The sequence below is a fragment of the Dendrobates tinctorius genome, unplaced genomic scaffold, assembly GCF_039654945.1.
Source record: "Dendrobates tinctorius isolate UK_male_01 unplaced genomic scaffold, ASM3965494v1 ptg000226l, whole genome shotgun sequence".
NCBI lineage: Eukaryota > Metazoa > Chordata > Amphibia > Anura > Dendrobatidae > Dendrobates > Dendrobates tinctorius.
In genome coordinates this window covers 8,104,655-8,248,833 of record NW_027361893.1, presented here as the reverse complement: position 1 = coordinate 8,248,833, position 144,179 = coordinate 8,104,655, and the positions used below count along the sequence as shown (strand labels likewise).

General features: G+C 46.1%; 1 protein-coding gene across 2 annotated transcripts; it reads right to left on the bottom strand.

Moving 5' to 3' along the window:
* Positions 1–44,404: 44,404 nt before the first annotated feature.
* On the bottom strand, positions 44,405–127,478 carry LOC141059322 (uncharacterized). Of its 2 annotated transcripts, none has more exons than XM_073555651.1 (7): positions 127,375–127,478; positions 87,260–87,409; positions 86,951–87,130; positions 86,742–86,865; positions 86,561–86,658; positions 86,272–86,362; positions 44,405–46,891 (listed from the first exon to the last, which is right to left on the bottom strand). In XM_073555651.1, the coding sequence occupies exons 2-7, from the start codon at positions 87,335–87,337 to the stop codon at positions 45,615–45,617; spliced, it is 1,848 nt and encodes a 615-aa protein (XP_073411752.1). In that variant the 5' UTR covers positions 87,338–87,409; positions 127,375–127,478; the 3' UTR covers positions 44,405–45,614. The 2 variants fall into 2 exon arrangements, with proteins under 2 accessions (XP_073411752.1, XP_073411753.1); XM_073555652.1 differs by having other exon boundaries at positions 44,405–46,888.
* Between the last annotated feature and the right edge of the window lie 16,701 nt (positions 127,479–144,179).

Here is a 144,179-nt window from a genome sequence, read left to right as displayed (position 1 = left end):
CATGCAACATACATACTACATACATACTACATATATACCACATGCATGCAACATACATACTACATACATACTACATATATACTATATGCATGCAACATACATACTACATATATACCACATGCATGCAACATACATACATACTACATATATACCACATGCATGCAACATGCATGCTACATATATACCACATGCATGCAACATGCATACCACATATATGCTACATGCATGCAACATACATATATACTACATGCAACATGCATACTACATATATACTACATGCATGCAACATACATATATACTACATGCATGCAACATGCATACTACATATATACCACATATATACTTCATGCATGCAACATACATATATACTACATGCAACATGCATACTACATGCATGCAACATACATACTACATATATACCACATGCATGCAATATGCATACTATATATATACCACATATGTATATAGTACATGCATGCAACATACATATATACTACATATATACCACATGCATGCAACATGCATACTATATATACCACATATATACTACATGCATGCAACATACATACTACATATATACCACATGCATGCAACATGCATACTATATATATACCACATATATACTACATGCATGCAACATACATATATACTACATATATACCACATGCATACAACATGCATACTATATATATACCACATATATACTACATGCATGCAACATACATATATACTACATATATACCACATATACACTACATGCATGCAACATATATATAATACATATATACTACATGCAACATACATACTACATACATACTACATATATACTACATGCATGCAACATACATACTACATATATACCACATGCATGCAACATGCATACTACATATATACTACATGCATGCAACATACATATATACTACATACAATACATTCATACAATACATACATATAGACATACAGTACATATAACATAGAGTACATACTCACCATCACTTGTCACTTTGATCCCCGAAGCCATTGTCGTCTATGGAATAAAGATTAAAATAACAAAGCACAAATATACTCACCCCTGATCCGCAGAAGTCCACGGGTGTCCCACAACGATCTTGCGTGGAGAACTGCAGCATCAGCTGATGCTACCGTTCTCTACGGGGCCCAGGAAACCAGTGTCGGGAGGTAGGTATCCTTCCGCCCTGTATTCCTCCGCCAGTGTAAAAAAAAAAAAAAAAAGTCCCTAGTCTCACTTTATGGCAAAAGCTGCATGGGAAATTTTTCGCACAGCAATGCCATGAAATGAGACTAGGGACTTTTTTTTTTCTTTACAGTGGCGGAGGAATACAGGGCGGAAGGATACCTACCTCCCGACACTGGTTTCCTGGAGCCCGTAGAGAAATGTAGCATCAGCTGATGCTGCTGTTCTTCACGCAAGATCATTGTGGGACACCCGTGGACTTCTGCGGATCAGGGGTGAGTATATTTGTGCTTTGTTATTTTAATCTTTATTCCATAGACGACAATGGCTTCGGGGATCAAAGTGACAAGTGATGGTGAGTATGTACTCTATGTTATATGTACTGTATGTCTATATGTATGTATTGTATGAATGTATTGTATGTAGTATATATGTATGTTGCATGCATGTAGTATATATGTAGTATGCAAGTTGCATGCATGTGGTATATATGTAGTATGTATGTATGTATGTATGTTGCATGCATGTAGTATATATGTAGTATATATGTAGTATGCATGTTGCATGCATGTGGTATATATGTAGTATGTATGCTGCATGTAGTATATATGTATTATATATGTTGCATGCATGTAGTATATATGTGGTATATATGTAGTATATATGTATGTTGCATGCATGTAGTATATATGTGGTATATATATAGTATGCATGTTGTATGCATGTGGTATATATGTAATATATATGTATGTTGCATGCATGTAGTATATATGTGGTATATATAGTATGCATGTTGCATGCATGTGGTATATATGTAGTATGTATGTTGCATGTAGTATATATGTATTGTATATATGTTGCATGCTTGTAGTATATATGTAGTATGCATGTTGCATGCATGTGGTATATATGTAGTATGTATGTAGTATGTATGTTGCATGTAGTATATATATGTTGCATGCATGTAGTAAATATGTGGTATATATAGTATGCATGTTGCATGCATGTGGTATATATGTAGTATATATGTATGTTGCATGCATGTAGTATATGTGGTATATATATAGTATGCATGTTGCATGCATGTGGTATATATGTAGTATGTATGTTGCATGCATGTAGTATGCATGTTGCATGTTGTATATATGTATGTTGCATGCATGAAGTATATATGTGGTATATATGTAGTATGCATGTTGCATGCATGTAGTATATATGTATGTTGCATGTATGTAGTATATATGTAGTATGCATGTTGCATGTAGTATATGTGTATGTTGCATGCATGAAGTATATATGTGGTATATATGTAGCATGCATGTTGCATATATGTAGTATGTATGTATGTTGCATGCATGTGGTATATATGTAGTATGTATGTATGTTGCATGTAGTATATATGTAGTATGTATGTTGCATGTAGTATATATGTATTATATATATGTTGCATGCATGTAGTATATATGTAGTATATATGTAGTATGCATGTTGCATGCATGTAGTATATATGTAGTATATATGTAGTATGCATGTTGCATGCATGTGGTATATATGTAGTATGTATGTTGCATGTAGTATATATGTATTATATATATGTTGCATGCATGTTGTATATATATGTGGTATATACACTCACTGGCCACTTTATTAGGTACACCATGCTAGTAAGGGGTTGGACCCCCTTTTGCCTTCAGAACTGCCTCAATTCTTCGTGGCAGAGATTCAACAAGGTGCTGGAAGCATTCCTCAGAGATTTTGGACCATATTGACATGATGGCATCACACAGTTGGCGCAGATTTGTCGGCTGCACATCCCTGATGCGAATCTCCCGTTCCACCACATCCCAAAGATGCTCTATTGGATTGAGATCTGGTGACTGAGGAGGCCATTTGAGTACAGTAAACTCTTTGTCATGTTCAAGAAACCAATCTGAGATGATTCGAGCTTTATGACATGGCGCATTATCCTGCTGAAAGTAGCCATCAGATGTTGGGTACATTGTGGTCATAAAGGGATGGACATGGTCAGCAACAATACTCAGGTAGGCTGTGGCGTTGCAACGATGCTCAATTTGTACCAAGGGGCCCAAAGAGTGCCCAGAAAAAATTCCCCACACCATGACACCACCACCACCAGCCTGAACCGTTGATACAAGGCAGGATGGATCCATGCTTTCATGTTGTTTACGCCAAATTCTGACCCTACCATCCGAATGTCGCAGCAGAAATCGAGACTCATCAGACCAGGCAACGTTTTTCCAATCTTCTACTGTCCAATTTCGATGAGCTTGTGCAAATTGTAGCCTCAGTTTCCTGTTCTTAGCTGAGAGGAGTGGTACCCAGTGTGGTCTTCTGCTGCTGTAGCCCATCTGCCTCAAAGTTCGACGCACTGTGCGTTCAGAGATGCTCTTCTGCCTACCTTGGTTGTAACGGGTGGCAATTTGAGTCACTGTTGCCTTTCTATCAGCTCGAACCAGTCTGCCCATTCTCCTCTGACCTCTGGCATCAACAAGGCATTTCCGGCCACAGAACTGCCGCTCACTGGATTTTTTTTCTTTTTCGGACCATTCTCTGTAAACCCTAGAGATGGTTGTGCGTGAAAATCCCAGTAGATCAGCAGTTTCTGAAATTCTCAGACCAGCCCTTCTGGCACCAACAATCATGCCACGTTCAAAGGCACTCAAATCACCTTTCTTCCCCATACTGATGCTCGGTTTGAACTGCAGGAGATTGTCTTGACCATGTCTACATGCCTAAATGCACTGAGTTGCCGCCATGTGATTGGCTGATTAGAAATTAAGTCTTAACACACAGTTGGACAGGTGTACCTAATAAAGTGGCCAGTGAGTGTATATAGTATGCATGTTGCATGCATGTGGTATATATGTAGTATGTATGTTGCATGCATGTAGTATATATGTGGTATATATGTAGTATGCATGTTGCATGCATGTAGTATATATGTTGTATGTATGTATGTTGCATGCATGTAGTATATATGTAGTATATATGTATGTTGCATGCATGTAGTATGCATGTTGCATGTAGTATGTATGTATGTTGCATGTATGTAGTATGTATTTTTATTTTTTTTTACATTCAACACATAGGCCGGATGATGGGACTACTACTGTCCCATCATTGGCTAATGTGTCAATCACCGTCATTGTAGCAGGCATCGCCCGATGGGACTTGTAGTCCCATCGGACGATCCTGCACAGACCCCCGCAGCCTGCTCAGACCCCCGGACAGTCGGTATAGACCACCGGCAGGCCAGCACAGCCCCCCGGCAGGCCGGTACAGACCCCCGGCAGGCCAGTACAGACCCCCGGCAGGCCGCTCAGACCCCCAGACAGTCAGTACAGACCACCGGCAGGCCAGCACAGCCCCCCGGCATTGCCGGTACAGACCCACGGCAGTCCGCAAAGACCCCCGGGCAGTCGGCACAGACCCCCGGCAGGCCGGCACAGCCCCCCGGAAGGCCGGTACAGACCCCCGGGCAGTCGGCACAGCCCCCCGGCAGGCCAGCACAGCCCCCCGGCAGGCCGGTACAGACTCACGGCAGTCCGCACAGACCCCCGGGCAGTCGGCACAGACCACCGGCAGGCCGGCACAGCCCCCCGGAAGGCCGGTACAGACCCCCGGGCAGTCGGCACAGCCCCCCGGCAGGCCGGTACAGACCCACGGCAGGCCGGTACAGACCCACGGCAGTCCGCACAGACCCCCGGGCAGTCGGCACAAACCCCCGGGCAGTCGGCACAGACCACCGGCAGGCCGGCACAGCCCCCCCGGCAGGCCGGTACAGACCCCCGCAGGCTGCACAGACCCCCGGACAGTCGGTACAGACCACCGGCAGGCCGGCACAGCCCCCCGGCAGGCCGGTACAGACCCCCGGGCAGTCGGCACAGACCCCCGGTATATGTGGTATATATGTAGTATGCATGTTGCATGCATGTGGTATATATGCAGTATGTATGTATGTTGCATGCATGTAGTATATATGTTGTATGTAGCATGTAGTATGTATGTAGTATGTATGTAGCATGTAGTATGTATGTATTTTTTTTTTTTTACATTCAACACATAGGCCGGATGATGGGACTACTAATGTCCCATCATTGGCTAATGTGTCAATCACCGTCATGGTAGCAGGCATCGCCCGATGGGACGTTGCCTGCACAGACCCCCGCAACCTGCACAGCCCCCCCGGCAGGCCGGTACAGACCACCAGCGGGCCGGTACAGACCCCCGGCAGGCCGCTCAGGCCCACGGACAGTCGGTACAGACCACCGGCAGGCCGGTACAGACCCACGGCAGTCCGCACAGACCCCCGGGCAGTCGGCACAACCCCCCGGGCAGTCGGCACAGACCACCGGCAGGCCAGCACAGCCCCCCGGAAGGCCGGTACAGACACCCGGCAGTCGGCTCAGACCCCCGGACAGTCGGTACAGACCACCGGCAGGCCGGCACAGCCCCCCGGCAGGCCGGTACAGACCCCCGCAGCCTGCACAGACCCACGGACAGTCGGCACAGCCCCCCGACAGGCCAGTACAGACCCACGGCAGTCCGCACAAACCCCCGGGCAGTCGGCACAGACCACCGGCAGGCCGGCACAGCCCCCCGGCAGGCCGGTACAGACCCCCGGCAGTCCGCTCAGACCCCCGGACAGTCGGTACAGACCACCGGCAGGCCGGCACAGCCCCCCGGCAGGCCGGTACAGACCCCCGCAGCCTGCACAGACCCCCGGACAGTCTGTACAGACCACCGGCAGGCCGGCACAGCCCCCCGGCAGGCCGGTACAGACCCTCAGACAGTCGGCACAGACCCCCGGTATATATGTAGTATGCATGTTGCATGCATGTAGTATATATGTGGTATGCATGTTGCATGCATGTGGTATATATGCAGTATGTATGTATTTTGCATGCATGTGGTATATATGCAGTATGTATGTATGTTGCATGTATGTAGCATGTATGTAGCATGTAGTATGTATGTAGTATATATGTTGCATGTATGTAGCTTGTATGTAGCATGTATGTAGCATGTATGTAGCATGTAGTATGTATGTAGCATGTGTGTTGTAGGGATTTTTTATTTTTTTTGTACATTCAACACATTAGCCGGATGATGGGACTACTACTGTCCCATCATTGGCTAATGTGTCAATCACCGTCATGGTAGCAGGCATCGCCCGATGGGACTTGTAGTCCCATCGGACGATCCTGCACAGACCCCCGCAGCCTGCTCAGACCCCCGGACAGTCGGCACAGCCCCCCGGCAGGCCGGTACAGACCCACGGCAGTCCGCACAAACTCCCGGGCAGTCGGCACAGCCCCCCGGCAGGCCGGTACAGACCCCTGCAGCCTGCACAGACCCCCGGACAGTCGGTACAGACCACCGGCAGGCCGGCACAGCCCCCCGGCAGGCCGATACAGACCCTCGGACAGTCGGCACAGACCCCCGGTATATATGTAGTATGCATGTTGCATGCATGTAGTATATATGTGGTATGCATGTTGCATGCATGTGGTATATATGCAGTATGTATGTATGTTGCATGCATGTGGTATATATGCAGTATGTATGTATGTTGCATGTATGTAGCATGTAGTATGTATGTAGTATATATGTTGCATGTATGTAGCTTGTATGTAGTATGTATGTAGCATGTAGTATGTATGTAGCATGTATGTATGTAGCATGTAGTATGTATGTAGCATGTAGTATGTATGTAGCATGTAGTATGTATGTAGCATGTGTGTTGTAGGGATTTTTTTTTTTTTTTGTACATTCAACACATTAGCCGGATGATGGGACTACTACTGTCCCATCATTGGCTAATGTGTCAATCACCGTCATGGTAGCAGGCATCGCCCGATGGGACTTGTAGTCCCATCGGACGATCCTGCACAGACCCCCGCAGCCTGCTCAGACCCCCAGACAGTCGGCACAGCCCCCCGGCAGGCCGGTACAGACCCACGGCAGTCCGCACAAACCCCCGGGCAGTCGGCACAGACCACCGGCAGGCCGGTACAGCCCCCCGGCAGGCCGGTACAGACCCCCGCAGCCTGCACAGACCCCCGGACAGTCGGTACAGACCACCGGCAGGCCGGTACAGACCCTCGGACAGTCGGCACAGACCCCCGGTATATATGTAGTATGCATGTTGCATGCATGTAGTATATATGTGGTATGCATGTTGCATGCATGTGGTATATATGCAGTATGTATGTATGTAGCATGTATGTAGCATGTAGTATGTATGTAGTATATATGTTGCATGTATGTAGCTTGTATGTAGTATGTATGTAGCATGTAGTATGTATGTAGCATGTATGTAGTAGGGATTTTTTTTTTTTTTGTACATTCAACACATTAGCCGGATGATGGGACTACTACTGTCCCATCATTGGCTAATGTGTCAATCACCGTCATGGTAGCAGGCATCGCCCGATGGGACTTGTAGTCCCATCGGACGATCCTGCTCAGACCCCCGCAGCCTGCTCAGACCCCCGGACAGTCGGCACAGCCCCCCGGCAGGCCAGCACAGCCCCCTGGTAGGCCGGTACAGACCCCAGGCAGTCCGAACAGACCACCGGGCAGTCGGCACAGACCCCCGGACAGTCGGCACAGCCCCGCGGCAGGCCGGTACAGTCCCCCGGCAGTCCGCTCAGACCCCCGGACAGTCGGTACAGACCACCGGCAGGCCGGCACAGCCCCCCTGCAGGCCGGTACAGACCCCCGGCAGTCCGCTCAGACCCCCGGACAGTCGGTACAGACCACCGGCAGGCCGGCACAGCCCCCCTGCAGGCCGGTACAGACCCCCGGCAGTCCGCTCAGACCCCCGGACAGTCGGTACAGACCACCGGCAGGCCGGCACAGCCCCCCGGCAGGCCGGTACAGACCCCCGCAGCCTGCACAGACCCCCGGACAGTCGGTACAGACCACCGGCAGGCCGGCACAGCCCCCCGGCAGGCCGGTACAGACCCTCGGACAGTCGGCACAGACCCCCGGTATATATGTAGTATGCATGTTGCATGCATGTAGTATATATGTGGTATATATATGTAGTATGCATGTTGCATGCATGTGGTATATATGCAGTATGTATGTATGTTGCATGTATGTAGCATGTAGTATGTATGTAGTATATATGTTGCATGTATGTAGCTTGTATGTAGTATGTCTGTAGCATGTATGTAGCATGTAGTATGTATGTAGCATGTATGTAGTAGGGTTTGTTTTTTTTGTACATTCAACACATTAGCCGGATGATGGGACTACTACTACTGTCCCATCATTGGCTAATGTGTCAATCACCGTGATGGTAGCAGGCATCGCCCGATGGGACTTGTAGTCCCATCGGACGATCCTGCACAGACCCCCGCAGTCTGCTCAGACCCCCGGACAGTCGGTACAGACCACCGGCAGGCCGGCACAGCCCCCCAGCAGTCCGCACAGACACCAGGGCAGTCGGAACAGACCACCCGCAGGCCGGCACAGCCCCCCGGCAGTCGGTACAGACCACCCGCAGGCCGGCACAGCCCCCCGCAGCCTGCACAGACACCCGGGCAGTCGGTACAGAGCCCCGGCAGTCCGCACAGACCCCCGGGTAGTCGGCACAGACCTCCGGAAGGTCCGTACACCCCCCCGAGAGGCTGTACAAGGAGAGAAAAGGGTTTTTCTTATTCCGATACCGGAAGTCCCATAGACTTGAATGGGACTTCCGGTATCGGAATCGGCGATACCCGTTACTTTTTTCGTATCGGGCCGATACCATCTGATCCGATATTTTAGGGTATCGGATGGTATCGCTCAACACTACTCACTAAGCCAATTATGAATCCACCTAACAGTTGCCTTGTCCATTCCATACTTAGCCATTTTTTCAATAAGGATTGTGAGATACTTTGTCAAATGCTTTGCTGAAGTCAAGATATACTACATCTACAGCATTTCCCTGATCCACCCAATCAGTGATTCTGTCATAGAAGGAAATTAAGTTAGTCTGACATGACTTATTAGTTACAAACCCATGCTGACTCTGTTTAATCACTTCATTCTTATCCAGGTACTGACATACATGTTGTTTAATAATTTGTTCAAAGATCTTTCCTGGTATAGAAGTCAGACTCACCGACCTATAGTTGCCTGGGTCCACCTTCTTCCGCTTTTTGAAGATAGGAACAACATTTGCTCTTCTCCAGTCTTCTGGGACTTCTCCTGTTCTCCAAGAATTTTCAAAGATTATGGAGAGAGGTTCAACAATTTCTTCTGCTATCTCCTGCCATGCTCGCCATGTCTGTTTTGCCTCATGAACCCTGGAGCGGTGTGCACGCGCATCTCACGTCTGCTATCCTGCATGCTCCCTAGAGCAGTGCACACACTCACCTCATGACTGTTGGGCTGCAAGATGCCTGCGTTTCTGCTCTGCCTTCTGTGATCATCTCTGTGTTCCAAGATCCCCTGATCATGTGTCCTTTCTATGTTCCAGCTCTGTCTGGTTCTGCAATCATCTCTGCATGTCTGGAACCCCTGATCGTGTGACCTTTCCTAGGTTCCAGCATTGTCTGTTTCGGCAATCATCTCTGCATGTCTGGAATCCCTGATCATGTGACTGCTCTCTGTGATCCTGGAGGAACTGAACTGGAAGTTCTCCCCTGGTCCTGACCCGGAAGTGGAGGTGCTAATGCCCTATATCAGGCCGCCCCTCGCTATGGTCAGGGCCTGAGTATTGTGTTGCTTCCCTGCATGGCTGCTTGGTCTGCTGGGTCGCTCCCTCTATTCTGTGCCCTTGCACTCTGCCCTGTCGTGCGTCTCTGCACACGCTCCGTGCTCGTACTCTGTCTTTTGTCCCGTGCCTTGTCTAGTGTTTGTCCTTCATGCCATGTTTTGTCTCTGCTCTGCTTTGCCTTGTAGTCCTTCCTTGCTCTGGTTCCATTCTGTGCTTCTTCCTAGCTTCCGTTCTTTGTTCCGTACCTTGCCTTGCTCTGCCTTGTGTTCCTCCCTATGGTCTCTGTCTTTGCTTGCTCTGCCTCGCTCTCTCTTATGGTGCTCTGTAGTGCTACCTGGCACACGCACCATTCCTCCCCTCTTACTTTTGATGCTCTTTTCCATGTCTAGTCGCAAGGCTCTGCCTTGGCCCGGCTCTGGGCTTCGGCCTATGCTCCGCTGCTAGACTCTGTCCTATTGTGCTCACTTGCATGTTTCTAGGCTAGTCCCAAGGCTCTGCCTTGGCCCTGCTCTGGGCTTCGGTCTACGCTCCGCTGCTAGCTCTGTTCTTGCTCTGTCCTGACTCCGTGTTTCTGCCTATGCTTCAGTTCCTGGTTCCGTACTCTGCCTAAGCTCTGCATGGTTTCTTGTCTTGCCCTGCTTTGTTGCTTCGTGTGCCCTTTGCATGCGCCTGGCCTTCCTAGCCTTCTGTTTGTGCCTCAGCCGTGCCGCCCTTAGCCGTGCCCGCCTGCTTGTGCCTCAGCCGTGCTCGTCGGTCAGTGGCAGCTGTGTTGCCTGCCATGCCTCAGTCGGGTTCACTGGAGTCTTGCCCGTCTGTCAGTGCCGCAGCCCGATCAGCTAGCCAGTGCCCCAGCCGTGCCTCCTTGCACTTCACACTGTTTCTGCACTGTGCTCTACGTGCTCTCTAAAGCACGTGCAGGCCCTCGCCTGCTTCTTTGCTTACCTCCCCGTGCTTCTATAAAAGTACGCGCAGGTTTTGTCATGTAACCTGTCGTGCCCTCTTGCATGCACAGGCCCTATCCTTCTCCCTGGCGTGTCCCCTACATGCGCAGGTCTCCTCCCCTGTACCTCACCCTGGCGTGTCCTCTGCATGTGCAGGCCTCCGTCCCTGTACCTCACCCTGGCGTGTCCTCTGCACGCGCAGGCATCCGTCCTAGTACCTGTCCCATCTCTCTACACGCGCAGGCCTCCGTCCCTGTACCTGCCCCTGGCTTGTCCTCTGCACACGCTGCTCTCCGTTCTTGTACCTGACCCTGGCATGCCTCTCTGCATGCGCAGGACGCTGCCTTGAACCTGACCCTGGCGTGTTCCTTAACACGCATTGTGTCTTTAACTTCTCGTCTCCTTGCATGGAACCCTGGTTTGCATGCCGGATGCCCGGACAATGCCGATTGCCATCAGAGCTACAGAACCTGATGTCCCGGTTGATCGTTGCTTGCTGTCCGGAGTCCATCATTGGAACCCTTGTTTGCTTACCGGATGCCCAGACCCTGCCGATTGCCATCAGAGCTACAGAACCTGATGTCCCGGTTGGTCGTAGCTTGCTGTCCGGAGTTCCAACTTCATCGTGCCTCTGCCTACCATCTTGCATGTACCATGCCTTGGGCCTTGGCGTGCCCTGCACGCACCTTGATATTTGTTCCCTGTGTTTGTTTTGCACCTGTTGTTACCCTGAACTGTTTCGTAATTAAGTTATCTTGAACTTACATCTTGTCTCGCCTTGTCTTGCTTCTGTGAGCCAGCCGTCTGGTCCCAGCTGTCGTGGTGGCTTACCCCCTTGGTCTTGCCCCTGACACTCCCTGTATAGGGGGTGACTTCTCAAAAGGTCAGCTCGCCCTAGGTGGGTGGGTTCCACGGCCCAGAGGGTCCACTCTCTAAAGAAAAATGACTCAGCGTAAGCTGATGCTCGTCACATCTCCTTCAGTACTTTGGGGTGTAATTCATCTGGACCTGGAGACTTGAATTCATTTAGGTTAGCTAAGTGTTTCCTCACTATTTTTCTGCTTGTAGATATCCTGGATTCTTCTATTCCCTTAATAGGACAGTGAAGAACAGTTGATGGTACATTTCCTTTCTGAGAGAAAACAGATGCAAAATAGGAATTTAAAAGTTCGGCCTTCTCAACATCCTGTCTTACCATTTCATCATTTTCATCCTGTAAAAATCCTATAGCATCTTTGACTTTTCTTTTACTTTTGACATATCCCCAAAATCCTTTATTATTGCTTTTGACTTCTCTTGCAAGCCTCAATTCATTGTCAGCTTTAGATAATCTGATTTGTGCCCTGCAATTTCTGCCAACAGCATTATATTCTTCTTTAGATATGCCTCCCTCTTTCCATTTGATAAACATTTCTTTCTTCCTTTTTAGCATGTGCTTAAGTTCTGTGTTCATCCATCCTGGTTTCCTTAAATGCTTCCTATTCTTCCCTCTTTTCGGAATTTATAACAATTGTGCTTTGAGATTTTCATTTTTCAAGATTTCCCATCCTTCCTTGACATTTTTGCCCTTAAGGATATCCAGCCATTGGTTCCCTTCAATTCTCTTTCTGAATCCCTTAAAATCTGCCTTTCTGAAATCTAACCTTGACGTCTGAGTCTTCACAGGTCTTCCTCCTCTAGTTATCCAAAATTCTAAAATAGCAAGATCGCTACCTCCTAGGGTCCCAGCCATTTTTACCTCCTCAACCATTTCCTCCCTGTTGATAAGGATTAGATCCAAGGTAGCAGATGCCCTTGTTTTCTCCCCTACCTTTTGGAAGATAAAGTTGTCAGCAAGGATAAGAATTTCCTTGACCTGTTAGTTTTGCCTGAGAGATTCCCAACAAATGTCTGGATAGCTGAAATCTCCCATGACAACTATGTCATGGGAGATTTCAACTATCCACACATTTGCTAGGGCAGTGAGAATCTGGAATTCCTTGCCTGAGGAGGTGGTGATGGCGAACTCAGTTGAGTGGTTCAAGAGAGGCCTGGATGCCTTTCTGGGGCGTAACAATACTGTATCTTACAGTGATTAGGTTCTTTAGAAGGATGTAGATCTGGGGATTTATTCTGATGGAATATAGGCTGAACTGGATGGACAAATGTCTTTTTTTGGCCCTGCTAACTATGTTACTATGTTACCTTTTGCTCTGTGTCCTCTCATTATATGAGCTATTCATTTATAAGTTCCCAGTATCTATTCACCTTATAAACTGGTATCAAGGGATATATCTACAATCTGTTTATATATCTATGTATGGATTTATCTTATACTCAATAAATACGCTGCACTTAATCTCATTTCAACCTTGATAGTGACACTCTCTTAGGATACATTTTACTCTATAATGGCCCTTTTGCACATAGCCACTAGATGGAGCTACATTTGAAATTTGCATGAATTTTTATATCTACACATGGTTTACACAAATTATATTTTCTTGTCTTAACTATATACTATTTAACATTATAAGCTATGTATTTTTGTAATTATTTGTATGTATACATGATTGATTACCACGACTGCAGAGACCTGTGTGTCGTAAGCAGTGCCTTCCCGCCTCCCACCAATCCCGTAATAACAAAACACCGACAAGTGTGGATGGGTTGAACACAGCGTCGGACTGGCCCACCGGAGAACCGGTGGATTCTCCGGTGGGCCCTGGCATCTGGTGGGCCCTGGCACCTGCAGGCATACAGGGCCAGCAGTTGCCTAGGGCCCCCGCTGCTCCAGGGGCCCCCAGCCAGTGGTGTGTCGCACACCATGCAGCTGCTATGGGGGCCCCTGCCAGTGGAGCAGCAGCGGGTGTCAGGAGGCAGGAGCCCCTGTCCCCGCTGCTAAAGAGAAATGAATATTCACTGCGGAGCAGTGAATATCATTTCAGGTCTCCACCCCCAGAGGCCCCGCCCCCAGCCCAGTAAGCCGCTCTGCATCAGGGCCGGCGCCGCCCTCAGTCCTCTCTGCTCCTGGCTCACAGCCAGTGCGCGATGACGTCACTACATCGCGCACCCGCTGTGTGTCTGGCAGAGGGGGCAGCTCCTGACACTGAAGCCGGGATCAGCGTGGGAGCGAGGAGGAGAGGTGAGTATTGTGTTTTGTTTGTTTTTTTATATCTCTCTCGCTCTCTCTATCTGTCTCTCTCTCTCTATCTATCTATCTATATCTCTCTCTCTATCTCTCTTATATCTATCTATCTATATCTATCTCTATCTATTATCTATATCTATCTATCTCTATCTATTATCTATATCTATCTATCTCTATCTATTATCTATATCTATCTATATCTATCTCTATCTATTATTTATATCTATCTATATCTATCTCTATCTATTATCTATATCTATCTATTTCTATATCTATATCTATCGCTCTATCTTTCTATCTCTACATCTATCTATCTATCTCTATATATCTCTATATCTATCTATTATGTCTATCTATCTATCTCTATATCTATCTTACTCTATCTCTATATCTATTATCTCTATATTTATTATCTATCTAGCTACCATCTATATCTATCTATCTTTATCTATATATATCTCTATCTAATATCTATATCTATCTCTATACCTATCTATCTATTTATCTATCCGTTATCTATCTCTATATCTTTTCTCTGTATCTATCTATCTATCTCTATATCTATATCTCTCGCTATCTATCGCTCTATCTCTATATCTATATCTATCTTTATATCTATATCTATATATCTATCTCTATCTATCTCTATATCTATTTCTCTCTATATCTATCTCTCTGTATATCTATCTATCGCTCTATCTCTATATCTATCTTTCTATCTCTATATCTATATATCTATCTATCTTTCTCTATCTATTTATCTCTATATCTTTTCTCTGTATCTATCTCTCTCTATATCTATATCTATCTATCTCTATATATATCTATTATCTCTATATCTATATCTATTTCTCTCTATATCTCTCTCTATATCTATCTATTTATCTCTATCTCTATCTCTCTGTATATCTATCTTTCTATCTCTATATCTATCTTTCTCTATCTATTTATCTCTATCTATTATCTATCTCTATCTATCTATCGCTCTATCTCTATATCTATCTTTCTATCTCTACATCTATCTCTATATCTATCTTTCTATCTATCTCTATATCTATCTATATCTATATCTATCTATTATGTCTATATCTAGCTATCTCTATTATCTATATCTCCCTCTCTCTATATCTTTCTATCTTACTCTATCTCTATATCTATCTGTTATCTCTATATTTATTATCTATCTTTATCTATCTCTATCTATTATCTATATATATATATCTATCTCTCTATCTATTTATCGATCTCTGTATCTATCTCTCTCTATATCTATCTCTCTATCTACCGCTCTCTCTATCTCTATCTATCTTTATATCTATATCTATCTATCTATCTCTATATCTATCTATTATCTCTATAGCTATCTACCTATCTATCTCTATATCTATCTCTATATCTCTCTCTCTATAGCTATCTATATATTATTTCTATATCTATCTATATATTATCTCTATATCTATCTATCTATCTATCTCTATATCTATCTGTTATCTCTATATCCATATCTATCTATCTCTATATCTATCTTTCTATCTAACACTATATCTCTATATCTATCTCTATATCTCATTATCTATTTCTATCTCTCTCTTTATCTATCTATCTATTGATCTATCCATCTATCTCTATATCTATCTCTAGATCTATCTATTATCTCTATTATCTATATCTATTTATCCATCTATCTATCTCTATATCTCTCTCTATATCTATCTATCTTTCTAACTCTATATCTATCTATCTCTATACATATCTCTATATCTATCTCTATATCTATCTTTCTATATCTATCTGTCTCTATATCTATCTATCTCTATATCTATTATCTCTATATCTATCTATCTCTATATATCTCTATATCTATTTTTATTTATAGCCATCTATCTATATATATTTATCTCTATATCTATCTATATATGTCTATATTATTATTATTATTATTATATCTGTATATCTCTATCTATTATCTATCTCTATCTATTATCTATCTCTATCTATATATCTATCTATCTATCTATCTCTATATCTTTCTATCTATAGCTATCTATCTCTATATCTATCTATCCATTATCTATTTTCTATCTATCTCTATATCTATCTATCTATCTATATTTCTTTCTATGTCTATCTTTATATCTATCTCTATCTATCTCTATGAATCTTTCTATCTATATCTATCCATTATCTACTTTCTATCCATTATCTACTATCTATCTCTATATCTATCTATTTCTACATCTATCTTTCTATCTATATCTATCTAACTATATCTATATATCTATATAGCATTATACCCTATGAGGGGGTGCATTATTCCCTATGAGGGGAGCAGTATTATACCCTATGAGGGGGCAGCATTATACCCTATGAGGAGGCAGCATTATACCCTATGAGGAGGCAGCATTATACCCTATGAGGAGGCAGCATTATTCCCTATGACGGGGTGCATTATTCCCTATGAGGGGGGCAGTATTATACCCTATGAGGGGGGCAGTATTATACCCTATGAGGGGGGCAGTATTATACCCTATGAGGGGGCAGCATTATTCCCTATGAGGGGGTGCATTATTCCCTATGAGGGGGGCAGTATTATACCCTATGAGGGGGTGCATTATTCCCTATGAGGGGGGCAGTATTATACCCTATGAGGGGGTGCATTATACCCTATGAGGGGGCAGCATTATTCCCTATGAGGGGGTGCATTATTCCCTATGAGGGGGGCAGTATTATACCCTATGAGGAGGGAAGTATTATACCCTATGAGGGGGGCAGTATTATACCCTATGAGGGGGGCAGTATTATACCCTATGAGGGGGTGCATTATACCCTATGAGGGGGGCAGCATTATACCCTATGAGGGGGGCAGTATTATATTCTATGAGATGGCTGCATTATATTCTATGAGGGGTCTACATTATATTCTATGAGGGGGCTGCTTTATATTCTATGAGGGGGCTACCCCAACTCCTGCTACATAATTAAGACATGTACAACCTTATATTATACCCGGATATTAGCGTGTTTTACCGCACAATTGGTGGTCTGGTATTTAACTCTATGCAGCTACATAGTGGGCCCCAAGAATGATTTTCTCTGGTGGGCCCAAGGTGTTCCAGTCCGACGCTGGTTGAACAGGTCGGTCACAGTTTAGAATCATAGAATCATAGAATCGTAGAGTTGGAAGGGACCTCCTGGGCCATCTGGTCCAACCCCCTGCTCAAAGCAGGATTCGCTAAATCATCCCAGTTAGATGTCTGTCCAGCCTCTGTTTGAAGACTTCCATTGAAGGAGAACTCACCACTTCTCGTGGCAGCCTGTTCCACTCATTGATCACTCTAACTGTCAAAAAGTTTTTTCTAATATCTAATCTGTGTCTCCTCCCATTCAGTTTCATCCCATTGCTTCTAGTCTTTCCTTGTGCAAATGAGAATAAAGTTGATCCTTCTACAATGTGACAGCCCTTTAGATATTTGTAGACAGCTATTAAGTCTCCTCTCAGTCTTCTCTTTTGCAAACTAAACATTCCCAAATCCTGCAACCTTTCCTCATAAGACAGGGTTTGCAGACCGGTCACCATTCTGGTCGCTCTTTTCTGAACTTGCTCCAGTTTGTTGATGTCTTTTTTAAAATGTGGTGCCCAAAACTGGACACAATATTCCAGATGAGGTCTGACCAAAGAGGAGTAGAGGGAAATAATGACTTCACGTGATCTAGACTGTATGCTTCTGTTAATACATCCTAGAATTGCATTTGCCTTTTTTGCTGCTGCATCACACTGTTGACTCATATTCAGTCTGTGATCTATTAGTATACCCAAGTCTTTTTCACATGTGCTGTCACTTAGCCCTATTCCTCCCATTCTATATATGCTTTTTCCATTTTTATTGCCCAGATGTAGTACTTTGCATTTCTCCCTGTTAAAAACCATTCTGTTTGTTGCTGCCCACTTCTCCAGTTTATTTAAATCTTTTTGAATCCTCTCTCTCTCTTCTCTAGTATTAGCTATCCCTCCTAGCTTTGTGTCATCAGCAAATTTAATCAGTTTACCCTCAATGCCTTCATCTATATCGTTGATAAAGATGTTGAACAATACAGGGCCCAGGACAGAGCCCTGTGGTACCCCACTTGAGACATTCTTCCAACTGGATGTGCAGCCATTTACGACCACTCTTTGGGTCCGATCACTAAGCCAGTTATGAATCCACCTAACAGTTGCCTTGTCCATTCCATACTTAATCATTTTTTCAATAAGGATTGTATGAGAGACTTTGTCAAATGCTTTGCTGAAGTCAAGATATACTATATCTACAGCATTTCCTTGATCCACCCAATCAGTGATACCGTCATAGAAAGAAATTAAGTTAGTCTGACATGACTTATTAGTTACAAACCCATGCTGACTCTGTTTAATCACTTCATTCTTATCCAGGTATTGACATACATGTTGTTTAATAATTTGTTCAAAGATCTTTCCTGGTATAGAAGTCAGACTCACCGGCCTATAGTTACCTGGGTCCACCTTCTTCCCCTTTTTGAAGATAGGAACAACATTTGCTCTTCTCCAGTCTTCTGGCACTTCTCCTGTTCTCCAAGAATTTTCAAAGATTATAGAGAGGGGTTCAAAAATTTCTTCTGCTATCTCCTTCAGTACTCTGGGGTGTAATTCATCTGGACCTGGAGACTTGAATTCATTTAGGCTAGCTAAGTGTTTCCTCACTATCTTTCTGTTTATAGATATCCTGGATTCTTCTATTCCCTTAATAGGACAGTGAATAACAGTTGATGTTACATTTCCTTTCTGAGAGAAAACAGATGCAAAATAGGAATTTAAAAGTTCAGCCTTCTCAACATCCTGTCTTACCATTGCATCATTTTCATCCTGTAAAAATCCTATAGCATCTTTGACTTTTCTTTTACTTTTGACATATCCCCAAAATCATTTATTATTGCTTTTGACATCTCTTGCAAGCCTCAATTCATTTTCAGCTTTAGCTAATCTGATTTGTGCCCTGCAGGTTCTGCAGACAGCATTATATTCTTCTTTAGATATGCCTCCCTCTTTCCATTTTATAAACATTTTTTTCTTCCTTTTTAGCATGTGCTTAAGTTCTGTGTTCATCCATCCTGGTTTCCTTAACTGCTTCCTATTCTTCCCTCTTTTCGGAATTGTTAACAACTGTGCTTTGAGAATTTCATTTTTCAAGATTTCCCATCCTTCCTGGACATTTTTGTCTTTAAGGATATCCAGCCATTTATTAACTATTAATTATCCAGTTTATTAACCCCTTACCTACAAAGGAAGTAATATTCCGTCCATGTGACCCTGGACCTAACTACCATGGGCGGAATATTACGTCCCAGTGATCAGCGGCGCCCACGTGGTGAGCGCCGCTGATCGCGGCCGGGTGTCAGCTAATTATCATAGCTGACACCCGGCACAATGTGTCAGGGGCGGTCACGGACCGCCCCGACACGTTAACCCCTTGCACACCGCGATCAAACGCGATCGCGGTGTACCGGGGGTTAAAGGGAAGCATCGGCAGGGAGGGGGCTCCCTCCGTGCTTCCCTGAGCCCCCCACGGCAGCGCAATGTGCAGCGCTGCTGCGGGGGGCTCTTTCCCTACAGGCTCCCGGATCCAAGATGGCGACAGGGGCCTGCAGGGAGCTGACTTCCTCACTGCCTGCAAAGCAAGCGATCTGTCACAGGACAGTGATGTCCCACCTGGGACAAGGTAATAAAGTAAAAAAAAAAAAAAAAAAAAAGTGTTAAAAATAATTTAAAAAAATCGCTAAATAAATTAGTAAAAAAAAAAAAATATTCCCCAATAAATCCATTTTTTCAAAATAATAAAAAAAAAAAAGTACACATATTTGGTATCGCCGCGTCCGTAATGGCCTGCCCTATAAAACTGTCCCATTAGTTAACCCCTTTAGCGAACCCCTTAAAAAATAAAAATAAAAAACGAAGCAAAAAATAATGATTTATTATCATACCACCGAACAAAAATTGCAATAACGCGCGATCAAAAAGACGCATATAAATAACCATGGTACCGCTGAAAACATCATCTTGTCCCGCAAAAAACGAGCTGCCATACAGCATCATCCGCAAAAAAATAAAAAAGTTATAGCTCGCAGAATAAAGCGATACAAAAATAATTATTTTTTATATAAAATTGTTTTCATTGCAAAAAACCGACAAAAGATAAAAAAACGACCTAAATGAGGTATCGCTGTAACCGTACTGACCCAAAGAATAAAAACGCTTTATCAATTTTACCGCACGCGGAACGGTGTAAACGCACCCCCCAAAAGAAATTCATGAAACGCTGGTTTTTGTTCATTCTGCATCCCAAAAATCGAAATAAAAAGCGATCAAAAAATGTCATGTGCCCGAAAATGGTACCAATAAAAGCGTCAACTCGTCCCGCAAAAAATAAGACCTCACATGACTCGGTGGGTCAAAATATGGAAAAATTATAGCTCTCAATATGTGGTGATGCAAAAACTATTTTTACAATAAAAAGCGTCTTTTAGCGTGCGACAGCCGCCAAACATAAAAACCGCCATAAATCGTAAATCAAACCCCCCATTATCACCCCCTTAGTTAGGGAAAAATAATAAAACTAAAAGAAAATGTATTTATTTCCATTTTCCCGCTAGGGTTAGGGTAGGGTTAGGGTTAGGGCTAGGGTTAGGGCTAGGGTTAGGGCTAGGGTTAGGGCTAGGGCTCACATTAGGGTTAGGGGTGTGTTGAGGTTAGGGTTGGAGTTATAATTGGGGGGTTTCCACTGTTTGGGCACATCAGGTGCTCTCCAAAGGCAACATGGCGTCTGATCTCAATTCCAGCCAATTCTGCGTTGAAAAAGTCAAATGGTGCTCCTTCCCTTCCAAGCTCTGCCATGCGCCCAAACAGTGTTTTACCCCCACATGTAGGGTATCAGCCTACTCAGGACAAATTACAAAACAACTTTTAGGGTCCAATTTCTCCTGTTACCCTTAGGAAAATAAAAAATTGGGGGCAAAAATATAATTTTGCGGAAAAAAATGTTTTTTTTATTTTCACGCCCAGGCGTTATAAACTTCTGTGAAGCACTTGGGGGTTCAAAGTGCTCTCCACACATCTAGATAAGCTCCGTGGGGGGTCTAGTTTCCAAAATGGGGTCACTTGTGGGGAGTTTCAATAGTTTAGGTACATCAGGGGCTCTCCAAACGCACATGACACCCGCAGACCAATCCATCAAAGTCTGCATTCCAAAACGTCACTACTTCCCTTCCGAGCCCCGACGTGTGCCCATACAGTAGTTTTCTCCCACATATGAGGTATCAGCGTACTCAGGACAAATTGGACAACAACTTTTGGGGTCCAATTTCTCCTGTTACCCTTGGGAAAATGAAAAAAAATGGGGACTAAAAGATGATGTTTGTTGAAAAAATACGATATTTTTATTTTCACGCCCGGTCGTTATAAACTTCTGTGAAGCACTGGGGGGTTCAAAGTGCTCACCACACATCTAGATAAGTTCATTAGGGGGTCTAGTTTCCAAAATGGGGTCACTTGTGGGGGGTTTCCACTGTTTAGGTACATTAGGGGCTCTCCAAAGGCAACATGACACCCACAGACCATTCCATCAAAGTCTGCATTCCAAAACGTCACTACTTCCCTTCCGAGCCCCGACGTGTCCCCATACAGTAGTTTTCTCCCACATATGGGGTGTCAGCATACTCAGGACAAATTAGACAACAACTTTTGGGGTCCAATTTCTCCTGTTACCCTTGGAAAAATAAAAAAATGGGGACTAAAAGATGTTTGTGGAAAAAATACGATTTTTTTATTTTCACGCCCGGACGTTATAAACTTCAGTGATGCACTGGGGGGTTCAAAGTGCTCACCACACATCTAGATAAGTTCCTTGGGGGGTCTAGTTTCCAAAATGGTGTCATTTGTGGGGGGTTTCTACTGTTTTGGTACATCAGGGGCTTTCCTAACGCAACATGGTGTCCGATCTCAATTCCAGCCAAAAACGTCAAATGGCGCTGCTTCCCTTCCAAGCTCTGCCATGCGCCCAAATAGTGGTTTACCCCCACATTTGGGGTATCAGCGTACTCAGGATAAATTGCACAATATCTTTTAGGGTCTTGTTACTTTTGGAAAAATAAGAATTGAGGGTGAAAAGATCATTTTTGTGGAAAAAATATTTTTTAATTGTACTGCTGTACGTTATAAACTTCTGTGAAGCCCTTGGGGGTTCAAAGTTCTCACCACACATCTAGATAAGTTCCTTGGGGGGTCTGGATTCCAAAATGGTGTCATTTGTGGGGGGTTTCCACTGTTTTGGTACATCAGGGGTTTTCCAATCGCGACATGGTGTCCGATCTCAAATCTAGCCAAAAACGTCAAATGGCGCTGCTTCCCTTCCGAGCTCTGCTATGCGCCCAAATAGTCATTTACACCCACATATGGGGTATCAGCGTACTCAGGACAAATTGCACAATAACTTTTAGGGTCCTGTTACCCTTGGAAAAATAAAAATTGGGGGTGAAAAGATCATTTTTGTGGAAAAAATATTTTTTAATTGTACCGCTGTATGTTATAAACTTCTGTGAAGGCCTTGTGGGTTCAAAGTTCTCACCACATATCTAGATAAGTTCCTTGGGGGGTCTAGTTTCCAAAATGGGGTCACTTGGGGGGTTTCCACTGTTTAGGTACATCAGGGGCTCTCCAAACGCGACATGGCGTCCGATCTGAATTCCAGCCAATTTTGCATTGAAAAAGTCAAACGGCGCTCCTTCCCTACTGAGGTCTGCCATGCGCCGAAACAGTGGTTCCCCCCCACATATCAGGTATCAGCGTACTCAGGACAAATTGCACAATAACTTTTGCAGTCCAATTTCTCCTGTTACCCTTGGTAAAATAAAGAAAATTGAACCTGAAGTATTTTTTTTGTGAAAAAAAGTTAAATGTTCATTTTTTTAATATTCAAAAAATTCCTGTGACGCACCTAAAGGGTTAATAAACTTCTTGAATGTGGTTTTAAGCATCTTAAGGGGTGCAGTTTTTAGAATGGTGTCACTTTTGGGTATTTTTTATCATATAGACCCCTCAAAGTGGCTTCAAATGTGAAGTGGTCCCTAAAAATAAAATGGTGTTGCAAAAATGAGAAATCGCTGGTCAATTTTTAACCCTTATAACTTACTAACAAAAAAAAATTTTGGTTCCAAAATTGTGCTGATGTAAAGTAAACATGTGGGAAATGTTATGTATTAAGTTTTTTGTGTGCCATATCGCTGTGATTTAAGGGCATAAAATTCAAAGTTGGAAAATTGCGAAATTTTCAAAATTTTCGCCAAATTTCCGTTTTTTTCACAAATAAACACAAGTTATTTGAATGCAATTTTACCACTAACATGAAGTACAATATGTCACGAGAAAACAATGTCAGAATCACCGGGATCCATGGAAGCGTTCCAGAGTTATGACCTCATAAAGGTACAGTGGTCAGAATTGTAAAAATTGGCCCGGGAGTTAACGTGCAAACCACCCTTGGTAGTGAAGGGGTTAATAAGCAGAGAGAGGCAAATGTAATTCGCAATGGACTCATAGCTGGAAGTCCCATCACTTTCCGCTTGGCAAGGAAGCTGATAAGCGGTTACGAACATTGCCCCCTCTACACTACCGCTGTGACATAATAACAACGTGAATAATATCTTTGCATAAAACAATTTGTTTTTTTATAAATTTAAACTTTAAAGAATAAACGCGCCCGCATATCGAAAATTCTATAAGGGAGGGAGGGTGGGACAAAAAGCTTCTAAGGGTCATCCTGCAAATTAGATTGTCGGAGAAGGGATTTCTATGTCTCCTCGGGTGTAGCTCAGGAGGAGCTTTTGCCTAGGTACCTAGGATTGGGAGAAAGAAAACGAGAGACACAGGTTGCTTGTCCATCAAGTAAATCTCCTTTATTGGGAGGGTCAGGGTAGATCTTTTATAGCTCATCAGAAGAGGAAATGAACAAATATGGACAATTCCGTAATATTGTGTAACAATTAACAAAAATGGTGGAGAGCTGACACAATAATTGGCAAGAATGATAGTTATATAACAAGATGTCAACTGTATTATAAGATAAATTTAATTGGAGGTGACGGGAGTTTTTGGCATTTCCCTTTTATTAATTTAACAATTCGTGGAACCGTATCCTTTCGGCTAGGAAATGGATTTGGCCTCAAAATATTTAGACATTTATTATGAGAGAGATTTGGAACTGACCACTGGCAGAATTATCCTATCACGTAGACAGACGATAACAATTAAATGGTGTCATGGGTTACAAGTTGTTTTTCAGTTATTTTTCTAGAGTTTTAGAGAACTAGGATTAACCATTTCTTTGACAACTCCCCTCTTTTTATTATCTGTCTACCTTTACCTTTCCTTTATCCGAGTCCTGCAAGATAACCCTACTTCGCAAAATACACGGCTTGTCCTATGTATATCATGGGATACCAGTCCTTCTGTGTATCCATTCAAATTATACCTGTGAATCAGATCTCCTTTCCCTACTTCTCTTTTACTTATTGCCCTATCTCAGAGGAATACAGATTTTATTGAGGGGAGTTTATGTCTGTTTTGTGTGTAACGTGTTAATAAGATATAGTAAATTCATAATTACTGTAATACATTATAACATATATTTTGATATATTAGTATATATATTTTTATATCTTTATTCATTAGTGTTAATCACTTAAAGTCCATAATGCATGTAATCTTCATCGTTGTAGTTTTTTGTAGAGCTTTTGTCTTTGCTCAAACCAGCGGGGTTTTCCACAATGCATACAATCAGCCAGGTCCACTGACGTTTGCTTGTTGCAGAATATACATTCACACTGAACAGTGGTTATGAAGGTAGTCATAACGCGAGTTTGCTTGATCTCTGAATCGATATCAATTTTATTACTACGTTTACCTGGAAAATATTTACAATTAGAGCCAAGAATTTTTTTTTTTTATGAGTAAAACAAATATTCTTATCATTACTGCAATAACCAATATCACAAAAACTGCTTGAATTAGAAAATGAATTATTCCCGATATCCATCCGCCTATCCTTTTAAACAGATTCAAAGGATTTAACCATGCAAGCCATTCAGGGAGGGGCAGGTCTTCCAAGGCATTAACCTTCCGTATTCCTTCCTTTATTAGCCTAGCTTGTTCCATATCATGAGTAACTCTCATCAGTCCGGATGGATCGATATAGTGACAGCATGCGGGTCCCACTACCTGACAGAACCCCCCTTGAGATGCTGTAAGATAGTCAAGCACCATAGAATGTTGTTTAATTATAACAATGAGCTGTCTCATATAAGCAGATTCTACATTGATGGCGTCAACTAAATACTCAGTTACATTATAAAAAATATCACCCAATTCTTCTATCATTTGCGCATTCCTTAGAGTTCCAAACATAACTCCCAAAGGACCAGTGAGAACCATCCCAGTTTTTTATAAGGGAAATCATTCTCATTCCATACCCAGATGGCTGGCTCTAACCTAGCCAGTGTACATGCACCTTCAGCTCCTTTAGGAATCCACCTATATGCATTACTTCCACAGACTTTATAAACTCCCTTTGGTAATTCAAACTGAAATTCATTAAGGAAAGCTATTGCTATTGAAACCAACCGGGTGGTGGCAGTGTAAAGACACCAAGAGTCCTCCAGATCTGTAGTAACTGCCCTATAATATCGTAATGACTGGCATTCTGGGTCAGTATTTATACTTATGGACATCTCAGCAGCTCCATCTCCATACTGACCTTCTCTGATTTCTTCATCTACGTTAACTGCCTCTCTCTCAATGGAGTTACAAAATATTGCATAGTTTTTGCAGCAATTGGGGCATGTGAACAAATCCAGCAATTGGATAGATTTCTGGCCTGGGCAATATAGTTATGGTACTGGATAAATTTATTAGCCCACCGTTTTGACACATCACTATCCCATGGTTCGAAGACATCATTATCTTTTTTACATTGAATAGATAATATCAGTGAAAAGCAAGAATGGATAACACTTCCCAAATTCCATTCTTTTAATTCTTGTAGAATTTCTTGCAGTGATACGTGTGAATCCAGGTGGCCTTTCCTTCCAGCTTAACAGATGTGGGCATGATCAGCTGGACTTGATAGGGTCCTTCAAAGTGAGGATCTAGACTTTTACTCAGGTGCTTTCACGTCACCACCCAGTCTCCAGGCTTAAGGTCATGCGAGCCTGATAAGGAGGATGGATCTGAAAGGGAGCTGAAAAAACTCGTATGAATTTGCTGCAATACCTGTTGCAATGCACCCACATAGGCCGTCATATTTGAATGAGAGGCCTGCATCTGCTGGGGAAAGTACAATCCTCTCTTGGGAAGGCTCCCAAACAATAACTCATATGGACTTAAACTTGTCTTTCGGTTGGGAGTTACCCTAACAGTGTACAATGCAATGGGAAGACACTCAGTCCATGGTTTACCTGTTTCTGCCATTGCTTTTTGAATTTTCAATTTCAGTCTACCATTTAACCCTTCCACCCTGACACTGCTCTGAGGATGATAAGGAGTGTGAAAAGATTGTTCCATCCCTAAGGCTCGTGTGATTCCTTGGTACACTTGTGACATGAAATGACCTCAGTCACTTTCAATTACCTCTGGCACTCCAAATCTGCAAACAACTTCTGACATGAGCTTTTTAACCACATTTCGTGCGTTTGCATGAGCACAGGGCCATGCTTCTGGCCAATTTGAGAAAAGATCCACACATACCAGCACGTATTCATAGTTGCCTACCCTTGGAAGCTGAATGAAATCAATCTGCAGTCGCTGAAAAGGGTACAATGGCCTGGGGGTGTACTTTGGTGGCACCTTCACCGTTTTTCCTACATTATGGCATGCACAGATTACACATCCATGTACGAATTTTGCAGCAGCATAATGGAACCCTGGTGTGACCCAACTTGCCTTTACCTGGCTTACCATTCCATCCTTGGATTGGCGTGTTAATCCGTGGGAGAGGGAGCATACCATAGGGAACAATGCCCTGGCCAAGCAATACCTACCGTCTGCTCTCCACAATCCATCTTCTTCCTTCGCACCTGCATGCCTTTGCCATTCTTCCTTTTCTGGTGCAGAGGCCTGTTCTTACAGGCTCTGGAGTAATTGAAGATCCACCTCCCCCGACACCTGCAGTCTATGTTCCTGCGGGAAGAGGGAACAAAGCAGCAGCCTTGGCTGCAATATCAGCTCGGTTGTTGCCTTCGGCTTCCTTAGTGCGCTCCTTTGTGTGAGCTTGCACTTTCACTATAGCAACTTTTTAGGCAGCTCCAATGCTCTGAGAAGCTGGGCCACCAATTCTGCATTTTTAATGGGCTTACCAGAGGAACCAACAAACTTTCTGCTCTTCCATATGGGACCATAATCATGGCAGATGCCAAATGCATAGCGGCTATCTGTAAAAGTATTTTTCTGTCAAATGTTCAGCGATTACACACACCTCAGCGAGTGCTTTCAATTCAGCTTCTCGAGTAGACATCCTAGAAAGCAAAGCTTTACTTTGTACCACCTTATGTTGATCAACTATTGAATAAATAACCTGTATAAGATACTTCATTTTGGTAAACCTGTGACACATCTACATAAAACTCTTGATCTACATTAGGAATTGGTGTCTCTTGCACATTGGCAAGTAGCCATGTTAAAAATACAGTATACACTTAGCATATCCCCCATTCATGACAGTGCAAATGGAAGTGGAGGTCATAATTTGGGATTCCTAGAGCCAAGGCTGAGAGAATGGCTTCCTTCAGGTTCTTGAACCCCTCTTTTGCTTCCAGGGTCAGTTGGCATGACTTATCTACAGTAGCTGGCCAGCCCCAGGAATATACTCAGTGGCAGATGGAAGTGAGCTTCATTGCTTGGCTTATGGCTTTTTCTTTTTTTTCTGCTGGTGTTGTGTGTTTCAGCTGAGGTGAAATGCAATGACCTAAGAAAACAACTTTTTCCTCTGCTATTGGCAGTTACCTCTTGACACTTTACATCCTTCATGGTACAAAAATATTAACAAGGAAGCTGTTTCCATTAAACATACAGTACCCGTTTGATCTCTCTGCTCAGGGGATATCATCTAATACGCACCGGTACAGTTCCTGGCTTCAATCTAATGAATACTGGTACTATCCTAAACCAACATCTGTCTTATCCTTTACCCATACTGCAGCTGATATCTGCTCGAGCATTTGCAGTATTCCTCATCTTGCTCAACCTGTTGTTTTTCCTGTTCTTCTAACTGCATCATGGACATCACCGTGGATAGTGCTTCTTCCGATAAAGGGCCTGAAACAGTAATTCCCTTTTTCCCAAACTTAATGATTGCATTGACAGCATTCAAAATATCGGCACCTATCATATTCAGTGAATACTTTTCTGAAACTAACAATTGGGCACATAGGTCAGTAGTCTGAGCTATTCGCACATTCATAAGTTCTGTTTCATGCAAAGGAAATTCCTCCTGCTCCTAATCCCTGTACCATTTTTCCTGTCATGAATTGTTGTGGCATATCCTTTTTCTTATATATTATAGTACGGCTCACCCCTATCAATCAGGCATTTTAATTGTTTCCCAGAAAGATGATTTAATTAGGTCATAGTGATTGGACCATCCTATGAGGGAACCGCTATTCTTGTTTCCACTTCTCTGGGTCTGTTATCCCATCTTTCCTTTTTTTCTCTCTCCACTGTTCCCCTGTGATGTGTACCTGCCACATGGACCACAGTTTTCACAGCATTATTAAATGTATCAGGAGGTATATTCACCATAACAGGAGTTGCCTTCTGCTGCTTCTTTACTTTTCCTATTGGTAATCTGGTCCTCTATCCCCTAAACATGGGAAGGGATTGTATATACATTCTGGCCGTATTCTCATTACTTCTGTTCTCAGATCTTCCTTCCATCCTGTCAGTAACATATTTTTACAAATCTGGCTTCTCTGGGGTTTTTCAAATTATAGTTATGAGGTGTAAGGGTTGTCAGCAAGTGAAATGTAAAATGTTTCCCCATTTCTCCCCTTCGTAGGAATTGGGGCTGTTCCTTATCGGAGTGGAGAAACTGTCTGTGAACCCCTGTGGCAACCCAAGGGTAATAAGTATAGAGGAGAAGCATCATATAAAAGTCAGCTAGTTTGCATCTGCGGAGACATGGGGATCAGTCCTCCCCCCGTGATGGGCACCCATGGGACCCCTGGCTGATGGTATATCACCAGGGTCTACCAAAGATGGGGTGTATAGAATTATACAGATGTTAAGGCTGCAGACAGAAATCTCCTGTCAGCACATAACTTCACTCTTTGAGCTGCTTAAGGGGGGGCTGGTCTCATCCCCTCCGCTACTACAGGGGCGGAGGGAGCTGTGGAAACACAGACTGGTCTTGTGAAGGGGGAGCAGCCTGTGTGTGGAGACGCTGCAGATTGCCTGACATACAGTACATTCTCTCATTCTAACTTCATCACACTTAGCATTAACTTCATCATTCATCATAACTTCTTAGTAATAACTTCATCATTCTTAGTATTAAAACAGACCATATCATTCAGAGGTTCTGATCCATGCTGCAACTTGCACACCATAATCACATTTTCCAAGCCATACAGCATGCTCCTTACTTAAACACTCGTTGTATCTCTCAGCATCCAAGCACCCATTCTTCGGCATTCCTGCTCGCTCTAAAATTTTTGTAGCATTTCTCACCGCTTTTTGCCCATGTTCCAAGCGTACCAGATCCCTCATTTTATATCTTGGATCCATCTTTCGTCCTGGCCTGGTAAATTTAATACCCATAGCAAAAAGCTATCTGAGTCAGAAGCTGTCAAGGTTAGCTACTCCTATCTTCAGTTCTGGCTATCTGTATCAGAAGCTGTCAAGGTTAGCTACTCCTATCTTCAGCTCTATCTGTATCGGTAGTTGTCAAGGTTAGCTACTCCTATCTTCAGCTCCGATATCTATGCTAGCAGGATCCCACTGGACGGTTATGATGCCCAGCAATCTCTGCTTCCAAAGTAACAAGCTGAACTTGTACTTTCTTTTCTGCCCTGATTCTACTACAAACCTTGTAGAACAGGTAACTATATGTGGCTACAAACAATATTATTCCAAAAGCAAGCCCTACATATTCCTCATACATCAGAACCTGAATTCTCGCTAGACTCTGAGCATGCCAAATCTATTCCTGAATCTGTTTCAGAGAAATCAAAATAATATTCATATGAAACTATATCTTGCCACCTTGGCATGTACCATCTAGTCTCTAAGATGTATGACCAACTTATCAATAATGCATGTGGGTGTGGCACTACATGACAAGAGAATACTCTATACAGCTTATTTGCTCTCCTGTACTGATGGGGAACAACTGGCGTCAAATGTATTCTTTCCAAAAAAACAATCAGACCTTAATCTTCTCACTCTTTTTTCAACTATAGTAACCGAACACAAACAATTTTCACACGGCATGTAACACATACACTTCACAGACTAGTATTCATCTCAAAGTCCATGCCAGACTGCTCGTGTTATTATGTCCGACCACACCACCACATCTGGTATAAAACAAACAAACCGCTCTATGTCCGTTGACATTATTGTGTAGTGCTCAGAACCTGTTATTTTTTTTTGCACAAATCGTTACCAACAGTGTGTAATACCAATATCAGCGGCCCTTTTACCATCTTAGCCATTTTTTTACACCTCTGGGAAGATCTTATGCCACTGGAGCCCTCTGATGCCTCTCCAGTTGACCTCTAGTTGTGGGACGTAAAAATTTTTTCCACTGGGGCGTATTCCGGCTCTTTTGCATGCCCAATAAATAAAAGAATGTCCCAATACCCATACTGTGGGCTTATGACTGCCTGTAAGAGACAAGATGTGTTAGAGCAGGTCTGGTCTTATGTATCTTGCAAAGCATGTGGATTTCCAAAGGCCCAATCTCTGTACTTCAACTTCTGCTACACCGGCCCAAGCTGCTTCAGTGGCAGCTCCGATTCTAAAAGAATGCGTTCCGTATTCTTTTGGGTTCACGCCGACAGCTTGTAGACATAGCTTAAAAATTGTGTGAAATTGATATTTAGTAAGCGGGGACCCGTCGGTGCGTGAGAGAAAGCATGTACCTTCGTGTCTTATAACCATGTAACATCTGACTATTTTAACAGGGCATATGGGGCTGTCTAAAGCCTTGACCAGGACCCAGGACCCACAACCTTCGACCGGTGGGGTCACATTTTGACTTCCGCACTCTAATGCGCAAAGCGTCACTACATATTATGAAATCCTCATTAATTAACCCGCATACTGCTGCTGTTTTTGAACACAGCACTAATTCACTAATCCGTAGCACCCCGAAGAATGCGATTGCAAACGCTGTAGATATTAGGGTTGACTCATATTTTGACCTGCATACCGTTTTAGCGATTGTGATATTATGCAACAAACTTAAAGAAACGGGGCAACGACATTCTAGACTAGGTTGGAGCCTTTTACAGCCTTTAACGGCTTGCTTGATGAAAAATATTTTGTTACCGTCCGCCCATCCCATTAGCTGGAAGAAAAAGGCTATTCCCGATAAATGCCGCTGCACTAATGTACCCGACGTGCCTCTATGCCTGAGCGGATTCAGGAGTTCTACCACCACGTCACATCTCGCCGGATCACACGTATCGACAGGCCTTCCTTTAATTAAAGAGCACCACTCTTCCCATGCCTTACCATAAACTGACTGACTCTAGAATGCCTCTTTTCCAGAGAGAAAACTGTGTGAGTAACAAATCTACTCACATAGCCGGGATCTGGTTTTCTGTTCAGGATATAGTTGGTCAATTGGTCAGCCTGAGATGAAAGTCGAAAGGGAATATTATATCCCGCTGAAGGCCTCCAAATTGTCCGAGAAGGGATTTCTATGTCTCCTCAGGTATATCTGTCTTATGGGTACCCATGAATTGAAGCATAATCAGAGAGACTGCTCGTTTTCTTTCCAAATAGTCTGTGTAGTTAATTGACAGCGTGATCTTTTATAGAACATGATCACAGGAAATTAGATTACATAACAATTGGCAAAAAAATAAAAAGGGAGGTTACAAAATAATCTGACAGAAATAAAAGTTATACAATTGGTTGTCAAACACATCCTGAGACACGAGACAGATTACACAATACATTGTCGGTGAACTTTCCAGAACTTTTCATATGTCAGTGGGACCTCGTTCAAAAGTTGAAGTTCTTAAGAGAACTTGGACTGAGTTACAGAATTTTGGAAGCAACAATATGTTCTGTATCAATTTCTTGGAATATATCCAGAACTATGCAGAACTATCAAGTCATAAAAGAATCTGCACGTAGACTGATAACTGGATAAAAAGTCATTCGTGCACAATACTATTTTCTAGTATTATTCAGAACAGAAATTAACCCCTTCTTTAACACCTGTCAGGTAGCTGGTGTCGCTGAGGCACGGATTAAGGGCATCAGTGATTGGCCACCGTGTCCCAAAGGGAGGACACAGTAGGCCCGTTGGTTCTGTGCTGGGAAGGAATACTTTGAAAGCCTGCCAATCGGAAGGCAACAACGAGTTAACCATCTTATCATCCATAGTAGACGTAACTCTGGCACGACACCAGATGTTGTGTCTAAGGCATAATAGTGCAAGGCGGCACAACAGCGCGAGAACCGGTGGCAATGAAGAGGACATACTGTTTAAGCATTTAGCAGTACCCAGTTGTTTGGTTAAAAATATGATGTTTGTATTTTTTAATTTGTCACCCCAAAGTTCGACTGATGTTACTATAGCAAAAATCTCCAACAAAACAGGGTTGTGGCCCAAGTAGCTGAGGTCCATACGTCCAGCCAACTGTTTTTGCACCATTGGTCCTTGTAGAAAAATGTTTCCAGATGGACAAATCCTCTTTCATTGAGTGATTAAGTCCGATTCTGTGGCTCGGCTGGGCGATGCCCTTTGTTGCTAATGATAATCTGCACGAAAAAGCCCTACCAACTGGCATAACTCGACAAGCAAAGTTGAGTAAACCTAGTAAGGACTGCATTTGCTGAAGGGTGACTTTATTTTCATCAAGGAAACTTTTAATCGTTTGGAGTGTTTTTTATATTTTATCCACCGGTAGACGAAAATCATTCCATTGGTGTCAATTTTGATGCCGAGGAAAGGGAGAATGCTGCATGGCCCGATTGATTTTTCTGGCGATCGTGGAACGCCGAGAAATAAACTTAAACTTTTGGAGAAGGAAAGAACATAGTACAGATTCCCTAGGTCTTACGAACAAAAAATCATCGATGTAGTGGATTGTTGAATTGCTGCCTGTTTCATGACGCACTACCCAGTCAAAGAAGGTACTGAAAAGCTCGAAACAGTGACAGGAAATGGAGCAGCCCATTGGTAGGCACACGTGGAAGTAAAATAGGTGGTCAGCCCAACAAATGGAAGCATTCAGGGTGCACAGGTAAAAGACGGAAAGCTGACTCTATGTAGTTTTTTGCCAGTAGGGCGCCGGGCCTTGCCGCAAGCACGAGTTCAATTGTTCTGTAAAATGAAGCGTAGGTTACCGACGAGTCTTCTGGGGGTATCGCGTCATTGACCGAATCGCCTTTTGGGTAAGAAAGGTGATGTATTAGCCGATATTTTCCGGGTTCTTTTTTGGGCACAATACCTAAAGGCGAGATTCTTAAAGAGCTACTTGGCAGCAGTGGGATCTGAACCTTTGGGTAAGAAAGATGATGTAATAGCCTATAATGTCAGTGTTCTTTTTTTGGGAACAAAGATTACTTTCAATTGGGGTAAAATTCACATTTGCTGCTCTATAAGCCCAAGAATTTACCTACTCAGCCATTAGCGAGATTCTGAAAGGCAATGATTTAACTATGGCGGTTACGCCCACTGAGATTATGCCCCGTAATTGCTCTGCTTTGAGGGTACACCTTGATGCAGGATGTCCTTGAATGTAAAGATGGTAGCTGCGTAATTGGTTTTGCTTTGGTAATAGATGTGTCATTAAGCATTGTATTGTTTTTTTAATAGTAGATGCCTTTCTCAGTATTTATTCATTATCGATGTATATGTGTCACAGAAAAAATGATACCTGAACTGGTGTACTCCGACTCCTGGATCCGCATTCCACTTTTTTATGTGAGATACATACTCCGCTGAGTCCACTCCAGGGACTCTTACTCAATTTAACGTTGGTAAAACCTGTAATCAAATCCATAATTTATCGGCTGAGCAGCTTGTAAGCGCTCCATTTGCTTGGCGGGTACACCATGATGCAGGGTGTCTGCATCCGCAGGATGAGCATCCATGTTTATATTTACCACGTAAATCAGCAGTATCCTTCGTTACATAGTAAGTGGGCCCCTGGTCCACGTACGACTGTTGAGTCATGGAGTAATTAGTGGTCGCGTATGAAAAAAGGGGGTGGGCTGCTTTTGAGCGATCATCAATCATAGCCAAACATCTGTTGCTTTTATTCCCCAGCCTAGATTGGGCTGTAGGGCCAAACGCTTGCAGAACTCCTCCTCATACCGCCAGCAGGTGGAAACACCATTGTTATTTTCTGAGTGATTTATAACATGTAGATCACTGGGGTGAGAACACTCACCACTATTTGACTCTGGCCGAGGTGTGACTCCAGGTGATGGAGGAACTCCGGCTTCCATTGTATCATCGTTTGAGGTCCGGTGTCAGCAGTGGCCAGAAACCCTGGGAGTGTGGGATAGATTTCCAAGGCTGACAGGCCAGTGATGGAGCACGTGATGTCTGATCCCTGTCGTGTGCCCGAGCCTGAGTGACTCACGACGGGAGAAATCTGGGGTTATCTGGTGGTAGGACTGGCTTGTACCCCTGGGTGTAGCTTCTCTCTGGCTGTCAGTCATTGATCTAGCATGAATGGCTTTTAGAGGGATAGTGGGAATGGTGACGGAGTCGTCTGAGGAGTGGGAGGTCGTGCAGCGTTTACACCTTGGACCACTGCTACAAAGGGGAGTGATGTTGCCCGTTGTGGCTATGGGCATAAATGGTAATGCTGTGCTGTTTCTCACAGGGGGGTATTATTTTTTTTTATTGAAAGGGTCATTGGGGGGTTGGCGGTGTGTACTGTGTGGTTGGAGTGCTTGTGTTACGTGCTTTTTAGACATACTGTATATGCAGCAGAGCATGTTGAACAGTCGGGTCGGACCGGAGAGCGCGTTCTGCAGCAGCCTTTTCTATTCTGACACCTGACCCCAAGTCATCCCAAGCAGGCGGTGCAGATTCGCCTGTCGGAGATGCTGCTGGCCAGGTGTGGGGTTAAGGGGGGAATTTGTGGGGGTCCCGTTGGGAGGTGCAACCTCAGCATTTGGGGGGGCACGATCCTGGACACCCGGTCCCGTGGACTGGGAGCCAGTTGGGTGTCCTGGTCTCTCGACGCTTGTGGAGCTCAGGCCTGGCCAATCTGCAGCACAGGCAGAGCTCCCCGCAGACAGGTGGGGCTATCCCTGGCTCACTGCCAGAAGGTGAGTGGGGCTATCACAGGCCTGCTGACAGGAAGTGGGCGGAGCTATCATGGGCCCGCTGACAGGAAGTGGACGGTCTGTGTGTTCCGGAGCTGCAGCGTGTTCAGGCCCGGCTCCGTATTGACCGGAAGTGGGCGGGGCCTTCCGGGCCTCAGCACGATGCTGGGAGAAGTCACAGAGGTCTGATCCTAGGCATGTGGAGCGTGATGCCGGCGAAGGAGGAATAATATGCACAGGGCACATGCTCCCGGGCCCGTGCACGGCAACGGCAGCGCCCGACGCGACCGGGCTGGTGGATGGAGTGGTGGCGATGACCAGCAGCCGACGTGGATCTGCACCGGATGGTGGGAGGACCGCGCAGAGCCAGAGTAGTGTGAGGGGGGCTGAGCTGGGAGAAGCCACAGGTAAGCAGGATGAATGGCCCGCAGGAGGTAGGTACGGGGTGGACAGCACAGGGGAGAGCAAGAAATACCGTCGGCGGGGAGGATGGGGGATGCCAAGGAAGCCAGCGACCTCGGGAGATATACAGGAGGACTGCGACCTAAGAAGAGATGGAGCCCCGGGGATGTTAATATAAGTGGAGGCCTGCGGCAAAGTTAGGGGGTCATGAGAGGGCATAGGGAGGTGAGCACTCAGGCACCCGACACAAGGGATTGAAACGATTGCTCACCTTCCTGTGATGCTCTCTGCCGCATGGCCTCGATCATGGCTTCGGACCTGGCTGAAGGGGAGACAAAAGCTTCTAAGGGTCAGCAGAGGAGAGAGGAAGACCCCCAGCACCTGAATTTAATCCCCGAGGGTGTGGCCAGATGCCCCTTACTCTCTCTTTCCGTTGGTCAGTTAGGCGTTCTAATTATGGCATCACCTGGGGGAGTAGTGGTAGGGGGAGGCACTACACAGAATACCTTTCTAAGTTATTTACAAGGGGGCTCTGCAGTCAGATGCACGTTCCTTATGCAGTACCATGCTTGCCATTCTGTCTGTGTAAAATCAATCCCCTTTAACCCGTTTGCGACATCTGGAGTAAATATACGCCGATGTCGCACTCCCTCCCTCTGGTGTGGGCTCCGGCGCTGAGCCCATATCTTTTATGGCACATGATGGGCCAGAAATCCCAGCCCATCGGTGACCCTGTCACGTGATCACATGTCACCGTTGGGTTGGCATAACAACCAGAGGTCGGCGCTCATAGCAAGTGAGCAACTCTGCTACATACAGGCAATCTAATCATCGCCTGTATGTAGCAGAGACGATCGGGTTATGGCAGCTACTAGTCTCCCATGTAGACTATTGAAGAATGCATGTGGATACATGGGGGGGTCAGTGGGCATCCCGATCCGCTAGCCGAAACCGCATAGACCAGGGATCATCCTGCCGAACTCCTGTTCTCCTTTTAACGTGGGCAAAACACTACTCAGACAACACAGGGTAAGGGTAAAACAGTGTGGCAATGCTTTATTAACGACAAGCATAGGAAGATCACAGTCCATTCAGTCCATACAAGGTACAAGGCCAGTTGATCCGAGGATCACAACCTGGCTTTATATTTCAGGGTCGACTACTCCACCTGTGGCATGCACACAGAGAGGAGGTAACAACATGTGTAGGAAGAAGACAGTCCATTGAGTCCATACAAGATACAAAGCCAGTTAATCTGAGGATCACAACCTGACTTCTCCAAACATATCCATGATTCAGCGATGCTTAGTGGAGTAGATCTCTATTCTTCCAATTGAGGCTGAAAACCCCCAGGTTGTTTCCTATAGAATGATAGATCCGTGTCCCTCGTGATGGAGCCATGATGTAAAATTACTGCTGTCCTGTCTCTGTTCCTTTTGGATGTATGGATGTCTTGGCAGAATCTCTCTGGCTGTTTCTCTCTCTCAGTCTTTATACAAAGGCATGTAACCTATTTTTAGACTTAGCAAGTATCCCTCATTCAGTAATTACATAAAGGTTAAGAATGGAGACGAGATCAAGTAGCATTACTTGATTATTTAAACTATTTGCATAGTTTTTCCCTCTCTGCTTTAGAAGTCAACAAACTGGCTCAATAACAGAATGCACAATCAGCATATCAGCAAACATCACAAGTGATCAAGGATAAGTGCACAATCAGTGTCATTATTACCGGCTAACACAAACAAAAGTCGGTTTTCTTGATTAACCAGAAATCAACACTTAAATTTGAAAGCCAACATACAGATAACATTCTATTATTTGCTTGCTAAAAATAGTCATCTGGTTAATTAAGATACAATTCTGTATGTCTTCACAATGCCAAAAGTAAAAAAAACATGGATTTTTGTGAGTACTCACCGTAAAATCCTTTTCTCCGAGACGCTCATTGGGGGACACAGAGACTGTGGGTGTGTGCTTCTGCCGTCTGGAGGCTGACACTAAGTATACAAAAAAAGAGTTAGCTCCTCCTCCGCCGCATACACCCTCGCCCCCAGACCGGGCGTAACTCAGTTTAGTGCATAAGCAGTAGGAGAACGCGCCTTAAATTCAGGCAAGAAATTATACGTCTGGAAAAGGGACCACCCTGATCCTTACATAAGGATTTGTATAACTCAAAATAAGCAAAAGCCAACTGGCTAGTAGGGTGGGTGCTGTGTCCCCCAATGAGCGTCTCGGAGAAAAGGATTTTACGGTGAGTACTCACAAAAATCCATGTTTCTCCTTCGTCTCATTGGGGGACACAGAGACTGTGGGACGTTCTAAAGCAGTCCCTGGGCGGGATCTTAGCTCACCCAATCCATGCTATTTTGCGCCCCTGATTAGAGGTGCGCAACTGCTGCCTGGAGAATCTTTGTTCCCAGGCATGCATCCGAGGATGCCTGGGTATGTACGTTATAATGTTTGACAAACGTATGCAAGCTGGACCAGGTAGCTGCTTTGCACACCTGTTCCGCTGAAGCTTGGTGTCGCAGTGCCCATGAGGCACCCACTGCTCGAGCCGAGTGTGCCTTGATCCCTGCCGGAACCGGCGTGCCACTAATTTCATAAGATTCTTGGATCGTCAGGCGAACCCATCTGGCCAAAGTCGCTTTGGACGCAGCGAGCCCCTTCCGCCGCCCTTCTGGGATCACGAATAGAGAGTCTGTCCGGCGGAAAGGAGCTGTCCTTGTCACATACCTCCTAAGAGCTCTTACCAGATCCAAGGTGTGCAATGCCTTTTCTACCCTGTGCACCGATGCCGGGCAAAACGAGGGTAAGACAATGTCTTCGTTGATATGGAATGCAGAGACAACCTTCGGCAAGAAGGGAGGAGCTGGCCTTAAAACTACCTTATCCTTATAAAAGGTCAGGAACGGCGGTTTACAAGATAAAGCCGCCAATTCCGAAACCCGTCTAATAGACGTAATAGCTACCAGAAAAACGACCTTCCTGGACAGGTAAGGTAAGGAAACCTCTTGTAACGGTTCGAAAGGAGCCTCTTGAAGGGCCCTGAGCACCAAGTTCAGGTCCCATGATTCCGTCGGCGCCTTATAGGGGGGTACTAAATGTGCGACCCCCTGCATAAACGTCCTAACCTGCCAGACCGAAGCGACCTTTCGTTGGAAAAGCACCGACAGAGCCGAGATCTGCGTTCTGAGCGAACTCGGAGCCAATCCTGCGTCCAGCCCTGCCTGCAGAAAAGCCAGTACGTTGGGGATCGAAAAAACCAGAGGAGCCACTCCGCGATCCCTACACCAACGGAAAAAAACTTCCCAAGTCCGATGATATACTCTCGCCGAGGAAGGCTTTCGGGCACTCACCATCGTGGCTACCACATCGCGCCTGAATCCTGCCTGTGTTAACAGCCAAGATTCAATGGCCACGCCGTCAAACACAGGGCCCCTAAGTTCGGATGGTAGATCGGCCCTTGGGACAGCAAGTCCGGGCGATCTGGGAGACGCCAGGGTACGTCCACCACTAGCTGAACCAGATCTGCATACCAGGCCCGCCGAGGCCAGTCTGGGGCCAGCAGAATTGCTGGAACCTTCTCTCTCCTTAACTTCCTGATGACTCTTGGAAGGAGAGGTAGCGGGGGGAACAAGTACGGGAGACGAAACTGGCTCCACGGAAGCACCAGAGCGTCTGCTGCGATTGCCTGTGGGTCGAGGGATCGAGCGACGAACCTTTGTACTTTGGCGTTCTCTCTGGATGCCATAAGGTCCACGTCCGGTGTCCCCCACCGTTGGCAGATCTGTTGAAAAACCTCGGGGTGCAGGGACCATTCCCCTGCCGCGACCCTCTGTCGGCTGAGGAAATCTGCCGCCCAGTTTTCGACTCCCGGAATGTGCACCGCTGAAATTACCACGCGGTTCTTCTCTGCCCAACGCAGTACCAGCCCGACCTCGCGCATGGCTGCCTGGCTGCGCGTGCCCCCTTGATGGTTGACATATGCTACTGCTGTAGCATTGTCCGACTGAATGCGCACCGGCCGGTGTCTCAGAAAACACTGGAAATGTTGCAGGGCCAATCGTATTGCCCGTATCTCCAGAATGTTGATCGGGAGAATTATCTCCTGACTGGACCACCGCCCCTGGGCTGTGTGACTCTGGAAAACTGCTCCCCAACCATGCAGGCTTGCATCGGTCGTCACCACTAACCACTGCTCCGGGGGAAAAGGTTTCCCCTGGACCAGGGATGAGTCGCGAGTCCACCACCGGAGTGAATGTCGGACCAGCGGAGACAACTTGCACCGATGACTGAGAGAAAGCAGCCTCCGGTCCCATGCAGACAAGAGCGCATGCTGAAGCGGACGGAGATGGAACTGGGCAAACGGGATTGCCTCCATCGCCGCCACCATTATGCCCAACACACTCATGCCGTACCGGATGGGTCTGGTGCCCGGCTGCAGAAGGTTGCGTACTCCTTGCTTGATTTTTTGCGCCTTGTCCTGAGGGAGGATCACCAGCCCCCGGGAGGTATCGAAAATCATGACTAGGAACACGATTCTTTGGGCTGGAACCAAGGACGACTTGCTCCGATTGATTAACCAGCCTAGACGGGCCAGGGTATCCAGCGTGATACTGACATTCTCCTGGCACGCCTGAAACGACGGCCCCTTTACCAACAGGTCATCCAGGTAAGGTAGTACCGTTATGCCCCGAGCATGCAGGATGGCCATAACCACCGCCATTATCTTCGTAAAGACTCTGGGAGCAGTGGCCAGACCGAAAGGCAGAGCAACAAATTGAAAATGTCGCCCTCCGATCGCAAAACGCAGGAACCTCTGGTGTGGAGGAAAAATCGGAATGTGCAGATATGCATCCTGCACATCGATCGAGGCCAGGAACTCCCCTGGATCCATGGCTGCAATGACCGAACGGAGGGATTCCATCCGGAACCGCCTGACTCTGATGAATTTGTTCAGGATTTTTAGATCTAGTACTGGCCTTACTGTCCCGTCTCTTTTGGGGACCGAAAACAGGTTGGAGTAAAAACCTTGTGCCTCTTCGCTTTTCGGCACTGGGACAATGACCCCGTTGCGCTGTAGCGTCATTATGGCCTGTAACAAACCCTCTGCCTGCGATCCTGTTCCGGAAAACCGGGAATGAAAGAATCGCCGTGGCGGGAGTCCGACAAACTCTATCTTGTACCCGGACGATATCAGTTCTGCCACCCAGGCGTCGCGTGCCACTGCGACCCAAACGTGGCTGAACTTTAGTAGGCGTCCGCCCACCCTGTCGTCCGTAGGTACGAAGCGCCTCGAGTCATTTTGCTGGAGGCTTTTGGGATCTGGCCCCCCTCGTTCTGGGCAAACGGCCTCGGCCTCTGCCCAGCGGATTGGCTCTGTAAGAGATTTGCCTTTCCCTAATCTGACCATCATTTGCGGAGGTGGATGCTCTGGCCGAAGTCCCCCTCCAGGGGTTACGAAAGGGCCGAAAACGCCTCTGTGTCTGCCTGAATGCTGGCCAAGTCCTCTGCTGCGGGAGGAAACTACTCCTCCCCCCCGTGGCTTCTGAGATAAGCTTATCAAGCTTCTCACCGAACAACCGATTGCCCTAAAAGGCAATGAGGTCAAGGATTTTTTGGAGATAGAATCCGCTTTCCATAATCTCAGCCATAATGCTCGCCTAACGGCGATTGCATTTGCTGCTGCCACAGCAGAACACTCGGCCGCGTCCAGAGAGGCGCTGACGAGAAAATCACTTGCCCCTGATATCTGATTTGTAACCTCCAAGACCTCCGCAGGCAGATCTCTGTCCTGGAGGGCATTATGCAGAGCGTCTGCCCATGAAACCATGGCCTTAGCCACCCAAGTAGCCGCAAAGGAGGGGGCCAGGGCCGACCCCGCTGCCTCATACACTGAGCGGGCAAGCCCCTCTATAAGGCGATCAGTTGGGTCCTTGATAGAAGAACCGCTGGGTATCGACAATAGTGATCTTGACGCTAAACGTGATACCGGTGGGTCCACTACTGGCGACTCCACCCATCCTTTATGGAGTTCAGGAGGAAACGGATACTTCGCTTGCAGCGCTTTTTGCATTGCAAAACGCTTATCCGGGTGTTCCCTATGTTTCTGGACTAGCTCCTCGAACTCCGGATGTGTGGCAAACCTTCTATGCGGTCGCCTGGTCTTCTTGAAGGAGACCTTGTGACCTGAGGCCGTGGACACATCGTCCTCGATCTCTAAAGTCTGGTTGACTGCCTCAATGAGGCTGTCCACCGAGTCTTGGTATCCCAGGCTTTCTGGATTCCAGGCCTCCTCTCCCTCCTCCTCGCCCTCATCCTGCTCGCTTCCCGAGCTCGGCGACGGGGAACGAGATGCCCTAATACCCGCCGCCGAAACCCCAGAGGGTCCGGCCGACGGGGAACGAGCTCTTTTGCTAATAGCTTGTCTGGTGCTGGAGCGGCCTCTAACGGTCGGAGGGTCCTGAGACGTGGACGAGCTGTCTTCCGCTGGCAGACCACCATCCTTGTCCCTGCCCGGGCCTCGAAGAGACTCAATTGCCCTTGTAAGGGACATCATAGAGTGTGATAAAGACACCACCCATTCTGGGGGGTCCTGACTTCTGGGCTCTGCAACAATGGGGGGCTCCTGGGCTCGCTCCGACTCGCAGGCTTCACAAAATTTATCTGGCTGCGCCTTAGGCAGCCTGACCCCACAGGAAACGCAAACAGCATATAGGAAAGAATGAGCTTTCCCTTTGCCAGACATATTGCAGGGTAGGAAAGGAGGAGGAGGATAACCCCTTCCTTGACCACTAGTGCGGCACTCGAAACGGGGTTGCACTCACCCACCGGTAATGTCCACCTTGCGTCTCTTCCACGGGGCGTGCGGCGTTACTCGCCGGGGCACTTGCGGCGCACTCCGGGAGATAGGCGGCGGCTTCCGGCCGCACTTTGCGAGGAAATGAGGAGAGGGAGGGGGGCGGAGCTCCCCGGTGTCTGTGCGCGCCCGCCGCTCTCCGCCCCCGGAAGTTAGTGGGCGGGACTTCCGGCTACCCCCGGAAGTCGGCGGGCGGGCGCGCGGAACTCCGGACCTCCCCATACAGCGGGGACCGCGGCCGCCGCTGGCCGCACTACACGTGCGGCGTTCGAGGGAGGAGGGCGGGAGCTCCCCGGTAACTGAGCGCGCCTGCCGCTCTCCGCCCCCGGAAATTAGTGGGCGGGGCTTCCGGCTACCCCCGGAAGTCGGCCGGCGGGCGGCTCGGGCCTCACCACACAGCGCGGCCGTCGACGGGGCTCTGGCTACACTCCACGCCCATCAACAAGAGAGGTGAGCCGGGCCTCCCCCCTGTGGCTTCTGCGCCGTGGGCTTGTGGTGCTCTCAACCCCATCCCTGCCAGCCCGACCTGACCGGGAGGCGGAGGCTACTGCACCAGTCTTCGACGCTTCGCTCCCTTGGCTCACCTGCGCCTCCAGGACCACCCCTGGTGTCCTACCTAGGGGTGGTCGGGGCATTAATGCATTCCCACGTTGCAGGAGAGTAACAACGTGGAGGATCACTCACACGTGCTCGCCCGCTGGGGTTCATGGGGAACCGAATCCTTTTATCAGGATGCGTTGCCACCTCTTTAGAAAAATAACAAAGAAAAATGGTTGTCTGGGGAAAAGTCCCAGATGTGTCCCTCGGTGCGGGAGAGAAAACACGTGGAGGGCTACTCACACGTGGTCGCCCGTTGATGATTTGGGGAGATCGGACCCTCTCTATAGGATCCGTCGCCCCTATCTTATCTTCATAGAAAGAGACCAAAAACAAAACAAAAAAAAAAAAATCTAGTCTGGAGCTCCAGACTGCGTGTGCCTCCATCAGACACTAAGCAAAAAACTGAGTTACGCCTGGTCTGGGGGCGAGGGTGTATGCGGCGGAGGAGGAGCTAACTCTTTTTTTGTATACTTAGTGTCAGCCTCCAGACGGCAGAAGCACACACCCACAGTCTCTGTGTCCCCCAATGAGACGAAGGAGAAAAAGTTATTAAAAATATTATATGTTCCAATTACCCCCCTTTTGCCCCATTCAAAATAAAACAAAAAAATAAAAATAAAAAAAAATACACATTTGGCATCGCCGCATTCAGAATCGCCCGATCTATCAATATAAAAAAGGAATTAAGCCGATAGCTAAACGGCAAAATGAGAAAAATGTCAAAACGCCAGAATTACATTTATTTGGTCGCCGCAACATTGCAATAAAATGCAATAACGGGCGATCTAAAGATTGTATCTGCACCAAAATGGTATTCATTAAAAACGCCAGCTCAGCGCACAAAAAATAAGGCGTCACCCAACTCGAGATCATGAAAAATGGAGCCGCGACAGGTATTGGAAAATGGCGCAATTCTTTTATACTTTACCTAATAAAGAGGAGTTATTTTTACTGATGTTTGTTTTGGGTAGTTTATTTGGTTTTTCCTATAAAACTCCCATATAATATTCCATCCTTGAACGCACGCATCACGTTTTTGTGAAATTTGTCAATAATATATGTAGGTTCTCCCCGTCTGAGTTATTTTTCGTGGTCAACAAAATAAGATTTTCCTGTAATTCATTTCTCACTCTAGGTATGATAACGACTTCTCTCTATGTGGGATTTTTGATGTTTAAAAAGGTTGTCCACAATTTGGACAATCCCTTCTCATTCCTTATGTTTGGTCGTATTAAAATAAAAACACTTATACAAACCTCCCATCCTGGCACCATTTTGGCACTTGCGTCCTTGGGTCTCTTGAGTTTTTTATGTTATGTGAGCCTTGTGACCAGTCAGCATTGGCGTCACTGTCCCCACTTTTGGACATATCGAGCATCAAGAGGCAGTCAGAGAGCAGCCGCAGCCTTGGCTTCCTGTTGATGTTCAATACCGTCCAAAGGTGGAAACAGTGAAGCTGCCGCTGATTGGGTGCAGGGCTCATGTGATGTAACACAGAATCCCATGGACACCGAGTGTCAGCAACACTGAAATGGAGCCGGCACACCAGCGGAGTATGAGTGTTTTAATTTTAATGAGGCCAAACATGAAGAATAAGTTCACTGAGAAAATTTTTTATTTATATACAGTATATATATATATTTATATTATATTATACACACACACAATTCACCCCCTGAAGGTTAGTCAGAAGGTGACTAATAGAAAAAAATATATACCCCACGTCTCATTATATAGGATGAGGTGACGTATACACACTCGCTCTCCAAACCTCTCATTTCTATGGGTTTCATCATCCTCACCAAAGGCGACTCATCAAGATACTATTTAATAATATGGACCTATATTTAAGCGAGACTAGACGAAGAAAACCCTAATATCATGTTATCCGAAACAGTCAGAAAACTAGCCACATATTGGCAGATCCCAGACTTCAAACTATATACTTTGTAAGTTTATAAGATACTCCAGTGTCAGGAATAGATAGTATGTGAAAATACAGTATATACCACTCACCTTCTGACTAACCTTCAGGGGGTGAATTATGGGTATAGTTTTACATTTGTAATTAATAAAGCTTAGTTTTATCTTTTTGTCAGCAAACATGAGGAATGACGAGAGACAACCCCTTTAAGAAGATCCAATTTTGGTTAAAACTATTCCAACATTATGAACATAAAAAAGGCTTCTCCCCTATGTGACATCTCTGATGTCTATTAACAGATGATTTGCAAGTAAAATATTTCCCACATTCTGAACATGAAAAAGGCTTCTCCCCTGTGTGTGTTCTCTGGTGGCTATCAAGATTCCATTTCTGGTTAAAACATTTCCCACATTCTGAACAGATAAAAGGCTTCTCCCCTGTGTGAATTCTCTGGTGCTTAACACAAGTTGATTTACTGTCAAAACATTTCCCACATTCTAAACATGAAAAAGGCTTCTCCCCTGTGTGAGCTCTCTGGTGCTTAACCAAATCTGATTTATTTTGAAAACATTTCTCACATTCTGAACATGAAAAAAGCTTCTCCCCTGTGTGAGTTCTCTGGTGGCGATCAAGATGCCCTTTCTGGTTAAAACATTTCCCACATTCTGAACAGGAAAAAGGCTTATCCCTTGTGTGAGCTCTCTGGTGCTTAACTAAAGCTGATTTTTCTGCAAAACATTTCCCACATTCTGAACATGAAAAAGGCTTCTCCCCTGTGTGTGTTCTATGGTGGCTATCAAGAACCCATTTCCAGTAAAAACATTTTCCACATTCTGAACAGGAAAAACGCTTCTCCCCTGTGTGATTTTTCTGGTGCCTAACTAAAGCTGATTTTTCTGTAAAACATAGCCCACATTCTGAACATGAAAAAGGCTTCTCCCCTGTGTGGATTCTATGGTGCTTAATACAATCTGCTTTATTGTTAAAACATTTCCCACATTCTGAACAGGAAAAAGGCTTCTCTCCTGTGTGGGTTTTCAGGTGGCTATAAAGAGAATATTTCTGGTTAAAACATTTCCCACATTCTGAACAGGAAAAACGCTTCTCCCCTGTGTGATTTCTCTGGTGCCTAACTAAAGTTGATTTTTCTGTAAAACATATCCCACATTCTGAACATGAAAAAGGCTTCTCCCCTGTGTGGATTTTCTGGTGCCTAACACAAACTGATTTATTGTTAAAACATTTCCCACATTCTGAACATGAAAATGACATATTTGCTTTAGGAGCAGTTTGTTTTTTAATGCCTCTTTTGTGACTTTGATTTTCCTTAGTAGTCAGTAATGAATCAGAAGACAGGACCTGTTTCATAGGATCAGATGACAGATCTTTGCTGTGAATGGATGATGGCATATCTGGAGTAACAGCAATGACTTCAGTTGTATCTTGTAGGATCTCAAAATCATTAGATTTAAAAATTGAAGATGTCAGCTGTCCTTCTGATCTCCTGGTACAGTCATCTGCTAAGATAAAAACAATTATTATCTTTTAATGAATGACTTAGGGCTATGGCCAGAAACGTGCAAGAATGCTACATGATTTTACAATTTGTCTGTACTACTTTTTTTTTTAAAAAGAATGAAATAAAGAATTTTTTTATTGAAATTCAGTTTGCTGATCCAATTTTCTTTTCTAATTCATCCGATGGTCAAACGTTATCTGGATCCTAACTGCAGTATCGGAGGCTATCTACCACATAACACACGGTGAGGCGCTATTCCCTTTCTTTTGTTGATTTCTAACATTTTGGATCCCTGTATTTAGCAATATTGTAGTGAGAAGAAACCACTTAATTTACTGTGGAGCACAATTAGTGCCCAATGTGTTGGGTAATAAAATGGCAAATGTGTAATTTTCACTTTCCTACATCCACTGCATGTTAATTTCCGGAAAGTGGCCGTGGAGTCAAAATATTCAATCCTCCTACACACGTGGTTAAAATTTTTGGTACCCCTCATTTAATGATGGAAAATCCCACAATGGTCACAGAAATAACTTGAATCTGACAAAAGTAATAACGGGGCATGTCTGGATGAGGAGCTGAGCGGGCACAGGAATCACTAGCTTCATTCCCCAGCAGGCCATCGCAGCTCAAGGCAGCAAGTAACAGCGGGGAAAATCCACAATATGACTCACTGCGGCCTCAGGCACCGATGGGGAGCGTCACCAGGAGCTAGGGAGCAGCGCCGGGCAGAATACCAGTCTTTGGCTTGACTCAACAAACGGCCTGGAGCGGTGTGGAGCGGTCTGGGGGGTCTGGACATCTCACATCAGGTCAGACCTCACCGGAGAGGACCCTCAGCACAGCGGAGCAGGCACAGGAGGACTACCCCCCGAGGAAGTGGAAAAGCGAAATGTGCGTCAGGGCCTTGGCGTGACTTACAGGCACCAAAATATGGGTAAGAGGGTGTGTTTTTACCTTGCATTTTTTTGACTGTCCTTTACAATGTGGTCAGTTAACCTATAGTGCTCCTGGCAGGACAGTTATTATCTGGCGTTACTGAGTATTTTACTACTATTAAGCATTTTTTCTATTGTTTTATGCCAGATGTATACCCTTTGTCCTGCATGGAATATCCTCTGTGTCATCTCTTTGCCCACTTGTGGGTAACCGGGTCATTAGTTGTGTGTTACACATCAGCACACCATTGCCCAATTTACTTACCTTTTCTAGCCTGTATTGTCGCACCATGGTTGCATCATTGTCCACTGGTTTTTATTACTGTTCTCTTTCACTATATGTGTGGTGTAATTTACTTGTACATATATGAGCCCGGATATTTGCAATATTTAAATAATGTCTTTGTTACATTTTGGCATAAATAGGGCTTTGGTCTTCTCTGTTGATTTATTTCACACATAAGCATTTGGTGTATATTCTAGGGATGTAAGCTCCCATATATTCTCTATTGCTTCTCATATTTCTAGTGCAATATCTAGTGCAACCTTTCATTTAATGGTACAATCTCTGCTCCTGCTACAATCCCTGTTTGCTGTCATCTAGTGCAACCTTTCATTTAATGGTACAATCTCTGCTCCTGCTACAATCCCTGTTTGCTGTCATCTAGTGCAACCTTTCACTTAATGGTATATAACAGTGCCTACTGAATGTTTGCTAAATTCATTTGTTGCATTGAACTCAATACTTACTGCTGTATAACCATCGTGGGGCCGGTAGAGATGTTATCAGGTGTAAGGTGTTACTAGCATATGGATGTAGCCAGGCTCTGTGCCTTTGATTGTCTAACATCCCCTGGTGTGCTAGGCAATTGGTAATTTATCCCAAATCAGTTCCCACAATCCCTCTCACCTGATCCTCTACTCAGTCCTATATATTCAGATGCCTTCTAGGGGGGCACGTGTGCAGGTCAGGCACGTGTGTCTCCCTGCAGTATAAGTATAGCGAAAATGCAGTTATTACTACGGCAGTTAGTCTCGGCAGGAGTCAGTACCCCACACTATCTACCTGTCTCTTTTGGGTACCGTATATACTCGAATATAAGCCGAGATTTTCAGCCCATTTTTTGGGGTTGAAAGTCCCCCTCTCGGCTTATATTAGAGTCATATACACTGGGGGGTCGGAGGGGGAGCGGGGGTGTCAGATCATACTTACCCGCCCTGACGCTGTCTCTTGAGCCCCCAGCTTCTCCGCGCTCTCTCTTCCTGCCTTCAGCGGTCACATGGTACCGCTCATTAAAACTCATGAATATGTGCATCATGAGTTTTAATGAGCGGTATCACACGACCGCTGAACGCAGGAAGAGAGCGCGGAGAAGCTGGGGGCTCAAGAGACAGCGTCAGGACGGGTAAGTATACTGTGCGCCGCGCCCCCTGCAGTCTGAACGTCACTGACCGATGACGTGGCAGATAGCGGTGAGCAGCCATGGACGCAGGACAGGTGAGTATGTCAATTTTTTTTATTTTTACATGCAGCAGCACATGGGGGAACAATCTAAGGAGCTTCTTATGGGGTCAGCATATGGGGGAACAATCTATGGAGCTTCTTATGGGGGCAGCATATGGGGGAATAATCTATGGAGCTTCTTATGGGGGCAGCATATGGGGGAATAATTTATGGAGTTTCTTCTGGGGACACCATATGGGGAAATAATCTATGGAGCATTTCCCACCCTAGGCTTAAACTCAAGTTAATAAGTTTTCCCAGTTTTTTTGGGCAAAATTGGGGGGGGGGGGGGGGTCGGCTTATACTCGAGTATATACGGTATGTCTGCTGAGTAAGCCATTCTTATTACTTGGACCTAGCTTTTCTTAACCTATCTTATTTTTTCACCATGTTTACATATGCCCTCACAGTGCTTGCTCCTTTAGTCCTCACTCTCCTTTGCTATCCCCAAACCCCAGCAGCCTCTAACCAAATAATCATCTCCCCTTCCCTCTTTCCTCCCCACCTGACCTCATCTGCTAAACTGCTCCTCAATCTCAAATCTGTCCAAATGAAACATAAAACAAGCTGCCCATTCTCCTTCTCCCATCTGCTCTCCCTTTCTCTGCTTCTCCTCACTGCTGGCGACATATCTCCCAATCCTGGACCCCCACAGCTCTCACCCCCACTACATCCCCTACTTACCACTCACTATCTAATAAGAACTACCACCATTGACACCCAACCCCCTGCTCCCTCTCTCGGGTGCACTTTGGAATGCCCGCTCCATATGCAATAAGCTCCATGTGATTCATGACCTCTTTCTCTCTAACAATCTTGCCTTCCTCTGCCTCACAGAAACATGGTTGACACCCTCTGACATAGCCTCCCCTGCTGCACTGTGTTATGGCAGCCTCCATTTTACCCACACTCCTCTCCCTAGCAACAGACACTGTGGAGGAGTGGGTCTTCTCCTTTCTTCCAACTGCATCTTCAACCCAATCCCACCTCTTCCCTCCCTAATCCTCCCCTCTTTTGAAGTCCAATCTGTCCGCATCTACTCTCCCTCCAACCTCCAAGTGGCCATCATATACCGACCTGCATGTCCGACCACTGCCTTCATTGACCAATTCTCTACCTAGCTTCTTCATTTTCTTTCAACTGACACCCCCACTAACATCATGGGTGACTTCAACATTCCCACTAATACCCTTCAGTCAGCAGCCTCCAAACTCCTGTCCCTTCAATCTTTGGACTTACTCAGTGGTCCTCCTCAGCCACCCACACAGATGGACACACATTAGACCTGGTCTTCACCCGTCTCTGCTCTCTTTCTAACTTCACCAACTCCCCTCTCCCTCTATCTGACCATCATCTACTCACTTTCTCATTCCTGTCCTCCTCACCTGGCACCCATGTCCAGCAACACGCACACCCCCACAGAAACCTTGCACACCTAGACACCCACGCGCTCTCTGACTCTATTCTACCACTGGCATCCATATCCTCACTCCATGACACAGACAGTGCCACTGCTTTCTACAATGCCACTCTCGCATAAGCTATTGACATGGTTGCCCCTCTCGTTCATGGCAGAATGCGACGTATCAACAGACAACCCTGGCACAATAACACCACTAAAAAGCTCTGGCAAGTGTCCAGGACTGCAGAGCGGCACTGGAAGAAAACAAATTCGCAAGATGACTTCACCACATTCAAACAGGCAACACTCGACTTCAAATCTGCCCTCACCTCTGCTAAACAGGCCTACTTCACAACCCTCGTATCTTCCCTATCTTACAACCCAAAACAGTTATTGAAAACTTTTAACTCCCTCCTCCGCCCACCACTGCCTCCTCCAACCTCCCTCATCTCTGCCGAGGACTTTGCCGCACACTTCAAAAACAAAATTGACCAAACAAGGCAAGTCTTCATCAACCACCACAACCCCTTTGTATACCAGACCAATGCCCAAACCCCATAACCTTACTCTCCAACATCACTGAAGGGGAGCTTAATCGCCTCTTTTCCAAATCGCACCTCACAACCTGTGCACTTGACCCCATCCCATCCCACCTCCTCCCCAACCTCACCACCACACTTATCCCAACCCTAACCCACCTCTTCAACCTATCACTAATGCCCGCTACCTTCCCTTCTGCTTTCAAGCATGCCACAATCACGCCTATCCTTAAAAAGCCAACCCTCGACCCAACCGTTATGTCCAGCTATCGCCCAATATCATTGCTTCCATTCGCTTCCAAACTCGTGGAAAAGCATGTCCACGCTGAACTTTCCTCCCACCTATCACCTAACTTACTCTTTGACAATCTACAATCTGGTTTCCGCCCCCATCACTCCACTGAGACAGCCCTGACCAAAATTACTAACGACCTACTTACAGCCAAATCAAATAGACAATACTCTATACTCCTGCTTCTAGACCTGTCCGCTGCATTTGACACAGTTGACCACTGCCTCCTACTACAGATCCTCTCCTCCTTCGGCATCAAAGGCCTTGCCCTATCCTGGATCTCCTCATACCTTTCCAACCGCACATTCAGCGTCTCCCACTCCCACACCACCTCCTCATCCCACCCTCTCTCTGTTGGAGTCCCTCAAAGCTCTGTTTTAGGATCCCTACTCTTCTCAATCTATACACTTGGTCTGGGGCAACTCAAAGTCCCAAGGATTCCACTACCACCTTTATGCTGATGACACTCAGATCTACCTCTCTGGCCCAGACGTCACCTCTCTGCTGTCCAGAATCCCAGGGTGTCTATCAGCCATATCCTCCTCCTTCTCCTCTCGCTTCCTCAAACTCAATGTAGACAAATCTGAACTCATCATTTTTCCTCCATCTCACAGATGATCTTTACCCGACCTAGCTATAACAATTAATGACATCACACTTTCCCCAGTACCAGAAGTCCGCTGCCTCGGATTAACCTTTGACTCTGCCCTGTCCTTCAAACCGCACACCCAAGCTCTTTCTACCTCCTGTCGCCTCCAGCTCAAAAATATTTCCAGAATCCGTCTTTTCCTCAACCCTCAATCTACTAAAATGCTTGTGCATGCCCTCATCATCTCCCGCCTTGACTACTGCAACATCCTTTTCTGTGGTCTCCCTGCTAACACCCTCGCACCTCTCCAGTCCATCCTTAACTCTGCCGCCTGACTAATTCATCTCTCTCCTCACTACTCCTCCGCTTCTCCCCACTGCAAATCTCTTCACTGGCTCCCATTCCCTCAGCGTATCCAGTTCAAATTACTAATACTGACCTACAAGGCCAACTATAACCTGTCTCCCCCATATGTCTCTGAACTAATCTCCCAATACCTTCCCTCACGTAATCTCCGGTCCTCCCAGGACCTCCTTCTCTCCTCCACACTTATTTGCTCCTCACCCAACCGCCTCCAAGACTTCTCCCGAATAGCCCCTATTCTCTGGAATTCTTTGCCCCAACAAGTCCGACTATCAACCACATTTGGATCCTTCAGACGGAACCTGAAAACCTACCTCTTCAAGAAAGCCTACAGCCTGCAATGACCCCGCTACCTCCTTCTCTCTCACCACTACCGGTGATATCACCTCAACCAACACCGGAACTGATGCAACCCACCAACCTACTGTCTCCTTCCCCACCATCCTGTAGCATGTAAGCCCGAAAGGGCAGGGTCCTCTCTCCACTCTGTATCAGTCTGTCATTGTTAGTTTACTGCAAGTGATATCTGTAATTTGTATGTAACCCCTTCTCATGTACAGCACCATGGAATCAATGGTGCTATATAAATAAATAATAATAATAATAATAATAATAATAATAATAATAATAATAATAATAATATTTCATGGAGAGTATCTCTCTTTTTATACAAATATGTTTTTTACATTTATCTTTGGTTCTTGGTATGTTCTCACAGGAGGGACCTGGCAGATACTCACCCACGGGCCTGGAAAAGCAAGGCACCAAACCGCAAGGGCACAGCTCCACCCCCATCACTGAGGCCACACTAAAGTCCCTGCTAGATCTAAAGCAGGCTATACATAGTGATATCACCTCAGCCTTCACTGCACTACAGAAAGACATTTGGCACATAGGGGACACAACAGCCCACATTGAGGAGAAGCTGGAGGAAATCATCACACCCCACAACCACTTAGTGGATTTTCACAATAAGGAAGATGAGATCGAAGGAGCTGGCCCTGTTAACGTCACAGGAGCTGGCGTGTGGCTTCGCAGCCGCCAACACCAATAGCTGCTGGTATTGCAGCGCAGCGGCAGCTAAAGCCGCAAGCATCGGCGCCGAGAACCGGGCACCGACGGACGCTAGTGTAGGCGTGGATCGCACAATGGCATGTAGCTTGGCACAACCTGGAGCTGACTAACCCAACACACAGTCACCAATCGTATTATCCAAGGGAAGGGGTTTCATAATAAGTCAGTCACCAGTCCATGCATCCATCACCATACACACACAGCATAATATGCTACACTAGCACATGGCCGAGCCGCCATGCAGGCTTTTTATAGCCATGCGCTTCCAGGACCTTCCAGTACCCTGGAAAGGACCAATCAGATCCGACGCAGGACCTGAGCATGTGACCCCTGCTCTCCAGTGAGAGGTCACCTTGCGGGCATGCCCAGTAGCACGGCATGAGGACTTAGCCTCTGGAGCGGTTCCCTGCAGAACAGGATGCGCTACCATTTCTGCACCAGAGGTGGCAGCAACATCCAGGCTGTCAGAGCAAGTCTGAGTAGCACGCCTGGCTCGCCGTGATTGCTGAGCAGCACCCGGAGCGGTCGGAGAATGAGAGACCGCTGGATGTCTGGCTCTGGATTTCCGCTGTGCAGTGTCCGGAATCCGACGCCTAACATTACCCCCCCTCCTAAGGCCCCCTTCCCTCTGCGCTTCACTGCGCTTCACTGCGCTCAAAAGCCGCGATCAGGAGCGGTGCGTGGATATTCTCCACCGGCTCACAGGTTCGAGCCTCAGGCCCATGACCCTTCCAATCCACTAAATAAAATTTTTTGCCACGGACAAACCTGCGCCCTACGATGGCATTAACCTCAAACTCGTCAGACGATAAGTCTGACGACCCGGCCGATGACTCAGAAAAGCGGACCATGTGAACTGGTTTGAGGAGGGACACATGAAACACGTCCGAAATGGCTAAATGTGGAGGAAGAGCCAGGCGGTAGACCACCGAGCTAATTCGCTCAAGGACCTTGAAAGGTCCAATATATCGCGGCGCGAACTTAGGGGACTCGACCCGTAGTTTGATGTTTCGGGTGGAGAGCCACACCATGTCGCCAGGGGAGAAGCTTGGAGCGGGTCGCCGATGTGTGTCAGCGGACGCCCTCATCCTCTCCTTAGAGGCACGGATAGCATCCTGAGTGCGATCCCAGATGTCCCGGGCCTCCACTGCCCAGTCTGAGACCCTGGAGTCAGTGGAGGACACTGGCATCTGGACAGGGACGCGTGGATGTTGGCCGTAGTTTAAGAGGAAGGGCGTCTGTCCAGTGGAATCAGCCACCGCATTGTTTAGGGCAAATTCAGCCCAAGGTAGCAAGGATGCCCAGTCATCCTGCCTGGCAGAGACAAAATGCCGTAGATAGGTGACCAAGGTCTGATTGGCTCTCTCGACCAAGCCATTTGTCTCGGGATGGTAGGCGGAGGACAGATTTAGCTCGATGCTGAGTAGGCTGCAGAGCTCCCTCCAAAACCGAGACGCAAACTGGGGACCTCGGTCACTCACGATTTTGTCCGGCATGCCATGCAAACGGAATATGTGCTTAATAAACAAAGTGGCCAGACCTCGAGCGGAAGGCAGGTGTGCGAGTGGCACCAGGTGCACCATTTTGGAAAAATGGTCGGTGACCACCCAGATGACCGTACTGCCACCAGACTTGGGCAGGCCAACTATGAAATCCATGCCAACCATCTCCCACGGTCTATCCGCCACTGGCAGGGGATACAACAGCCCCGCCGGCCTCTGTCTAGAGGGTCTGTTTCGAGCACACGAGACGCATGCTTGCACGTATTCCTTGACATCTCGAGCCATATGTGGCCACCAATATGACCTTGCCAGGAGTTTGGTGGTCCGTTTATTGCCAAAATGACCACCCACCCTGGAGGCATGTGCCCAGACGAGGACCTCCGGCCGTAGCTGAGGAGGCACCAAGGTCTTGCCTGGTGGCACTGACTCAAGAGCGACTGGAGCCACGGTCATAAAAATCTCCGGCGGGAGAATTACCCGAGGCTCCGCCTCTCCTTCCGCCGAGACCACCTAGCGTGAGAGAGCATCCGCACGGACGTTCTTCTCTCCAGAAAGGTAGTGCAAGGTGAAGCGGAAGCAGGAAAAGAAGAGCGACCACCTAGCCTGACGGGAGTTCAGGCGCTGGGCAGTCTGTAAATAGACCAGATTTTTATGGTCCGTATATACTTGGAAGGGAAACCGAGCCCCCTCCAGGAGATGTCTCCATTCTGAAATGGCCAACTTCATGGCTAGCAGCTCCCTGTCACCGATGGAGTAATTCTTCTCTGCTGGTGAGAAGGTCTTTGAGAAGAAGCAGGGATGCTTCCGACCTTGAGCGTCATTTTGGAAAAGAACTGCTCCTGCACCGACAGAGGAGGCATCTACCTCTAGTATAAATGGCTTGTTCACATCGGGACGATGTAGGATGGGAGCGCCAGCAAAATGAGACTTTATAGCCGAGAAGGCCTTGGAGACCTGTTCAGACCAAGTGTTGGGGTTAGCTCCTTTTTTGGTGAGAGCAACAAAAGGAGCTACCAGGGTGGAAAAGTGTGGTATAAACTGGCGGTAATAGTTCACGAACCCCAGAAAGCGCTGCACCGCTTTGAGTGAATGAGGTTCTTTCCAGTCCATTACCGCTTGCAGTTTGGCAGGATCCATGGCCAGCCCCTGGGCCGAGATGATATAGCCCAGGAACGGCAAGGACTCCTGCTCAAACTGGCACTTCTCCAGCTTGGCAAAGAGGGAATTCGCCCGCAGACGGTCGAAGACCCTGCCGACGTCCCTCCGGTGGGTAGTCAAATCTGGCGAAAAGATGAGTATATCATCCAGATATACCACCACCGAGGTAGAAAGCATGTCGCGGAAGACGTCGTTGACAAAATCCTGGAAGACAGCTGGCGCATTACAAAGGCATAACCAGATATTCGTAATGGCCATCCCTGGTATTAAAAGCTGTCTTCCATTCGTCTCCTTCGCGAATGCAGATCAGGTTGTATGCCCCTCGAAGATCCAACTTAGTAAAGATCTGGGCCCCTCGCAACCTGTCAAACAACTCAGAGATCAACGGTAGAGGGTATTTGTTTTTAACCGTGATCGCATTGAGACCTCTGTAGTCAATGCAGGGGCGTAATTCTCCGCTCTTCTTCTGAACGAAGAAGAACCCTGCACCAGCTGGTGACACCGATTTTCTGATAAAGCCTCTAGCCAGGTTCTCCCGGATGTATTGTGACACAGCTTCAGTCTCAGGGAGAGATAGTGGATACACACAGCCTCTAGGAGGTTCTGTGCCTGGCATGAGGTCTATCGGGCAGTCGTAAGGACGGTGCGGCGGGAGCATCTCTGCAGATTTTTTGGAAAAGACGTCCGCGTATTGGTGGTAGGGTTTAGGTAGTGCGGAGAGATCCGCAGGCACTTCAGTGGAAGCCACCTGAAGACTGCCCCTCAGACATCTCCCCTCGCAGTCCTTGCTCCAGGCCTGTATCTTCCCTGTCGCCCACTCGATATGAGGAGAGTGGCACCGAAGCCAGGGAACCCCGAGCAGCACCTGATCGATGCAGTCTGGCAGGATTAGCAGGGACAGAGTCTCATGATGAGAGGGTGAGATAGTGAGCCCTAGTGGAGCTGTCTGATGGGTCACCTGAGAGGGTAACGGTGCTCCGTTAACCACCCTGATGGTCAGAGGCTGAGGTAATAATACCAGGGGAATGGCGTGTTTCTGGGCGAAGGTAGAAGACATAAAGTTCCCCTCGGCCCCAGAGTCCACGGTAACTTCTGCCTCCCAGGTGGAGGACCCACTGTCTAAGATGCCCTGGAATACCGGTTTGGGCGAGAAGGGTTTCATATTGGACTGCCCACTCCCTACGGCCACTGGGCGTGGACGCCTTTTCGCCCGCAGAGGACACGTGCTAGCCGGGTGACCAAACTGTCGGCACTGATAGCAACGTGCAGAGCTTCGCATCGGTCGTGGCTTAGAGCCGGTGCGAGACACCTCCATAGGTTCAGAGGGTGAAAGCTCCTGTGCGGGGTATATTAGTGGTTCGGTGAATGTGGGAGCCAAGTTAACCCTACGTCTGGATTGTGCCCGTTCCAGCCCGCGCTCCGTAAACTGGAGGTCAATGCGGGTGGAAACGGCAATCAAATCCTCCAGACTTGTGGGAACCTCTCTGGTAGCTAGAGCGTCTTTAACGTGCTCAGCCAACCCTCTCCAAAACACCGGGACTAAGGCTTTGTCCGGCCACTCTAACTCGGAAGCCAATGTCCGGAACCGGACGGCATAATGGCTGACCGAGAGTGACCCGTGTTAGGGAGAGTAATTGTAAAGAGGTGTCGTGCGTGATCCGTGGTCCCAAAAAGACCTGCTTCAGGGCCGCGAGGAACTGCGCAGCACCCTGAACCACGGGATCATCACGTTCCCACAATGGCGTGGCCCACTGTAATGCTCTGCCAGACAAAAGTGACACAATAAACCCCACCTTAGCCCGCTCTGTAGGAAATCGTGCAGCCAGTAACTCAAGCTGAATTGAGCACTGACTGACGAATCCCCTACAGGTGGCGCTGTCACCCGAAAATTTGTCGGGAAGCGGGAGGCGAGAAAGTGTCGGCATGGGCAAAAGAGCGGGCGCACGTGAGACAGCCTCGGCGACTGTCTGGGCAGCAGCTAGCGTGGTATTCGCTGCTGAGTTGGCGCTCTCAATAGCTGCCAACCTGCTCTCCAGCTGCCGAATATAGCGCTGCAACTGCTGCACGTCTGCCATTGCCAGCCAGACCCTGGCGCTAGTGTAATGTTAGGGACGGCGGAACGCACCAAATATAAATAATAGGAGGTGCGTTCGCCGCCAGGGGGTCCACCGTGCGGTAGGTGACTAGACCGCTGCTGGACAATGGCAGATGCACCAGAAGGTGCCGTAGTGCGCACGGGTTAACGTCACCCGAACGCTAGGAGCGGCTCTGTTCAGACACAGAGTTGCTTGGCAAAAATATATGCAAAGGCGCTGGCCCTGTTAACGTCACAGGAGCCGGCGTGTGGCGTCGCAGCCGCGAACACCAATAGCTGCTAGTATTGCTGCGCAGCGGCACCTAAAGCCGCAAGCGTCGGCGCCGAGAACCGGGCACCGATGGACGCTAGTGTAGGCGTGTATCGCACAATGGCATGTAGCTTGCCACAACCTGGAGCTGACTAACCCAACACAGTCACCAATCGTATTATCCAAGGGAAGGGGTTTCATAATAAATGCAAAAAAACAAATACACACCGGCGCTGCAAATACACAATCAATGGATAAGCCGCTGGCACACCTGGCAGATTAAGTGTGCTATCTGCCACTGAAAAAACAACTGCAACTGAACTGGAAGTGGCCGCGCTTAAACGCTGTGTAATAAATATATCAAACAAACTGAAAATAACAGTCAAACTTTAAAAGACAAACATTACTCACTGTTGCGAAGACTGATTATGGCTGATCATATTGCTCTTAGAATCATGAATATTAGAAAGAATAATCTCTGAACTGAAGCAAAAACCAGGGAGCGTCCTCCCGTTTGCAAAAAGAAACAGCTCCCCGCAAGAGAGCGCGTCCCCCTGGGCGGCAGACAGCCACGGCCGATGGCGCCGCCGAACAGTAGCGTGGTGAGCAAGGGGCGTGACTGGCGGGGGGCGTGAATTGTGGGTGGTGACGTCACCGTGCAAGGGCCAATCCTGACGCGTTTCGGGGGAACCGTCCCCCTTCCCTGGGTTTCATAATAAGTCAGTCACCAGTCCATGCATCCATCACCATACACACACAGCATAATATGCTACACTAGCGCATGGCCGAGCCGCCATGCGGGCTTTTTATAGCCATGCGCTTCCGGGACCTTCCAGTACCCTGGAAAGGACCAATCAGATCCGACGCAGGACCTGAGCATGTGACCCCTGCTCTCCAGTGAGAAGTCACCTTGCGGGCATGCCCAGTAGCACGGCATGAGGACTTAGCCTCTGGAGCGGTTCCCTGCAGAACAGGATGCGCTACCATTGCTGCACCAGAGGTGGCAGCAACATCCAGGCTGTCAGAGCAAGTCTGAGTAGCACGCCTGGCTTGCCGTGATTGCTGAGCAGCACCCGGAGCGGTCGGAGGAGAATGGGAGACCGCTGGATGTCTGGCTCTGGATTCCCGCTGTGCAGTGTCCGGAATCCGACGCCTAACAGCAGGTGCATTTATTCGGAGACTTGATTACACACAGGTGGATTATATTTATCATCATTAGTCATTTAGGACAACTTTGGATCATTCAGAGATCCACAATGAACTTCTGGAGTGAGTTTGCTGCACTGAAAGTAAAGGGGTCGAATAATATTGCACGCCCCACTTTTCAGTTTTTGAATTTCCACAGAAATTTAAAATAACCAATAAATTTCATTCAACTTCACAATTGTGTCTCACTTGTTGTTGATTCTTCACCAAAAATTTACATTTGGTATCTTTATGTTTGATGCATGATATGTGGGAAAAGGTTGAATACTTTTGCAAGGTACTGTATATTTAACCAACCAATATCCCAAGCAGAAATACAGGAAACAATGAGAGGAATGAGAAATAAAAAGTCCCCCGGCCCTGATGGAGTAACGAACGAATATTATAAAACGTTCAAAACATACTAATCCCTCACATGACATAAATTTTCCAAAATTTTATACAGATAGGAAAAATTCCAAAAGAGATGATTCAGGCAACAATTATACCCCTCCCCAAACCAGGAAAAATCCCTGACCGAACCGTCAATTTTAGGCCGATATCATGAAAATGGATCTTAAAATCTATTCCAAAATCCTAGCTAATAGTCGGCGTCAGTCCTCATTTCTGGCATGATGTCAGATACATTTGATATCACTAATGGAACGAGGCAGGGATGCCCACTCTCTCCTCTAATATTTGCACTAACAATCGAACCCTTAGCGGAAAAAATTAGGTCACACTGTGGAATAACCGGTATTAAAATTGGTAATGTAGAGCACAAAATCGGCTATTTGAGATTTCATTATCTTATCCCTTACTAATCCCGAAGAGTCGCTCAATAGAGTAATGGAAGTGATAGACTCTTTTACCCAAGTATCATACTATAAATTAAATATCCCCAAATTCTAAATCTAACACCCTCCGCACTACACCCTGTAAATCTTAAAGCTAAGTACCCTTTTAAGAGGGAAAACGAAAACATAACATATCTTGGAATCCGCTTGGCCACCTCAGTAGATATAATTTAATGAGAGCATTCTGAAGCTCTCAGACAGAAGATCAAAGGCGACATGCTGCGCATGAGACAACACGACTAGTGTTGAGCATTCCGATACTGCAAATATCGGGTATCGGCCAATATTCGCTGTATCGGAATTCCGATACCGAGTACCGATATTTTTACAATATTGAATACCGGAATTGGAAGTTCCCATAATGCAATGAGCCAGTGTTGTGGCTGTGATTAGCTGCTGAAATGATGTCATCATGATGCGCGGTCTGTGCGCATCATGATGTGCGGTCTGTGCGCGCCTGCCGGGGCTCTGTGCGCACCAGCCGGGGGGGTCTGTGCGCGCCTGCCGGGGGGTCTGTGCAGGCATCGTCCGATGGGACTACAAGTCCCATCGGGCTATGCCTGCAACAATGACAGTGACTGACACATTAGCCAATGATGGGACAGTAGTAGTCCCATCATCCAGCTAATGTGTTGAATGTAAAAAAATACATATATATATAATAAATACCCTAAGCAACTTCCGGTTGTAACAACTTCCGTCCAGTTGTAACCGGTGACGTCACCGCACACCTCTTTCCATGTTAACCCTCAACACACACTCCTCTCACCTTTCACCATCTCCACTCTTTCACTCCACATATGACCCTTTCTCTCACTCCGTCTCTCATACTCACGCTGTCATCGCCGCTGATCCACGATCCCCGACATCTTCTTCCGCCGGCGCCATCCTGGATCCAGACGTCCTCCACGCCGGCGACATGTTCTTGCGGCGACGCCATTTTGGATCGGCGAAATCCCGAGATAGTCAAGATGGCGTCGCCGCAAGAACATGTCGCCGGCGTGTAGGACGTCGGGATCCAAAATGGCCTCGGCGAAAACTCGCGAGATTTCGTCGACGCCATTTTGGATCCCGACGGCATCCACGCCGGCGACATGTTCCTGCGGCGACGCTATTTTGGATCGGCGAAATCCCGCGATACTCAAGATGGCGTCACCGCAAGAACATGTCACCGGCGAGGACGACGTCGGGATCCAAAATGGCGTCGGCAAAAACTCGCGAGATTTCGTTGACGCCATTTTGGATCCCGACGTCGTCCACGCCGGCGACATGTTCTTCCGGCGACGCCATCTTGACTATCGCGGGATTTCACGATACTCAAGATGGCGTCGCCGCAAGAACATGTCGCCGGCGTGGACAACGTCTGGATCCAGGATGGCGCCGGCGGAAGAAGATGTCGGGGATCGTGGAGCAGCGGCGATGACGGCGTGAGTATGAGAGACGGAGTGAGAGAAGGGGTCGTATGTGGAGTGAAAGAGTGAGTGGAGATGGTGAAAGGTGAGAGGAGTGTGTGTGTTGAGGGTTAACATGGAAAGAGGTGTGATGCTATCGCATCCTCCCGATGCGATAGCATCGGGCCATAATCTAGTACTACATATATACAACATTCATACAACATACATACTTCATATATACTACATTCATACAACATACATACATACATACAACATACATACAACATACATACTGTACATACATACAACATACAACATACATACTACATATATACTACATTCATACAACATACATACTACATATATACTACATTCATACTACATATATACTACATTCATACAACATACATACTACATATATACTACATTCATACAACATACATACTACATTCATACAACATACATACTACATATATACTACATTCATACAACATACATACTACATATATACTACATTCATACAACATACATACTACATATATACTACATTCATACAACATACATACTACATATATACTACATTCATACTACATATATACTACATTCATACAACATACATACTGCATATATACTACATTCATACAACATACATACTACATATATACTACATTCATACAACATACATACTACATATATACTACATTCATACAACATACATACTACATATATACTACATTCATACAACATACATACTACATATATACTACATTCATACAACATACATACTACATATATACTACATTCATACTACATATATACTACATTCATACAACATACATACTACATATATACTACATTCATACAACATACATACTACATTCATACAACATACATACTACATATATACTACATTCATACAACATACATACTACATATATACTACATTCATACAACATACATACTACATATATACTACATTCATACAACATACATACTACATATATACTACATTCATACTACATATATACTACATTCATACAACATACATACTGCATATATACTACATTCATACAACATACATACTACATATATACTACATTCATACAACATACATACTACATATATACTACATTCATACAACATACATACTACATATATACTACATTCATACTACATACATACTACATTCATACAACATGCATACTACATACAGTGGGGCAAAAAAGTATTTAGTCAGTCAGCAATAGTGCAAGTTCCACCACTTAAAAAGATGAGAGGCGTCTGTAATTTACATCATAGGTAGACCTCAACTATGGGAGACAAACTGAGAAAAAAAAATCCAGAAAATCACATTGTCTGTTTTTTTTTCATTTTATTTGCATATTATGGTGGAAAATAAGTATTTGGTCAGAAACAAAATTTCATCTCAATACTTTGTGATATGTCCTTTGTTGGCAATGACAGAGGTCAAACGTTTTCTGTAAGTCTTCACAAGGTTGCCACACACTGTTGTTGGTATGTTGGCCCATTCCTCCATGCAGATCTTCTCTAGAGCAGTGATGTTTTTGGCTTTTCGCTTGGCAACACGGACTTTCAGCTCCCTCCAAAGGTTTTCTATAGGGTTGAGATCTGGAGACTGGCTAGGCCACTCCAGGACCTTGAAATGCTTCTTACGAAGCCACTCCTTCGTTGCCCTGGCGGTGTGCTTTGGATCATTGTCATGTTGAAAGACCCAGCCACGTTTCATCTTCAATGCCCTTGCTGATGGAGGTTTGCACTCAAAATCTCACGATACATGGCCCCATTCATTCTTTCATGTACCCGGATCAGTCGTCCTGGCCCCTTTGCAGAGAAACAGCCCCAAAGCATGATGTTTCCACCACCATGCTTTACAGTAGGTATGGTGTTTGATGGATGCAACTCAGTATTCTTTTTCCTCCAAACACGACAAGTTGTGTTTCTACCAAACAGTTCCAGTTTGGTTTCATCAGACCATAGGACATTCTCCCAAAACTCCTCTGGATCATCCAAATGCTCTCTAGCAAACTTCAGACGGGCCCGGACATGTACAGGCTTAAGCAGTGGGACACGTCTGGCACTGCAGGATCTGAGTCCATGGTGGCGTAGTGTGTTACTTATGGTAGGCCTTGTTACATTGGTCCCAGCTCTCTGCAGTTCATTCACTAGGTCCCCCCGCGTGGTTCTGGGATTTTTGCTCACCGTTCTTGTGATCATTCTGACCCCACGGGGTGGGATTTTGCGTGGAGCACCAGATCGAGGGAGATTATCAGTGGTCTTGTATGTCTTCCATTTTCTAATTATTGCTCCCACAGTTGATTTCTTCACTCCAAGCTGGTTGGCTATTGCAGATTCAGTCTTCCCAGCCTGGTGCAGGGCTACAATTTTGTTTCTGGTGTCCTTTGACAGCTCTTTGGTCTTCACCATAGTGGAGTTTGGAGTCAGACTGTTTGAGGGTGTGCACAGGTGTCTTTTTAAACTGATAACAAGTTTAAACAGGTGCCATTATTACAGGTAATGAGTGGAGGAAAGAGGAGACTCTTAAAGAAGAAGTTACAGGTTTGTGAGAGCCAGAAATCTTGATTGCTTGTTTCTGACCAAATACTTATTTTCCACCATAATATGCAAATAAAATGAAAAAAAAAACAGACAATGTGATTTTCTGGATTTTTTTTTCTCAGTTTGTCTCCCATAGTTGAGGTCTACCTATGATGTAAATTACAGACGCCTCTCATCTTTTTAAGTGGTGGAACTTGCACTATTGCTGACTGACTAAATACTTTTTTGCCCCACTGTATATACTACATTCATACAACATACATGCTACATTCATACAACATACATGCTACATTCATACAACATACATACTACATTCATACATACTACATATATACTACATTCATACAACATACATACATACATACAACATTCTACATATATAGTACATTCATACAACATACATACTTACTACATTCATACAACATACATACAATACATTCAATACATACATATAGACATACAGTACATATAACAAAGTGCATACTCACCATCACTTGTCACTTTGATACCCGAAGCCAGTGTCATCTCACTGTAAAAAAAGCCGGATTACTTACCGGTAATGCTCTTTTAATGAGTCCACGACAGCACCCACTGGAGGTATCGGATCCGCCCATTTGGAACAGGAAACCCTACAGGAAAGATAAAAGGGGCGGTCTGCCTTTCCTCCTCAGTTTTACGTTTCAGAGTACCAGAAGGACCGCCAAGGATTAGGCAATGTTCTCTTATTTTAACATCTTTCTTATCCATTATTTGGTAATACTTTAACTATTGATATCTTTAGGGGGGGAAGTGAACGGGTGCTGTCGTGGACTCATTAAAAGAGCATTACCGGTAAGTAATCCGGCTTTTTACTCTTCGCCACGACAGCACCCACTGGAGAGATTCCAGAGACCATCACCTGGGTGGGACCACCGTGCCAAGGATAGTCCTGCCAAAGCTTAAGTCAGAGGTTGATGAAAGATCAAGTCTGTAGTGGTTATAGAAGGTAGAAGGGGATGACCAAACTGCCGCCTTACATATAGTTTCAATCGGAACATCTCCCTTTTCCGCCCAAGAGGTTGCCATTGCCCTGGTGGAATGCGCCCTGATGTTCCCTGGAGGATCTTCGTTTTTTGCGGAGTAGGCTAAACGAATGGCCTCTCTGATCCACCGGGAAATGGTGCTCTTCGTGACTCCATACCCCTTCTTACAGCCCTGAAATGAAACAAATAGGGCCCTACTCTGCCTCCAACTGTTGGACCTCTCAATACATTTTAGGACAGTTCTTTTGACGTCCAGAGTATGGAACCTCTGCTCTTCCGGAGTAGAGGGATTTTTATAGAAGGTTGGGAGGAGTATCTCCTGAGATCTATGGTATTTTGTTGCCACTTTTGGCAGGTAGGCAGGGTCTGGTTTTAATACCAATCTGTCTTGGTATTCTTGAAAAAAAGGTGGATCTATTGACAAGGCCTGAATATCACCCACTCTTCTAGCTGAGGTTAGTGATACTAAGAGGGCCATTTTAAGTGCTAAGTATTTGAAGGGTATTGTGTCGATCGGCTCAAAGGGGTCTACCGTTAGGGCGTCTAAGACCAGATTTAGATCCCATGTAGGGACGGAGGGTATGTGGATTGGAGTTATTCGTTCACATGCTGTAATAAAACGAGTTATCCATTTGTTGCCTGCTATATTATGGCCATATAGTGCTCCTAATGCCGATATTTGTACTTTCAGTGTATTTACTGCTAAGCCTAAGTCTTTCCCCTTCTGCAGAAATTCCAAGATTGGGATTATCGGAACTTCTGTTGTATGAGGTACTGTATGGAATTGAAGAAATTTTTTCCATATTCTAATGTAAATCTGGGTCGTGGACTGTTTTCTACTTTGTAGTAGTGTAGCAATTAAGGACTCCGAGAATCCTCTTGTCCTCAATAACTGCCTCTCAAATTCCACGCCGTCAAGTGCAAGCTGAGCACTTGAGGGTGGAAAAAGGGGCCTTGGGAGAGTAGATTGGCAGTCGGAAGGACCCAAGGATCTGTTATCGACATAATCTGCAGCCACGAAAACCACGGTCTTTTTGGCCAGAACGGTGCTATTAAGATTATTCTTGCTTTGTCGTCTCTGATCTTCCGAATTACTTGAGGTAGGAGGATCAATGGAGGGAACGCATACGCTAGGTTGAAATTCCATGGAACTAGAAAGGCGTCCAGTATGTTTGGGTGATCTGACGGAGATAGGGAGGCAAAGGTTTTTATCTGCCTGTTCTCCCTTGTGGCAAAAAGATCCACCTCGGGTTGTCCCCATGCGGCTACTATGTCCCTGAAGACCTTCCGATTGAGGCACCACTCTCCTTGTCGTAGAGTGTGACGGCTTAGGAAGTCTGCCTTTTGATTGCTCTCGCCTCTTATATGAAGGGCCGAGAGGGACAAAAAATAGTTTTCTGCTAAGTTTAAAATTTTTGCCGCTGAAGACATCAGAGTCTCTGATCGAGTTCCTCCTTGTCTGTTTATATATGCCACTGTGGTGGTATTGTCCGACAGGATCCTTACATGCTTCTGTTGGAGCTGCGGAAGGAAGTTGTATAGAGCATAGAACACTGCAGTCAGTTCTTTTAAATTAGATGAGTAATCACATTCCTCTTTACTCCACCTTCCCTGATAAAACCCATTCTCCATGTGGGCTCCCCAGCCCTGGGGACTGGCATCGGTGGTTACAATACAGGATGGAACTATAACCCATGGGACTCCTGAACATAAATGGTCATCGTCTAACCACCACTCTAGGGAAGTCAAGACTTCTTGTGACAGGGTTATTTTGCTCTGTAAACGACCACTATGTCGCTTATCCTCCTGGAGGATCTGGTGTTGTAGTGTGCGGACATGGTACTGGGCCCACCGGACTGCCGGGGTGCAAGAATTTAGTGATCCTAATAGTGACATTGCTCCTCTTAAGGATACACGTGGTTTATCTATAGCTGCTTGTATTTTTTGTTTTGTGAGGATGATTTTTACCTGGGGTAGTAGACATCTCTGGGTCAAGGAATCTAGTTGAAATCCTAGAAATGTCTGGAGAGATTGCGGATCGAGTCTGGACTTTTGGATATTGATGATCCAGCCAAGGCTCTGAAAAGAGGAGACTGCGTCAGTCACGCGTTCAGTACATTGTTTGACTGAATTCCCAATTACTAGGAAGTCGTCTAGATATGGTACAATTAGTGTGTCCTTTTGGCGAAGGTAGGCCATCACTTCTGCCATCACCTTGGTAAATATTCTTGGTGCCGTGGAAAGCCCGAAGGGCATGGCCGCGTATTGGAAATGACGAATCCTGCCCTCGACTTCCACTGCGACTCTTAGGTATTTCTGGAATCTGTTGTGTATAGGGAGATGATAATAAGCATCTTTTAAATCAATCCCTGCCATTACGCAATTTGGGAAAAGAAGCTTTATAGTGGATCTAATCGATTCCATTTTGAACTTATAATTTTTTATAAATGAATTTAGCTTCTTTAAATTAATAATGGTTCTAAATGTACCGTCTGGTTTAGACACCAAAAACAGGGGAGAGTAAAAGCCTCTACCCTGTTGTTCCTCAGGGACGTCAACTAAAACTTTTTTAGCTAGCAGGACTCGAATCTCGTCTTCGAGAGCCTTTTGCTGAAGTGAGGAATTAAGGCGAGTTATAACAAAGAACTCATAGGGGATTCGAAGGAATTCAATCTTTATTCCTTCCTTGATTATATTCAAAATCCATGGGTTTAACGTAATTTGTTCCCATTTGGTAAAAAAAAATTTTAATCTGCCCCCAACCGGTGGGTCTAAACTTTTAATTTTTTTCTCTCCTATATGTTGGCCCTCTGAAGATGGTACCCTTCTGCTTTTCGTCTTTCGTGGCCCATCTCGTTCTGTCCGATTGTCTTCTTCTCCCGAATGGCCGTCTTTTAAAGGTTTTCCTATAAAACGGAATGGGAGAATCACTGAAGGCCTTTTTCCTTTCTTTTGCCTTGGCGAGAATTTCGTCTAAGGCTTTTCCGAAGAGGAACTCACCCTCGCATGGGGTTGCACTAATTTTGGATTTTGATTGTGCATCCCCTTTCCAGCTTTTTATCCAAAGCGCGCGTCTGGCGTTATTCACCAGGGCTGCCGACCTTGCTGCAAGTCTTAGGGTGTCCGCTGAAGCGTCTGCCATAAAGGCAGCTGCCCCTCTTATCAACGGGATGGCTGCACGCAGTTTCTCCCTTGACACTCTTTGCTCAATCTGCTGGTCTAATTGATCTAGCCATACCAGCATTGACCTAGCAGTACATGTGCTGGCTATTGCGGGTTTGAATACCCCGGTGGTGGACTCCCAGGACCTTTTGAGCGAGGATTCAGCCTTTCGGTCCAATGGGTCTGCTAACAATCCTGCGTCCTCGACCGGGATCGAGGTTTGTTTGGAAGTGGAGGATATGACAGCGTCCACCTTTGGTATTTTAGACCATTTTAATAGATCTTCATCAGTGAACGGGTACGTCCGTTTTGAAGCGGATGGGAGAAAACCCCTCTGGTCGTGTTTTTCCCATTCCCTTTTGATGAGATCTTTAATTGCCGGTATTACTGGAAATGATCTCCTCTTTTTTTCTGCCAATCCCGCAAACATAATGTCCTGCGCGGTCTGGGCTCCCCTTTCCTCTTCACACCCCATAGTATTCCTAACCGCTTTTACCAGGTTATCTACGCTGTCCAGAGGAAAACATGCGCGTCCTTCCGCCTCCGAGGATGATGATGAGGACGTGGATGCGGAGCCTGAGTTTAACCCCTGTTCTTCCTCTGACTCTGAACTGACAATAACCTGTTTTCTATGCCTGGACTCTGCGGGAGTGCTGGCGCGGTTGATGGCTTGTATTTCCTCCCTAATTATGGCTCGGATATCCTGAGAAGATATCGTCGGCCCCTGCCTGGTCTCTTTCATGCATTGTTTGCAGAGTTTTTTGGGGTAGGAGTCAGGGAGAGGCTCTGAACATAATGCACATTCTTTATGTTTTGTTTTTCCTTTTTTCTTTGACTGAAACGGGAGGTCAAAGGTAAAGAGAGGGGGGAGGGGGGGGGGGGGAGGAGAGGAGGTTAGCTTAATAGGTAGAGCATATGCTTTGCACACTCACCCAGTGAAGCTTAATACCGGTTCAGATGGCTGAGACGGTTTGGATCGGGTTTCTGCTGCCTCGCTCCTGCGGGCAGTCTCCGTCCTGGCGCTGCGGTCCCTGGTGGAGTTGCCCCCAGCTGAATCCCCTGCTGGGGTTTGCGACTCTGCGGGGGACGACATGTTCCAATGTTGCAGCGCTGCAGCGCTGTTTTATCTGTATCGTTGCCCCGGAAGTCGCCCTGTCACAGGGCGCATGCGCCGCGTCATCGCCATCTTACCCCGGAAGTTCAACCATTACTTCCGGGGTATGGGAGCGTCGGGCGCCGGCCTGCTCCCGCGCCACCGCTATTAAGACACGCGGCTCGCGCGCACATGGCCTCACCATCCACGCTATACCCCCACCGATGGGAATGGGGGGGGGGGGGGAAATCTCCCGGATGCCAGACCGGCGCGCTCCCTGGTAAGACCGGGCGGCCCTCCCCGGACCCGGCCATTACCACTATGCCACCAGACGAGGGGGGAGCCGTCAAACGGAGTCTCCCCCGACGCTGCCTCCGGACCGCAGCCCCTGCCGTTCCCGAAGAGACCGCACAGGCGGATGCATGGCCCAGGTAAGATCCTGCAGGATCCTGCTCCATTTGGAACAGGAAACCAAAACTGAGGAGGAAAGGCGGACCGCCCCTTTTATCTTTCCTGTAGGGTTTCCTGTTCCAAATGGGCGGATCCGATACCTCCAGTGGGTGCTGTCGTGGCGAAGAATAAAATATTAAATTAACAAACAACCGATATACTCCCTGATCCGCAGAAATCCACGAGTGTCCCACGACGATCTCCTGCAGTGCGTCACTGAGAGGTTACTATAGTTCATTGATCTCACTTTATGGCAAAAGCTGCGTGGGAACTTTCTCACACAGCAATGCCAAAAGTGAGACTAGGGACTATTTTTTTTTACAGTGGTGGAGGAATACAGTGCGGAAGGATACCTACCTCCCGTCATTGGATTCCTGTGGCCCCTAGAGAGCGGTCGCATCAGCTGATGCTGCTGTTCTCCACGGGAGATCGTCGTGGGACACTCGTGGATTTCTGCAGATCAGGGAGTATATCGGTTGTTTGTTATTTTAATATTTTTTAACAGATGACACTGGCTTCGGGGATCAAAGTGACAAGTGATGGTGAGTATGTACTCTGTTATATGTACTGTATGTCTATATGTATGTATTGTATGAATGTATTGTATGTAGTATGTATGCATGTTCTATGAATTTAGTATATATGATGTATGAATGTAGTATATATGTAGTATGTATGTATGTTGTATGAATGTAGTATATATGAAGTATGTATGTAGTATGTATGTTGTATGAATATAGTATATATGAAGTATGTATCTATGTTGCATGAATGTTGTATATATGAAGTATGTATGTAGTATGTATGTTGTATGAATATAGTATATATGAAGTATGTATGTATGTTGCATGAATGTTGTATATATGAAGTATGTATGTAGTATGTACTATGTATGTGTGTTGTATGAATATAGTATATATGTAGTATGTATGTATGTTGTATATATGATGTATGTATGTTGTTTGAATGTAGTGTGTATGTTGTATGAATGTAGTATATATGTAGTATGTATGTTGCATGAATGTTGTATATAAAGTATGTATGTAGTATGTATGTTGTATGAATGTAGTATGTATGTTGTATGAATGTAGTATATATGAAGTATGAATGTAGTATGTATGTATATTGTATGAATGTTGTATATATTGTGGCAGGGCTAAGGGTCGTGTAATTGATGGGAGATATGTGTCTCATAAATGGCTTATCTCCATAATGTAAGGCAGAAGTAAAGCATACCAGATATTGTTATTGTTTTTGTTTGAAGGACCTGTGGTGAGGTCACAGTCATGTGACCAGTCAGCTGCTGGGAACGTGGGTGTGGCTACAGCCTTATAATGTGACCTGCTCCTGAACCAGGGAGCTGTATGTGGGGAGGACTACACCTCCCAGCATGTGCTGAGACTCGCGGTCTGAGTTTGCAACCACGAAGGTTTATGTTTTGTTTGCCTAAGCTAGAGGCTATTTTTGGTGATACGCTGTTTTATGGTCTATGACAGAAATAAACCTCATGAACTTTGGAAGAACCGGTCTCCTGATTGTCTCCCGCTGCACCTGAGCGAGTCACATCCCCACAATATGAAGTATGTATGTAGTATGTATGTATGTTGTATATATGTAGAATGTGTTTTTTTTTTTTTTTACATTCAACACATTAGCCGGATGATGGGACTACTATTGTCCCATCATTGGCTAATGTGTCAATCACTGTCATTGTAGCAGGCATCGCCCGATGGGACTTGTAGTCCCATCGGACGATGCCTGCACACACACAAACCCCCGGCAGGCCCGCACAGACCTCCGGCAGGCCCGCACAGACCCCCGAGAGGCCCGTACAGACACGCACAGTGCCCGCCCACACTCTCCCCCCCTCCCGAACTGGATGTGCAAGTAAAGAAAGGGGTTTTTTTAATTCCGATATTTCTGTCCCATTAACTTGTATGGGGTTTCCGGTATCGGAATCGGCGATACCCGATACTTTTCGGGTATCGGTCCGATCCAATCCGATATTTCCCAATATCGGAAAGTATCACTCAACACTAAACACGACATGTCCTGGTTAGGAAGAACAGCGTTCGTAAAAATGTTCTTAATCCCCCAGGTATTGTACGTATTCCGCAAACTCCCTGTCCCCATGAAAATACTCAGAGAGTTACAAACAATCATATTAAAATACATATGGCAGGAAAAAAAGCAGAGTTAAAGCAGATATACTATATATCCCAATAAAAGAGGGGGGTCTGGGCTGCCCTCAGTGGTGAGGTATTCTAGGGCAGCCATATCTTAACAACTGAGGTTGATGTGGAATGATAAGGATAACAGACATTGGATAGAAATCGAGAAACATCATAAAATCCCCAAATGCTGCATTGGTTTTTTTTAACTTATATCATTATCGGGCCTAACCCCGGTGATAATAAAAAACTGTGTCTGCCACCAGTGGAGGAAGCGGCACTGGGAGTGTGGAGCCTTCTAATCAATAAACTGCATACTATCAATTTGGCGCTCTCTAAAGCCCCCATAGAGACTTTGGAGCTGTGTATTCCGGACCTCCAGATTCAAACCTGGAAATCCCTGGGAGTCCTACTGATTGGAGACATGCACGAGGAAGGAATATTGTTATCCTTCTCTACGATCAAAGAGAAATACCAACTACCACATAGAGGGAAAAAAAGACATAACATTCTCACAACCCTCCAAATTATATGCAATGCTCCTCGCCCCAGCACGGCAAGTAAGAGTGATGTCTAAGCTATAAACGTATGCTGGAGGAGACCTTCCCCTGTCTGCACTCGTATCTCCACAAATGGGAGACTGATCTGCAGTGCGGGATCACCCCGGGTCAATGGTGGACATCCTTCTCAATGATAGAGTGTGTCCCTAAGGGCACCAATCACCTGGAGAATGCCAGAACGCTGCTGTACAGGTGGTACTTCACACCATACAGATTGTCTAAGATCTACCACAACCCCCCAGATGTGTGCTGGAGGAGCGGAGACACCAACATGTTACATGTCTGGTAAAGTAGAGCAGCTCTGGGACGCAATCTCCCATTTAGTGTCTCAAATTAGCGCCATCCCAATAAATATTAGGAAAGAGTAGGCGCTTCTGGCCATGGACCTGGATTTAATTCCACACGAGTTCAGGACAGTGATTACACACATCCTCATAGCTAGTAGAAATAAAATTGCAGGGTATTGCAAAAACTCCAAATGTCCGTCATTGACTGAGATCATAGCATTGGTGAATGACAATTATCAGAGAAGATAATTGCTTCATCCACCGATAATACAACTTCATATCTCAGGAGATGGGACAGCTGGCGATCCTTCAGACTAAATACTGTGGTTATAGAGAGGTATTAGAGCTATTCATAGTAATACACGGGTATAATAGTCTGCTGTCATCACCCCTTCCCTTTCCCCTATAATAATTAGCCATGTTCAATTATTATTATTTTTAGCTGATGAATTTTTTGAGGAAATTTCTGTAACAATGTACAATGATTGGAGGCGAAATGGTTGTTAAATATGACTTTAAAATTAATAAAAAGTTTATGGTAAAAAACAAAACAAAAGTAATAATAAATAAAAAAATCTATGAAAATGAACAAATGAAAGTCAGACATTGCTTTTCAACCATGCTTCCTCAGAATTTAAAAAAATAAAATAAAACTCATGAAATAGGCCTGGACAGTAATGATGATTCCCTTAACTTAATATTTTGTTGCACAACCTTTTGAGGCAATCACTGCAATCAAACGAATCCCGTAACTGTCAATGACACACATGTGACATGCACAATGTGAACAAGTCTGTTGGACCATGTTCACACCACCCTGACTGACACACAAACAAAAAGCACAGAATGACAAATGTGCAAAAATACCTTGCAATAAGACATATAGCAGTAATCAGCAAGTGCTGATAAAAGGTAATAACAAACACAGGGTATTTAGTCGATGCGTTTTTTTTGCAAAAAAATGTATACCAAGCTGCTTCACCAACGTCAAAGTAACCCGTATTGAAGCAGTCCCTATCTAATGTATTTAAAACCTGAACATATGAACAGTGTTTAAATGAGCAGGATTAAGACAGGCGCTTTCTAGTATGGGCACGTGGTACAAGACAGCTCCTTATGTGCATGTCACACAAGAGAGGGGTGGGGTCTCTCAAATCATGCATAAGCATGAAAAAAACTAGTTCAATACGGGTTACCTTGGCGTTGGTGAAGCAGCTTGGTATACATTTTTTTGCAAAAAAAGTATCGCCTAAATACCCTGTGTTTGTTATTACCTTTTATCAGCACTTGCTAATTACAGCTATATGTCTTATTGCAAGGTATTTTTGCACATTTGTCATTCTGTGCTTTTTGTTTGTGTAACTGTCAATGACACATCTGCTCCTCTCGGCAGGTATTTGGTCCCACTCCTCAAGAGCAATCTGCTCCATCGTGTTTGAAGGTTGCCTTTTCCAGACGGCATGTTTCAGCACTTTCCAAAGATGCTCAGTAGGATTTCGGTCAGTGGTCATAGAAGGTTACTTCAGAATAGTCCAATGTTTTCCTCTTAGCCATTCTTGGGGTGTTTTTAGCTGTGTGTTTTGGGTGGGTTATTTTCTAAGCTTCACAATAGCCACAATATTATATAGGCATAATCAACAAGAATATTAACACTATTATATGCATTATGTAAAATAGGGGGCAGGTCATTGAAGGATCTGTGAACTGTCATAAGCCAAAACAGATGAATATGTACAGTTGTGGCCAAAAGTATTGACACCCCTGCAATTCTGTCAGATAATACTCCATTTCTTCCTGAAAATGATTGCAAACACAAATTCTTTGTTATTATTATCTTCATTTAATTTGTCTTAAACGAAAAAACACAAAAAGAATTGTCCTAAAGCCAAATTGGATATAATTCCACACCAAACATAAAAAAGAGGGTGGACAAAAGTATTGGCACTGTTCGAAAAATCATGTGATGCTTCTCTAATTTGTGTAATTAACAGCACCTGTAACTTACCTGTGGCACCTAACAGGTGTTGGCAATAACTAAATCACACTTGCAGCCAGTTGACATGGATTAAAGTTGACTCAACCTCTGTCCTGTGTCCTTGTGTGTACCACATTGAGCATGGAGAAAAGAAAGAAGACCAAAGAACTGTCTGAGGACTTGAGAAACCAATTTGTAAGGAAGCATGAGCAATCTCAAGGCTACAAGTCCATCTCCAAAGACCTAAATGTTCCTGTGTCTACCGTGCGCAGTGTCATTAAGAAGTTTAAAGCCCATGGCACTGTGGCTAACCTCCCTAGATGTGGACGGAAAAGAAAAATTGACAAGAGATTTCAACGCAAGATTGTGCGGATGTTGGATAAAGAACCTCGACTAACATCCAAACAAGTTCAAGCTGCCCTGCAGTCCGAGGGTACAACAATGTCAACCCATAATATCCGTCGGCGTCTGAATGAAAAGGGACTGTATGGTAGGAGACCCAGGAAGACCCCACTTCTTACCCCGAGACACAAAAAAGCCAGGCTGGAGTTTGCAAAACTTACCTGAAAAAGCCTAAAACGTTTTGGAAGAATGTTCTCTGGTCAGATGAGACAAAAGTAGAGCTTTTTGGGCAAAGGCATCAACATGGAGTTTACAGGAGAAGAAAAAAGGCATTCAAAGAAAAAAACATGGTCCCTACAGTCAAACATGGCGGAGGTTCCTTGATGTTTTGGGGTTGCTTTGCTGCCTCTGGCACTGGACTACTTGACTGTGAGCATGGCATTATGAAGTCTGAAGACTACCAACAAATTTTGCAGCATAATGTAGGGCCCAGTGTGAGAAAGCTGGGTCTCCCTCAGAGGCCATGGGTCTTCCAGCAGGACAATAACCCACAACACACTTCAAAAAGCACTAGAAAATGGTTAGAGAGAGATAGCACTGGAGACTTCTAAGGTGGCCAGCAATGAGTCTAGACCTGAATCCCATAGAACACCTGTGGAGAGATCTAAAAATGGCAATTTGGAGAAGGCACTCTCCTAAAATCAGGGACCTGGAGCAGTTTGCCAAAGAAGAATGGTCTAAAATTCCAGCAGAGCATTGTAAGAAACTCATTGATGGTTACCGGAAGCGTTTGGTCGCAGTTATTTTGGCTGGGGTCGGTACATTGACGACATCCTCGTCCTCTGGGCGGGGTGTGGAGAATCATTCAGATCCTTTGTTGATTCCCTTAATAATAATGAGTTGGGTCTTTTCTTTACCCATGAGGTAGGTGGAGGTTTAGGAGCAGGGGTTATCCAACAAGGGTGATTGAACCGGCCTATAAGCATGCTAAACAAGTAAACAGGGCGTCATTGTTGACTCCAAGGGTAAGGGAGGACTCCAATGCAATCACTAGATTGATAGGTACCTTTGATGACCAATCTGGTAAAGTTATGAACATCTTGGAGAAGTATTGGTCTATCCTGAAAATGGATAATGACATACGTGACTGTATCACCCAGGGTCCATCAGTTACATTTAGGAAGGGTAGGTCAATAAGGGATCGGGTGGTAGTTAGCCACCTGGAACCTCAGAAGAGAGAGGAAACGTGGTTGCGGAACAGAGCAACTGGGACCTTTAGGTGCGGACACTGTAGCTTCTGCAAATATATCTGTGTATCCCATACTTTCTGTAGTGCCTATACAAAGAGGATTTATGAAATGAAAAGCTTTGCAAACTGTAAAACCACTGGAGTTGTTTATCTGTGTACTTGTACTTGCCCCCTTGACTATGTTGGCAAAACAAAGCGTGAATTACGGGTCCGCATAGGTGAACATTTGGGGGATATTAGACACAAAAGAGATACCCCCTTAGCCCGTCATGTCAATATGGTGCATGGAGGGGATGATAAACATATTAATTTTCGTGTTATAGAGAGAGTGCAGCCCGCGGTCAGACAGGGAGATTGGGATAATAGAATCTTACAGCGGGAGACACGCTGGATTTTTTGGCTTGAATCACAGAGTCCAAAAGGCCTTAATGAACAGCTAAATTTCAGTAGTTATCTATAATCAGTGTGTTTCACATTTTCCCAGCCAGCTCTTTATAGGGTTTTTGATAATTTGGTAGGTATATTATTACTATTGGAACTTTTTATTATTTTTCATTTATTCTATGTAGGGATACAATTATTCTACTCCATGCCTTTGAGGACTATTGGTATCTATTTTCTTGAAGTTTTGGGCGTTCTGAATAGTGAGGCTGTTGAATTGATCGGCCGCATATTGTGTGCGAGATACGGTGTTTCTGTTGAGAGGGATGTATTGCCCTATTTTGTTTCAGGCACCTTTGTGTGAATCCCTGTTTCTATCCGTGCTGTTTAGTAAGGTGCGCGGCGTCTATGGCAACTGCTGCACCGCATGTCCGTCCTCAATATGATCCCTTCCGGTTTAGACCTCCATTTTGGATTTTGGTAACCGGAAGTGGGCGTTCTATATCGGCGCGGCATCTTTAAACAATGGCGGCGAACGCGCTTGGAGTAAAGCTGCACACTGTATTGCTCTCTCGGCCAGGGGTAATGAGACCCCACTTTTTGACCCCTGATGAACCCTCAGCGGATTAAGAGGGGGAAACGCGTCGGGTTTCCATATGCATCAAGTGGCTGATAAGTATAATGTTGTACATCATTTTTGGCAGATCCTGCGGTGGCACTATATATTTAGATTTAATCTACTGAGCAATTATGCTATGTGACTTTGTATGCATTGCTATTTGAATATTGGTGTACCACGCTGTATAATCAGAGATGAATATGGTAGCCTTATTATTTTTTACTATATTAGGGTGATTCTGCCCTCACCTGCAAGGTAATGGCTGCCGCAAGTGCTATATAGGCTTTTTTTCACTGCCTCTAGTGTGCAATATTTATTCAAGTTGATGTGCTTTTTCTTGTAGCCGTTTTTTAATTTTGCTATCTGGTAATTGGGTCTGCCATTTGCAGCTTATTAGCATTTTTGTGACTACGAGATAAGTCCTTCTCTAAGCTGCCGGATATTAACCCCATTATATTCTTTTGACTCCGAGATAAGTCTTTTTGGGGTTCTTATACTATTAGAAATACTACGAGATAAGTTCATAGCAATTTAGTATTATCTATGAGACTATTTTTGTCTCTTTATTCTTTCGGTACTATAAGTGTGTGTGTGTTTCTTTTTTGTGTCCCTTTTTGTATATGCAGGGAGACGTAGGGGTTAATAGGGATACCGACGTTGAGCGGGGGCGCCATATAGTCTACAACTAGGGTGCCAACCTCCGCGGTTAGGAAGGGTGAAAATAGGTATTAGACCTACCGGTAATGATGTTTCCAGGAGTCCATCCTGACAGCACTATGGAGGACGTCCTCCTCCTCCTTACAGGGACAGGAAAACATACGAGAGGTTAAAAGGCCATGTCCCACCCCCTTTCCCTCAGTGATTTGACAAGTACCACAAGGTGGATGATGCTAGTAACGGTTTAATGAAACAATCATATTACAGCATATGACATAACATAATACAACATAGTATAACATAACAGGGAGGGAACTACCCGTGCTGTCAGGATGGACTCCTGGAAACATCATTACCGGTAGGTCTAATACCTATTTTCCAGGACGTCCACCTGACAGCACTATGGAGAGTACCAAAGCACCTCCTCAGGGTGGGATTACTGCTTGGAGAACTTTTCTCCCGAATGCGGTTTGTTGGCCAGCTAACACATCTAGTTTGTAGTGTTTGCAGAATGTATTAAGACTAGCCCAGGTTGCCGCTCGACAAATTTGATCAACTGACGCCCCCGCCCGCTCGGCCCATGAGGCCGATACCGCCCTTGTAGAGTGGGCTTTTAAGGAATCAGGCGGGCTGGCGCCTTCAGCCTGGTAAGCGTCCGAGATTACTGAGGTAATCCAACGCGCTATGGACGCCTTAGAGGCCTTCTTCCCTTTATTCCTACCACCAAAGAGAACGAACAGGTTCGGGTCGATACGCCAACTATTGGTGGCCTCTAGGTATTCTATAACTGCGCGCCTCACGTCTAGCGAGTGGAGCCGCCGCTCCTTCTCATTTCGGGGATTATCGCAGAAAGAGGGTAACACTACCTCCTGGTTCAGATTTCTTGTAGAGGCTACCTTCGGGGTAAATGCCGGGTCTAACCTTAGGATTATACTATCCTCTCTTATCTGGAGGTATGGATCCTTAGTGGATAGGGCCTGGATCTCCCCTATTCTTTTGGCCGTGGTAATGGCTACTAGAAAGGCCGTTTTACGAGTGAGAGCAGGGATGGCTATCTTCTCACTAAGGGCGAAAGTGTCCGAGCAGAGGAACCGAAGTACCAGGCCCAGGTCCCATGGCGGGGTGAGCTGCCTAATCGTGGGGCGCAGGCGCTGTGTGGCTTTTATAAACCTTATCACCCAGGGATGTGCAGCTAACTGATAATCATAGAAGGCGCTCAAAGCTGAAACCTGGACTTTTAGAGTACTGGGCTTGAGGCCTTTATTAAAACCTGCCTGCAGGAACCCTAGTATGTTAGGGAGATCCGGGGTACCTGCCACGAGCCCGGACCTGCCACCCTCCAAACAGAATCTCTTCCATATCTTCCGATAAATTGCCGACGTCACCGGCTTCCTGCTGGCCTGTAGGGTGGATATGACCTGCTCCGACAATCCTTTTGCCTTCAGGATGTCCCTCTCAGGATCCAAGCCGATAGATGGAGTCTTGTTGGGTCCGGGTGGTGGATCGGGCCCTGGTGGATGATGTTCTCCCACAAGGGCAGCTCGACTGGATCTTCTACTGCCATGGCTCCCAGAAGGGAAAACCAGCTTCTCCTCGGCCAGTATGGCACTATCAATATCACTCTTGCGTGGTCCTCGCGTATCTTTCTGAGCACTGCCGGTATGAGGGCCAGTGGTGGGAACGCATAAGGCTGGTTTCACACTAGCGCATTTTCAGCGCGCGCACGGCCGGGGGTAGCTCCGCCCCCGATCCGGCTCTCTGCCCGGCGTGCCCGCCCCTTCCTTGTAGCGCCGCCTCCTAGCGGACAGCGGCGCCTGCGATCGGCGCACCCTATCTTTAGCATAGGGTGCGCCGATCGTGCGCAGGCCGTGCGCTAGTTGCGCTTTGCAACTAGCGCACGGCCTGCGCACGATCGGCGCACCCTATGCTAAAGATAGGGTGCGCCGATCGCAGGCGCCGCTGTCCGCTAGGAGGCGGCGCTACAAGGAAGGGGCGGGCACGCCGGGCAGAGAGCCGGATCGGGGGCGGAGCTACCCCCGGCCGTGCGCGTGTTGAAAATGCGCTAGTGTGAAACCGGCCTAAGAGAGGGATTCTCCCCAAGTCTGACTCAGGGCGTCTACGCCCTCTGGATGGTCCATCGGATTTAGGGAGTAGAATCTGGGAACCTTCGAGTTCTTGCGGCTTGCGAAGAGATCTATACTGGGGTTCCCCCAGCGCTGACAAAGCTGGTTGAAGATCTCTATGTTCAATTCCCACTCTGTCGGGTGGATCTGTTGTCTGCTCAGGTAGTCCGCCACTTCGTTTTGGGAACCCTCTAGATGTACCGCGGTCACGGATCGAACTGTCCGTTCTGCCCACGTGAATATCTTTTCCGCCAGTGCCTGTAGTGGTTGATGCCTGGTTCCTCCTTGGTGTTTCAGGAATGCCACTGTCGTTGTATTGTCGGATAAAATGCGAACATGACGACTCTTTAGTACCGACCGGTTTCTCCGCAACGCTTCCCAGACCGCGAAGAGTTCCTTGAAATTGGAGGATCTGGCCTTGATGCTTGCTGGCCACTTCCCCTGGAAGATCTTCCCTTCTATGTGGGCTCCCCATCCCCACGCACTTGCGTCTGTGGTGACTACCACGTATGGAGAGGTTGTCCAATGCACGCCCACCTGAAGGTTCCTGGCCTGTAACCACCAGCGAAGGGACTCCTTTACTCGTCCTGAGAGTCTTAGGGGTTTGTCTAGCGACGCCTGACTCCTGTCCCACCTCGCGAGAATTTCTCTTTGTAACAACCGCGAGTGGAATTGGGCCCAACGGACACACTGGATGCAGGCCGTCATGAGGCCCAGGACCTCCATTGCTTCCCTTATGGAGCATTGACGCTTCAACAGACCTCTGGTTCTGGCCTGAATGGACTTCTGCTTCTGCTCGGGTAGCCAGGATATTCTGTCGGCTGAGTCTAGGAGGACTCCCAGGAATACCTTTCTGGTGTTTGGTGTGAGGTCTGACTTCTCCCAGTTGATCACCCAGCCCAGGAACTCCATCACAGTAGTTGTTCGGATCCTGTCTCGGATGAGCGCTTCTTTGGATCTTGCCACCAGTAAGAAGTCGTCCAGGTACGGCACAATCACAATACCCTGATCTCTCAGGTAGGCCACCACCTCTACCACCAGCTTTGTAAAGATCCTGGGAGCTGAGGCCAGCCCGAATGGAAGACCCTGGAACTGGAAATGGCAGGTCCGGGCTAGTGAACTGATCGCGAACCTTAGTAGGCTTTGGGATGAGGGATGAATAGGAACCTGATAATATGCCTTTTTTAGGTCTAGGGTGCACATAACTGCGTCCCTGTCTATCAGAGGAATTGCGGATCGGATTGATTCCATCCGGAACCTCCTGTATCTGACCCAAGCATTTAGTGGCTTCAGGTTTATGATGGTGCGGGCCTCGCCGGATTTCTTTGTAATTGCAAACAGGGAAGAGTAGTGACCTTTTCCTCTTTCTGATGGTGAAACTGGTATTATGACCCCTGAGTCTAACATGTCCTGAAGATCCGACCACATTGCGGAGTCCTCCTGGACGACAGTGGGGGCAATATATCTGTCGGGGGGAGGAGAATAGAGCTCTATCCTGTAACCTTTGCTGATGGTTCTGAGGACCCACTGATTGTTGGTGACTCGCGACCAGTTTGCTGCAAAGTGGCGAAGTCTCCCCCCAATGCCTATGGCGTCATTGTCTCCTCGACCTAGATGTCGATGCAAATGGGGGACCTCTGTTCTTCCCACTTTGGCTGAAGGAGCCTCTGTAGGAGCTTCTATTAGACCTCGCCCGGCCCCTAAACTCTGACTGTCCTCTGAAGAAGGAGCCTCTCCGAAAGGACTGGGACCGCCTGGGCTTTTCTTCCGGAAATCCCTTATTCTTATCAGACACCAGCTCAAGGATATTATCCAGGGCTGGACCAAACACCCTCAGACCCGAGAAAGGGATGGCACATAACTTGGCCTTAGAAGGGTTATCCCCCGACCAGGATCTAAGCCAGACTGCTCTCCGGGCCGCATTAGAGAGGGAGCTGTTTCTGGCCGCAAACCTAACTGATTCCGCCGACGTATCCGACAGGAACGCCGTGGCTGATTTCAAAAGAGGAAGAGATGCTAGTATCTCTGACCTCGGGGTCTTGTTGGTTAGGTTTTCCTCCAACTGCCCCAACCACAGGAACATAGACCTGGCCACCGAGGTGGCTGCTATGTTGGCTCTAATCAGGGCCGCCGACGTCTCCCATGTTCTTTTTAACAAGACGTCCGCCTTTCTATCCATTGGGTCTCGAAGACCGGATGAGTCCTCGGCTGGGATAGCCGATTTCTTCGTAACCTTGGCAACCGGGACGTCGATCTTAGGGACTTCTTCCCACGCCCGAGTTTCCTCGGGATCGAAGGGCAGTCTATTTTTAAAGCTTCGGGAGAGTGTCAACCGACGCTCTGCTTCCTTCCACTCCTCCTGGATCATTGCTTTGATGTGCTCGCTCACAGGGAACACCACCTGTTTGCGGGACACCAGTCCTCCAAACATTAAGTCCTGTCTGGACTGTGGCTTAGGGATTTCTTCCATCTGCATGGTATTTCTGACCGCGTGTACCAGCTCGTCCGTATACTCCAGTCTGAATAGGTACTTTCTGTTCTGTTCCTGACTATCCCCCAGGATCTCGCCTTCTTCCTCCTGATCTGAGTTCCGGAAATCGGATTCCTCGCTAGGGCTCGCCTCTGATACTGGGACTGGTTCCCACCTCGGACGCTTGCGACCTGGCCCAGGGCTGGGGGATCGACGCCGGGACGTAGAGGCCTGAATCTCTTCCCTTATCAGCGACCTCATTTCGGAAAGCAGAGATGGCTGTTCCTCGCCTATGACTCTGGAGGTACAGGGACCGCATAGGGTCTTGCTATAGGTGTCTGGCAGCTTTACTCTGCACACCGGACATCTGACTGATTTGGCGGTGGCTTTCGCCGGGTCCTTCCCCGAGGGGGACTCAGCCGGGGTTCCCTTTTCCTGATAATATAAGGGGCACCTCATCAGATCTGGGCTGTGGGGACGGGTGGGGAGGGTGGTCTGCGCTATGCGCACTTACCCCTCCACCAGATGCAGTGTTGCCTTCCATTCCCTGGCGTCCGATGCAGTCACACAGCCTGGAACCACCTGTGACGACTCTGGAGAACGCTTTGGTCCAGGAGCGCGCGCGCCCTGGATTTGAAACCGGCGTCTGACGTCACCGGATGTGACGCTGGTAAGCCGCGCCTCCACTTCCTGCCGGGCATCTGCGCGCGACCGCGCTCGGCGCGTGCAGGGAGCCGTTCCTGCTATGGTGCTCCGGCCTCCACTGCCCAGCGTCGGCGACGTCCTGCGGGTACTCGGCCCGCCGCCCCACTTCTGTCGGTGCCCGCATGGCCAGCCGCCTGCGGGGAGCCGACCCGTCCTGGAGCCGAGAGCCCCCCCACCGGGAGGAACGGCTCCCTCCAGGAGCGCCGTCCTGCTCCTGGCCTTTGGAGCCGAGGGACTCCCCACCGGGAAGTTTCGGCCCCGGGACCTCTTGACAGGGGAAGGATTGGACCGGCCGCATGATCCCCTGGGTCCCTCCGGTAAGCTCTCGCGTGTCCCTCCGTGCAGGGACAGGAAAAACACTGAGGGAAAGGGGGTGGGACATGGCCTTTTAACCTCTCGTGTGCTTTCCTGTCCCTGTAAGGAGGAGGAGGACGTCCTCCATAGTGCTGTCAGGTGGACGTCCTGGAAATTAGGGCTGACTAGGGTAACTTAGCCATTGGCCCAATATTTGAATACTGAAGAGAACTAAAAACAATTTTTTCTCCCTTCATTTTTTGTCCTCTACTACTCCTTCTTTTAGTCATTTTCACTAATGTTTTTAGTCATTGAATTAAAAGCTAAATTTTAGGGGTTATTCTTTTTGTGCTTCTGGTGTTATTACAGCATAATGTAGGGCCCAGTGTGAGAAAGCTGGGTCTCCCTCAGAGGCCATGGGTCTTCCAGCAGGACAATAACCCACAACACACTTCAAAAAGCACTAGAAAATGGTTTGAGAGAAAGCACTGGAGACTTCTAAGGTGGCCAGCAATGAGTCTAGACCTGAATCCCATAGAACACCTGTGGAGAGATCTAAAAATGGCAATTTGGAGAAGGCACTCTCCTAATATCAGGGACCTGGAGCAGTTTGCCAAAGAAAAATGGTCTAAAATTCCAGCAGAGCATTGTAAGAAACTCATTGATGGTTACCGGAAGCGTTTGGTCGCAGTTATTTTGGCTAAAGGTTGTGCAACCAAGTATTAGGCTGAGGGTGCCAATACTTTTGGTCTCCCCATTTTTGGAGTTTTGTGTGAAATGATCAATGTTTTGCTTTTTGCTTCATTCTCTTTTGTGTTTTTTCATTTAAGACAAATTAAATGAAGATAATAATACCAAAGAATTTGTGATTGCAATCATTTTCAGGAAGAGACTGAATATTATCTGACAGAATTGCAGGGGTGTCAATACTTTTGGCCACAACTGTAAGCAGAGCACCACATAAAGCCCCGCCCACAGCCCCACCCCAGAGCACGAGAATCTCATTAACTGAAAACTACAAATACAGATTAAACAACAACAAGATGGATTACATCACCAGGACTATCAGGGAGCTACAGACTCACATAAGTGAGGCAGGACAATCCCACCACAATCAAAGTATCATACAGAACGAACAGGTAAAAAAGACTCTTTTTTATTCTATGTTACATCCCCAACAACAAGTTATGTATGTATGAGGGGAGAACTCCAACAGTAAACCGGAGTTGCACTCATTTATGGTGGAGCATTGGAGCTACTATGAATCCTGACCAGAAGATTAGAGAAAATATTATTGCTCCCCATTTCAGGAGAGATTGTGCAGTAAACTAAATTATTTAGGATTGAAAACATAATGTAATTTATGATGTGGAGTGAATCCATGAAACCAGGGCTCGAGCCATGCCAACACATCTCCTGCAGGGGTGAATAAATGTATATTACAGCCATCAGCCACACACAGCTTAGAGATATATCATGGCACAGGTGTAATGGTTTTCCTGTAGTTTATCACAATCCTCCTTGAAATTAGATAGTTTTAATACAAATTAAAAAGTCAGGATAAAGGGAAATTCACGCTTGGCCTCACTGCACATTTAATGTAGTTGATCATAAAAGCAAAGTTTGGCCAGAAAGACTGGACCTGGTCATGTAGGGACCATATGAGCACATTCAGCAGCACAGAAGGGAGAGAAGGGAGATTCATCCAATAAGATATCAGGATTCTAGGAAGCCAACAGCATCATTACCCTCCACTTTCTCTTACAGGCCCATCATAATATTTTTCTTCAAGTGATGTTCTAACTTGTCAGTACATTCTACGTACACTGTCATTTGGCTTTGTAGTTTACAAAACTGGGCAGGTAACGGTCAGCGTCTTCTAATCCAAGGGGGTAGGTGGATCCTCCAGGTGGTAAGTTCTATAGAAAAGGGCTTTCAATGCCCAAAGTCATTTGAACAATTTTGGGTGGAGGAGAATGTTGTGGTCTAGAGGCAAAATGGTGACCATGGTAATTCGGCCGTACTACACCACCGATAAAGCAGCCACAGCCGGTGACTGAGAAGAATCTGTGACTTCTCTGCATTTACTGCTTACTACTCACCTGGGTAGTCATATGTAGGAATCTCCTCTTTACACCACTCATCACCCTTCGCATATGTCCCTGTAGTATTAATATAGGTCAGTTCTTCACCCTGAAACAAATATTGTAAAAAAGTCAGACAGATGGAGAAGTCACATCTATGATCAGCTCTAATCCTGCCATCTCCACCGTTCTCATTACACAAGTATAAAACATATAATAATGGTGGATAAAACAAGACTGAGCACAAGACCTTCACAGCCGTCTACACATCATAGGGGAGATCTCATGACACCTTCTCTCCATCTACCTGATGATCCTGAGGAACGCTAGGATCTTCTTGCTTACAATCCTGTTGAAGAAGAGCACGGGGACATCTCTCTGGTGTTGTCCTCTTACTGGATAGATCTGGAGGAAACACATACATGGACTGAATTCATTCTTTACATACAGATAATTATAGGCCGTGTGTATTTAGACCTGTCTATTACCTGGTGATGTGAGGGGCTGGGGAATCTCCATCATGACGTCCTTGTACAGATCTCTGTGCCCTTCAAAATACTCCCACTCCTCCATGGAGAAATAGACCGAGACATCCTGACATCTTATAGGAACCTGACACATACAATGATACCATCATCCCCCCGATCCCTTCAGAGTGTTATACTGTATAATATCCCAGCATTCCCAGCAGTGTCACCTCTCCAGTCAGCAGCTCAATCATCTTGTAGGCGAGTTCTAGGATCTTCTGGTCATTGATGTCCTGATGTATCAGGGGGTGAGGTGGAGGCTCCGTGATTGGTCTCAGGGGTCTTCCCCATCCCTCTGACACAGGGTCCTGACAGCGCTCACTAGAGGTCTTCTTCACTACTGTGTAATCCTGGTTAAGGAGAGACACATTAATAAATCTCACTAAAGACATTTCCAGAGTCCTCACCTCTCCAGTTCTGTCCATCTGTTATTCCCATAGATAAGAATGATGTAATGTGACGTCATCAGAATCTCTCACCTCTCCAGTAAGCCGGAAGAGGATCTCTAGGGTGAGGTGTAATATCCTCTCCACCATCTTGTCTCTGTCCATATCCATCTTTGATGGGTAACTCAGGAAAATTCTCTTTTGTAGAAGATCGTCACTGAGAGGATCCGATATTGTAGAGACCTGAATGAGGAGAAGATGAGCCGATGTAACATCATAAAATCCGGTGTAATAATACAATTACTGGAGATAATAAGGGAAACATATGAGGAGATTTATTATTTTACAGTATTTAGTTCTCTTCTCTACATCTACTAATAAAACCTATATATTTAGGCCACAGACAACAAGCAGTTTCTTCCTCGGAGTCGGCAGCTGAATACGTTTCTCATAGACTCATCTTCCATAACGCTAATTCTCGTCTCATTTACCGACACTGGAATCGGCATTAGCAATACTGCAGGAGATATTCATTACACGGGACAGGAGAAATAACTACTTCATGATGAGGACGACATCTTCATCTTCTACTACGGCTCTAGAAACATATTTGGCCAGAGTCCGTCACTGACTCCATCCCCACCGGCCGTCTATATGAAGGTTTCCCGTCTTCCCCGCACTGTAATCTTCTATCACGTTAGATCTCAGGTCTGAGTCACACACAGAAGTTTGAGGCTTTTATAAAAGTTGTTTTTTGTCTGCAGAAACACCATGGAAATTATCTGATCCCAAAGTCTTCATGGACAGTGATTTATGAGGTTTATTTCTGGCCTTAGACTTTCCTATATTACTAGAAAATCACCAGAAAACAAAACATGTTAAAATGTTTCTAAAGAAAAATTGGTTCCAACAATTCCTGCAAAAAGAAAAAAACATGGAAAAACAGAAGACACATTGTTAGGCATTGGGTTCCTGTCGCTGCACAGCAGGAATCCCGAGCCTTGCATCCGGCAGTCTCCCACTCCTCTTCGGCCGCAGAGGTACCTGCTCAGCAGACTCTTCGATCCCGGCGCTCTGCTCAAACCAGCTCTGTGTGTTTGGTTGCTGCTGCCACCTCTGGCCCAGCTATAGCAACGCATGCTGGTCAGCAGCGAGCTACTCCAGGGACTAAGTCCTCCTTTCGGTCCACTGAGCATGCCCATGGGACGATCTCTCATTGGAGATCGGAGGTTACATGCTCAGGTCCTTCTCCAGCTTGGACTGGACCATCAGGGAGGTCCCAGAAGGACGCAGCTATAAAAGGTTTGCATGGTCACTCGGCCATGCGCTAGTATAGACTGCATTACCAGACTATGAGGAGTGAGTGTCGTATGCATGTATGAATGTCTCTGGTGAATGACTCATTAAGAAACCCCTACCCTTGGTACGCATGTGTTGTGCAGCCTAGCCTGTTAAGCGCCCAGGCTTAGGTAGGACAGAGTCTGAGACAGGCATCAGTGTCCACGGTGCACGTGCTCGACACTCCATAGTCAGCGTCTATAGTGGCATCCGCAGGTGCGACACCGCGCGCTCAGAAGGTCTAGAGGGACTCTGTGACCACTTTCCGTGCACTCCGTGGCCGGGCTCTGTGAGCTAAACAGGCACAGGAATTTATGTTCTGCGGTAGCGCGGCTCTGTGAGTTAACAGAGTTTGCTTCTGTTCACAATGGGTGACGTTAACCCATGTGTGACCTTTTGTACACCGCCAGGGCTGTGGAGTCGGTAAGCCACAGTTGCGACTCCGACTCCTGGATTTTATCAGGCTCCGACTCCGACTCCAGCTCCGACTCCGACTCCTTCATAAATGGCCAATTCATAACAACAAATTTACTGTTGTAAAATATTAAACATCGTGCTTATTCAGTTTCTCACCATCATATAAGTAATCAGACCACTTAGAGCAAAAACTACATTTATTAGAATACAATTAGAATATAGCAAATGACTTATAAACTTTTCTAAACTGTAAGTAAATATGCAATAAACACTTTTATGCAGTTAATAAGAAGAAATCTATAAATTTGTCCTCAGAAAAAGTATTGCCTCTGTCAGATCCTCCTTCATGGATGCCCTCAAATCTGATCTAATTATTTTGAGAGCAGAGAACAACCTCTCTACACTAACTTGTGTTGGTGGCAAAGCAGTAACCACTCGGGCAACAAATCTGACAATGTCAGGATACAGAGGAATCGCTTGTTGCACTGTTATTTTTGATGAACGGTCAAATTTCTCAATTTCTTTTAGTGCACATGAAAAATTCTGCTGAAATGTACTGGCTGTGTTCCTTGATGGGGATGACTCTTCTTCTATGCGGGAACACTTTGCACGGTCCTTGTGAACCAAATATTTTTCGAAATTAAATTCTTCATCAGTTGATGATGAGGGTGAAGATGTGGCAGGACAACCAAATTCTTCTTGTTCCTCCTGACTGTTCTGCAACCCTTTCATCCTTACTGCTATTTCAAACAGAGCTTCTTTTCCTTTACTTAGCTGTTGATCATCTAGAAGAATCCGATGCATTGGGTCTACATAAACAGCTGCCAAAAGAATGTTATTTTGTAATAGTAGCTCCTCTCTCCGTTTCATTGATGTAGCAATGCCACTGGCAATTAACCCTCCTCTTTGGGACAGGCGAAACATCAGGTTCTTCCACTCCTTTAAGAAAATACCTGGAGTTAAGTCCTCTGCTTGTACTTTTTTAGTCACTGTAAATGGGTGCTCTAGCCATTTTTCCAGCTCAGTCACCTGATTCCACTGACTTTCATTTAGCGTCAGTTGAGGGTTACCCATGTCTACAAGAAAGGTTTTCAGTTCAACCAAGCGCTGAATCATTAAGTAAGTACTGCCCCATCGTGTGGCTTGATCAATAATTGCCCCTTTTCCAGCACGTCTCTTCAAAATTGAGTCAACTTTAGGGGTTCTGGCAACAGTAGCCAATTTTCTCACCTTGCCAATCAGTGCAGCAGCATGTCCTTCTTGCAGACTGTCTCTTATAGCCAGCTGTAGCGTATGCACAACACAGCGCATGTGATGAATGAAAGAACATATTGACACAGTTTCAACAAGATCATCTAAACTATCATGTTGCTGTTCATCTGAAGCAACTTCAGTTTGCTCCTCAGTTACAATACTGTGTTCCTCTATTTCAAACATTTCTGTGTCTGTGGACCCAGAATGTTCTTCTAGCTGCTGGTCACCATCATTACTCTCATTCATTAGCTTAATAGTACTTATATTTGAAGCATTGTCAGTTACGACAGAAAGAACTTGCTCTTTTTTAAGTTCATAGTCTTGCAGAACCTTTTCCACCAAGACCTGGAGAAACTCACTGGTGTGATGAGCTTTGGTGTCTTTTACTGCCAATGTCTTGGTAACTATTTCATTTTTGTCACAAACAAATCGGACATTGATGGCAAAATAGTTCACTCTGTGACGTGTGCAGGCATCCATTTTAAGAAACAGAAAGCGTCCCTTGAGAGTTTTTTTTAAGTTCTTCCTTTTGTTTAAAAGCTTCTTCGATTACTAATCTTCTAATACTCTCTCTCTCCAGAGAAACACCAAGCTTGCGGGCCATTTCCCCATTCAGACACATAAAAGCTGGTCGTGAAAATAATGAAATAGGCACACTATCCTTTACAACAAGCTCTATGATCTGTTTTTTAAATGTATCTACTGTCATTGTCACAGTAACTTTGTCACTGACAAAATATCTTGCAACTGATGGCTGCAAAGTTCTCTGCTCCTTTGTTTGGCTGGAAGAGCTGGGCACTGGTTCATTGGTTTGGATGCAGTCTCTCTCATCCACTGCTTTCAGTACTTCTGGAGGAAATCGCTGTAAATGTCTCTTTAGATTAGAAGCTCTGGTAGGAGCATTTTTATCTTTGCCTGAATATGCACTCATCTTGGCTTCACAGCATTTGTTTTCGTCTGGATCATTTGTCATACACTGACAGACATAATGTTTTATATCTTGAGTGATGGTGAAATGTTCAAATACAGCTGATTTAATGTGATGCTTCTTTGACATTCTCAGGTTTTTAATTCTGCATTCACAATCCAAATGACAATTGTTTTTCCTAAAAACAATTGTACAAAATTATTGCCAGGTCATACAACTGACATAGTGGTCAGTAATACTGTTATTATTCCTCATGTACTCACAGTTAACTGATGCAAAGTTTGTTGAAAGGATAATACTTCTTACAGTCTTCCTCTTCTGAGTAGCAGGCAGCTGTGAGATGCTTGGAAGACACACACCTAGTATGATCTAGTCTAGAGGAGGAGCTTTACTACTAAGAATTTGCAACACATTTTCACTTTCAGTTTCATACATTGTAAGTAGGGGGGTTGGGGCAGCATGAGGTTAACCAAGTATAAGATTAGATAAGGGCAGTGGAGAACAGTGACACACAAGAAGTAAGAAATGTCTCTATCTCCAGCAGAACTGCTTATCACTGTTGTTCATAGTTTGATAGAACATATATATTTGAGTAACATTTATAAAATTCATATGAAAGTTCAATTATGAAATATTAATACATTTTTTTTAAAGCTGGAGTAGGAGTCGGTACATTTCTACCGACTCCGACCAAAACTAACTCCGACTCCACAGCCCTTTATACTTCCGCCATTACTAAGCAGCAGTTTACCACCCCTGCACAGTGGACCCCGGGCTGTGAACGCACCTTACTATTATTTTATTATCAGGTGTGTTCCGCTAGCCCTAACATTATACTAGCGCCAGGGTCTGGCTAGTAATGGCGGACGAACAGCGACTGCTGTAGTACATCCGGCAGCTGCAGGACAGGTTGGCGGCTCTCGAGCGTTCAGCCTCAGCTGCGGATGTTACTGCGGTTGCTGTTCAGGCAGCCACGGAGGCTGTCTCCCGTGTGACCACTGCCATCCCTGCCCCGACTTTGTCCCGCCTCCCGCTGCTCGAGAAGTTCTTAGGCGATAGTGCTTCTTGTAGGGGTTTTGTGAGCCAGTGCTCTATATAGCTGGAGCTGCTGGCAGCACGATTCCCATCCGAGCGGGCTAAGGTGGGATTTATTATTTCCCTCTTGTCGGACAGGGCTTTGGAGTGGGCCACACCGCTGTGGGAGCGTGGTGATCATGTGGTGCAGAGTGCTTTGCAGTTCTTGGGCACTGTGAAGCAGGTCTTCCAGCGACCGTGAGTCACCCATGACACCGCGCTCCGGCTGCTGGCATTGTCACAGCGCTCGTCCATGGTCAGCCACTTTGCCATTCAGTTCCGGATGCTGGCCTCAGAGTTAGAGTGGCCAGATAAGGTCCTCATCCCGGCATTCTGGAGAGGTTTGGCTGACCATGTGAAGGACGCTTTGGCCACCAGGGAGATTCCCGCTACACTGGAGGAGCTTATCACCGTCTCCACCCGTATAGACCTTCGGTTTGCCGAGCGAAGTTTTGAGCAGTCCCAGTGTAGGCAGAGGTTTAGGTTGGCACCCAGTTTTGCTAAACCTCTGGAATCTCCCAATCGGGCGCCCGAGATTCAGGGGACTTCCCGTGAGGGATCCAGGCCCCGGTCCACTCGAGTCCCTGTGATCTGTCTTGGTTGCCGGTAGTCCGGTCACCAACTGGTGCCCACAGCGGCTGGGGAAACGCTCGTATCTATTGGCTATAGGAAGTGGCTCACTAGAATCCGTGGCGTTTTCCTCCAAGTTGTCCTTTAAGGGGACACTTGAGTTTAGTTCTTCCACTTTGGCGGTGGAGGTTTGCGTGGATTCTGGAGCGGAGCGCAATTTTATGTCATCTGCCTTCGCTCAACGGCATGCAATACCACTGCTTATGATATCTAAGCCAGTCACCGTCAGAGTAGTGAACGGTGTGACTCTGCCCTCACAGATTACCCACCAAACCGCTCCACTGATACTCTTGGTGTCTCCATCTCATCAGGAGATGAAATCCCTCTTCGTCATGCCCAATGGTATCGACCAGGTCCTTCTAGGGGTCCCCTGGTTGCGGTACCACTCTCCCCATATAGAGTGGTCCTCGGGGAGAATTCTTGGTTGGAGTAAGTCATGTGAGGTTAGATGTCTGAGGGAGTGTGTCAAGGTTGCCTCCACCGAGGTCCCCGCAGATCTTTCCTCACTCCCCAAACATTATCGACAGTATGCGGACGTGTTCTCCAAAAAGGCAGCGGAGACCCTTCCACCGCATCGCCCCTATGACTATCTATTGACCTCTTGCCGGGTGTGGAGCCTCGCCGGGGTCGAGTCTACCCCTTATCTCTCCCGGAGACAGAGGCCTTGTCTCAGTGCATCAGGGAGAATCTGGCAAGAGGCTTTATTAGGAAGTCAGTGTCACCTGCAGGGTGTCACGTTGACCCGGCCTGTGTGACGCGACCAGCAGGCCGGTAACTAGAACAGGACGCGGCACGCGATACTGTCCTGTGTGACACGGCTCGCAGGCCGGTAACTAAAACAACAAGACAAAGGGAAGGGAAACTGTTACAATGGTGGACCCTGCGAAAGGGAAAGCGGACGTGGAGACCTCCTGAACCCCCTGATTCATTGTCCCTAACGCTCCTAACGTTCCCTATGCCGGTTCCGCATCGGGCGCCGATCAGGAACCTGTCGCCCTAGCACACCCTACACCTATCCCTTGCTAGGAAACTGGGTGGCGCAGGCACTGGCCCCACCACTGCACTAATACACACTAAGGAAAAACACAGACAGGGAGACAACACTTAGCTTTACTCTGTTGCACTTGCTCCTGGCAACAGAGTCCACCACCAGCATGCAGCTCTCCTCCTGAATCGTTGCCACCAAGCTCTGTCAGAGCTACGAGGAAATCCCATATGACTCCTTTCACACCAGGCTAAGACAGAGTTGCAAGGAACGCTCTCCAGCTCCTTCCTCCACCAAGGATGGTTGAAATGAACACTATCACCAACCCTGATTGCAACACCTGTGACTCTTTTATAGCAGAGCCAGACATCACACCTGCATAATAAACATGTGCACTTAACTAAAGAAACTAGAGTGCAATGACGCTCACCACCACCGGGGGCAAACTTAGAACAAACAACACCACAGTGCAATAATCCTAACGGCCACCGGGGGAAAAACCAACCCCAAGCACAGCTTAGGAAAAAAAGGTTACCTGTGCTTTTTATATGTCCTGATCCAGCATGGATCATGACACAGGGGCAGAGTTTTTCTTTGTGCAGAAGAACGGAGAATTACGTCCATGCATAGATTACAGGGGTCTTAACGCCATCACCTGTTCAGCTCATTTTCTGCTCCACCAGTTGAGAGTTCTCCTCCCTTTCTCCCTCTGGTGGTGACACGAGGTAGTGAGGTTGGTTTTATTGGTAGTGATCTGCCACCTGGTGAGGAGGATAACGATTGGATCTCTGGAGTATCAGACTGGGTATAAGACAGCCGACACCCTACCCTGGTGCTGGTGATTCAGTCTGCTTCTCAGGTCTTGGACTCAGCTTGTTCCAGTCTTCTCAAGTTAAGTTTGTTTTTGCTAATGTTCACACTTGCTCTTGTTTGTCAATTCAGTTTTCTTGGGCTGTGCTGAATTTCCAGTCTTATTTATCTGTATTTTCCAATTTGCTTTTTTTTGTCCCTTATTAGATTGGCCTCATTTTGCTCTGTCTCAGAATATTTCAGAGTGCTGATATAGTGGGAGAAGTGTAGTGACTTCAGGGTTAATTTTGCTATCAGATGTGTTGGACATCATTTTTGGTAGGGTTTTTGGCAGATCGCAGACAATGTCTTTCATTTCCTGTCCTTTCTAGTTAGTTTGGCCCCATCGTTTGCTCAGCCTATTTTCCTGCCTTTGTATGTGTTTTCATCTTGTTTCACCGTCAATACATGTGGGGGGCTGTCTTTCCTTTGGGGTCTGCTCTGGGGCGGTTAGTTTTCCTCTTTTCCTGCTTTAGGCTTATCTCTCCGGTTGTGACGAGGCGTCTAGGACCAACGTAGGAACGCTCCACGACTGCTGCTAGTTGTGTGGTTAGAATCAGGGATCTGCAGTCTGCATAGTTACCAACCTCTCTGGTTTTTTGAGACTTAGCTTGTGTTTTTTTTTTCCTCGGCGACCCATTCATAACAATCACCATTAAGAACAAGTACCCTTTGCCCCTGATATCTGAGCTTTTTGATAGGCTGCGGGGAGCGAGGGTCTTCACTAAGCTGGATCTGCGGGGTGCTTACAACCTGATTCGCATCCGTGAGGGAGACGAATGGAAGACGGCCCTTAACACCAGGGACGGGCATTATGAATAACTGGTGATGCCCTTTGGGCTCTATAATGCTCCTGCCGTCTTCCAAGACTTTGTGAACGACCTCTTCTGGGATATGCTCACCACCTCTGTTGTAGTCTCTCTGGATGATATCCTCATCTACTCTCCAGATATAGACTCCCACCGGAAGGATGTTTGCAAAGTCTTCGATCTCCAACGGGCAAACTCCCTATATGCCAAGTTGGAGAAGTGTGTGCTTGAGCAGGAGTCCTTACCTTTCCTGGGCTATATTATCTCGGCCCAGAGGTTGGCCATGGATCCTGCCAAACTACAGGCGGTGATGGATTGGCAGGAGCCTCACTCCCTCAAAGCGGTGCAGCGCTTTATGGGATTTATTAACTACTACCGCCAATTCATTCCGCACTTCTCGACTTTGGTAGCTCCCTTGGTTGCCCTCACCAAGAAGGGAGCGAATCCTAAACTGTGGTCAGAGGAGGTCTCCAAGGCCTTCCTCTCCATCTAGTCCCACTTCGCTAGCGCTCCCATTTTACATCCCCTATGTGGATAAGACATTTATTTTAGAGGTGGATGCCTCGTCCGTCGGCGCTGGAGCAGTCCTGTTCCAAAAGGATGCTCAAGGTCGGAAGTATCCTTGCTTCTTCTTTTCCAAGACCTTCTTGTAGGCGGAGAGGAACTATTCCATTGGGGACAGAGAGTTGCTAGACATGAAGTTGGCCTTTTCTGAATGGAGACACCTCCTGGAGGGGGTTCGCTATCCCTTCCAACTTTACACTGACCACAAAAACTTGGTCTATATCCAAACCACCCAGCGGTTAAATTCTCGCCAAGCACAATGGTCTCTCTTCTTCTCCCGGTTCCACTTCACCCTACATTTCCTTTCCGGTGAGAAGAATGTCTGGGCTGATGCGCTCTCTCGCTCCGTGGTGTCAGCGGAGGAGCAGCCTTGGTTAATTGTACCATCTGAGAGCCTGAGGACAGTATTGAGAATTACAGGCTACTCATTGTGATATATATTACCTTGCTTATTTTTATCTCAATGACATAGGTCTGAATTTTTATGGTAGCTAATAAGGAGTCCACCTGATTGTTCTTCAGGATATGCAATTCTTTGCGCTTTGTATTTAATGCCTTGTCATGTTACGTATTATCATTATGTCTAGTTTATGTTTTATATAGGTCTTGCTTTCTGCATATATTTGCATTTTGTCCTATGCATTACTGTATTGTGTGCTTTTGCCCAGCATATTGGAGGAAGTGAGCACTAGGTCCTTGTTTTAGAACCTTTTTCTCTGGAGTGTCAAAATATGGCCAATTTGTCTTGGCCTTTTTAATTGTTTTTTAATTTGATTCTTGTCACTTGTGTGTGTCTTTTTTGTATGCTAATAAAATCTACTATTTTTATATATTATAATAATAATAATAATAAATTTTATTTCTATAGCGCCGACATATTCCGCAGCACTTTACATTTCAGAGGGGATTTGTACAGACAATAGACATTACAGCATAACAATAATCACATACAGTAGATTATAACAAATACCAAGAGGAACGAGGGACCTGCTCGCAAGCTTACAGTCTATGAGGAAAGAGGTAGACACGAAAGGTGGGTGGTAACAGTTGCCCTGATTGTATGGACCAGCCATAATGTTAAGTGTGTAACAGTACAGACACAGAGGGCTAATGGATGCATAAAGCATGTGGGAACATGATGCGTGAAATCTGGTTGTGGTAAAACTTTTGGCTGTGCCACACAGGGATAGATTAGGTTAATGTGTTGAGGCGATAGGCCAGTCTGAATAAATGCGTTTTCAGGGCACGCTTAAAATTGTGGGGATTGGGGACTAATCGTATTGACCTGGGAAGTGCATTCCAAAGAATTGGCGCGGCACGTGTAAAGTCTTGGAGACGGGAGTGGGAGGTTCTGACTATTGAGGATATTAACCTCAGGTCATCAGCAGAACGGAGGGCGCGGGTAGGGTGGTATACTGAAACAAGGGAGGAGATGTAGGGTGGTGCTGAGCTATGGAGGGCTTTGTGGGTGAGGGTAATAAGTTTATACTGAATTCTGGAGTGGATGGGTAGCCAGTGTAATGACTGGCACAAGGTAGAGGCATCGGTGTAACGATTGGTGAGGAATATGATCCTGGCTGCAGCATTCAAGACAGATTGGAGAGGGGAGAGTTTGGTAAGAGGGAGACCGATTAGAAGAGAGTTACAATAGTCGAGACGAGAATGAATAAGAGAAACATTAAGAGTTTTTGCAGAGTCCAAAGTAAGAAAAGGTCGAATTCTAGAAATGTTTTTGAGGTGCAGATGACAAGAGCGAGCCAGTGATCGAATGTGGGGGGCAAAGGAAAGCTCAGAATCAAGTATGACCCCAAGACAGCGGGCCTGTTGCTGGGGAGTAATAGTGGAGCCACCCACAGAAATAGCAATGTCGGGTATAGGTACATTAGTAGAGGAAGGAAACACCAGGAGTTCAGTCATTGACAGGTTCAGTTTCAGATATAGTGAGGACATGATATTAGACACAGTGTTTAGACAATCGCCGGTATTAGATTACACTCTTGATTCTGGGGTTGATCGCGTCCATTATACACAATTCTTGTCTTTGATTTTTATATTGTGAATGTAGAGGGCAGTATTGTGAGAGCAAAATACTGTATGTGGTGGGATGGCGGTACTGTTGGAACATTATACTGTCTACTGAGCACGATGGCTCAGTGGTTAGCACTGCAGCCTTGCAGCGCTGGAGTCCCGGGTTTGAATCCCACCAAGGACAACATCTGCAAGGAGTATGTATGTTCTCCCCGTGTTTACGTGGATTTTCTCTGGGTACTCCAGTTTCCTCCCCATTCCAAAGACATACTGATAGGGATTCTAGATTGTGAGCCCCATCAGGGACAGTGATGATACTGTGTGCAAACAGTAAAGTGCTGCGGAATATTTTAGCGCTATATAAAAATATTAATAATTATTATTATTACGGGAATGGCGGTACTGTGGGAGCATTATACTGTGTGTGGTGGGATGGCGGTACTGTGGGAACATTATACTGTGTGTGGGGGGATACGAGAGATGCCAGTACTATGGACACATTTTACTGTGTGAGGAGCATCATATATAGTCCATAAGGGGTGTTGTAAGGCGTGTCATAAGAAGGAATTCTTCAGGCTGTGCGGCATTTGCACAAAAAGACTGCCATCTGCCATCCAGACAGAACCCTATGGAATCAATGGGAAGAGGGAAAGTTTCAGGAAGAAGGAGTCTAGATGGTAAACCAGATCAGGTGACCTTGATGGCGCGGTTTCCTGATATTATAAAGGTTAGGACCCCAAAACCAGAACAGACTTAGCACCAAGCAAAGGAACGGGGTGCCAGGGAAGAATCTGAGGTACCGGCCATGGAAACGTGCCTGAGGCAGCTGGTTGTGGCTGCAGAATCTGCTTACAGGGGCATAATGGGGGCATTACACTGTGTGGGGGTCATCATATATACTGCATAAGGGGCATAATGGGGGCATTACACTGTGTGGGGGCATCATATATACTGCATAAGGGGCATAATGGGGGCATTACACTGTGTGAGGGGCATCATATATACTGCATAAGGGGCATAATGGGGACATTACACTGTGTGGGGGCATCATACAAACTGCAGAAGGAGCATAATGGGGGCATTACACTGTGTGGGGGTCATCATATATACTGCATAAGGGGCATTACACTGTGTGGGGGTCATCATATATACTGCATAAGGGGCATAATGGGGCATTACACTGTGTGGGGTCATCATACAAACTGCAGAAGGAGCATAATGGGGGCATTACACTGTGTGGGGGTCATCATATATACTGCATAAGGGGCATTACACTGTGTGGGGGTCATCATATATACTGCATAAGGGGCATAATGGGGCATTACACTGTGTGGGGTCATCATATAAACTGCATAAGGGGCATAATGGGGGCATTACACAGTGTGGGGTCATCATATATACTGCATAAGGGGCATAATGGGGGCATTACACTGTGGGAGGCATCATATATACTGCATAAGGGGCATAATGGGGGCATTACACTGTGTGGGGGCATCACATATACTGCATAAGGGGCATAAAAGGGGCATTACACTGTGTGGGGGCATCATATATACTGCATAAGGGGCATAATGGGGGCATTACACTGTGTGGGGTCATCATATATACTGCATAAGGGGCATAATGGGGGCATTACACTGTGTGGGGGCATCATATATACTGCATAAGGGGCATAATGGGGGCATTACACTGTGTGGGGGCATCATATATACTGCATAAGGGGCATAATGGGGGCATTACACTGTGTGGGGGTCATCATATATACTGCATAAGGGGCATAATGGGGGCATTACACTGTGTGGGGGCATCATATATACTGCATAAGGGGCATAATGGGGGCATTACACTGTGGGGGCATCATATATACAGCATAAGGGGCATAATGGGGGCATTACACTGTGTGGGGTCATCATATATACTGCATAAGGGGCATAATGGGGGCATTACACTGTGTGGGGGGCATCATATAAACTGCATAAGGGGCATAATGGGGGCATTACACTGTGTGGGGGCATCATATATACTGTATAAGGGGCATAATGGGGGCACTACACTGTGTGGGGGGCATCATATAAACTGCATAAGGGGCATAATGGGGGCATTACACTGTGTGGGGGCATAATATATACTGCATAAGGGGCGTAATGGGGGCATTACACTGTGTGGGGGCATCATATATACTGCATAAGGGGCATAATGGGGGCATTACACTGTGTGGGGGTCATCATATATACTGCATAAGGGGCATAATGGGGGCATTACACTGTGTGGGGGTCATCATATATACTGCATAAGGGGAATAATGGGGGCATTACACTGTGTGGGGGGGCATCATATAAACTGCATAAGGGGCATAATGGGGGCATTACACTGTGGGGGGCATCATATATACTGTATAAGGGGCATTACACTGTGTGGGGGAATCATATATACTGTATACGGGGCATAATGGGGGCATTACACTGTGTGGGGGCATCATATATACTGCATAAGGGGCATAATGGGGGCATTACACTGTGTGGGGTCATCATATATACTGCATAAGGGGCATAATGGGGGCATTACACTGTGTGGGGGCATCATACATACTGCATAAGGGGAATAATGGGGGCATTACACTGTGTGGGGGCATCATATATACTGCATAAGGGGCATAATGGGGGCATTACACTGTGGGGTCATCATATATACTGCATAAGGGGCATAATGGGGGCATTACACTGTGTGGGGGTCATCATATATACTGCATAAGGGGCATAATGGGGGCATTACACTGTGTGGGGGTCATCATATATACTGCATAAGGGGCATAATGGGGGCATTACACTGTGTGGGGGGGCATCATATAAACTGCATAAGAGGCATAATGGGGGCATTACACTGTGTGGGGGGCATCATATATACTGTATAAGGGGCATTACACTGTGTGGGGGAATCATATATACTGTATAAGGGGCATAATGGGGGCATTACACTGTGTGGGGGCATCATACATACTGCATAAGGGGCATAATGGGGGCATTACACTGTGTGGGGGGCATCATATACACTGCATAAGGGGCATAATGAGGGCATTACACTGTGTGGGGGTCATCATATATACTGCATAAGGGGCATAATGGGGGCATTACACTGTGTGGGGTCATCATATATACTGCATAAGGGGCATAATGGGGGCATTACACTGTGTGGGGTCATCATATATACTGCATAAGGGGCATAATGGGGGCATTACACTGTGTGGGGGTCATCATATATACTGCATAAGGGGCATAATGGGGGCATTACACTGTGTGGGGTCATCATATAAACTGCATAAGGGGCATAATGGGGGCATTACACTGTGTGGGGGGGCATCATATAAACTGCATAAGGGGCATAATGGGGGCATTACACTGTGTGGGGGGCATCATATATACTGTATAAGGGGCATTACACTGTGTGGGGGAATCATATATACTGTATAAGGGGCAAAATAGGGGCATTACACTGTGTGGGGGCATCATACATACTGTATAAGGGGCATAATGGGGCATTACACTGTGTGGGGGCATCATATATACTGCATAAGGGGCATAATGGGGGCATTACACTGTGTGGGGGCATCATATATACTGCATAAGGGGCATAATGGGGGCATTACACTGTGTGGGGGGCATTATACTGCATAAGGGACATAATGGGGGCATTACACTGTGTGGGGGGCATTATACTGCATAAGGGACATAATGGGGGCATTACACTGTGTGGGGGCATCATATATACTGCATAAGGGGCATAATGGGGGCATTACAATGTGTGGGGCATCATATATACTGCATAAGGGGCATAATGTGGGCATTACACTGTGTGGGGCATCATATATACTGCATAAGGGGCATAATGGGGGCATTACACTGTGTGGGGGGCTTCATATATACTGCATAAGGGGCATTACACAGTGTGGGGGGCATCATATATACTGCATAAGGGGCATAATGGGGGCATTACACTGTGTGGGGCATCAAATATACTGCATAAGGGGCATTACACTGTGTGGGGTCATCATATATACTGCATAAGGGGCATAATGGGCGCATTACACTGTGTGGGGGGCATCATATACACAGCATAAGGGACATAATGGGGGGCATTACACTGTGTGGGGGCATCATATATACTGCATAAGGGGCATAATGGGGGCATTACACTGTGTGGGGGCATCATATATACTGCATAAGAGGCATAATGGGGGGCATTACACTGTGTGGGGACATCATATATACTGCATAAGGGGCATAATGGGGGCATTACACTGTGTGGTGGGCATCATATATACTGCATAAGGGGCATAATGGGGGCATTACACTGTGTGGGGGCATCATATCATATATACTGCATAAGGGGCATAATGGGGCATTACACTGTGTGGGGACATCATATATACTGCATAAGGGGCATAATGAGGGCATTACACTGTGTGGGGGCATCATATATACTGCATAAGGGGCATAATGGGGGCATTACACTATGTGGGGGCATCATATATACTGCATAAGGGGCATAATGGGAGCATTACACTGTGTGAGGACATCATATATACTGTATAAGGGGCATAATGGGGGCATTACACTGTGTGGGGGGCATGATATATACTGCATAATGGGCATAATGGGGCATTACACTGTGTGGGGACATCATATATACTGCATAAGGGGCATAAAGGGAGCATTACACTGTGTGGGGTCATCATATATACTGCATAAGGGGCATAATGGGGACATTACACTGTGTGGGGGCATCATATATACTGCATATGGGGCATAATGGGGGCATTACACTGTGTGGGGCCATCATATATACTGCATAAGGGGCATAATGGGAGCATTACACTGTGTGGGGGGCATCATATATACTGCATATGGGGCATAATGGGGGCATTACACTGTGTGGGGCCATCATATATACTGCATAAGGGGCATAATGGGGGCATTACACTGTGTGGGGACATCATATATACTGTATAAGGGGCATAATGGGGGCATTACACTGTGTGGGGGGCATCATATATACTGCATAAGGGGCATAATGGGGCATTACACTGTGTGGGGGGCATCATATATACTGCATAAGGGGCATAATGGGGGCATTACACTGTGTGGGGGGCATCATATATACTGCATAAGGGGCATAATGGGGGCATTACACTGTGTGGGGGGCATCATATATACTGCATAAGGGGCATAATGGGTGGCATTACACTGTGTGGGGGGCATCATATATACTGCATAAGGGGCATAATGGGGGCATTACACTGTGTGTGGACATCATATATACTGCATAAGGGGCATAATGGGAGCATTACACTGTGTGGGGGCATCATATATACTGCATAGGGGGCATAATGGGAGCATTACACTGTGTGGGGGCATAATGGGGGCATTACACTGTGTGGTGACATCATATATACTGCATAAGGGGCATAATGGGGGCATTACACTGTGTGGGGGCATCATATAAACTGCATAAGGGGAATAATGGGAGCATTACACTGTGTGGGGGCATCATATATACTGTATAAGGGGCATAATGGGGGCATTACAATGTGTGGGGGGCATCATATATACTGCATAAGGGGCATAATGCGGGCATTACACTGTGTGGGGGGCATCATATATACTGCATAAGGGGCATAATGGGGGCATTACACTGTGTGGGGGCATCATATATACTGCATAAGGGGCATAATGGGGGCATTACACTGTGTGGGGGGCATCATATATACTGCATAAGGGGCATAATGGGGGCATTACACTGTGTGGGGGGCATCATATATACTGCATAAGGGGTATAATGGGGGCATTACACTGTGTGGGGGGCATCATATATACTGCATAAGGGGCATAATGGGGGCATTACACTGTGTGGGGGGCATCATATATACTGCATAAGGGGCATAATGGGTGGCATTACACTGTGTGGGGGGCATCATATATACTGCATAAGGGGCATAATGGGGGCATTACACTGTGTGTGGACATCATATATACTGCATAAGGGGCATAATGGGGGGCATTAGACTGTGTGGGGGCATCATATATACTGCATAAGGGGCATAATGGGGGCATTACACTGTGTGGGGGGCATCATATATACTGCATAAGGGGCATAATGGGGGCATTACACTGTGTGGGGGCATCATATATACTGTATAAGGGGCATAATGGGGGCATTACACTGTGTGGGGGCATCATATATACTGTATAAGGGGCATAATGAAGGCATTACGCTGTGTGGGGGCATCATATATACTGCATAAGGGGCATAATGGGGGCATTACACTGTGTGGGGGCATCATATATACTGCATAAGGGGCATAATGAAGGCATTACACTGTGTGGGGGCATCATATACACTGCATAAGGGGCATAATGGGGGCATTACACTGTGTGGGGGCATCATATATACTGCATAAGGGACATAATGGGGGCATTACACTGTGCGGGGGCATCATATATACTGTATAAGGGGTATAATGAAGGCATTACACTGTGTGGGGGCATCATATATACTGCATAATGGATATAATGGGGGCATTACACTGTGTGGGGGGCATCATATATACAGCATAAGGGACATAATGGGGGCATTACATTGTGTGGGAGCATCATATATACTGCATAAGGGACATAATGGGGGCATTACACTGTGTGGGGGCATCATATATACTGCATAAGGGAAATAATGGGGGGCATTACACTGTGTGGGGGCATCATATATACTGCATAAGGGACATAATGGGGCATTACACTGTGTGGGGGCATCATATATACTGTATAAGGGGCATAATGGGGGCATTACACTGTGTGGGGACATCATATATACTGCATAAGGGACATAATGGGGGCATTACACTGTGTGGGTGCATCATATATACTGCATAAGGGACATAATGGGGGCATTACACTGTGTGGGGGCATCATATATACTGCATAAGGGACATAATGGGGGCATTATACTGTGTGGGGGCATCATATATACTGCATAAGGGGCATAATGGGGGCATTACACTGTGTGGGGACATCATATATACTGCATAAGGGACAATGGGGGCATTACACTGTGTGGGGGCATCATATATACTGCATAAGGGACATATTGGGGGCATTACACTGTGTGGGGGCATCATATATACTGCATAAGGGGCATTATGGGGGCATTATACTGTGTGGGGGCATCATATATACTGCAAAAGGGACATAATGGGGGCATTACACTGTGTGGGAGCATCATATATACTGCATAAGGGGCATTATGGGGGCATTATACTGTGTGGGGGACATCATATATACTGCATAAGGGGCATTATGGGGGCATTACACTGTGTGGGGGTCATCATATATACTGCATAAGGGGCATAATGGGGGCATTACACTTTGTGGGGGCATCATATATACTGCATAAGGGGCATAATGGGGGCATTACACTGTGGGGGCATCATATATACAGCATAAGGGGCATAATGGGGGCATTACACTGTGTGGGGTCATCATATATACTGCATAAGGGGCATAATGGGGGCATTACACTGTGTGGGGGGGCATCATATAAACTGCATAAGGGGCATAATGGGGGCATTACACTGTGTGGGGGGCATCATATATACTGTATAAGGGGCACTACACTGTGTGGGGGGCATCATATAAACTGCATAAGGGGCATAATGGGGGCATTACACTGTGTGGGGGCATAATATATACTGCATAAGGGGCGTAATGGGGGCATTACACTGTGTGGGGGCATCATATATACTGCATAAGGGGCATAATGGGGGCATTACACTGTGTGGGGGTCATCATATATACTGCATAAGGGGCATAATGGGGGCATTACACTGTGTGGGGGTCATCATATATACTGCATAAGGGGAATAATGGGGGCATTACACTGTGTGGGGGGACATCATATAAACTGCATAAGGGGCATAATGGGGGCATTACACTGTGGGGGGGCATCATATATACTGTATAAGGGGCATTACACTGTGTGGGGGAATCATATATACTGTATAAGGGGCATAATGGGGGCATTACACTGTGTGGGGGCATCATATATACTGCATAAGGGGCATAATGGGGGCATTACACTGTGTGGGGTCATCATATATACTGCATAAGGGGCATAATGGGGGCATTACACTGTGTGGGGGCATCATACATACTGCATAAGGGGAATAATGGGGGCATTACACTGTGTGGGGGCATCATATATACTGCATAAGGGGCATAATGGGGGCATTACACTGTGGGGTCATCATATATACTGCATAAGGGGCATAATGGGGGCATTACACTATGTGGGGGTCATCATATATATTGCATAAGGGGCATAATGGGGGCATTACACTGTGTGGGGGTCATCATATATACTGCATAAGGGGCATAATGGGGGCATTACACTGTGTGGGGGGGCATCATATAAACTGCATAAGGGGCATAATGGGGGCATTACACTGTGTGGGGTCATCATATATACTGCATTAGGGGCATAATGGGGCATTACACTGTGTGGGGTCATCATATATACTGCATAAGGGGCATAATGGGGGCATTACACTGTGTGGGGGTCATCATATATACTGCATAAGGGGCATAATGGGGGCATTACACTGTGTGGGGTTATCATATAAACTGCATAAGGGGCATAATGGGGGCATTACACTGTGTGGGGGGCATCATATAAACTGCATAAGGGGCATAATGGGGGCATTACACTGTGTGGGGGGCATCATATATACTGTATAAGGGGCATTACACTGTGTGGGGAAATCATATATACTGTATAAGGGGCATAATGGGGGCATTACACTGTGTGGGGGCATCATACATACTGTATAAGGGGCATAATGGGGCATTACACTGTGTGGGGGCATCATATATACTGCATAAGGGGCATAATGGGGGCATTACACGGTGTGGGGGCATCATATATACTGCATAAGGGGCATAATGGGGGCATTACACTGTGTGGGGGGCATCATATATACTGCATAAGGGGAATAATGGGGGCATTACACTGTGTGGGGGGCATTATACTGCATAAGGGACATAATGGGGGCATTACACTGTGTGGGGGGCATCATATACACTGCATAAGGGGCATAATGGGGGCATTACACTGTGTGGGGCATCATATATACTGCATAAGGGGCATAATGTGGGCATTACACTGTGTGGGGCATCATATATACTGCATAAGGGGCATAATGGGGGCATTACACTGTGTGGGGGGCATCATATATACTGCATAAGGGGCATTACACTGTGTGGGGGGCATCATATATACTGCATAAGGGGCATAATGGGGGCATTACACTGTGTGGGGCATCAAATATACTGCATAAGGGGCATTACACTGTGTGGGGTCATCATACATACTGCATAAGGGGCATAATGGGAGCATTACAATGTGTGCGTGGTATCATATACACAGCATAAGGGACAAAATGGGGGGCATTACACTGTGTGGGGGCATCATATATACTGCATAAGAGGCATAATGGGGGGCATTACACTGTGTGGGGACATCATATATACTGCATAAGGGGCATAATAGGGGCATTACACTGTGTGGGGGGCATCATATATACTGCATAAGGGGCATAATGGGGGCATTACACTGTGTGGGGGCATCATATCATACATACTGCATAAGGGGCATAATGGGGCATTACACTGTGTGGGGGCATCATATATACTGCATAAGGGGCATAATGGGGCATTACACTGTGTGGGGGCATCATATATACTGCATAAGGGGCATAATGGGAGCATTTCACTGTGTGGGGGCATCATATATACTGCATAAGGGGCATAATGGGAGCATTACACTGTGTGAGGGCATCATATATACTGTATAAGGGGCATAATGGGGGCATTACACTGTGTGGGGGGCATCATATATACTGCATAATGGGCACAATGGGGCATTACACTGTGTGGGGACATCATATATACTGCATAAGGGGCATAATGGGAGCATTACACTGTGTGGGGGGCATCATATATACTGCATAAGGGACATAATGGGGGCATTACACTGTGTGGGGGCATCATATATACTGCATAAGGGACATAATGGGGGCATTACACTGTGTGGGGGCATCATATATACTGCATAAGGGACATAATGGGGGCATTACACTGTGTGGGGGCATCATATATACTGCATAAGGGACATAATGGGGGCATTACACTGTGGGGGGGCATCATATATACTGCATAAGGGACATAATGGGGGCATTACACTGTGTGGGGGCATCATATATACTGCATAAGGGACATAATGGGAGCATTACACTGTGTGGGGGCATCATATATACTGCATAAGGGACATAATGGGGGCATTACACTGTGTGGGAGCATCATATATACTGCATAAGGGGCATTATGGGGGCATTATACTGTGTGGGGGACATCATATATACTGCATAAGGGGCATTATGGGGGTATTACACTGTGTGGGGGTCATCATATATACTGCATAAGGGGCATAATGGGGGCATTACACTGTGTGGGGGGGCATCATATAAACTGCATAAGGGGCATAATGGGGGCATTACACTGTGTGGGGGCATCATATATACTGCATAAGGGACATAATGGGAGCATTACACTGTGTGGGGGCATCATATATACTGCATAAGGGACATAATGGGGGCATTACACTGTGTGGGAGCATCATATATACTGCATAAGGGGCATTATGGGGGCATTATACTGTGTGGGGGACATCATATATACTGCATAAGGGGCATTATGGGGGCATTACACTGTGTGCGGGTCATCATATATACTGCATAAGGGGCATAATGGGGGCATTACACTGTGTGGGGGGGCATCATATAAACTGCATAAGGGGCATAATGGGGGCATTACACTGTGTGGGGGTCATCATATATACTGCATAAGGGGCATAATGGGGGCATTACACTGTGTGGGGGGGCATCATATAAACTGCATAAGGGGCATAATGGGGGCATTACACTGTGTGGGGTCATCATATATACTGCATTAGGGGCATAATGGGGGCATTACACTGTGTGGGGTCATCATATATACTGCATAAGGGGCGCATTACACTGTGTGGGGGTCATCATATATACTGCATAAGGGGCATAATGGGGGCATTACACTGTGTGGGGTTATCATATAAACTGCATAAGGGGCATAATGGGGGCATTACACTGTGTGGGGGGCATCATATAAACTGCATAAGGGGCATAATGGGGGCATTACACTGTGTGGGGGGCATCATATATACTGTAAAGGGGCATTACACTGTGTGGGGGAATCATATATACTGTATAAGGGGCATAATGGGGGCATTACACTGTGTGGGGGCATCATACATACTGTATAAGGGGCATAATGGGGCATTACACTGTGTGGGGGCATCATATATACTGCATAAGGGGCATAATGGGGGCATTACACTGTGTGGGGGCATCATATATACTGCATAAGGGGCATAATGGGGGCATTACACTGTGTGGGGGGCATCATATATACTGCATAAGGGGCATAATGGGGGCATTACACTGTGTGGGGGGCATTATACTGCATAAGGGAAATAATGGGGGCATTACACTGTGTGGGGGGCATCATATACACTGCATAAGGGGCATAATGGGGGCATTACACTGTGTGGGGCATCATATATACTGCATAAGGGGCATAATGTGGGCATTACACTGTGTGGGGCATCATATATACTGCATAAGGGGCATAATGGGGGCATTACACTGTGTGGGGGCATCATATATACTGCATAAGGGGCATTACACTGTGTGGGGGGCATCATATATACTGCATAAGGGGTATAATGGGGGCATTACACTGTGTGGGGCATCAAATATACTGCATAAGGGGCATTACACTGTGTGGGGTCATCATATATACTGCATAAGGGGCATAATGGGAGCATTACAATGTGTGCGTGGCATCATATACACAGCATAAGGGACAAAATGGGGGCCATTACACTGTGTGGGGGCATCATATATACTGCATAAGGGGCATAATGGGGGCATTACACTGTGTGGGGGCATCATATATACTGCATAAGAGGCATAATGGGGGGCATTACACTGTGTGGAGACATCATATATACTGCATAAGGGGCATAATAGGGGCATTACACTGTGTGGGGGGCATCATATATACTGCATAAGGGGCATAATGGGGGCATTACACTGTGTGGGGGCATCATATCATACATACTGCATAAGGGGCATAATGGGGCATTACACTGTGTGGGGGCATCATATATACTGTATAAGGGGCATAATGGGGGCATTACACTGTGTGGGGGCATCATATATACTGCATAAGGGGCATTACACTGTGTGGGGGCATCATATATACTGCATAAGGGGCATAATGGGAGCATTTCACTGTGTGGGGGCATCATATATACTGCATAAGGGGCATAATGGGAGCATTACACTGTGTGAGGGCATCATATATACTGTATAAGGGGCATAATGGGGGCATTACACTGTGTGGGGGGCATCATATATACTGCATAATGGGCATAATGGGGCATTACACTGTGTGGGGACATCATATATACTGCATAAGGGGCATAATGGGAGCATTATACTGTGTGGGGGGCATCATATATACTGCATAAGGGACATAATGGGGGCATTACACTGTGTGGGGGCATCATATATACTGCATAAGGGACATAATGGGGGCATTACACTGTGTGGGGGCATCATATATACTGCATAAGGGGCATAATGGGGGCATTACACTGTGGGGGGGCATCATATATACTGCATAAGGGGCATTATGGGGGCATTATATATACTGCATAAGGGACATAATGGGAGCATTACACTGTGTGGGGGCATCATATATACTGCATAAGGGACATAATGGGGGCATTACACTGTGTGGGGGCATCATATATACTGCATAAGGGGCATAATGGGGGCATTACACTGTGGGGGGGCATCATATATACTGCATAAGGGACATAATGGGGGCATTATATATACTGCATAAGGGACATAATGGGAGCATTACACTGTGTGGGGGCATCATATATACTGCATAAGGGACATAATGGGGGCATTACACTGTGTGGGAGCATCATATATACTGCATAAGGGGCATTATGGGGGCATTATACTGTGTGGGGGACATCATATATACTGCATAAGGGGCATTATGGGGGCATTACACTGTGTGGGGGTCATCATATATACTGCATAAGGGGCATAATGGGGGCATTACACTGTGTGGGGGCATCATATATACTGCATAAGGGACATAATGGGGGCATTACACTGTGTGGGGGCATCATATATACTGCATAAGGGACATAATGGGAGCATTACACTGTGTGGGGGCATCATATATACTGCATAAGGGACATAATGGGGGCATTACACTGTGTGGGATCATCATATATACTGCATAAGGGGCATTATGGGGGCATTATACTGTGTGGGGGACATCATATATACTGCATAAGGGGCATTATGAGGGCATTACACTGTGTGGGGGTCATCATATATACTGCATAAGGGGCATAATGGGGGCTTTACACTGTGTGGGGCCATCATATATACTGCATAAGGGACATAATGGGGGCATTACACTGTGTGGGGGCATCATATATACTGCATAAGGGGCATAATGGGGGCATTACACTGTGGTGGGGCATCATATATACTGCATAAGGGACATAATGGGGGCATTACACTGTGTGGGGGCATCATATATACTGCATAAGGGACATAATGGGAGCATTACACTGTGTGGGGGCATCATATATACTGCATAAGGGACATAATGGGGGCATTACACTGTGTGGGAGCATCATATATACTGCATAAGGGGCATTATGGGGGCATTATACTGTGTGGGGGACATCATATATACTGCATAAGGGGCATTATGGGGGCATTACACTGTGTGGGGGTCATCATATATACTGCATAAGGGGCATAATGGGGGCATTACACTGTGTGGGGGCATCATATATACTGCATAAGGGACATAATGGGGGCATTACACTGTGTGGGGGCATCATATATACTGCATAAGGGGAATTATGGGGGCATTATACTGTGTGGGGGACATCATATTTACTTCATAAGGGTCATTACACTGTGTGGGGGTCATCATATATACTGCTTAAGGGACATAATGGGGGCATTACACTGTGTGGGGGCATCATATATACTGCATAAGGGACATAATGGGGGCATTACACTGTGTGGGGGCATCATATATACTGCATAAGGGGCATTATGGGGGCATTATACTGTGTGGGGGCATCATATATACTGCATAAGGGGCATTATGGGGGCATTATATTTACTGCATAAGGGTCATTACACTGTGTGGGGGCATCATATATACTGCATAAGGGGCATAATGGGGGCATTACACTGTGTGGGGGGCATCATATATACTGCATAAGGGGCATAATGGGGGCATTACACTGTGTGGGGGCATCATATATACTGCATAAGGGACATAATGGGGGCATTACACTGTGTGGGAGCATCATATATACTGCATAAGGGGCATTATGGGGGCATTATATATACTGCATAAGGGGCATTATGGGGGCATTACACTGTGTGGGGGTCATCATATATACTGCATAAGGGGCATAATGGGGGCATTACACTGTGTGGGGGCATCATATATACTGCATAAGGGACATAATGGGGGCATTACACTGTGTGGGGTCATCATATATACTGCATAAGGGGCATAATGGGGGCATTACACTGTGTGGGGGGCATCATATATACTGCATAAGGGGCATAATGGGGGCATTACACTGTGTGGGGGGCATCATATATACTGTATAAGGAGCATAATGGGGGCATTACACTGTGTGGGGGCATCATATATACTGCATAAGGGGCATAATGGGGGCATTACACTGTGTGGGGGCATCATATATACTGCATAAGGGGCATAATGGGGGCATTACACTGTGTGGGGGCATCATATATACTGCATAAGGGGCATAATGGGGGCATTACACTGTGTGGGGGCATCATATATACTGCATAAGGGGCATAATGGGGGCATTACACTGTGTGGGGGCATCATATATACTGCATAAGGGGCATAATGGGGACATTACACTGTGTGGGGGCATCATATATACTGCATAATGGATATAATGGGGGCATTACACTGTGTGTGGGGCATCATATATACTGCATAAGGGACATAATGGGGGCATTACATTGTGTGGGGGCATCATATATACTGCATAAGGGACATAATGGGGGCATTACACTGTGTGGGGGCATCATATATACTGCATAAGGGACATAATGGGGGCATTACACTGTGTGGGGGCATCATATATACTGCATAAGGGACATAATGGGGCATTACACTGTGTGGGGGCATCATATATACTGTATAAGGGGCATAATGGGGGCAATACACTGTGTGGGATCATATATACTGCATAAGGGACATAATGGGGGCATTACACTGTGTGGGGGCATCATACATACTGCATAAGGGACATAATGGGGGCATTATACTGTGTGGTGGCATCATATATACTGCATAAGGGGCATAATGGGGGCATTACACTGTGTGGGGACATCATATATACTGCATAAGGGACATAATGGGGGCATTACACTGTGTGGGGGCATCATATATACTGCATAAGGGACATAATGGGGCCATTATACTGTGTGGGGGCATCATATATACTGCATAAGGGGCATAATGGGGGCATTACACTGTGTGGGGGGCATCATATATACTGCATAAGGGGCATAATGGGGGCATTACACGGTGTGGGGGGCATCATATATACTGCATAAGGGGCATAATGGGGGCATTACACTGTGTGGGGGCATCATATATACTGCATAAGGGGCATTATGGGGGCATTACACTGTGTGGGGGTCATCATATATACTGCATAAGGGGCATAATGGGGGCATTACACTGTGTGGGGACATCATATATACTGCATAAGGGGCATTATGGGGGCATTACACTGTGTGGGGGGCATCATATATACTGCATAAGGGGCATAATGGGGGCATTACACTGTGTGGGGGGCATCATATATACTGCATAAGGGACATAATGGGAGCATTACACTGTGTGGGGGCATCATATATACTGCATAAGGGGCATTATGGGGGCATTACACTGTGTGGGGGGCATCATATATACTGCATATGGGACATAATGGGGGCATTACACTGTGTGGGAGCATCATATATACTGCATAAGGGGCATTATGGGGGCATTATACTGTGTGGGGGACATCATATATACTGCATAAGGGGCATTATGTGGGCATTACACTGTGTGGGGGTCATCATATATACTGCATAAGGGGCATAATGGGGGCATTACACTGTGTGGGGGCATCATATATACTGCAAAAGGGGCATAATGGGGGCATTACAATGTGGGGGCATCATATATACAGCATAAGGGGCATAATGGGGGCATTACACTGTGTGGGGTCATCATATATACTGCATAAGGGGCATAATGGGGGCATTACACTGTGTGGGGGGGGGCATCATATAAACTGCATAAGGGGCATAATGGGGGCATTACACTGTGTGGGGGGCATCATATATACTGTATAAGGGGCATAATGGGGGCACTACACTGTGTTGGGGGCATCATATAAACTGCATAAGGGGCATAATGGGGGCATTACACTGTGTGGGGACATAATATATACTGCATAAGGGGCGTAATGGGGGCATTACACTGTGTGGGGGCATCATATATACTGCATAAGGGGCATAATGGGGGCATTACACTGTGTGGCGGTCATCATATATACTGCATAAGGCGCATAATGGGGGCATTACACTGTGTGGGGGTCATCATATATACTGCATAAGGGGAATAATGGGGGCATTACACTGTGTGGGGGGGCATCATATAAACTACATAAGGGGCATAATGGGGGCATTACACTGTGTGGGGGGCATCATATATACTGTATAAGGGGCATTACACTGTGTGGGGGAATCATATATACTGTATAAGGGGCATAATGGGGGCATTACACTGTGTGGGGGCATCATATATACTGCATAAGGGGCATAATGGGGGCATTACACTGTGTGGGGTCATCATATATACTGCATAAGGGGCATAATGGGGGCATTACACTGTGTGGGGGCATCATACATACTGCATAACGGGAATAATGGGGGCATTACACTGTGTGGGGGCATCATATATACTGCATAAGGGGCATAATGGGGGCATTACACTGTGGGGTCATCATATATACTGCATAAGGGGCATAATGGGGGGCATTACACTGTGTGGGGGTCATCATATATACTGCATAAGGGGCATAATGGGGGCATTACACTGTGTGGGGGTCATCATATATACTGCATAAGGGGCATAATGGGGGCATTACACTGTGTGGGGGGGCATCATATAAACTGCATAAGGGGCATAATGGGGGCATTACACTGTGTGGGGGCATCATATATACTGCATAAGGGACATAATGGGGACATTACACTGTGTGGAGGCATCATATATACTGCATAAGGGGCATAATGGGGGCATTACACTGTGTAGGGGGCATCATATATACTGCATAAGGGGCATAATGGGGGCAATACACTGTGTGGGGGGATCATATATACTGCATAAGGGGCATAATGGGGGCATTACACTGTGTAGGGGTCATCATATATACTGCATAAGGGGCATAATGGGGGCATTACACTGTGTGGGGGCATCATATATACTGCATAAGGGGCATAATGGGGGCATTACACTGTGTGGGGGCATCATATATACTGCATAAGGGGCTTAATGGGAGCATTACACTCTGTGGGGGCATCATATATACTGTATAAGGGGCATAATGGGGGCATTACACTGTGTGGGGGGCATCATATATAGAATCATAGAATCATAGAATCGTAGAGTTGGAAGGGACCTCCTGGGCCATCTGGTCCAACCCCCTGCTCAGAGCAGGATTCGCTAAATCATCCCAGTCAGATGTCTGTCCAGCCTCTGTTTGAAGACTTCCATTGAAGGAGAACTCACCACTTCTCGTGGCAGCCTGTTCCACTCATTGATCACTCTAACTGTCAAAAAGTTTTTTCTAATATCTAATCTGTGTCTCTTCCCATTCAGTTTCATCCCATTGCTTCTAGTCTTTCCTTGTGCAAATGAGAATAAAGTTGATCCTTCTACAATGTGACAGCCCTTTAGATATTTGTAGACAGCTATTAAGTCTCCTCTCAGTCTTCTCTTTTGCAAACTAAACATTCCCAAATCCTGCAACCTTTCCTCATAAGACAGGGTTTGCAGACCGGTCACCATTCTGGTCGCTCTTTTCTGAACTTGCTCCAGTTTGTTGATGTCTTTTTTAAAATGTGGTGCCCAAAACTGGACACAATATTCCAGCTGAGGTCTGACCAAAGAGGAGTAGAGGGAAATAATGACTTCACGTGATCTAGACTGTATGCTTCTGTTAATACATCCTAGAATTGCATTTGCCTTTTTTGCTGCTGCATCACACTGTTGACTCATATTCAGTCTGTGATCTATTAGTATACCCAAGTCTTTTTCACATGTGCTGTCACTTAGCCCTATTCCTCCCATTCTATATATGCTTTTTTCATTTTTATTGCCCAGATGTAGTACTTTGCATTTCTCCCTGTTAAAAACCATTCTGTTAGTTGCTGCCCACTTCTCCAGTTTATTTAAATCTTTTTGAATCATTTCTCTCTCCTCTCTAGTATTAGCTATCCCTCCTAGCTTTGTGTCATCAGCAAATTTAATCAGTTTACCCTCAATTCCTTCATCTAAATCGTTGATAAAGATGTTGAACAATACAGGGCCCAGGACAGAGCCCTGTGGTACCCCACTTGAGACATTCTTCCAAGTGGATGTGCAGCCATTTACGACCACTCTTTGGGTCCGATCACTAAGCCAGTTATGAATCCACCTAACAGTTGCCTTGTCCATTCCATACTTAGTCATTTTTTCAATAAGGATTGTATGAGAGACTTTGTCAAATGCTTTGCTGAAGTCAAGATATACTATATCTACAGCATTTCCTTGATCCACCCAATCAGTGATACCGTCATAGAAGGAAATTAAGTTAGTCTGACATGACTTATCAGTTACAAAACCATGCTGACTCTGTTTAATCACTTCATTCTTATCCAGGTATTGACATACATGTTGTTTAATAATTTGTTCAAAGATCTTTCCTGGTATAGAAGTCAGACTCACCGGCCTATAGTTGCCTGGGTCCACCTTCTTCCCCTTTTTGAAGATAGGAACAACATTTGCTCTTCTCCAGTCTTCTGGCACTTCTCCTGTTCTCCAAGAATTTTCAAAGATTATGGAGAGGGGTTCAAAAATTTCTTCTGCTATCTCCTTCAGTACTCTGGGGTGTAATTCATCTGGACCTGGAGACTTGAATTCATTTAGGTTAGCCAAGTGTTTCCTCACTATCTTTCTGTTTATAGATATCCTGGATTCTTCTATTCCCTTAATAGGACAGTGAATAACAGTTGATGTTGCATTTCCTTTCTGAGAGAAAACAGATGCAAAATAGGAATTTAAAAGTTCAGCCTTCTCAACATCCTGTCTTACCATTTCATCATTTTCATCCTGTAAAAATACTATAGCATCTTTGACTTTTCTTTTACTTTTGACATATCCCCAAAATCCTTTATTATTGCTTTTGACATCTCTTGCAAGCCTCAGTTCATTTTCAGCTTTAGATAATCTGATTTGTGCCCTGCAGGTTCTGCAGACAGCATTATATTCTTCTTTAGATATGCCTCCCTCTTTCCATTTTATAAACATTTTTTTCTTCCTTTTTAGCATGTGCTTAAGTTCTGTGTTCATCCATCCTGGTTTCCTTAAATGCTTCCTATTCTTCCCTCTTTTCGGAATTGTTAACAACTGTGCATTGAGAATTTCATTTTTCAAGATTTCCCATCCTTCCTGGACATTTTTGTCTTTAAGGATATCCAGCCATTGGATCCCTCCAATTCTCTTTCTGAATCCCTTAAAATCTGCCTTTCTGAAATCTAACCTTGACGTCTGAGTCTTCACAGGTCTTCCACCTCTAGTTATCCAAAATTCTAAAATAGCATGGTCGCTACCTCCTAGGGTCCCAGCCACTTTTACCTCCTCAACCATTTCCTCCCTGTTTATAAGGATTAGATCCAAGGTAGCAGTTCCCCTTGTTTTCTCCCTTACCTTTTGGAAGATAAAGTTGTCAGCAAGAGAGGATAAGAATTTCCTTGACCTGTTAGTTTTGCCTGAGAGAGATTCCCAACAAATGTCTGGATAGTTGAAATCTCCCATGACAACTATGTCATATTTTTTGGAGAACTTGGCCATTTGATGCATAAAGAGTTCATCTATATCTTCGGCTTGCACAGGCGGCCTGTAGTAAATGCCTACAATGGTGTCCTTTCCATTGTTCTGTCCTTGTATTCTTACCCAAACAGTTTCCACAGTACTCCCAGTCTCTGAAGCTTCAATCTCTGTGCAGATATACGCGTTTCGAACATACAATGCGACACCTCCTCCTCGTTTATCAAGTCTGTTTCTTGCAAATAAGTTGTATCCTTCTAGTCTTGTATTCCAATCATGTGTATAGTCCCACCAAGTTTCAGTGATTCCAATGACATCATATTTCTTTTCCTGTGTTAGTAGTTCCAATTCTCCTTGTTTGTTGCCCATGCTTTGTGCATTAGTATAGAAACATTTTAGTTTGTGATTGGTTTCTCTTTCTCCAATATTTTTATTAATTAGATTCTTTCGTCTTTGTTCTTCCTTTCCACATCTAATAGCAGAGTTCTCAATAGCATTTGTCAGGTGTATGGCTTTTTCTGGTCTTTTGCTTCCCTTCCCATGTTGTTCTAGTTTAAAGCTCTCCTTACAAGTGTAGCAAGGTGACTTCCAAATACATGCTTTCCAGTCTTCGTAAGGTGCACCCCATCTCTAGCAAGTAGTCCATCGTATAAGTAGTTCACTCCGTGATCCAGAAATCCAAATCGTTGCTGACGGCACCATCGACGTAGCCAGTTGTTCACCTGCAGAATCTTATTCCACCTCCTTGTTCCATGGCCATCCACTGGGAGGATGGAAGAGAAGACCACCTGCGCTCCCAGTTCTTTCACTTTCTTGCCTAAGTCTTCAAAGTCTCTGCAGATGGTTTCCAGGTCGTTTCTTGCGGTGTCATTTGTCCCCACATGTAGTAGCAGGAATGGGTAGTCATCTGTAGGTCTGAAGAGTCCTGATATCCTGTCAGACACATCTTTAATTTTTGCACCTGGAAGACAGCACATTTCTCTTGTAGTTATATCCGGTCTGCAGATAGCGGCCTCTGTTCCTCTCAACAGGGAATCCCCCATGACCACCACTCTCCGTTTCTTCTTCACAACATTTTTCTTTCTCCATCCAGGAGGACTCTGAAGGCGTACAAGATTGCTGTTTGTTGGCAGAGTCTTATCCTGATGTATTTCTTCATCGTTTTCCTGCGTGAGAGCCTGGTACTGGTTTCTGAGCAGTATGGGTGCTGACTGCCTCCTGATCCTCCTGCTTCTCTGGGTCACATGTCTCCATTCCTCTGTTTCTTCAGGTGCACTTCGAATTTCTTCTCTTTCTGTAACATGAAGAGATAATTCTGCTCTGTCTAAGAACTCTTCACCTTCCTTAATGATCTTCAACGTAGCTAACCTCTCTTCGAGATTTTGCAACTTTTCCTCCAACAGGGACACAAACTTGCATTTGTGGCATGTGAAGTTTGGCTTTTCCACTGGTAAATCTGTGAACATGTAGCAAGAAATGCAGCTCACCAAATGGCTCCTGGCCTCTTCCATCTTGAGATTTCTTAAAAACGATGAAAGATGAGCCAAATTTCCGATTTCCTCTTTTCAGCTGCAACGGCCAAAACCCAGTGATCGTTGAGCTCGCGGAGACTCTTCACTTATCCCAGAAGGCACTGGGAATATGCAAATGATCTCCTCAAGACTCTTCCCCTGGTTTTCCAATTTCCTCTTTTCAGCTGCAACGGCCAAAACCCAGTGATCGTTGAGCTCGCGGAGACTCTTCACTTATCCCAGAAGGCACTGGGAATATGCAAATGATCTCCTCAAGACTCTTCCCCTGGTTTTCCAATTTCCTCTTTTCAGCTGCAACGGCCAAAACCCAGTCATCGTTGAGCTCGCGGAGACTCTTCACTTATCCCAGAAGGCACTGGGAATATGCAAATGATCTCCTCAAGACTCTTCCCCTGGTTTTCCAATTTCCTCTTTTCAGCTGCAACGGCCAAAACCCAGTGATCGTTGAGCTCGCGGAGACTCTTCACTTATCCCAGAAGGCACTGGGAATATGCAAATGATCTCCTCAAGACTCTTCCCCTGGTTTTATACTGCATAAGGGGCATAATGGGGGCATTACACTGTGTGGGGGGCATCATATATACTGCATAAGGGGCATAATGGGGGCATTACACTGTGTGGGGGGCATCATATATACTGCATAAGGGGCATAATGGGGCATTACACTGTGTGGGGGGCATCATATATACTGCATAAGGGGCATAATGGGTGGCATTACACTGTGTGGGGGGCATCATATATACTGCATAAGGGGCATAATGGGGGCATTACACTGTGTGGGGACATCATATATACTGCATAAGGGGCATAATGGGAGCATTACACTGTGTGGGGGCATCATATATACTGCATAAGGAGCATAATGGGTGGCATTACACTGTGTGGGGGCATCATATATACTGCATAAGGGGCATAATGGGAGCATTACACTGTGTGGGGGCATAATGGGGGCATTACACTGTGTGGGGACATCATATATACTGCATAAGGGGCATAATGGGGGCATTACACTGTGTGGGGGCATCATATATACTGCATAAGGGGCATAATGGGGGCATTACACTGTGTGGGGGGCATCATATATACTGCATAAGGGGCATAATGGGGGCATTACACTGTGTGGGGGGCATCATATATACTGCATAAGGGGCATTACACTGTGTGGGGGGCATCATATATACTGCATAAGGGGCATAATGGGGGCATTACACTGTGTGGGGGGCATCATATATACTGCATAAGGGGCATAATGGGGGCATTACACTGTGTGGGGGTCATCATATATACTGCATAAGGAGCATAATGGGTGGCATTACACTGTGTGGGGCATCAAATATACTTCATAAGGGGCATAATGGGAGCATTACACTGTGTGGGGGGCATCATATACACTGCATAAGGGACATAATGGGGGGCATTACACTGTGTGGGAGGCATCATATATACTGCATAAGGGGCATAATGGGGGCATTACACTGTGTGGGGGCATCATATATACTGTATACGGGGCATAATGGGAGCATTACACTGTGTGGGGGGCATCATATACACTGCATAAGGGACATAATGGGGGGCATTACACTGTGTGGGAGGCATCATATATACTGCATAAGGGGCATAATGGGGGCATTACACAGCGTGGGGGCATCATATATACTGTATAAGGGGCATAATGGGGGCATTACACTGTGTGGGGGCATCATATATACTGCATAAGGGGCATAATGGGGGCATTACACTGTGTGGGGGGCATCATATATACTGCATAAGGGGCATAATGGGGGCATTACACTGTGTGGGGGCATCATATATACTGTATAAGGGGCATAATGGCGGCATTACACTGTGTGGGGGCATCATATATACTGTATAAGGGGCATAATGAAGGCATTACACTGTGTGGGGGCATCATATATACTGCATAAGGGACATAATGGGGCATTACACTGTGTGGGGGCATCATATATACTGTATAAGGGGCATAATGGGGGCATTACACTGTGTGGGGACATCATATATACTGCATAAGGGACATAATGGGGGCATTACACTGTGTGGGGGCATCATATATACTGCATAAGGGACATAATGGGGGCATTATACTGTGTGGGGGCATCATATATACTGCATAAGGGGCATAATGGGGGCATTACACTGTGTGGGGACATCATATATACTGCATAAGGGACATAATGGGGGCAATACACTGTGTGGGGGCATCATATATACTGCATAAGGGACATAATGGGGGCAGTACACTGTGTGGGGGCATCATATAAACTGCATAAGGGGCATAATGGGGTCATTACACTGTGGGGGGGGCATCATATATACTGCATAAGGGACATAATGGGGGCATTACACTGTGTGGGGGCATCATATATACTGCATAAGGGATATAATGGGAGCATTACACTGTGTGGGGGCATCATATATACTGCATAAGGGACATAATGGGGGCATTACACTGTGTGGGAGCATCATATATACTGCATAAGGGGCATTATGGGGGCATTATACTGTGTGGGGGACATCATATATACTGCATAAGGGACATAATGGGGGCATTACACTGTGTGGGGGCATCATATATACTGCATAAGGGGCATTATGGGGGCATTATACTGTGTGGGGGACATCATATATACTGCATAAGGGGCATTACACTGTGTGGGGGTCATCATATATACTGCATAAGGGGCATAATGGGGGCATTACACTGTGTGGGGGCATCATATATACTGCATAAGGGACATAATGGGGGCATTACACTGTGTGGGGGCATCATATATACTGCATAAGGGACATAATGGGGCATTACACTGTGTGGGGGCATCATATATACTGCATAAGGGGCATTATGGGGGCATTATACTGTGTGGGGGACATCATATATACTGCATAAGGGACATAATGGGGGCATTACACTGTGTGGGGGCATCATATATACTGCATAAGGGGCATTATGGGGGCATTATACTGTGTGGGGGACATCATATATACTGCATAAGGGGCATTATGGGGGCATTACACTGTGTGGGGGTCATCATATATACTGCATAAGGGGCATAATGGGGGCATTACACTGTGTGGGGGCATCATATGTACTGCATAAGGGACATAATGGGGGCATTACACTGTGTGGGGGCATCATATATACTGCATAAGTGACATAATGGGGGCATTACACTGTGTGGGGGCATCATATATACTGCATAAGGGGCATTATGGGGGCATTATACTGTGTGGAGGACATCATATATACTGCATAAGGGGCATTATGGGGGCATTACATTGTGTGGGGGTCATCATATATACTGCATAAGGGGCATAATGGGGGCATTTCACTGTGTGGGGGGCATCATATATACTGCATAAGGGGCATAATGGGGGCATTACACTGTGTGGGGGGCATCATATATACTGCATAAGGGGCATAATGGGGGCATTACACTGTGTGGGGGCATCATATATACTGTATAAGGAGCATAATGGGGGCATTACACTGTGTGGGGGCATCATATATACTGTATAAGGGGTATAATGAAGGCATTACACTGTGTGGGGGCATCATATATACTGCATAAGGGGCATAATGGGGGCATTACACTGTGTGGGGGCATCATATATACTGCATAAGGAGCATAATGGGGGCATTACACTGTGTGGGGGCATCATATATACTGCATAAGGGGCATAATGGAGGGCATTACACTGTGTGGGGGCATCATATATACTGCATAAGGGACATAATGGGGGCATTACACTGTGTGTGGGGCATCATATATACTGCATAAGGGACATAATGGGGGCATTACATTGTGTGGGGGCATCATATATACTGTATAAGGAGCATAATGGGGGCATTACACTGTGTGGGGGCATCATATATACTGTATAAGGGGTATAATGAAGGCATTACACTGTGTGGGGGCATCATATATACTGCATAAGGGACATAATGGGGGCATTACACTGTGTGTGGGGCATCATATATACTGCATAAGGGACATAATGGGGGCATTACACTGTGTGGGGGCATCATATATACTGCATAAGGGACATAATGGGGGCATTACACTGTGTGGGGGCATCATATATACTGCATAAGGGACATAATGGGGGCATTACACTGTGTGGGGGCATCATATATACTGCATAAGGGGCATAATGGGGGCATTACACTGTGTGGGGGCATCATATATACTGCATAAGGGGCATAATGGGGGCATCATATATACTGTATAAGGGGCATAATGGGGGCATTACACTGTGTGGGGGCATCATATATACTGTATAAGGGGCATAATGAGGGCATTATACTGTGTGGGGGCATCATATATACTGCATAAGGGACATAATGGGGGCATTACACTGTGGGGGCATCATATATACTGTATAAGGGGCATAATGGGGGCATTACACAGCGTGGGGGCATCATATATACTGTATAAGGGGCATAATGGGGGCATTACACTGTGTGGGGGCATCATATATACTGCATAAGGGGCATAATGGGGGCATTACACTGTGTGGGGGGCATCATATATACTGCATAAGGGGCATAATGGGGGCATTACACTGTGTGGGGGCATCATATATACTGTATAAGGGGCATAATGGCGGCATTACACTGTGTGGGGGCATCATATATACTGTATAAGGGGCATAATGAAGGCATTACACTGTGTGGGGGCATCATATATACTGCATAAGGGACATAATGGGGCATTACACTGTGTGGGGGCATCATATATACTGTATAAGGGGCATAATGGGGGCATTACACTGTGTGGGGACATCATATATACTGCATAAGGGACATAATGGGGGCATTACTCTGTGTGGGGGCATCATATATACTGCATAAGGGACATAATGGGGGCATTATACTGTGTGGGGGCATCATATATACTGCATAAGGGGCATAATGGGGGCATTACACTGTGTGGGGACATCATATATACTGCATAAGGGACATAATGGGGGCAATACACTGTGTGGGGGCATCATATATACTGCATAAGGGACATAATGGGGGCAGTACACTGTGTGGGGACATCATATATACTGCATAAGGGACATAATGGGGGCATTACACTGTGTGGGGGGCATCATATAAACTGCATAAGGGGCATAATGGGGTCATTACACTGTGGGGGGGGCATCATATATACTGCATAAGGGACATAATGGGGGCATTACACTGTGTGGGGGCATCATATATACTGCATAAGGGATATAATGGGAGCATTACACTGTGTGGGGGCATCATATATACTGCATAAGGGACATAATGGGGGCATTACACTGTGTGGGAGCATCATATATACTGCATAAGGGGCATTATGGGGGCATTATACTGTGTGGGGGACATCATATATACTGCATAAGGGACATAATGGGGGCATTACACTGTGTGGGGGCATCATATATACTGCATAAGGGGCATTATGGGGGCATTATACTGTGTGGGGGACATCATATATACTGCATAAGGGGCATTACACTGTGTGGGGGTCATCATATATACTGCATAAGGGGCATAATGGGGGCATTACACTGTGTGGGGGCATCATATATACTGCATAAGGGACATAATGGGGGCATTACACTGTGTGGGGGCATCATATATACTGCATAAGGGACATAATGGGGCATTACACTGTGTGGGGGCATCATATATACTGCATAAGGGGCATTATGGGGGCATTATACTGTGTGGGGGACATCATATATACTGCATAAGGGACATAATGGGGGCATTACACTGTGTGGGGGCATCATATATACTGCATAAGGGGCATTATGGGGGCATTATACTGTGTGGGGGACATCATATATACTGCATAAGGGGCATTATGGGGGCATTACACTGTGTGGGGGTCATCATATATACTGCATAAGGGGCATAATGGGGGCATTACACTGTGTGGGGGCATCATATGTACTGCATAAGGGACATAATGGGGGCATTACACTGTGTGGGGGCATCATATATACTGCATAAGTGACATAATGGGGGCATTACACTGTGTGGGGGCATCATATATACTGCATAAGGGGCATTATGGGGGCATTATACTGTGTGGAGGACATCATATATACTGCATAAGGGGCATTATGGGGGCATTACATTGTGTGGGGGTCATCATATATACTGCATAAGGGGCATAATGGGGGCATCATATATACTGCATAAGGGGCATAATGGGGGCATTACACTGTGTGGGGGGCATCATATATACTGCATAAGGGGCATAATGGGGGCATTACACTGTGTGGGGGCATCATATATACTGTATAAGGAGCATAATGGGGGCATTACACTGTGTGGGGGCATCATATATACTGTATAAGGGGTATAATGAAGGCATTACACTGTGTGGGGGCATCATATATACTGCATAAGGGGCATAATGGGGGCATTACACTGTGTGGGGGCATCATATATACTGCATAAGGAGCATAATGGGGGCATTACAATGTGTGGGGGCATCATATATACTGCATAAGGGGCATAATGGAGGGCATTACACTGTGTGGGGGCATCATATATACTGCATAAGGGACATAATGGGGGCATTACACTGTGTGTGGGGCATCATATATACTGCATAAGGGACATAATGGGGGCATTACATTGTGTGGGGGCATCATATATACTGTATAAGGAGCATAATGGGGGCATTACACTGTGTGGGGGCATCATATATACTGTATAAGGGGTATAATGAAGGCATTACACTGTGTGGGGGCATCATATATACTGCATAAGGGACATAATGGGGGCATTACACTGTGTGTGGGGCATCATATATACTGCATAAGGGACATAATGGGGGTATTACACTGTGTGGGGGCATCATATATACTGCATAAGGGACATAATGGGGGCATTACACTGTGTGGGGGCATCATATATACTGCATAAGGGACATAATGGGGGCATTACACTGTGTGGGGGCATCATATATACTGCATAAGGGGCATAATGGGGGCATTACACTGTGTGGGGGCATCATATATACTGCATAAGGGGCATAATGGGGGCATCATATATACTGTATAAGGGGCATAATGGGGGCATTACACTGTGTGGGGGCATCATATATACTGTATAAGGGGCATAATGAGGGCATTATACTGTGTGGGGGCATCATATATACTGCATAAGGGACATAATGGGGGCATTACACTGTGTGGGGCGAAGAAAGGGGCCCTGTACTATGAGAATAATCCGTTTCCTCCCTTCCTGTCTTCCATAGTTGGGTCGTATGTATCTAGTACAGGGAACAGAATAGAAACGTAATGATTCTAAAGTGGCAACAAAAAGACCAAAAGAGTCTCAGTGATGAAGGGGTTAATGTCCCCGACGCTCAGTAATGGGGAACCTCCAGAACGTACCTCTACCCGCACTCCACATATATGGCTGACAGCTCTGTGCGCACAGGACCTGCGATGAGGTCACAGAAGGGGAGGAGTCAGGGGGGGTCACATGATATCCGGTGTAGTGATGGGAAGTTCGGCTCTTTTTGGTGAATCGGCTAATTCGGCTCCGCTCACCATAAAGAGCCGGCTCTTTGGGCTCTTTATACGGCTCTTTTTTTAAATAGAAATCCGTTTTCCACAGTCATCGTTGTAGGTCTTTGCCTGTACAGTGAGGCCTCATTATACCCCTGTATAAGGATCTAGTGACGCAGTGTAGACTGTTATTCAGCATTGCTGTTTCCTCAGATTGTCAGCTCTTGTGATCAGGCCCCTGCTCCTCGCTCCAGTCTCTCCTGTACAGTGAGGCCTCATTATACCCCTGTATAAGGATCAAGTGACGCAGTGTAGACTGTTATTCAGCATTGCTGTTTCCTCAGATTGTCAGCTCTTGTGATCAGGCCCCTGCTCCTCGCTCCGGTCTCTCCTGTACAGTGAGGCCTCATTATACCCCTGTATAAGGATCTAGTGACGCAGTGTAGACTGTTATTCAGCATTGCTGTTTCCTCAGATTGTCAGCTCTTGTGATCAGGCCCCTGCTCCTCGCTCCAGTCTCTCCTGTACAGTGAGGCCTCATTATACCCCTGTATAAGGATCAAGTGACGCAGTGTAGACTGTTATTCAGCATTGCTGTTTCCTCAGATTGTCAGCTCTTGTGATCAGGCCCCGGCTCCTCGCTCTGATCTCTCCTGTACAGTGAGGCCTCATTATACCCCTGTATAAGGATCTAGTGCCGCAGTGTAGACTGTTATTCAGCATTGCTGTTTCCTCAGATTGTCAGCTCTTGTGATCAGGCCCCTGCTCCTCGCTCCAGTCTCTCCTGTACAGTGAGGCCTCATTCTCCCCCTGTATAAGGATCTAGTGACGCAGTGTAGACTGTTATTCAGCATTGCTGTTTCCTCAGATTGTCAGCTCCTGTGATCAGGCTCCTGTGATCAGGCCCCTGCTCCTTGCTCCGGTCTCTCCTGTACAGTGAGGCCTCATTCTCCCCCTGTATAAGGATCTAGTGACGCAGTGTAGACTGTTATTCAGCATTGCTGTTTCCTCAGATTGTCAGCTCCTGTGATCAGGCTCCTGTGATCAGGCCCCTGCTCCTCGCTCTGGTCTCTCCTGTACAGTGAGGCCTCATTATATCCCTGTATAAGGATCTAGTGACGCAGTGTAGACTGTTATTCAGCATTGCTGTTTCCTCAGATTGTCAGCTCCTGTGATCAGGCTCCTGTGATCAGGCCCCTGCTCCTCGCTCTGGTCTCTCCTGTACAGTGAGGCCTCATTATATCCCTGTATAAGGATCTAGTGACGCAGTGTAGACTGTTATTCAGCATTGCTGCTTCCTCAGATTGTCAGCTCTTGTGATCAGGCCCCGGCTCCTCGCTCCACTCTCTCCTGTACAGTGAGGCCTCATTATACCCCTGTATTAGGATCTAATGATGCAGTGTAGACTGTTATTCAGCATTGCTGTTTCCTCAGATTGTCAACTCTTGTGATCAGGCCCCGACTCCTTGCTCCGGTCTCTCCTGTACAGTGAGGCCTCATTATACCCCTGTATAAGGATCTAGTGACGCAGTGTAGACTGTTATTCAGCATTGCTGTTTCCTCAGATTGTCAGCTCTTGTGATCAGGCCCCTGCTCCTCGCTCCGGTCTCTCCTGTACAGTGAGGCCTCATTATACCCCTGTATAAGGATCTAGTGACGCAGTGTAGACTGTTATTCAGCATTGCTGTTTCCTCAGATTGTCAGCTCTTGTGATCAGGCCCCTGCTCCTCGCTCCAGTCTCTCCTGTACAGTGAGGCCTCATTATACCCCTGTATAAGGATCAAGTGACGCAGTGTAGACTGTTATTCAGCATTGCTGTTTCCTCAGATTGTCAGCTCTTGTGATCAGGCCCCGGCTCCTCGCTCTGATCTCTCCTGTACAGTGAGGCCTCATTATACCCCTGTATAAGGATCTAGTGACGCAGTGTAGACTGTTATTCAGCATTGCTGTCTCCTCAGATGGTCAGCTCTTGTGATCAGGCCCCTGCTCCTCGCTCCGGTCTCTCCTGTACAGTGAGGCCTCATTATACCCCTGTATAAGGATCTAGTGCCGCAGTGTACACTGTTATTCAGCATTGCTGTTTCCTCAGATTGTCAGCTCTTGTGATCAGGCCCCTGCTCCTCGCTCCAGTCTCTCCTGTACAGTGAGGCCTCATTCTCCCCCTGTATAAGGATCTAGTGACGCAGTGTAGACTGTTATTCAGCATTGCTGTTTCCTCAGATTGTCAGCTCCTGTGATCAGGCTCCTGTGATCAGGCCCCTGCTCCTTGCTCCGGTCTCTCCTGTACAGTGAGGCCTCATTCTCCCCCTGTATAAGGATCTAGTGACGCAGTGTAGACTGTTATTCAGCATTGCTGTTTCCTCAGATTGTCAGCTCCTGTGATCAGGCTCCTGTGATCAGGCCCCTGCTCCTCGCTCTGGTCTCTCCTGTACAGTGAGGCCTCATTATATCCCTGTATAAGGATCTAGTGACGCAGTGTAGACTGTTATTCAGCATTGCTGTTTCCTCAGATTGTCAGCTCCTGTGATCAGGCTCCTGTGATCAGGCCCCTGCTCCTCGCTCTGGTCTCTCCTGTACAGTGAGGCCTCATTATATCCCTGTATAAGGATCTAGTGACGCAGTGTAGACTGTTATTCAGCATTGCTGCTTCCTCAGATTGTCAGCTCTTGTGATCAGGCCCCGGCTCCTCGCTCCACTCTCTCCTGTACAGTGAGGCCTCATTATACCCCTGTATTAGGATCTAATGATGCAGTGTAGACTGTTATTCAGCATTGCTGTTTCCTCAGATTGTCAACTCTTGTGATCAGGCCCCGACTCCTTGCTCCGGTCTCTCCTGTACAGTGAGGCCTCATTATAACCCTGTATAAGGATCTAGTGACGCAGTGTAGACTGTTATTCAGCATTGCTGTTTCCTCAGATTGTCAGCTCTTGTGATCAGGCCCCAGCTCCTCGGTTGTAGTCTTACCATGTATTGTGGCATTGTTTGTTCATGTGCTTTGTGAATTAGTAAGTGCTGTGAAATGTGTCGGTGCACATGATGCATCCTGATCCTGATGCAAACGCAGGTCCGTGCGTCCCTATGTTAAGTATAGGGATGTAATCTGGATCAGGATGCATCAGGATTGCTACACATCACAACACACCGTACCACAATGCTAGTGTGAACACAGCCCCACTCGTGCAGCCCCTACCCAGGTGCCCCCATGTTATATACAGTGGGGAAAAAAAGTATTTAGTCAGTCAGCAATAGTGCAAGTTCCACCACTTAAAAAGATGAGAGGCGTCTGTAATTTACATCATAGGTAGACCTCAACTATGGGAGACAAACTGAGAAAAAAAAATCCAGAAAATCACATTGTCTGTTTTGTTTTCATTTTATTTGCATATTATGGTGGAAAATAAGTATTTTGTCAGAAACAAAATTTCATCTCAATACTTTGTGATATATCCTTTGTTGGCAATGACAGAGGTCAAACGTTTTCTGTAAGTCTTCACAAGGTTGCCACACACTGTTGTTGGTATGTTGGCCCATTCCTCCATGGAAGTCACCCAGTCATGGAAGTCATGGAAGAGGAAGTCACCCAGAGAGGAGTAGGGAAGGAGATCCCTGGAAGAGGGATGGAGGAATTAGTGCTGCAGCTGCCTCAGTGATCTGAGCCAGCTGGCACAGAAAAGGAAAGAAGGAGAAAGACGTTGAACTTAAGACTGAGCTTCCATAGGAAAGAAAGACAAGTACGGAACATAGGAGAAAAAGGGAACACAGAGGACGTGGGTTAGAGGAAGAACCCTGCCTAGAAGTTCTAAGCGCAAGGCCGGGTCCCGGTCCCCAAGGTTGTATGGACAATAACGGTTCTGCAGCAGACACCGGTGGAGTAGTGGGCTGTAAATGCACTACTCCCATCTAAGACTTGGGGGCACAACAGCAACACGGATAGAGAGCCGGGACTCAGGATTAAGGAGTCCCCGAAGTAGGCTACAGCTGTCTGCCGTACATGTAGAGTTCTTGGGAACATCTGTTAGGAGGAACTCCAGTGTAACTCAGTACCAGGAGATCTTCACACTAAATTCCCACACAGCAATGGCATAAAGTGAGACTAGGGACTTTTTTTTTTTTTAAGTGGCGGAGGAATACAGTGCGGAAGGATACCTACCTTCCGTCATTGGATTCCTGCAGCCCGTAGAGAACGGCGGCATCAGCTGATGCTGCAGTTCTCTACCCAAGATCGTCGTGGGACACACTCGTGGACTGCTTCAGATCGTGGGTGAGTATTTTTGTGGTTTGTTATGTTAATATTTATTCCTTTAAAAGACAATGGCTTCGGGGAACAATGTGACAAGTATTGGTAAGTATGTTACTCTATGTTATATGTACTGTATGTCTATGTATGTATTGTATGAATGTATTGTATGTAGTATGTATGTAGTATATATGTGGTATGTATGTAGCATGTAGTATGTATGTAGTATGTATGTAGCATGCATGTAGCATGCAGTATGTATGTAGCATGCATGTAGTATATATGTAGTATGTATGTGGTATGTATGTAGCATGTAGTATGTATGTAGCGTGCATGTAGTATATATGTAGTATGTATGTAGCATGTAGTATGTATGTAGCATGCATGTAGTATGTATGTAGTATGTATGTAGCATGCATGTAGTATGTATGTAGCATGTAGTATATATGTAGCATGTAGTATGTATGTAGCATGCATGTAGTATGTATGTAGTATGTATGTAGTATGTATGTAGCATGCACGTAGTATGTATGTAGTATGTATGTAGCATGTAGTATGTATGTAGCATGCATGTAGTATATATGTAGTATGTAGCATGTAGTATGTATGTAGCATGCATGTAGTATGTATGTAGTATGTATGTGGTATGTATGTAGCATGTAGTATGTATGTAGCATGCATGTAGTATATATGTGTTATGTATGTAGCATGCATGTAGTATGTATGTAGTATGTATGTAGTATGTATGTAGCATGCATGTAGTATGTATGTAGTATATATGTGGTATGTATGTAGTATGTATGTAGCATGCAGTATGTATGTAGCATGCATGTAGTATATATGTAGTATGTATGTAGTATGTATGTAGCATGCATGTAGTATGTATGTAGCATGCATGTAGTATGTATGTAGCATGCATGTAGTATATATGTAGTATGTATGTAGCATGCATGTAGTATGTATGTAGTATGTATGTAGCATGTAGTATGTATGTAGCATGCATGTAGTATATATGTTATGTATGTAGCATGCATGTAGTATGTATGTAGCATGCATGTAGTATGTATGTAGCATGCATGTAGTATGTATGTAGTATATATGTGGTATGTATGTAGCATGTATGTAGCATGCAGTATGTATGTAGCATGCATGTAGTATATATGTAGTATGTATGTAGCATGTAGTATGTATGTAGTATGTATGTATGTAGTATTTTTTTTTTTTTTTTTTTTTTTTTTTTTTAACATTTAACACATTAGCCGGATGATGGGACTACTACTGTCCCATCATTGGCTAATGTGTCAATCACTGTCATGGTAGCAGGCATCGCCAGATGGGACTTGTAGTCCCATCGGACGATGCCTGCACAGACCCCCGAAGCCTGCACAGCCCCCCGGCAGGCCGGCACAGCCCCCCGGCAGGCCGGCACAGCCCACCGGAGCCTGCACAGACCACCGGCAGGCCGGCACAGCCCCCCGGCAGGCCGGCACAGCCCACCGGAGCCTGCACAGCCCCCCCGGCAGGCCGGCACAGCCCCCCGGCAGGCCGGCACAGACCACCGGAGCCTGCACAGACCCCCTGGCAGGCCGGCACAGCCCCCCGAAAGGCCCGTACAGACCCCAGAGAGGCTGTACAAGGCAAAAACAGGGTTTTTCTTATTCCGATACCGGAAGTCCCATAGACTTGAATGGGACTTCCGGTATCGGAATCGGCGATACCGATACTTTTTTTTAAGATCGGCCGATCCATTCCGATCCGATACTTTGAAGTATCGGACGGTATCGCTCAACTCTACACATCACTAATCCGGAGTGCAGACGCTACATGGAGACTTCTCCTCAGTCAGTGACATTCCCGCCATTATTTCCCCTCACTACTGGCACAATTACCCTGCGCCGCCTTTTCTACACAGTGTTGTGTGTGGAATGTAATGTGTGATTTCTCTGCTTGGAGACAAATAGACCCCACACATGAGGGAATTATCACCAGTTACCGGACGTCTACTATATGGCGGCATATGATTGTGCTATCGACTCCATACCTGGAGCAAAAATGCAGAAATCTCATTTATTTAACCCCTTCCAGAGTCCGGCTGAGGCTCATATTCGGCATCCACCTCTCCAGTCACCGTGCGTCCGTGTTTGGATTTTAGAGAGAGTAATAAAATCACGGAGCACAATCCCTGTCCTTTACCCCTTATACCTGACCTGTTTCACCAACTATCTGGAGAGAAATGGTTGTGTAAACTTAACATGAGAGAGGCATATAACCTTATACGTATACACCATGGTGATGAAAGGAAGACGCATTCAATACACCAGAGGGTCATATTGAATATTTGGTGATTCCATTCAGATTAACTAATGCTCCGGCAGTCTTTCAACATTTCATTAATTATATTTTTTACTCACTGATTGGGTAGATTTGTGGTAGTTTACCTGGATGACTTATTGAGTTACTCATGTACTATGGAGGAGCATCGTGAGCATGTCAGACAGGTTCTATGTGACTGTTTGATAAACTGGTGAAATGTCAATTTGTGGTACAGCGGGTCTAGTTCTCAGGACATTTGGGTTCTGCATTGGGGTTTCAGATGGACCCCGTTAAGGACCAAGCAGTCCTTGATTTGTTTTAACCAAGTAACCTGAAAGCATTATAGAGATTTCTTGTAGTTGAGATACTGGGGAACAAACAAGCGACAATTAGGGTCTTAACCGATAACAAGATATAATGAAAATAGGGGAGTATTGCGCTCACCTGATGGAGTGGCACCTTTGCAACATGTTCAACACATAAATCAGCTGCTGCAGGACATGGGGTCAAAGACCGAGCAGAATAGTTCATCCAGTCATCCAGGTATAATGTGTCTGTACCTGTGCTGCCGATGACGACTACCGGATATGGAGATTTTCCTTAAAACGTTTATTTAAATAGGTTTTCAAAGTTTATTTAAATAGGTTTTCAAAGTCAACGCATTTCAAAGTCACACAGGACGTCTACCTCAGGAAAAAACCTGATAGCGAATAAACATGTCGAGCTTGGAACATTTCATATGTAGTCTTTTTTGGCAAAAAAAAAACGCCAAACAAAGCACGATATCTCAAAGTTCATGAGAAAGTCCGTCAAACACTTAGATACATTAATCATATTAAAAAGTACCTATGGATTAAGTGAGGTCACCTAAAAGAATGAATAAAAATGTATGAAATGAACAAAAAAGTTCTTGCCATTAAATAATATATAAATGGTTTTATTTAGTTATGTCAGTAGTTTCCTATATGAGATGTGACCTGGTGATCAGTAAGTTTCTGAGGTCTCAGGTATAGTGGTGTAAAGCTGTGCGCAACTAGAGAACTTGATGGATCAGCATCGGACTGAAAAAATAGGATTACTGGAAAATAATCCATTGAACCAGAAGACAAATACGTAACCCAATGGCTAATCTATTTATATAATTGCCTGGTAATGTTTTCATTTCCTGCTCTGTCCAGATGTCACCATATCCCAGAATTCCAAGCGGAGGAAGTTCACTGACCGCCATATTGGGACACCCACTTGGGTGTCTCAATATGGAAACTGCTGCTGTTACCATCCTATTGCGCGGTACCACCAGCGGAACACCGTCGCACCACACACACACACACACACACACACTCACATTCACGCTCTCACAGTCACGCTCACACACTCTCACTGTTCTGCCCATTCTGTGCAGCTAGATATTTTTAAGTGTTGCACCAGCTATTGCCAGTAGGTGTCATAAGTTGCCCTTCCCTTCTCTTTTTATTCATGTGTTTGCAATCTTCTGTTCTCACAAATGGTTCATTGTTCACAACTGCCCCTTCTTTCTGCCCTGGTCAACAACATGTAACCATTCTCCAGCTGTCTCCTGAGTAGCTCACACCTGCTAAGCTCAGCTCTTTGCAAAACCATTGCTATAACAAGCGGATTCCGGCACGGATAATGCAATTATTAGTTATGCATCTCTGTTAGCTGGCCATAATGCATTCCTCATGATGTTTGCAATGCATGTTCAGCTCCTGTAAATCCAGTACACTGCATGATAGTTGTGCATCATCCGTTCAGTGAGTGCAAGCTGCAGCCATTAGTTGTGTTAGATATTTCTTTCTCCTTTGTTGCTGTGTATGTTATATCGCTCAGCTCTTATATAATGCATAATAACAGCATCCTGTATCATTGCTACTGTTGTGATAATACCCTGCATTGCTATTACTTGCCAGTATTCGTGTATTGTGTACTGTCTACCAGCACTGACATGCTGTATTATCTCTCTTGTAGTTTTTACCTGAATCATCCACATTTTGCTGCATCATCCATAACTGTGTTCTACAACCCCTGATCTCATCTACTACTGTGTTCTACTATACCATCCGTTATCATATCCCATTGTTGTCCATATCATCTCAATAAATATAGACTTAATCACCCATACAGTCTTGTTTCTGGGAGTGGATGAAAGGTTAAGCCATATGCTGGAATCCACACAGCGACATACATGAAAGAAGGCAGAACAATCACAGTACCACACACACGCAGACTCTGGCACGGCACCAACAGCGGAACACCGACACAACCCACACACACAAACTCACACACTAACATTCACACTCACACTTATAGACTCACAAACACACACTCACATTCACACTCACTCATAGAGTTGAGCAAAACGGGTCGAAAAATTTCAAAAGTCGGGTTTCATGAAACGAAACCCGACCCTAGGATGAGGTCGGCGACTTACGCGCCAAAGTCGCGTTTCAAAAGTTTGTTTTGCGCTCTTTTTCAGCCAATCAGGATCCACGGACACTGTGGGCAACGTGATGACATAGGCAGGGGTCACCACCATCTTTCAGAAGGGCATGCAAGTGATTGGCTTGCTTTGGTGGGCGTCACAGGGGTTATAAAAGGGCGTGCACGCCGACCGCCATCTTACTTCTGCCGATCTTAGCATAGGGAGAGGTTGCTGCTGCTGATTCTTTAGGGAGAGCGTTAGGCAGGGAAGAAGAAAAAAAAACTGCTTCTGCTGCTAGCGATTTTGCCTGTACAACACACCAGTCACTGTGTGTGCAGTGCAAGGGGAGGCTATATTGTGGTGGATCAGCGGTGTTGGTTGTTAGGCTGCCTTCTAAGGCTTCCTGACAGCTGCATTGCTGTTTACCCACTGCTCTGCAAACTGCTTTTTTAAAAGCAATCCCAATTTTTTTTTTTGTCCTGCTGAGGTACTGAGCGTGCATTTTTTCACACCATACAGCGGTGTACGCTCCTCACACAGTACCGTGTAATGGCTGTTATCACAGCCACAGTGAAGCTATCTGTGTGTCACTCTGTGAGAATAAGTCGAGGACATGTTCCGTTCTTACAGACCTGCACCTACTAGTTTTGTCTAGCTTTCAAACAGTTAAATATATTTGCTGTTTGATCACATTCAAAACTATAGAGAGACAGCGTGTGTCAGTCCGTATACTTAAAAAACTCGGAGCTTGACAATTTTACGTACACCGGACAGCCGTGTACGTGCACGCTCCTCTCAGTACCGTGTAATGGCTGTTATCACGGCCACAGTGAAGCTATCTGTGTGTCGCTCTGTGAGAATAAGTCGAGGACATGTTCCGTTCTTACAGACCTGCACCTACTAGTTTTGTCTAGCTTTCAAACAGTTAAATATATTTGCTGTTTGATCACATTCAAAACTATAGAGAGACAGCGTGTGTCAGTCCGTATACTTAAAAAACACGGAGCTTGACAATTTTACATACACCGGACAGCCGTGTACGTGCATGCTCCTCTCAGTACCGTGTAACGGCTGTTATCACGGCCACAGTGAAGCTATCTGTGTGTCACTGTGGAAGGATAAGTGGAGGACTTGTTCCGTTCTTACAGACCTACACTCTAGGGAGATTCCTATTCTGCCCAATTCTACATACACCTTGTAGTTTGTGATACACTAGCCAATTTCTGCCTGTGACATAGCGCTCTGATATTCAGTGGGCCTCACACAATCCAAAAGTGTCCAGTGTCCACTAGTGTGTGCAGAAATTCAAAATCTCCCTTATCCTGTAGTCACTTTTTTCACACCTGTGCCATCGAGCCTGTGACATAGCGCTCTGATATTCAGTGAGCCTCACACAATCCAAAAGTGTCCAGTGTCCACTAGTGTGTGCAGAAATTCAAAATCTCCCTAATCCTGTAGTCACTTTTTTCACACCTGTGCCATCGAGCCTGTGACATAGCGCTCTGAAATTCAGTGGGCCTCACACAATCCAAAAGTGTCCCGTGTCCACTAGTGTGTGCAGAAATTCAAAATCTCCCTTATCCTGTAGTCACTTTTTTCACACCTGTGCCATCGAGCCTGTGACATAGCGCTCTGATATTCAGTGGGCCTCACACAATCCAAAAGTGTCCAGTGTCCACTAGTGTGTGCAGAAATTCAAAATCTCCCTTATCCTGTAGTCACTTTTTTCACACCTGTGCCATCGAGCCTGTGACATAGCGCTCTGATATTCAGTGTGCCTCACACAATCCAAAAGTGTCCAGTGTCCTCTAGTGTGTGCAGAAATTCAAAATCTCTGTGATCCTGTAGTCACTTTTTTCACACCTGTGCCATCGAGCCTGTGACATAGCGCTCTGATATTCAGTGGGACTAACACAATCCAAAAGTGTCCAGTGTCCACTAGTGTGTGCAGAAATTCAAAATCTCCCTTATCCTGTAGTCACTTTTTTCACACCTGTGCCATCGAGCCTGTGACATAGCGCTCTGATATTCAGTGGGCCTCACACAATCCAAAAGTGTCCAGTGTCCACTAGTGTGTGCAGAAATTCAAAATCTCCCTTATCCTGTAGTCACTTTTTTCACACCTGTGCCATCGAGCCTGTGACATAGCACTCTGAAATTCAGTGGGCCTCACACAATCCAAAAGTGTCCAGTGTCCACTAGTGTGTGCAGAAATTCAAAATCTCCCTTATCCTGTAGTCACTTTTTTCACACCTGTGCCATCGAGCCTGTGACATAGCGCTCTGATATTCAGTGGGCCTCACACAATCCAAAAGTGTCCAGTGTCCACTAGTGTGTGCAGAAATTCAAAATCTCTGTGATCCTGTAGTCACTTTTTTCACACCTGTGCCATCGAGCCTGTGACATAGCGCTCTGATATTCAGTGGGCCTCACACAATCCAAAAGTGTCCAGTGTCCACAAGTGTCTGCAGAAATTCAAAATCTCCCCTGTCCTATAGACACCTTGTACCTTGTTTTACATTACTATATAGTTTGTTGGATTTTGTCTACATTTCTACCAAAAATGAGGAAGGCTGGTGGAAGAGGCCGTGGAATTGGGTGGGGGTTGGCAGCTGGTAATGATAGTGTTGGTGGTGGATCTGATGGTAGTGGCAAAAGCAAAATAGGACCGAATGCAGGAGGTGTTGAGCCTGCGTCATCGTCTGGCTCCACAAGGCCTCGAAGGCTTAGTTTTCTAGGAGTTGGCAAACCGCTTTTAAAGCCAGAGCTTCAGGAAAAAGTTTTGTTTTACATTGCTGACTCAGCCTCCAGCTCTATCGCCTCCTCTTCTGAAGTTGTAAAAAATAAAAGCACTGAGTCGTCTTTGGAGGCTCATGTTCATGAACCACACCTTTCCTTGTGTCCTTCACCCCAACCAAGATTGAAGGATGACGCAGGCCTTACTACTGATTACTCCATGGAGCTGTTTTCACATACCATGCCTGGATTATCAAGTGAAATGGTGAATTACCCAGGCCAAGATGAATCTGACATGGAGTGCACTGATGCACAGCCGCTGATAGATGATTCTGCTGGTACATTCACTCAGAGCACTACATTGTCCTCGCAGTGTACAGAGCCAGATTCTGACCCTGATGAGACTCAGGTGCCCCTTCCCGCACACTATACCACCATACACGGTGACACAGAGGAAGGTGCACATGACATTGAAGAGGAGGTGATGGATGACCCAGTTGTTGACCCAGATTGGCATCCATTGGGGGAAGAGGGTGCTGCTTCCAATAGCTCAGATGAGGAGCATCCACAGCAGACATCGACATCGCAACAGCTGTTATCTGGCAGGCCCGGAGCACTCCAAAGACAGGTTCCAAAAATCAAAAGAGTTGCTGGACAGCTTGTCCAGAGGGTCAAAATATCACAGCGTGCTAGGCCGCAAAATGTCTGCCAAAGTAGGAAGAGTGCAGTGTGGCACTTTTTTGAACAAAATCCTCATGATCAGGCCAAGGTTATCTGTAAGAAGTGCGCAAAGACCTTTAGCCGAGGGAAAAATCTGAAAAATTTGAATACCAGTTGCATGCTTAGACATTTAACCAGCATGCGCTTGCAAGCGTGGACACAACACCAAACCTCAAGTACCACATGTGCAACTGATCACAAAGAAGGTAGTCAGCAACGCTACATTGTTTCCCCCACTGTAAGCCCACCGGTTAGCACAGCAGCAAATGTTGAGGTGTCGTTGCAAGGCCACAGCAGTCAGGGAATCCCACTGTTATATCAACGAAATACTGAATCTAGGCCATCAGAAAGAACACCAACTCCATCACCATCATCAACCCTCTCTCAGTCCGCCCTGTCCACCGCTACTTCCACCATATGCAGCTCTCAAGTCCATCTCACCCTCCCAGACACTATGAGTTGGTCAAGAAAGTACTCAGTCTCTCATCCGCGTACACTGGGTTTGAACGCCCACATTGCCAAACTAATCTCGTTTGAGATGATGCCCTATCGGTTGGTGGAAAGCGCAGCTTTCCGTGAACTCATGGCCTATGCAGTACCACGCTATGACCTACCCAGTCGCCACTTCTTCTCTCGCAAAGCCATCCCAGCCCTCCACCATCATGTAAAAGACCGCATTGTCCATGCACTCAAGCAGTCAGTGAGTGGAAAGGTGCACCTCACAACTGATGCATGGTCCAGTCGGCATGGCCAGGGCCGTTACGTGTCCATCACTGTGCACTGGGTTAATGTGGTAGATGCAGGGTCCACAGGGGACAGCGGTGGTGGGACAGTGCTGCCTAGCCCACGGTATAGGAAACAGTTGGCTGTAGGCGTTCGACCCTCCTCCTCCTCCTCCTCCTCCTCCAGAAGCGAAAGCTCGTCCACAGAGCGCAGTCGTACGAGCACTCCATCTGCAGCTTCCACTGTTGCACACGAGGTGTCCCCCTATCGAGCAGCTAGTGGAAAGCGTCAGCAGGCTGTGTTGCAGATGATGTGTTTGGGCGACAGACACACCGCCGAGGTGCTGGCCGAGTACTTGAAGCGACAAACTGAGTCATGGCTGGGCAGTGTACATCTTGAGGCAGGCAAGGTAGTTAGTGATAACGGCCGTAGTTTTGTGGCAGCCATAGCCCTTTCAAAACTCAGCCACATACCTTGCTTGGCTCACACCTTGAACCTGGTGGTGCAGTGCTTCCTCAAAAATTATCCGGAGTTAACAGCCCTGCTCCAGAAGGTGCGAAGACTGTGTGCGCACATCCGCCGGTCGCCTGTACACTCCGTTCGTATGCAGAAGCTGCAGCGATTGCTCCACCTTCCCAACCACCGCCTCATTATCGACATTGCAACAAGGTGGAACTCCACCCTGCACATGGTGGAGCGGCTGTGCGAGCAGAGGCAGGCCATAATGCATTTGTGGGAGGATACACGGCCAGGCACTTTGAGAGCAGACATGGAGTTGACAGGTGTGCAGTGGTCGAAGCTGAAAGACCTTTGTAAAGTCCTTCAGTGTTTTGAGGAATGCACACGGCTGGTAAGCGCAGATGACGCCATCCTAAGCATGAGCATCCCACTTATGCGTCTGCTCATGCAAACTTTGATGCACCTTAAGGAGCTGGCGTCTGCAGCCAATGTTGATGAGGAGGAAGAGGAGGAGGGAATCCTTAATGACATTCAGCCATTGTCTGCTCAGCGACCTCTCCTGGACGAGGTGGAGGAAGAAGAGGAGGAGGAGGATGATGATGGGGATGATTACTTAGGGGAGGAGGATGCATCTCGTGGGGCAAGTGAAAATGTTGGCGTGGCAAGGTCTGGTACAGGGTTTGTGCGTGACTGGAGGGATGTGGATTTGCCAGAAAGTGCTCCTCCAACCAGCACTCGCAGTGCATCATTGACACCGGGAACATTGGCCCACATGTCAGATTATGCCTTGCAGATCCTAAAAAGGGACCCCCGCATTACCAAAATGATGAACGATGACGACTACTGGTTGGCCAGCATCCTGGATCCACGCTATAAAGGCAAATTACAAAATATCATGCCACAGGAGAACCTTGACCTAATATTGGCTAATAAACAAGCAACTCTGGTAAATCGGTTGCTTGAGGCATTCCCAGCACACAGCAGTGGTGATGGTTCTCACACGAGCCGTACGGGCCGAGGACAGCTTGGCAGAGGTGTTCATGGTGCACACAGCAGAAGTGGCGTTGGAGACAGGGGTTTCATGACAATGTTGTGGACTGATTTTTCAAGTACCGCTCACACAACTGGTAATACTGCATCGATGGAAAGTGACAGGAGACAGCAGTTGTCAACTATGGTTACAAACTACTTTTCCTCCCATATCGATGTTCTCCCACACAGGTCATTCCCCTTTGACTATTGGGCCGCTAAACTGGACACCTGGCCTGAATTGGCACAATATGCCTTACAGGAGCTCGCTTGCCCAGCTGCAAGTGTGCTATCGGAAAGAGTCTTCAGTGCAGCTGGATCAATCCTGACAGAAAAAAGGACCCGTCTGTCAACCCAAAATGTGGATGATCTAACCTTCATTAAAATGAACCATGCATGGGTTTCCAAGGATTTTGTCCCACCTTCCCCTAATGACACATAGGGTGACAGAAAAATGGCTTGCTTTGGTCCACCTCTTCCTGGGACTTGACCTATTTCGCCTTTTGCATCAGCTGAATGTCCAACATCAACATATGCCACTTTCTAAAACTCCCTAACTGTGCTGCCTCTCCCCCATGGCCGGGGTCACCACCTAGCGCATGACACCGTGCGAGTGCCGTTGCCCTGGACAGGTGGGTAGGCCGACTCTTGGGCGCGGGCACTGGCACAGGGTCCCTCATAGTGCAATCAAGTGTCTCTGACGGTGGTGGTGCACACCCGCCATCAGACACACCGCTGTACTATGAGGGGCCCAGTGCCAGTACCGACGCCCACAAGTGCTTGGGCAGGGCCCCAGCATTTGCAATCTTTACCTCTCCCCGCTCCTCCGCTGTGTAGTCTGGGCCGTCAAATCCATACTGTGCCTGACACCGTCTGAGCCTGCCTCCTGATGTATAGACATATATTTTGAATGTGTACGCTATCCATACATGTTATCCGGGGATACGGTACCCTTTCTCACCTTTGTGCAATCACGTGCAAGCCATACTGGGCCTAACACCGTCTGAGCCTGCCTCCTGATGTATAGACATATATTTTGAATGTGTACGCTATCCATACATGTTATCCGGGGATACGGTACCCTTTCTCACCTTTGTGCAATCACGTGCAATCCATACTGGGTCTAACACCGTCTGAGCCTGCCTCCTGATGTATAGACATATATTTTGAATGTGTATGCTATCCATACATGTTATCCGGGGATACGGTACCCTTTCTCACCTTTGTGCAATCACGTGCAAGCCATACTGGGCCTAACACCGTCTGAGCCTGCCTCCTGATGTATAGACATATATTTTGAATGTGTACGTTATCCATACATGTTATCCGGGGATACGGTACCCTTTCTCACCTTTGTGCAATCACGTGCAATCCATACTGGGCGTAACACCGTCTGAGCCTGCCTCCTGATGTATAGACATATATTTTGAATGTGTACGCTATCCATACATGTTATCCGGGGATACGGTACCCTTTCTCACCTTTGTGCAATCACTTGCAAGCCATACTGGGCCTAACACCGTCTGAGCCTGCCTCCTGATGTATAGACATATATTTTGAATGTGTACGCTATCCATACATGTTATCCGGGGATACGGTACCCTTTCTCACCTTTGTGCAATCACGTGTAATCCATACTGGGCGTGAGAACGGCTGGCGAGCTGTTAAGCAAGCTACAGCACCTGTGGTTTGCACACGTAAGTTTTTCATTTTTTCAGGAATGACGGTTAGGCCTAATTCCGGAACTGCAGTTGACCTGCACTTACTGGGAAATCATCGTTCGCGGGTAATAATTGTAATCAGTGATCCCCATCACTAATGTTGTTCAGCGGGTTATCTGCACCTGTAAGTGACAAACGCTGGCCTTTTCAGTGTAGCGCACATGCAGCCACGGACATGTAAGGGCATGACACACCAGTTATTGGCCAATCTCATGTGCCAGAGCCTCACGTGTCCCTCTAGTAAGCCGGACTCGGACCACGGGGCATGACGGAGTCTCGTTCGTTAACGGAATTAAGCTTGCAATGTGT

Excerpts from the sequence above, each read along its gene's own strand:
- LOC141059322 (XM_073555651.1), bottom strand. The coding sequence starts at position 87,337 with ATGGATATGGACAGAGACAAGATGGTGGAGAGGATATTACACCTCACC. Across the intron at positions 86,866-86,950 it reads TTGAGCTGCTGACTGGAGAG|GTTCCTATAAGATGTCAGGA; the intron begins GTGACACTGCTG and ends TGTATGTGTCAG. Across the intron at positions 86,659-86,741 it reads CCAGCCCCTCACATCACCAG|ATCTATCCAGTAAGAGGACA; the intron begins GTAATAGACAGG and ends TGTTTCCTCCAG.